This window comes from Pyrgilauda ruficollis, unplaced genomic scaffold, assembly GCF_017590135.1.
Source record: "Pyrgilauda ruficollis isolate IOZ18807 unplaced genomic scaffold, ASM1759013v1 scaffold29, whole genome shotgun sequence".
NCBI classification, from domain to species: Eukaryota; Metazoa; Chordata; class Aves; order Passeriformes; family Passeridae; genus Pyrgilauda; species Pyrgilauda ruficollis.
Window position 1 is genome coordinate 12,213,680 of NW_024524266.1, and position 144,179 is coordinate 12,357,858.

Here is a 144,179-nt window from a genome sequence, read left to right on the forward strand (position 1 = left end):
GAAGAAAGGAGTGACAGAAGAAAATATATTCTTTGCATTTGTTTTCTCATCATGCATTGGTAAAATTGCAACAGTCTTTGTCCTAGAACCGTGTCCACTAATTTGTGTCTCCACACAAAACAAACAACTTTGTAGTTACCCAGTTAGGCCATACTCTGTGTTCTGTTTCATGCTGTAAATCAGTGCTGCAAGTAGAAGAAAGCATCCTTTCTAGAGTGTATATAATATATCCAGGAGGTGGCATTTTCCCGTTAAACTCATCCCATAGCATCCTATGAGCACTTAGCATTGACATCCTTTATTTAGAATGCAGTAACTTCACTGATTGAGTGAAAAGATCTCTGCTTTTTAAAGGACAATCTCATTCTTTTCCACAAAATGAAGATAAGAGGACAGAGATGCATAACTGCTTTTAATATTATATCATCATTAGCTTTGCTACTTCAGTTCTTCTGTATTAGAAAAAGTTGAAGACAAATTAGTTAAAAGTTGCAGATTTGCACAGTAACAACAAATTATAGTATGATCCTGTGGAAAAATTGGCTGATAGTGCTTAAATTCAGCCACATTTGTAAAGTCTAAAAGAAAGTAACAGTAAAAGCTCTGAATACAGATTGTAAAATAACTGTGGATTTATAGTCTTCAGAAATAATCCATTTGTAACTAAGCTGGAGTCTAGGGGGTGGAGGATTTGTCAGGCAGCATTTTGGTTAAATACTTGAAAGAGCAATAAAAATAAGCAAAAGCTAAAATAATTTATGATAAATACACCATTTTTAGTTAGGCAGAGAATTTACTGGCTTTCTCATGAAATTTTGTCTTGTTATCTTATCTTCAATCATCTAGTACATTTGTCTGTCCAACGGAGATAATTGCCTTCAGTGACCGAATTGAAGAATTCAGAGCAATAAATACTGAAGTAGTAGCATGTTCTGTGGACTCAAAATTCACTCACTTAGCATGGTATGTATCTTTCTCTTGTCTTTCACTAAACATTACTCGTAGTTCCAACTTAGCAAAAGAACAGTAATCCCCATATTTTTAGCCTGTGGAGGTATATCATAGTGTGTGAAAGTGATGCTATTGACACAAATGTTTAAGGTAAATTTTAACCTTAGTGTGTGAAAGTACCTTTATTTTTTAAGCTTGTTTAATGTGTATTGCTTGCAATATGTCGTGTTTCAGTCCAAAAAGTACCACTAATACAAAAAGAAAATATTAATGAAAATATCAGTAAAAGCTTGACTTGTTCCAGGTCATGAGCACATTGGTATAAAACAAATGCAACTGATAAGAAAAAGGTCATTGTTAACAGATGTGGCCAAAACTGCAAAAGATGTACTGAACATTTTGTTCAAGCCACAAATACTGTTCATCTCCTTTGTGTGCAGAACAGAAAAAATGTCACTTGCACTAAATCCTTCTGTCCATACTGATGTAGTTTGTGATTTCTGACTTGTGTAGGGAATATAAATCTGTATGAGAAATACATCTATATTTCCTTTCCTTCGAAGGATTAATACTCCTCGTAAACAAGGAGGACTTGGACCAATGAAGATTCCCCTTCTTTCTGATCTGACACACCAGATTTCAAAGGATTATGGAGTGTATCTGGAAGATCAAGGACATACACTTAGGTATTTCACTGGGTTGCAGTTTGATTGGGTTTTTTGCTGGGGTAATAGTTACTGCTTTATATTTAAAGAAACATTTGAATTTTTTCTTTTAGAGCAGCTTTTACTTGGGGATTCATGGCAAGTAGCAAATATTGAAGAACACCAAAAATGTAGTCATAATGAGTCAGAAGAGGGATCAAGGTTAATGCCTGTTTAACAGCAGGCATCAGTAGATACCTAGGGCAGTGAAATGTGCAGGATTCCCCAGAACTGCAGTTGCTCAGGGACCTCCCAAGTCCAGGTGGAGTCAAGACTAAGGTTACCTGAAGAGATAGATTTGCCTAAAACTGAATAGTTTCTTTTGGGATCCCTGTAATGTCCTAGCATCTGCAGCATCCCCTGGCATGGCCTGTCAGAGCTTAGTTCTATGTTCTGCAAAGTATATTTTTTTGGTTTTAACTGGAGCTCAGCTCAAGTCCTCTGATACCCAGGTAAAGAATAGTAGGTTACTGGTGGTGAGTGTTTACAAAGATCAAATTCCTCCCATCCAGCAGACATAAAATAGTGCATGAAAACACCACTGTTATTAATTCTGTTTCCTAACACACACACACTTTTTTACCTACAGAGGCCTTTTCATTATTGACAATAAGAGAATCCTTCGACAGATCACAATGAATGACCTTCCTGTTGGGAGATCCGTGGATGAAACACTTCGTTTAGTACAAGCATTCCAGTACACAGACAAACATGGAGAAGGTGCTCTTTTAAGTATTGCCATATTGATTGTTTTACTTAGCCTGGAATCTGTATTAGCTTTTTGGAGGAAAGATGTTCAGTAGCATTAATGAGTGGCCTCATACAGTGACTGAAGTGGTTTGATTGCCCTGCTTGATTCCGTGGTCCCAGGTCCTTAGGTTGTTTCTAGAATAGTAATTTACATTTTGCTTCACATCCATGAGAATTAGCGCATAAGCATTCCTCTAGTCAGAATTTTGGCATTATGTACCATGTGTCACAAGCATAGCATAAATTGTACTAAATATGAGGCTGTGAAGAATGAGGCCTAATATTTCAGTATATTTTTGCATACTAAAATAATGGACATGCAGGCCATCCTTGTCCTGTGTCATTCAGTGAGGACCTGTGACAAGTAATGGGTGTTTCATGTCAAGATACATAGTGATACTGTGGAAATTATAGCACCTTGACTTATGTTTTCTGTATAAGTGCTGTGTGAACATCTTTCCCCAACAAAGCAGTTTTACTGTCTTCAGATCATTACTTTGTATCAAGAATTCTTATTCCTCCAGTTCAAGCATGGGGTGAACTTTTTCACATTTCTTTAAATAACTTAATTTGAAGATTTGTTTAGATATGAATACACATTTAGCAACTTAACTTCAACTCAATGTCTCCAAGCATTTGAAAGTACCTTTATATGAAAGTACAAATCATTATTCTGCTGTGCAGACTTGAAAAAACAGATGCTGATACTTAGGCTATGCACATCTGACTAAGGAAATTTACCCACATTTAGTTGTAAAGCCAGCTAACAGAATGTTGATTTGCAGTGTTTACAGAATACCACTTTTTTTCCCAGCTTTTACATGAATGTTGAGGAGAGCTTCTGTAGACATCTCCTTGGTTTCTTTGCACAGAATAACAGTTCTCCACGATTCCTACTAGCATGTGGGGTATTTTTTCTGCCAGCCTGTCTTAAAGCAGTGTAATATGACATAACTGCTTGGGCTGAAGCCTCAGAGGGAGAGCTCTGAATAGATGAGAGCTTTACTCCAGAATATGCAGCTGTTCAGATGGTCCCAGCCACACTGTGGTAAGCACATGCTTTGCTCCTAAGCAAGGTTACAAATAAAATTAGTCTCTTGTGAAATGTTTGAACTGATGCCTTTGCTAAAAAATGCTCCTAGTTTTGGTTTTAAAGAAAGAAAGGTAGGTCTCTATGTAGTCACCTGAATTCTATTGCAAAACTTCTGTTTTACTAGAATAGGTGTTAATTCCCAGATACTGCTTTGACAGTACTTACTGTAGAAGGGCACAAGACTCAAACTAAGGCATAGGCATCCATCCAGAGATCTGCAGTTTTCAGGTAACTGAAGTGGTGGGTGGTGTCAGGTGTAAACTGCTAGGTCACCATCCCATGTATAAAGAAAACTGCACATTTAATAGTTTCAGATATTGACATGTGACACTTCATGGTGTTTTACTTTAAGGTCAGAAAGAGCATATTAAGCACACAAAAGTCTGTGTGTGTAAAAATACTTGAGCTAACTTTCTCCCTTTTTTTTTTCAGTTTGCCCTGCTGGTTGGAAACCTGGCAGTGAAACAGTAAGTCACTGTTTATATTAATATGCATGTAGTCCTAACAAGCACTCAGTTACCATTTCTACTAGAGCCAAATACCAAATCTCAGCAACTTTCAGTGAGAAGGTATGAGTAAAGTCACATTATTAAACTTACACCATTTGCATTACTATTGATTTCATTAGGGGATTGTTTCCCTCCCACTAGACATCTCCCAGTTGTTTCAAACTCCTGGTGGAGTTTGGAAACAAAATTCACTTGATCAGCAGTGAGTTTGTGATCAAGAACTTTTTCCTGTTAACACCTGATGAGGGAAAGTTCAAAACTTTTGAGTTTGTTGTATCTTCTTGGTTATTTGTCCATACAAATTCTTGGTGGTTCTTACTGCACATTCTGGGCACTACCTAAAAAAAGGCAGACAGAAGTTCCCAGGCTGCTGTGGTATGTGCCAGAGCCAGTGCCACTGTCAGCACTCCAGCAGGGAGCACTGCTTTGCAGTGCAATTCCCCTCCCTTCTTTGCTACTCCTGGGCTCCATGTGACTGGAGGCAGAGGAGCCAGAGTTCACATAAACACTCACTGAACTTGTTTGTGTTCCCTGGCCCAGAGTGAGCCTCAGCAGAATAATGAAACTTTCACTGAGCTGCCTCGTTCAGATGAGATCACTGTCACTTGAGCATGTGGCTTCCTTCTGAACCATCTGGTGATGACAGAGCACTGTTGTTAAAGAGCTGGCTCAACAAAAACCAGGTCCCAGTAGTCTCTAAGCAGAGTTAGTGAGCACTGTACTTGATAGTAAAACCAGTGGAATATTAAACCGTGTTTCTTTGCTGGATGGGAGAGTTTCCTAGGATGACTTGAGGCTGGGAGTCAATTTTTGCGAGCTAGCAGAGGAGTGTCATAATGGGGGAAGCTGGATATTAAGACTGTAAAATGAAAGAGGGCTGGCTGGCCCAACATTTATATTTTGGCACTGAAAACTTCTGCCCTCCATAACTAGGATCACCTAGATAACATGACGTTGATATTTTTTCTAACAAACAGTCTTACAATGCTGATACTAACAGCATTGCCAATTTAGTAATGTGAAACAGTACATAAGCATTCTTCACCTGCTCTGTGCAAAAGATACAGACAATAGCAGAGTAGTTGAAAAAGCCTTTCTCAAAGATGTAGTCATGCCTTCTAAATGTGTTTGATTTAATTAGATCAAACCAGAGGAAGCCATGAGAGTGTGGTGGCCAAGGGAAGAACTGTAAGTAAATTCTGAGCCTCTAGATTACAGATACTACTTTACCAAAATATCTTGCTTTTGGGGCAAGCTGTCAAAATCCTTCCTTTGGTAGGCTGCACTCTCTCATGCCTCAGTCGGTTGAATCTCTCTGCTACTGCTGTTAGGTACCTTTAGAGATGAACAGTAATCTAGTACCAAATCAAGTGATAAATTACTCTTGAGTGTTGCAAGTGAGTTGACAGTAGCATCTTACTGTGAAATACTGTGCTGTTCTGGCTTTACAGTTTGCTGGTTTTGTGGCTTTGGTTTTTGACTAATATTTTCATTTTCTTTCTTGCACAGATAATTCCAGATCCAGCTGGAAAACTGAAGTATTTTGATAAACTAAACTGAGGCTCGCTTCTGTTGAATTCAATAGGTCACATTCAACTTGATTTTTGCCAATAAAATTTCATTAATTTTGGTACTTTTGTGAGTTTGATTAACATGTAACAGTAGTAAAACATCAAATGGCTCATTTTTTAAACAGAAGTCTAACCTGTGTGAAGCACAGGTACCTCATTAGTTATCAGAGAATATTCTTATGAAATACATGTTTTCTCTTTAGGTGGTATTTAAATGCTCAGTCTTCCCCAAATCCACTTAGCATCTTGGGCTTAGATTCATGACTTTTGTTATAAATAGATTTCTTAATTTCTGCAAAAATCTTCTGTGTTTGGTCACATTCTAGAAACTAGAAAAAAGCTAGAAAAAAGCCACTTGGTTATGGTGCATTTGTCTGTAGTCCAATAGCAATAGCAGCTAACTTAAAACCCAGGAAAAAGTTATAGTTGCTGAATTAAATTTTGAGTCTGTGTAAAGCTTGAAAACATTTTTCAACTACTAAGAACATACCCTACACTATATAAATCATTACATCTGCACTGAAAAAACCACACCTGTACCAGTTCATGTGATTCAAGGGCTGAACCAGTAAATTTTTCTATGCTTAAATTTGTAGTGTATTTGCTGATAAGATTGATTCTGTTTCACATTTTCTGAGTTTTGTCCCTGTCCCTGCTCTGTTAACAGATGGATGTAGGGGATAGTGTCCTATGCCAATCCACTCCCTAAATGTGGCTCCTAGGTTTAAGGGAGTAGTTGTAGTCTTTCCAAGATAAGTACTGACATGTGATCATCAGAAACTCTTGTGGCTGATGACAAGAATTTCTTCTTTCAAGTGAAAAGAACATGTAAGGCATACTTGTGTGCTGGAGAACCCTTTCCTGAGGATGTCATCTTGCTTCTTCCCACCTCTTCCTGTTTTTGACAGTATTCTAAAGTCTGTGCAACTGGAAAAACAGCAACTGAAATGTGTGTCAGCTTTGCACCAGGGTCATCCTTGAAAAGTCAACAGGCATCTTCCATCTCCAATCTGCACCACTACATTATTACTCTTGGTTGGATCCCACATGCCTGAGAACTCACTTCTTCCCTCACCAGACCATACAATTCCCTGCCCCGGACAAAGACTCTTCACTACACCTCTGCAGAACCAACCAGGACTTGCATTTGCCCTGTGAAGTTACATGATTTTGTGGTCTTGGGTGAGTTTTGAGCAGCTCTCCATGTTAGTCACTGCAGACACAGAGCAGGAACAGCTGCTTCCTTCACTTCAGCTCTGACACAAATAACACCTACGCACATGCCACAGGCAGAGGGGAACCACAGCCAGGGCAAGCAGAGCTTCACTGAGCCTCAGCCTCCCTGTGAGGTCTGGGCAAAGGAGTCCCTCATCCCATCTGGAGGGTAACAGAACGGGATCAATGTTGAACCCGAAAGGCTCCTAATGTGCTGCTCCAGCTTGTGATAGCAAAGACCAGAGGGCAGCTTGTAGAGAGAGGTGCCTTCTCACATGACTAGGATGTAAATCACCTTGAATTTTACTCTGGATTCTGTTTACATCAACCCTGAAGCACTAAGAACAACACAATTTTCAAATAACTCCAAGCCACTGCAGCGTGAGAAATGCGGGCCCAGCTCTCACAAGGATATTCAGCAGCAGCCCAAGGCACAAAATGAACGCAGTGCTTGTGCCCCCTTTAGAGCTGGTGCCCTGCTCCTGAGAGGCGTTGCCCACCTCTCCAGCCAGCTGGCTCTCAGTCACACCTAATGCTCTCCCAGCTGCAGGAACCTCTGGCACCAAGCCAGCCAGTGACACCTGATAAAGACAGAGATGAGTTGTCTGCCATGTGTTGAACACACTCCACCCAGCTCATGGCTCCTCGCAGAGCCTGGTGAGCAGCGAGTTACAGCAGCACAGCCACAGGGTGTATCTCTAGCAGCCAGCACCAGCACACGTCAAAAGCTGTACACAGCCTGAGTCAAGAACAGAAAATTCTGCTGAGAACACTTAGTGACTGAAGAAAACGGGCCGTCTGCATGCTTTGACCATTGCAAATTTAAGTCACAGCAGCACAGCTGAGTAAACGTTCAAGGTTTTTATAAATGTACGTTTACATTTTAAACGTGTAAGGATGGCATAGGGCTGTTGGTTTTTTTTTACAGTTCAATGGGAATAAAAAGTATTAGGGAAATAGGGATGTAGTCCTTAAGCAAAGACTTGAGTTGCCGTGTGATCATACATATTTGAAATGAACAAATGACAAAGCAGTCTGTTCTTCCAGTACTCCAACTGAGGTTTGAAATAGTGGAAAACTTAAATTTCATACATCTCTGCTTTCCCAAACCCCAGGATATATTCAGGGGCCTCTCTTAGAAGTGCATAAAATGCAGATGCCATTGTGAGCTTGTCTTCTACAGAAAAAGCAAAAATGCTCCTGCAAGGCAAGTAATGACTAATAATGAGACACAGTCTTCAACTTCCTCTGCTATTTTGGGCAAGCATCCCACACCCCTCTACTGCCCCCTCAGCTGTTAATCTATATATGGTGGTGAGGTCTGCAGATGAGAGCCACCTCTCCAAGCAGGATGGATCTAGCTGAAACCTGGATGTCACTTCCAGAAGTATCGAAGAAGCATCAATTCAGATAATAATGGCACAGACTTTTGATGTTATTGGCCCTCTGCAGCTTTCCTGGGTTATGCCCATTCCTTGCCCACAGAAACCTCTTCCTCTGCAAACTCAAGTATATCTAAAAAATAAACACGTTGCTGGGAGCCTGTACTCAATGAGTTGGACTCAATGACCTTACAGGTATTTTCCAACCTGCCAATGCCCAGCAGTGTGTCCAGCCTCATGGACAGGAGCCCTGCAGGGATGAGGATCTCTGCTGGCAGAGAAGTGCTCCAGTGTATTTTCTGTGCAGCTCTGGTCATCCAACTACACCTCCCACAAAAGCAGTCCCCAATTTCTCTTTCATGAAAGCTGAGTATTTACCCTTTTATTTTCCTGTTAGCCTGTGACTAGCCCATAAAGAAATGATCTCTCCCATGCCTAGTTAAGAACGGATCAGCAATCAAACCAGTGTCACCAAAGGTTGGACTGGATGTGCAGTAAAACCAACTGAGCATGCAGTGAGTTTGGAGCAGGTTTCTGAACTAAAACTTGCTCTATAGCCCACATTAGACCAGCTCCTGCAAAATTCTTTCCAGAGTGCTGTACAATGTGACATGGCTGCAAAATCTGACAGGGCTGCAAAGGAATGGTCCCTATTTGAAAAAGGGCTATCAGAAGCTGTTACATGAAGTTTGAGTAATTTTAGTACTCTTTTAACCACATACAAATAAAAACATTTGAAACAAGGCATTCCTTTGGGCACTGAGTTCAGCCAATCCCACAGAAATCTCCTTTTATATCACTATTATGTGAAAGAGTAAGGAGAGGCAATCCTGCTCCTCCTCACTGTATTCCAAGAAACAATGGGCACAGACATTGCTTCCTGCTAGAAAGCCACAGTCAATTAATTATACAGTTAAGCTTACTATAAATAAAAAGATTTTCTAGCGATTCCTTTAGGCTTCTGTGGTAATGGTTAGTCATCTATAGCAGTGACAGGCTGGATATAAGTTGCAACATAAACACAATATGAATTACTATGTTGAAATATTTTAATTCTAAATGTGAGAGCTGAGAACATTTTTGTCACATACACACAGAGGCACAAAGCAGCATGCACACCCTTGAACAAAGATACCAGAGAGGGTGACAGCTTGGAGTTACCATCTCAGAGTAAAAAATACATGAGTACATATATATAGCAATAAACAGAAAAGGATCTATCTTTTACATATGTGCATATATACACACACACACACACACGTTCTGTATGGCTGCACATACATTCTGAAACTATTGTCATTGTGGTATGTGATTAAGTTATCTTGAACTTTGAGAACACATCAATTCTTCTATGTTTCTTCATTTGTGGCATTCATTTTCTTCACTGTGTCCAGAGGTTGTGATGTCACATCTTTCTCCGTACTCTATTACCTCTTCTTCTCTCCAACCCCTTCCCAAAGGCTGAATTTAGAAATTATGATAAATTCATCTTTAAATACAGCTGAAAAGTCAGTAGAGGATGAATTTGGTATCCCCTTAACTTATATGTGTTATAAAAAAGTGATCTGGGTAGGATCACTGGGTCAGTGATAAAAACCTGCAGGTACTCAGGAGTAAAACATAGTTCTGAAATAGATCCTTTCACTTCCTTCCTTCCTATTTATTTTTTAACAGTCAACATTGATCCCTGCAACAAGGAGGAAGAAGCTGAGATACAATTTCAGTTCTTTATTTGTGTGGTCAGTCTAACAGAGTCAGTTTTAAAAAGGAAAAACCCAGAAAATACAATGTATCTCCACAGCATCATAACCATTAAAATTTTAATGTCATAGAGCTGAGTCAGGAATGGAGTGTGACTGAAGAGAGAAACTCTATGGAAGGAACAAAGAGTTTACCATCAGAGCAATGCAAGAATCTGTTCTGGATCAGGTCACACCCCTGTACCTACTCTGGAAAGCAATCTCACTTACCAATGCAGCAGCTGAATCTTAAGAAGGAAAGACTGATGTCTAACATGCTGATTATTACAGTGCTCAATTACAATTCCTCACAGGAATAGCAAAGAGCTGCTAGGGGTCATGAACTTCATGCCATCCTAGCACCAAAGGAAACTGCTCCTAATTGTGACTATCTCAGGCCTTCTTACTGAGAAATAAAAGCTCAACATGCTACTTTATTTTACCAACATGGTTCATGCATCTGTGCTGATTGACATAATTACTTATTACATATTTGCTGCATCCTCTTTTCAAAAGATCTTAAACCTCACGGGGAAGCCAGAATCCATACCTGTGTATCGTAAGACATCACATTTCATCTGTTTAACCCCTGAGCCCAACTCCTCTTTGGGTGTCCTGATCAGTTAGGGTATCAATCTTGATGTGAATGTACCAGAGAACCAGTTTCATGCTTGTGACATACTCACTGCTAAAAGTTGATGCCTTCCATCCACTCAGCTTCCTGATTTCAAGAAATTGGGCTTTATGTGCCAGAAATTGAAAACTTTCTCCATTACATCAGAAGCACTTCAGTACCAAGTACTCTGTTCCTTTTATTTATTTGCCATAGTTAGACCACCATTGTGTCCCCTCTGTGTTGGGGAAGTTCTCTATCCTCCACAGGTAAACTTGACAACTTTTAGAGCTGTGCAATACTCCTACTGCACTACAGTCCACCAAGAGAACAGATAAATAATCCAGCTCAGGAGGAGACTGTCCTCTAGCTGTACCACCCCTCAGTGGGATAAAGATCCCATCATTCAGCAGCTGACCTGGGAGCTGCTCAACACAGATTCTCAGGACCCTTAACTGCAGCACCAAACATCACCATTACCATTTGGGCAGCATTTTACCTTTTTTGTTCCCAGTCCTTAATAAACCAAAATGTTCTGTTCTACAGTGCCATTTCCCAGTCCCACCCAGTCTCACCAGTCAGACCTCTAGTCTACAAGCCATGAGAAATAATTCACTAAGGAACTCACAGTTATATATTAAAACAAACAAACAAAAAATTAGAAGAGGCTGGCAAGGACACAGAGTGCCAAAAAAATACCATCTAGCCACCTCATTTCATTGCAAAAATCAGTTTCCTCCCAAGGGAACATGAAAACCATCCAAACAGAAGCTGCAATAACCTTGTAAAATCCCCAGTGATGGGAAACACCTGCTTTCCATTGTGCACACACTACTAACTTCTGAGCCTCTGCTGCTGCTTAGATGCATATGTCCTTGTTCAAAAAAGAATTATGACCCTTCACCTAATTTACACAAGAACGGAGGTCAAATTGCCTCACCTGTGTGTATCTACTTATTGCACACCTCTTTATGACAGAACTTCTATCCCTTAAAAGGGAAACACAAAGGAGAGCTACCAAGGGAAAGGCAGCAGATGGTAACAAGACAGCAAAGATTGCAATGAGATCTCTCAAAGTAGACAAAAGAGAGTCTAACCAAAGCCTAAGACTGCATTTTTTTCAGCCTCTTTTCCTAGCATTGGCATGTAAAAGATTTCAATAAATTCTAGCAGTAAAGAATAAAAAATCCAAATATATGCAAATACATGAAGAGTACTGAAAATGCAGGTTTTGGTGTGGAGTTTGGGTTTGGTTGGTTTGGGTTTGGGCGTTGTAGGGTTTTTCTTTGAGTGTTACAAGCACCTGTCCATTAGCCACCTCTGGTGACAGCCCTTGCCAAGACAGCATGCTGCTGCAGCACCCAGTGCCTGTCAGATTTCTTTCATGACTGCAGTAAAATGTCGCTTCCCATCTAAATACAACATGGACTCTGAAATAAAGTAGAGAAAAGAGAAAAACTACATTAGTACCTTAGTATCAATACTGGACAACTACAACTAAACAGACTGGCAAAAGGAAGAAGTAATCCACACTGTCATCAAAGCATAAAATCTGTGTGGTTTGCCATGAAATTCTGTTGAATTATTTAAATGCCAATAGTTCAGTTATTAAAATGACCAGTGTTCCAAGAGAAACAAATTAATCTTTTCCACAGAATTATGATGACAACATATTAATGGGATACTTGCCTCCATATGTCTTAGGTACAACTTGTGGGACCTCATTTTCTGATATAAATGTAAAATGGAAAATATTGGTAGTATGGTGCTCCCTGGTATTTGCATTGTAAACTTCACTGTGTACTCGAATTTGGATGTAGTTTTTTTCTGTATAACAGACCTACACAGTTAAAACAAGAGTTAGAGCTTGTAATTCATCACCAGTGCTGAAAACAGATTTCATTACACTGTTAAACAAGAAAAGTTACACACTCTCATAACACATTGTTCATTATCAGTAACTAATGCTGGTGACAGCAAAGACAAGGTCTGCTCCTTTTCATAAGGAAATCAACTCCTACCTGTCCAGAAAGCAGTAGTAAGGATCCAACTTCTACTGGCTTCTGAAACATGATATCATCAACAGATACAATAAAGGGTCTGGAACCCCTGAGGAAACAAAAGAGAAATTTCTTCTCAAGAATAAAAGGGATGTTTGCAAAAATTTAAAATATCTACTTGTCAGCATTTTAATGAAGGTTACTAGAGAATAAATCTCTTCTTAAACAGAGGCTACAGGAAATGTAAGGAGTTATGTCATCACCGGAGGAAATCTCTCACACCAATGAAGTACACACTTTCTACGGATACATTATTGCTCCATTATTGTATCTTATGACTTACACTTGCTAGACAATCTTCATGGCAACATTGCTCAGGCATAAGTTTTTCAAGCACTGACACAAAACACTTTATGTCAGGCTTTGCATACCCCATTAAACTTATACATAGACCTTCACTGGGTGATGACTTCAGTCACACTTCCTAAGCTCAATCAGTTAACAGAAGAAGTTTAGAACCCATTCTTCTTGTGTACTGAATACAAAGATGTAATATTTCTTTGACATAATGAATACGTTATATAGTTAAAAAGTCCGTCTCAATAGCTTGGTAAGATAAAAGAAAACAGAAAATGGATGCATCTTTTATCTTGACAAGTAATGCTTAAAACCCAAGCTCCAAGGAGCAAGATGCCAATCTCTTTGTAAATATGATAGATGCTCCAAGCAAAGCAGCACTGCGCACTAATAAGCGCACGATTCCACCACACACCTACGTTTTTTCAGCTCAGATTGTCATTAGGTTGGTTAGCTTGGGTTCCCAACCTCTGTGTATGAGGAAAATGCTCTGGATTATATAAACACTGCAGGTCCACAACTCACCCATAGCTGCAAGCAGTTGCCCATCCCAGTTCAAATGCCTTTCTCATGAGAAAACCCCCAAAGATCCTATTGAAGATGTTCCGTTCCTGTAAATAGAAACAAATACCAAATTCTTTTCAAAGCCTTGTGTTGAAGTTTGCACTTCAGTTCACATTATTTAACAGAGGTCCCAACACCTGAATAGATAAAAGCACTACTGAAATATGTATGTAAAATTCAAAATGCCCAAAGCAACTTTACTTAATAGGAGCTTATCTGACTAATTTGACAGCATAACGTAACAATTCAAAATTGTATCAGCAATCAAAGGCCGAACTTTTTGCAAACACTTTGCAAAGGAATTTATTTACACAGAATGAACAGGCTGGTAAGAAAACAAGGTCATTAAAAATTGTCCATTTTGCAGTGGTAATCCAAACAAATAACAAAAAATTGGCAAAAGCCTAGCCTAGCTCTAAATTGCAAGGACTGCAGAAGCCAAACAAAATAATGGTTTGATTAATCTTAGGCAAAAATTCATAGTCATGGAATGGTTTGGGTTGGAAGGGATCTTAAAGACATCCAGTTCCAACCTCCCTGCCATAAGCAGGGACACCTTGCACTAGATCAGGTTGCTCAGAGCTCCACCCAGTCTGGCTCTGAACATTTCCAGAGATGGGGCATCCACAACTTCTCTGGGCAACCTGTTCCAGAGCCTTACCACAATCACAGCAAAAAATTTCTTCCTAACTCCTATTCTAAACCTCTCCTCTTTCAGTTTAAAGCTATTACCCCTTGTTCTGTCACTATGTGTCCCTGTAAAAAAATTCCCTCTCAAAGTTACTTCTTAAGGACCTTTCTGTAATTCATTAATATTTTTCTAAATACCTCAGGATGGCAAATCTGCAGGCCTTTTAGCTTTGCATCTTCCATCCACACTGAATTGGGTGGTAATTTACGACTCCGGAAACTCACTGTCCTTTGGAAGAGACAATAAACTTTACAGTCCACAGAACTGGCAAAATTCAGCACACCAAAAAAGCAGAAATAGCAAATGCAGACACATACTAAAAAAAAGCCATAAAAATATAGAACACCAAAATAAACCCAAAATAGAAATGGTATCACTAAACACTGTTCCAGCTGACCTTGAAGCCTTATCTAAAGCTGTCCTTTGATTTGTTACTGCAATAAACTTATGCTCCTGATCTTTCAAAAACTTCTGCTAATGTGCAAGTTTATGTGAATGAAGAGGCTTGAGAAAGGTACATGAAAGAAACGATGAATCACAACCACAAAGTGCACACTTTGTCAGAAAAGCCTTGCTCTGTTTTTTAAGTCATAATAGGAAATAAAAACACACATGAGCTAATAGAATAATTCAACATCAAACACACAGACAGTTTTTGAAGTTTTTAAACCCAGACACAAGTACAACAGCTGATTTTAAGAGAAAGCAGCTTTGGTAAACAGCTTTAAAAATAACAATTGTATAGGCTAATAAGTTAAAGAAATTATAAATTATCATAAATACAACACTGCACTAATGTAATTAAACATTGTTCAATCAGTGTTGGCATCAGATGGCTTCACAAAAATCTCAAGCATAAGAAAAGCATGTTAACAATTCCCTCAAATAATGTTGTCAGGTACTGTATTTAAAACACATTGCAAGGTTATTTGGTTAAAAGGTGACCAGTTCCTGCCCTCATATCATGGCAGAAAACTGATTATACAAGTCATGAGTGCAAAACCATTCCTTTCTCTTATCTGGTTAAACATTATTAACATTTTTCCTCAAAATTATTCCTAACAGCTTGTTTAGAACAACAGAACACTGTTCTAAGAGCTGCAAGTGTCATATTATAATTTGTACCTGCATTTCAAATAAACTGCCACAGAATTTAAATGTGCATTTATTCCAGACTACTCTTTTATGAGCACCCACTCAAAAGACAATTTTCTCTTTCACAAGATGTCAGTTCTCCTTCACCCCTCCCTTCTTGCCTTGTGTCCAGTGTATTAAGGAATATGTCATGCACAATGTTTCTTTCTTCTGCCGTGGGAGCCATTTTCAGTAAGGAAGCAGTGCTGAATTCAATCCTCTTCGACTTGTTCACTGAATATTATTAAAAAAAAAAAAAAAAAACACAATAGTATTAAAGTTCAAAGACTCAAAGAAAAAACAAATAATGGCTCTGAAGATTTTAACCTGAAATCAACCATCTTTCCATTCATTTTTCCTTTTCCCCCATAAGTTAAAAGCTAAAAACTGTAACTTCATGGTGCTATAGATCCAAAGAGAAATTCGGCTTTTATAATTGACTGCAGTGAAATAAAAATAAAGCAGAAGTTCACTAGTACCTCACCAATGTGATGAAGAACTTCTACACATATTTTATGACACCCACACACTGTTCCTACAGAAAACTTGAGTACTGCCCTCAAAGTACAGAACATAACTAACAAGAAACCCTACAGAACAATCAGCTTCAGGTTTTGCCAATAGCACAAAATGAAAGTTTATGACAGAACCCATTAGCATAGGTTTCAGTGACTGAAATTTTAGCTCAAAAAGGTCTTCTGTCCAGTTTATTCAGTCTTGAGTGTTTTTCAAATTCTCCACTTTAAAACTCCAGCTTGAAACAAATGAGGATGGAGCTACATGCTCCTTCCCCTGCTCTCCCACTTCTCCTGAGTTTCTTTCTAAAAGGAACATGGGGACCCAAACAGGTCCCATCACAGACAGAGCTGTGATGTCCTGCAGGCCCACCACGGGGTAATCAGTTGGCCAGAGTATTAGGAGCCCCTGTGCTGCACTCAGATCCAAAGCAGAGGGAGCATCTTGCCAAGGGAGAAGTCCAGAATGTGTGCAGAGCACATCAGGAGTGTCTGTCAATTTAGCCAAAGAGTTTCCAAGCATGTGGTAGCAGGCTTTTCAACTCTCTTACTCTACTGACACAAATGAGACAGAACAAAAATCTGATTTTAAACAAACTAGGAACATTGCTAAGTAGCAGAACTCCTGAACTTTGCTTCCTCCCAGCTATTAAGTTGAAACTGAGGCAGATGTGCATACTACCAGGAAATATGACATACATTCCCCTTGCTTGAAGATTTCTTCCTCCTCAGGGCTCTCAGGAATGAGTGGATTAACAAATCAAGCCCCAAGCTGCTGAGATACAAGTTTCCCAAAGCCACACAACGCTGTTTCTGTTGGGCTACAGCCAACCAAACATATCCTGTAACTCTCTGAAGGGTTTTTACCTCACATAAATACCTTCCTTAAATGAACAGAATGCTTCCAAAACACAGCTGGCCTGTGGCCAGCTAGCTTGTACAACAGCCATGGAAGTTTGCATCTATCTGCACAAATAGGCTTGTCCTCAATCAATCTGCTACTGTGTAATTATATCAGACTTGATGTCATTATTTTGAAAAATTAGTCTTTAAAATGGGAACCATAATATAATTTGTTTTCTTAATGTATACCATATTCACTGTTTCTAGGTTTTGTCCTTCAAATCTGAAGAAAAAAAAAAAACTAGAAACTACTTCTAATGTTATCAGGATCACATAATTATATCAAGTAAAACCTCTTCATTAAAAACACATCTTTGTTAAATACAAGCAATTATTCAAGCTGATTAGAAACAGATAAATGTTTATTACTTGGGTAGGCGCAGTATAGCATTTTATTTAAATGGTATGCCCTGTCTCACCCCTCCAAAATGTATGGTATATTCTAAGCCTGTGGTCCTGCCCTGAACCATCCTGTATCTGTCATCCCATTGGCCCAAGTCTGAATCCACGCCCAATTTCATTCTCCCTCTTAAACCGTGCAAGCGAGACCAGTCACCCTCCTAACCTTTCTCCTCTCTTTGCCTTCCTCCCCTCTTGCCCCTTCCCTCCCCCAGGCTCCCCCTCCTTCCCCCTTCTCCCTCAGGAGCCATGCTGTTCCCGGGGATGGGACCCCCAATAAACCCTCATCAATCAGCACCCTCAGAAGCCGTGTGGAGTCTCCTTGCCTGCCCGCTGCTGGCAGCCAACTCACAGCCTAGGGGACACCCTGGGGAGCCCCCCTCCCTCCAAAATGAACCCCAACAGGCAGGCTATATAGGAAAGAGGTAAGAATTACAGCAAATTTTTCTGATGCTGGAGTCATAAACCTAAATGGCAACTAAGCAGCCTTTTATTCTAATAGCTAAGGAATTATAGAGAAAGTAAAATGAGAAAAATTACAAAATAAATGTCTCGGGTTTTTTGTGTTCTATGGGAATACTTACCAGTTTCATTTTAGTTACACAAGCAAGTTTTAACCTGAATTATTCTGATGACACCTATTAAGTGTCTATTTGGGAATTAATGGTATTAATCACTCAAAAACTATTTAACCACTGAAACTCAATCATTAATTCAAACAACTACTAGAATGCAGGTGGGCTTCTGGCAGACTCATTCACTTCTGTGTTCTTTCAGACCAGTCACTCAAACACACAGAAAATCTGTTTTTAAAAAAAGGGTCAAATCCCAAGACTACCAGCAGTTCCTGGTATCAGACTGCTAAAGTCTGAAGTTTGTCATGGGAAAGTTAACACTTGCCAGCAGAAAGAATCAGCTATGTGGTTTATCTACCACCTACATTATATGGCTTCTACACATACAGAGCAAGCTGCCATGTTTGCCATTTTGAGCACAGCAGAAGTCAGGAAACTTTTCCTGTCCTACAAATTACCGTTTATTCTCTGGGTCCCGGGCCACCATGACAAAGGTTGCATCTAACACAGGGCTGTAATCACCATCATGTAGCTAAAAGAGACAGGAAAAAATACATTACTGAACTCTAAAATTGGAAACGTGTTTAGCAAGCTATTTAGTTGACATAAACTATTCAATCATACTGTTAATTCTGCTTACTTTCACATTCTGTCATTCCTTCCAACACCTCTCACAATTGGTCAAAGATAAGGAAAAATCAAAACTTTCATTTCAGGAATTCTTCAATGTAAACATTTACCAGGGGATGCTTATTAAAAACATTGAGCAGGAGGGGAGGAAATCAACACAGTCATTGTAAAAGCACCCACTTAACCTTTACTCTGAAAAGTGCCATAGTTTGTTCTTTCATATATACCACTAATTGCCACTAATGCCAGCACTGTAAGGAGTTCAGAACAAAAAGGTGTGACATTAGCTTCTACATCAGAGACTTTACTTAAGGAGAACACTTGAATTTTAAAAATGTACCTGTTTACCTGACTTATCATAGAATCACAGAATGATTTGGGTTTGAAGGAACCTTAAAGACATCCTCTTCCAATCCCCCTGCCATGGGCAGGGACACCTTCCAAGATCAGGTGGCTCAAAGCCCCATCCAACCCAGCCTTGAACACTTACAGGCATGGGGCATCTCTGCTTCTCTGGGCAACCTGCTCCAGTACCTCACTGTCTTCACAGTAAATAATTTCTTCCCACTATCTCATCTAAACCCCTCAGTCTGAAGCCATCCCCCCTTGTCCTGTCATAATATGCTCTTGTAAATCCCCCCTGAAGCACCTCATGCCTGTCGTAGGATGGAGAGAAGTCACAGGAACTAACCTGCAGCATGTGCATCCTCACTTCCATGGAGGTCTTCCCAACCCAAGAAACATTGCCTGTGAATTTGATGTCACAGTCTGGCTGTATAATCTTCTGGCACAAATCTACAAGACAAACATTAGGGATTACTGGAGACAGCTCACTCACAATGAATACTAGACAGGCCAGATTTCCTAGGACCTTTATGTGATCTGAAAGTGGCAACACACACAAAGACAACCCAGAAGCGTTGTTGTTGCAAGGGACCACACTGCTTGTCTGCAGTTTCTACCTCTGCAGACGTTTGAAGCCAGAACAGGAGTAGGAAGCAGGCACAGAGGTGGACATCAGACCTAAGGGAGCGTTCAGCAGAACAGGCAACACAAGCAAGGTCCAACTCACCAGAACAAATACTGTTCAGTAATGAAGCTAAGAATCTGTATGCCAAAATAAAACTAAACACAAAAGTGCAGGAACCATGTAAGTTGCATTTTGAAGGGAAATTACATGAAATGCTGAAAAGCATCTACAGAAGCCTCTTCCCACCTCTTGTCAACAAAAGCCAGAAAACTTCAAAGCTAAAACAAGATGAAGAGAACTAAACAGGAGTGAAAAAGGTATCCTCAATAACAACCATGGGAAGGCAGTAGCTGATGAAAGAGTAAAACAAGCAGATGAAACTACTTTATTTACTAAATTGCCACTTACTGATTTTATCCACCAGAGCTGTAACTATGGATAAAGGAGACCTTTGCTGCTTCTCCTGCTTGGTGTGAGTGTAGCAAATAAGAACTGTGAAGAGATCAAAAATGGAACCAGCTCTTTAACAAAAACATAAGTGGAGCAGATCAAAGTCATCTTTGCAAGCATAAGAGGTACCTGGAAAACACAAACTAAAGTATCCTACTATCGGAGAGCAGAGCTTCCACATCTTCATGTATGTAACACATGGGACTGCTATAAAGAAAACAGCAGCAGCTATCTCAGTTTTATGCATATTTACTTACTACAAAGACAAATTTAACCAAGCATTTTAAACCAGCTCATCACTTGACTTCCAATCCCACATAATCTCTTCACTCTACTTCTGCAGCTCCCTGTCTCAGACTCCCCTAGCTTCTATTTTGATTTCATGAAGGCTGTCCAAGGACATATGCTATCTGAGGACTTTTTAAATACTGATTCCTTTAAAGAGGTAGAAATTAAATAAACTGTGCCTTACAGGCACAAAACCATAGTCAGAGGTATTTATCACACCGCAGTTACTACTAGCCAAATCACTATTTAAACTAATTAGCTTTGTTCATAAGAGCACATCCAAGTAAACAGACTACTTGGAGTAATTCAAGGCTGCAAAGATATGGTTTTTTCTAGTGTTCATGTAATTTTCACTCAACACATCTTCATTATCAAAAGTATCTGTCTTGTACTTACTGAGATAAGAGAGAAGGAATCCCCATATGGACCATACACTTCAGAGTTGGACTTAACGATCCTTGTGGGGCCCTTCCAAGCCAGAATATTCTGTGACCTGTGATCTGGAAGATCTTTATCCTTCCAAGTAATCTAAGATTTTTTTTTTTCCTATGTTCACTGAAGTAACAATTCTAAAATTCTAATCTGGAAGATCTTTATCCTTCCAAGTAATCTAAGATTTTTTTTTCCCTATGTTCACTGGAGTAACAATTCTAAAACCTGATAAGCCTATCAACTTACTGTATCAATATGACCACCCTGAACATTATTACATTGGGACAGAATCTTGATTAACCCAAAACAATACATCCCCAGTGGAACTGACTGAAGCCATGTATGACTGCAAACAAAGTAAAGACATTCTGCACTGTCACAGGAAAAAAATTTGATCTTCACAGACTTCTGGGGAAATTAAACAAGGCACAGAATGAAAAACAAGCACATCTCATCTAACAATGCAAGGTAGCCAACAGTTTGAAGTCTCCTTTTCTAACTCAGGACAGATATTGAAACCAGTATCTTCCACCTTCCAGGAAGAAATATCATTCATGCAGCTATTTTGTCTATCTTCAATATACATGCATTCATTCATTCATTTCTTTCTCTGCCTTCCTCAATTTTGTCCATCTGGACTCTCAGAAGGAACAGAAAAAAGATGTCTATTCACAACTTCCCCTTAATACGTACTTAATTCTTTGTCAAAAACCTCCATCAAAAAGTTCCCAACCAGCTATAGAACTAGGATGAAGGAGGAAGTCACCTGATGATATTTTAAGAAAAAGTATCTCCCAGTTCCATTAACAACCTCACACTTATTACACAAAAGAAAAAGATGGTGAACTTCAAGACCACAAATAAATAAAAAGGAGGAAAAAAAATAAGAATGCTAACTCATTAAATAACTGAGTTTGTTTACCCTTAACAACAATTTGCAGGACCCAAGAACATACAGCAATTGTTTTTAATTTGTTCTCAATGGATACATTACATGCTTTCCAGATTATACTCTCTTCTCCCCAAAAGGAAGATAAAAATATTTGCATGTCATTAACTGTTGGTGTTTGTGGCAGTTTTGGTTGAGATTTTTTTTACAATCAAAAAAAAATCGTAAGTTTTCATTTTCAATATGCACTCTGCAAATTTTCTCTGAGTTCACACTCAATACAAATTCATAATCTAGGATCAATTTTCAGTAAATTATTTTTGCAGCTGGTCCTTTAAAAATCTGACAGAGACAGGAAGCTGAACAATTTTGCTTCCATCTGTTCTTTATCATCCTTCCTCCTCTTTCAGGCAGAATTATGGGTTTCCCTCCAAGGCCCTACTGTGTCACACCACCCAGTGCTCAGCAGTAATCAAACTCACTTTGTGCAGTCTTTACAAGGGCATAGGTACATACCTCCTAAACTGTCAAGATCTTCAAGTATCCTTCCAAACCTGCAATATAGGAGGTTGACAATTAAATACTTACATACATGGCAAACAGAAGTTAACAGTTTCCTGTAGGTGTAACATGGTTGCTTTGTTACCTTACGCTGTTGTGTACATTCAGATATTTTTCTCTTATTTCAGGCTGACTTCCTAGAGGCAGAATAACTTCCAAGTAGCTATCTTTCATTCTCCTCGGAGGGAGATCTTCCTGCCGTTTTGCCAGTAAAGTATGGAGAGCTTTTCTTTCTTGCATTGCTTGCACATGATCCCTGGTAAGAAAAAAACCCTTATTCTGAAGTACAACAAGAGAACTGAAACCCTAACTAAAAGATGTCACATCAACGATTATTGAAGTTAAAACCAAAAAGTAGCAGATATAGCAAGACACAGTGAGAGTGCCTTGAAAAGAAAGTGAAATGCACAAAATGAGAGATGCTAAGCAAGACTACTACAGCAATCTTTTAAATAGTTTGTGTACAAGTGGCAAGCACATACTTCACACTAATGAGATGAACAAAATGCATCTAATTCTGAGTGCTACCAAAATCATTCCCCTTGAAAAGAACAGATCGCACATAATTTAACCTATGAGGTTTTGTGTATATTCATGTCTTCCAGAGCTACAGTACCAGACATCTTCCACACTGCCAGTTTTAAAGGACCGACCATCAACTGACAATCTCTCCCAAGAGGTAAGGTAGATGCAGTGTTGGCTAGCACTAATGACAAGTGAACTAATCTGCTAAGACTTGCCATCATCCACAGGTGAGTTCCCCCTTTGCAGCATCAGTTCTAAGAGCAAGCTAAAAGACAAAGAAAACTAACCTACTTTTCTTTCTCTCTTCCTACACAGACATCTTAAAATTATAGAAAGTTACAGAAAGTAACAACACAGAAAAGGGAGAACAATTCCTTCAGAGTTGCTTTTCCAGCACCACCAAATCAGAGGGGCTGCAACTCTCACAATGGAGAAGGGGCCAGCTTACTCTCCCTTCTTTCCAGTCTACCACATTGATTCCTTGCACAGGTATCTACAAGATGTAACAGTCTTGCCCAACATGCTCTCTTACCTGTTCCAAAGTTCCCTCCCCTTAAAAGTGCAACCTGACTGAATAAAGCAAATAATTCATAACATCCCTAGAATCAATACCCATCTATTAAAAACCTAAGGGTTAAACATGCAACAGTTCTGGTATAAAGCCAAGCAGTAAGCAAAAATATGGATCCATTTCATAGAGCAAGGGAATGCACAAAACACTAAGCAACCAAACTTTATGGTAAATTTCTGGATGTGTGCCATTCCTTCAAGTTGTGCTTGCTGCATTGCTGAGATTTCAGTGACACCGTGTTTAACAAAACCAATTAAAAAAAAAAAAAAAGAAGAAGAAATAAAGAAAACAACAGAAAACTTTTTCACCAAAAAGAAATTTGTCTTAAGTATTGACTTTGGATGAATTCTGGGTATTAGTCACTTAATATGAAGGCTTACTTGGCTGAGTATTACTTCAGAAAGTCAAGCTTCAACATATTTATATTACCTCTTTTCTGTTTAATAAGCTTCGGGGAAATGCAAGTAATCCATGATCAAAGAGAGTGAAAGTCAAGCAAAAAACTTCAGTTAGTTTCATTTGTTTGTTTGTTTTAAACATGAGATGTGGTTTACCTCATCTGGGAAACATGATTACCATGCAGTTTAGAGGAAAGAGAAAGATAACAGCCTTCTACAGAGGGTTAATGTTTAAAGTTATGCCATTAATAGAAATGGAATATTACTGGATGACTAAAGAAAGATGCAAGATCCAAGATGATGCATCTTAATACTTTTCAAGAAAGTTTTTACCAAGTTCTTTCAGTGAAAGGCTTAAAAGAAATGAATCAGAAAGTAAATCAGAAATTTGTCTACAAACATAAAGAAACCTAACAATAAAAATTTAACTATATTCTGTTTTCACCAGCTCCATCCTGGCTCCTCTGAGGTCAGCAGCAGAATTCTTCTTGACTTCCACTTCAGAATGTGTTCTTCAAGATGCAGACGTATTAGGCTCAAAGCAGTAACATTTTTCAACAAATACACTGCAGTACTACTCATACAGTAACAATAATTCATCTAAATATTAACTAGCACCTGCCCTAAACATCCTGAGTAATGTTTATATATTTTTGAAATAGCCACAACTCCATCTGGACTATATTTAACAATGAACAGATTAATAGTTTTAACTACAAGCACAAAAACAGAATAAACACATAAGCAAGATATTTCTTTTTCATAACAAATACAAAATGCCACTGGCCTTTACAAGAGAAATCACAAAAAGTGCTAAAAGTCTCCTTTTAGCAAAATCAATGGTTAAAGATGTTGCTCCAACATGCATTCCAGATATGTGTACATCAGTCCTTCCCCAGCTCCCTTTTCAGGACTCCTGTCAAGCTGTTCCTCAGATTTGTCCACTTTAGTCATTCTGTGGCCTAACTCAGCTAAATTCCCAGCTGTTCAGTCTCCACATGTATCAATTCTTTGTCACTCTATTTTTAAAGTGGGCTCTCAAAGGCTACACAATCCATGTCCACCAAACCTCTCTGAATTTAACCTGTCATTCTCAAGCACTCCCATCTGTGGTTTCCCTGGCTTTACATCTTCATGGTAGCTAAAGGATTCATTAATTTGCAAACCATTTCTGCTGCAATTTGTACAGCACGAGAGAAGTACCTGTCTAAGAAAAACACTTCTGTGGTGATCCTGGCCTCCGTCTGCTCTCCCTCCAGGATGGGAGCAGTGGGGGAAAAAAAATAGATGGAAGATCAGACTTGACCAGAGCCCTCTAAAATTTCAATTTTCAAATGGCGTTTCCATATGACATCGTTCCTCCTCAGCCATTCAGGGATGTGGGAAAGGCTTTTTCAAAAACAATTTCTAGGGCCCTTTCTAGCTGACTTGATGAAAAGTTCAAGACCCCTCATGCTTATATACTACTCTTACTAAGCAAAAATCAGGTTCCCAGATTCAGGCATTTTTGTCAGAATGACTGAAGTTGTGTTTAGATAAACTGAGTCAGAAGGCCTGGATACATCAGACACTTCCCCCAGGCACACCTCTCTTCATTTCCTTATCACTGCACAAAGTGGGAAAAAAGAGCTCAGCAAACAGCCAAAATTAACAAAAAACATGGGACCAACCAAACTGCAATGCAAACTCCAGAATGCTAAAATTACTTTTCCAGACTGTAACAGCGAGGGTTACAGTCAACTCTGGCTTATTCAATGTAATGGAGGGGGAGGAAAGTAACTTGAATAAAGCCAAACCAGCAATTATTTAAAGTATATGTAAATTAATAAAAAAATGAGGTTAGGGCAGACAAGGAAATGCTCAAGATGCTCCTGATTAAGGAGACCCAGATCTCAAGCTTACAATTTTCCTAAGAGACACAGGTGCCATTCAAAACACAGCCTGGACACAGAACACTGTGTACTGTTCACAAGTGAACAAGCTCAGCTACCTCTGAATCCAGTGCAGGATAAATCCACCATGTAGGCACCTACATCCACCTAGAGATAACTCAGGAGGTAACAGCAACACAGCATTGACAGCCAGACTCCATAGCTCCTAGCTCCCACTGGATTTAAAGCTAGTAGGACCATCTTGTAAGCACCAAGATCAGATATTTTGTTTCTACCAGAGAAATCTTAGAAATTTGTCCACAAAGTATCAATTCAGAAGCTTTGTTTCTATTACCTTTTAGTGCGATCTTTGACTTCCCCTGACAGCAAGCTATTGCTGACTTCCACTACCACAACCCTGAGCTCCACCTTGGTTTCACAAATGAAGTAAAATACATGTAATGCACACTGTACCTCCAGTTGGTAGATGCTCCCACTATATCCCTCAATTTGCTCCGCACTGGAAAAAAAAAATCAAAGCAAATCAAGCTTAGTTTGCAAGCGATAAACATGAGGTTGCCTGGTGTTAAAGGCACAACCCTCATCCCAAAACAGGAAAATTAAATTCATGCAAATAGCAGACCAGAAATGAAAGTTTGGCCAAATTCACTGCTGCTGTTAGTAGGCATATCACAGTAATGGGCTGAGTAACATGATGCCATAGTTTATTGCATATAGTCAACAAAGAGTGTTTGTTAGTGCAGTCACCTCCAGTGCTAATTAACAGCTGAAAGACAGCTTGGATCAAGAGTAGATTGGGAATTTTGATGTGAAAATATGAAGCCTAAACACAAACTGTGGAGATAACACAAATCAGAAAGTCATAAAAGAACATAAAAGGGAACAGTGCAGCTGGGAAATGGAATGAGGAGAATACCAATTAAATAATCCCACTCATGAAGACACACAGTATCAGCAGACTGATTCTTGCCAGCAGGGTTTCATAGCCCAAATCTTTAGCAGTCTGAAAGAACACAGTGTTAAGACACTGAAGACAGGCCTGTACAATTTATTCTCGCCCTGTCTGCAGTTTCAGAGTTAATAGTAGTTCTGCATAAGTTTTTCCTAAATGTCAAGAATAATCTACATAAGCCTCTTCTCTACTCTTTCTCAGATGAGATTATTAAGTGTGCTAAGGTCCCATCAAATTTACCAAACTACTCCATGGCTGGTGAACGTTGGCTATTTGGAAACATCTGAAAACAATCAGCAACAATTCCCAAGCTCAGAATAGAAGCTGAGAATTGTACATAAGAGATCCCTTGGTTATATACAAAGATCTTTTATACCAGGAGGTTCAAATGTTAGGGACACACCAAGGAAGGGCAACCAAATAATATCTAGAATTTCATGGTGAAATTGAAAGAGGCTGCTGGTGAGTCACAAGCTGATTGTTTATCAGGCTTGGCATTTCTCAAACTAAATGCCTGGTCAGAGTATTCAGTGATCAGCAAGCTGGCCTATAAACCCTGGAGGAGCCTAGCTGAATTCCTAGGATTTAAATCACATTCCACTCTCTCAGCCAGATTGCTCAGCTCTGCTCCCCTCCTCCTCAGTCACTTCAGCTTCTGCCCAAGTCCCCCCACACCACCACTACTGCTGTACCCCAAACCTCCCCTTCCCTGCTCCTTCCCCTGCAGCACCCTCAGCCACTGCCCTACACTCCCAGCCTGTTTCTGCTCTGCCTGCCTGCTAGAGAAGCCAGCCTGAGCTAGAGGCAAGGGAATGACTGCAGCCAGCACACGGACCCAGTGACTCACCAACAGCCAGCAAACACTACTGTCCACGCCTGACCCCAGCACCAGCTCTGGCACCCTACCTAATCTCTGACTTGGAAGCCAATTTTCACAAAATTTGTGGAAATATGTTTGTCTTTGAGACTGGTGGCTCATCTGTTTTGGCTGACATCAACAAAAGGTTCTGGAATATGAGAAAGACAAGAAGATAGGCAGAAAAAGACAAAAAAAATAGATTGCTTAGGCCTAATTTCTTTACAAAATTAGGCTAAAAACATGTTTTGAAATTAGAAGACTTCTACTACTAATTCTAAGAACAAAAAAAGTTTAAGGAAAGAACCTGATTGAAAATCTTGAGAGTTGATTTCTTTTGGAAACAGGGAAGGTCTGATTCCTTTTTCCTTAAGCAGCAGCAGGCTTGCTTACAGCATAGGTATTACTTTCTTGTTACTCATACTCCACCTGTGAAGCTGCCATAGCATGCATTTGATCAATACAGCATTAGCAGAAACACTGTTACAGCTTCTAGAACACAAAACCTCAATTTTTCAACAGTGTGCAGACTGTGCTGGGATGAACAGGGAATAAACAGCACTTTCTTTTTGTTTAGACTAAATTAATCTTCCTTTTCATCGCAAGAGGCAAAAAGCTCTGAAAAAAAAATCTCAGGTCCAAACCTGCAAAAATGTATACAAGCTGTTAGTCCCATTTAAAAAATCAGATTTCAGTTTTAGGCATAAAAATAAATATTTTCCAGGCTGAGAACACATTGAATTTTTTATCTTAGCATTAAAAGGGACAAAGTGTAAAGTGTTTCTAAGTGTTGTCAAGTCAAATCTAGTCCATTTTACTGCTTATAAGTACATGTTTTTTAACTTTTTCCTTTTTTTCCTCCTGGGAAGACTATCCTGCTCTTCTAAATATTAGAAATTTAAGTAAGCAACAACAGAAATTTAAGTAAGAAAATTAAGCACAAAAATCTATAAGCTATCTATAGATAATCTATAATCTTTTCTTATCTGCCAAATGTCTTAAGTGTGTAAAACAGTTATAGCAAATGGGACTTCTCCATCATGCTCACGTAGCATATTGCACAGCATCTCCTAAACTGGCATCAGTGGATCATGAATGCCAGAGCAGCAGGGGCTGAGTTTATTTGCACTGTGCTGTGGAAAAGGACATGAGGAAGGCAGCTGGGCAAGACCACTGCAGTCATCTCTACCAGTGAGATCCTTGCCCCTCGTGCTGATGCCTCCCCAGCTGCATCCAGGCTCAGGAAGACCATCAGCTTTGGTGGAGAGCTTGCTCTGGACTTGGGTGAAGGACACAGATTCAAATGTCTAAAATGAAGCCAACTGCAGGAGCTGCTGCCATGAGGGATTTTGTATCCCACAAGCCTCTTAGAAACGTTTTATCCAGCACTGTAGACAGAGTGTGCTGACAGAGATTTAGTGCAACACTGCCACGATTAAGACCAGAGCCATTCAACAAAGGCAAAGGGGCTTCAAGCAAGGCAACAGAGAAGAACAACAGCACTTCATTTTTCATCAGTGCTAAAGTAAGGAAAAACAGTAGCTGAGTAAGTTTAGTGTTATAGCAAATATTTTAATATGTACAAATTACCACAACACACCATTATTCACATGAATGGGTGACTGTCCTGTGGAGTACAAAACACAGGTTAGATTAACAATGAAAAGAAACAATGCAATTTACATCTACTAAGGAGTTACTTGATTATTCTACCTGCTTCAGTTCTGTTTAGGCAGATGATTCTTAATTTTAGTAACTGCAGGCAATCTATCTTTGCCTGATTTACAGTCAGTGTCCTTTTGTTTTCAACTCAATCTGTCCTTTCCCTTCAAGCCAGCTTTCCAGTTCCCTGTCCACTGACTCTGTGTGGTATCTCCTTGCAGTGTAATCCCAAACAATTCTTCAAACTCAGGGCTACCATGTACTGTTGACAAACAGTGTTAACTTTGGAAAGACTATCAGTAGCATTTTTCAGGAAGTGGGATGTGAGTTTTTTCAGAGGAAAATTCCAAAGGCCTGCTTTGTGTAGCCTTTGGGAGAGCCACAGAAGAAGTGAGGGCATTCACAACAGGAACCCAAAACTGTGAAAAGGAAGCATGTGAAAAAATAGTAAGAAAAAGTATTTGGTGTTTTGTGAAAGCATGGATACCAAATTGAAGGTATAGTTTACCTAACAGTAGAATAGTTTACATATCAGCAAAACTTTGAATTTGAACAATTTTGAAACAGAATCTCAAATATTTACAGTTATTGTAGTCCACAAAATATGAGTACCCCTTGCAGTACCAGGATGACCTCACTGTTTCACTGTTTTTACTAGCATTCTAGAAAGCATAATTTTCAAATATTCAAATAAACAATCAGGGCAAGCTGCAAGGATGCAACATCATGCATCCTTGCTTCACTCCTTTAACCTCCTAAATTACCATTTATTAACAACAATGAAAATAAGTTCTCTAAAAACAAATAACCCTCATTTTCTCTTTTATTGGATAATCAGTAATTGTTGGTGTCTTCTGTTTAGAAAACAAAGGAAAAAATAAGATCTCAGAAATAAGCAGAACTCCATGAAGGCATTATTTCTACCTGGCTCCAGCCTTTTTCCTCCTGCCCTTTTCTCAGCACAAGGGATTAGAATGCAAGAAAACCTTTTTAAAAGGTTCTGAAACAGGAGCATTATGGTTCATTACTATTAGAGCACTGAAACAAACTTTCAACACAAAGCTCTATTGACAAGAGCAATTTCACGAGGCAATGCTGCTGATCCGATTAAAAGATTTCTACAAGTTTGCGAAATTAATAGGATTGACAGATTAAAAGTTCTGTACAGCATTATTTCCACTCAATTCCCCATTTCTTGGCCATTCTCTCCAGTCTCATTGTACCTATCTGCACTACACGGACTTTCTATCAAGACCCAAGCTGTGCAGCAGTTATCCTGCCAGAAAAGAACCAAGCTCTGGCTGAAGAATCAGAGGAGCCTCTAAATCTGCAGTTTCAATGATGGATATTTGTGCCATTCACCTCCAAATACACAGTGATTTTCTGCTGCTTCCTGAACACTTGTACCATGAGCTCAGAGACAAGGGCACGTTCATTATCCAAACCGTACTAATACAGGAAGGGACACCACCTGAAAAAATAAACTCCTCAGTAATATCATTCCAGAGCACAACCATCTACTTTACCTTCAGACAAGTCAGGAAGCCCTGGGGAGGCACTGGTCCCAGAAGTGAGTGTCCTAGCCAGAACAGAAGGAAGCTTCCTCATGATGCACAACCTATAGGCAGAGCAGAAGAATTAACGGCATTAAAAATAATCCCATGAAAATAATTTAGGATTTAATTTTGGAATTATGCTGGTGACTTCAGAAACACCAGTCCTTATTTTCTGCTCGATTTTTAGAACTAGATACCATCAGTGCAACAGTTCCAAGACGGTTGAAATTCCAACTGACACCTTTTTGTTATCTAAAAACAAGAAAGAAGAATGCTTCACTGGCAGTAATTGTTCTCTTCACTGACTATTCAGATGCCCTGAGACAGCCAACTTAGACTCAACACCAGCATCTACCCTGTAGCATCTTAACACAGATGGGGTCCGTGTGCCTCCAGGAAATCATCCATGACCCTAACCATGCACTTCTCCTGCACTTGACTGGTGTGCATAGCAGTGGAAGGAGGAATACACCAAAAAGGATTTCACAAGGTCTCACAAGCAGTCCCATTCAGCTAAGCCTGGTTTTCTCCTCCATGGCTTAGTGCTGCAGCAACTCAAAAAAGCCTAAAGTGCAGGATATAAACCTCTTAGCCATTAAGCAAGAAGGAACAATCATGAAACCCTTCAGAGAATGTAATCCACCCACAATTCACTAAGTGTTCTACAAGGTAACTAGCCGGCACTGCTCCTCCTCTAGGCAAGCATAACTGTGGTAACAAAAAAACCACAGAGGGTGTGTAAATCCCCCTGTGATACTTCACAGCATCATCCTGACAAGGAATATGGATTGCTGGTCCTTTAATTTTCTTCCTTTGGGACTGAGATTCCACCTCAGAAAAGGAGAGGTGGCAGGTCCTCAGGCACCAACAGAAAAGCAAGGCCATTTACACATCTCTCTCTCTCCTCTCCATGTATATCTACACTATCTACACATATGTATCATGTACACACAAGTCTTCACCGTCTGCAGATACTCATGAAGGACTTAAAAGAGTAAACGGGAACACAAACACACTAAAATAAAATAAAATAATAAAATAAAAAACACTCTGAAGGCAGTGGAGTCCCGTATGCAGCAGGAATGACGTGAACGGCGATGGTGAAACGCCTCAGTGAGTGCTGCAGCCTCCGGGCTCGGTGTGTCACGGCACGGCCAGCAAGCGCCGTCCCGGTACACCCCGCAGGGCCCCTCACGCCCGGTGTCCCAGCCCGGCCCAGACGCCGCGCCCGAGGCCGCGCTGCCCGCGGCGCTGCTCAAGTTTCGGGGTGCCCCGCCCTGGCCGCGCCCCGAGCCCTTCATGGCGGAGCGTGGTGCGGCCGTGGAGCGAGAGTCGGGGCACAGCACGGCCTCCCTGCCCAGACCCGGGCCTGCCGGGGCACCATCTCTCCCGACCGCCATTCCCCACCCGCGCCGGAGGACGCGGGGGCCGCCTTACCGGGTGGGCAGCATGGTGCTCGCCGGGGCCGTCACCGCGGGGCCGCGCCTGCCCGAGCCACACGGTCCTCCCGCACCAGCGACTGGCGGCTCGCCGCGCACAGAAAGGGCTCCGGGCCGCCCGCAGCTGGAAGTCCTCACTCCACCGGGATCCCCGGGTGGCACCGCCCGGCCCTGGCCTGCCCCGTGTCCCTGTGGCAGCGTGGCCGCTCCCCGGGGCGGAGGTTGGGGCAGGACACCGTTAGTCGTCGGGCGGGCCCGGCGGAGCGGGCGGGCCCTGCCGGGACTTGCTCTTAATAAACATCGTTATTTTTTCTTTTTAATGCTCCGTTTTCTCATGTGCCGTGAGGAAGGCGGGCTGGCGGCGCTCAGCTGGGCGCTGTGCCCGGAGCCTGAGGCGCGCCCAGAGGCGTCACACGGCCGTGGGGAACACGGCCGCCTGCCCAGGCCCGTCACTTGGTGGCACTGCTAGGGAAGGTAACAGAGCATCGGAATTTTCTAAGAAGAGGCTTAAAATCTTGAAGAGTGACTCTTGAAGAGTTATCACCCTGTACCATTCCCTGAAAGGAGGGGGTAGCCAGGTCGGGGTTAGCCTTTTCTCCCAGGCAACCAGCGACAGGACGAGAGGACAGTCTTACATCTGTGGCAGGCAAGATTTAGGTTGGACATTAGGTAGAGCTATTTCTTCATGGAAAAGGGTGTTTGGACATTGGAATGGACTGCCCAAGGAGGTTGCTGGAGTCACCATCCCTAGAAGTGCTTAAGGAAAAACTGGGTGTGGCACTCAGTGCCGTGGTCTGGTTGACATGTTGGTGTTTGGTCACAGGTTGGACATGATAATCTCTGGTCTTTTCCAACCTAATTGATTTTGTGAAAATACAGCTGTGTTAAATAAGCTGTGTGGTTTGCACAGGCGAATAATCAAGAAGTTCAATTGATCAGATTTTTTTTTATTCCTGGGAGCTGGACAAACTTAGAGCAGCGATGACATGGGGCCTGCACTGGGGTGTGTGGCAGAGGGGCAGCCCTGGCTCTGCGCCAAGACACCACAGAGCCCACAAGGGCCAGAGCACTTGCCAAAATCGTGTCTGCACCTGCCGGACACTGGGATATATACAGCCCGTGGCTCCACACCAACCACAATGTTTGTGGCTCTCTCTGGCCATTTCAGCTTGCCAGGAAAACAGTGTAAACAGGAGGTACAAGTTAGCAATGAAGTTGCTAGGCACGCCTTGATGAAGTCTGAGCAAATGACCAGCGAGACTGGATGAGGATATGAGAAATCATGTGCTGGCAAACACAGAGTATTCATTACATGTAAGGGTAACACCTGAAAACTAGGTGGTCTTTAAAGTCCCTTCCAACTGAAACCATTCTGTGATTCCGTGAAAAAGCTGAGGGCGCTGTTGCAAAGCTTCTCGCTCTCTGGTCGTGGGAAAAAAAAATGTGGAAGCCTGGTATGCATGTGTGCTGAAAGTTCAAAAATCAAGGTGCCATGAAAAGAATCACCTCTAGGCAGTGCAGAAGACTGTGCAAAAGACAAAACTGTGACTGTGATACATAATAAAAACACCTACTCATTGTGCAAACCCCACTTAGTTATAAGGAAAAATTTAGATTTCATAGGTTTCTTTTTAAGGCCTGAGATATTTCCCCCTGATTTAAGTACACTGCAGCATCAGAGCCAAAGGGACTTCTATTGTATCCAGATATAATAGTTTTACTCTATCCAAAACTGAGGCCTGTCTGGATTTTTCCCAACATTTATTTCTATAACTTTTATACCCCAAATCATTTGCACACATGATATAGATGATTTTTGGATTCAGACAGATAATTAGTTATGTCTAAATCCCAAATTCATGAAACTGCATAATTACAAATTGCAGATAAGATGTATTAGCCTACAGGAATAGGGTTCTAATGATCTAAAATATGTTTTCAAAGATAATAAAGGAAAATTATGGTACTTTTTGTTGCCAGCATATGGCAATTCATGTAGTTTTATCACATGAAACTGTTAATTTTGCATTTGCCCTGAATTCTGAGCATTGCTCTTGCAGTATTTTAGTGTTTGTACTATTCTGACAGAGATTAATATTTTTTTCTATGTACAGCCTAGTGCTGATAAACTGTAATTTTAAATTACTTAAATAAAACATCAGAAGCAACTGTGAACTCATAAATATCAACACAAGGTCTAAGGACTAGGAAGAAAACAATCAGTTGAAAACAATAAGAAAATCCCAAATGTCCAAAATCATGAAAAATTACAGGTCAATACTGAATATTAATTTTCCGTAATTTGCTTCACAGATTTGACAGACATAAAACTTTGATAGAAATACTTGGAAAAATTTATCAGCACAATCAAAAATCATTAACTCACTACATTTTAATGTGGGATAAGGAGTTTTTCTCCTTCTCCTCTTATTTATTACAAACGGAGAACCTCTGAGGCACGAGAGAGGCATTCATACAGGAATGGAAGGAATCTTCCTAGCGAAGGAGGAAATCAAAAATTAAAACAGAGGAAGAGACTTTGATTAGTTGAACAGTAAAGAAAGAAAGTTGGTGCCCACTTTGAGCCTTTCTGTCCATCCTCCAAGGAAAGAGAACATAAAAAAATTTAGATGCAAATAAAAACATGCTTTTGATACAAGTGCAGATGGGGTCCCATAACTCCCTGAATAAATTGTTCAGTTGCATTGCCATGAAATGATCTGGGGGAACTGGCTTGGAAGTTTCCTGTATCTTCAGACTAGAGAAGCCCTCCATCTCTGGGCAGGATGTGGGGAAAACTTGCCTCAGTTACTACATAATGCTCCACGTGCTTTTATTAACAGCTGTTTATAAAAGTCCCTGTTATATGCTAAAAAAGAAAGTGCCACTTGCTATTTTGCACCAATTTTTCTGTTTCGCTTATGAGTAATATTTAGTGAAAAATATACAGTAAGAATAATAAGAATTATGCACATTATAGATAGTTCTAACCATTTTACTTTCTCAAACACCAAAGTCCAACCCTCTTGGAAATGCAGATGGATTCACAGTCAGCAGGTTCTGCATGGAAGAAGCTGCTGGCTGGTACAGAAGAGCTAATCCAGATTCAGTGCATATTTCATTATAACAGATTATTTCAGCATTGGTTTACCTTAAACACGTTTGCTAGCCACCTGCCAGCACACATATTTGCACAATTCAAAAAAAATGCTGATCCTTTTCAGAAGACTTGCCACTACTCATTCCTTGGAAAGAAGGACAGATCAACAGGCTGTGACCACTGAAGGATAAAATCCAAGCCCTGTGCAGGTCATTAAAGATTTCATCATTGGCCTCAGCTATGTCAAGATGACATGAAACCTGCTCAAAGACAAACAGACCAGAGACAAAAGGAAGAAGTCATAAAACACGTGCCCAATCAGTCTGATTAATTCACAGACTGACTTATTTTGGAACCTTTTTGTAAAATATTCTTACCATTCTTATTAAACTTACTTATTCTAGGAAAATTCCCCTAATAATACATAACTAAGTAATTGTACTATAGTCTCTGAGATCTAGATATCTTAATTAGCTATTTTTAATTTTCCTTTTTTTCACTAAATTCTATGCATTTCATGTTGTTTCATTAAACTTTTTGACACATCATGACATTTTTTAAATATTTTTTTCCTTCTGCCTTGTGAATTTGAAAGCTAAATCAAGTTAACAGTATAATCTTGAGCAACACAATATCAGCATATTTCTAAGCAAACTAAAGCAGGACTTTCAAAAACAGTCAAGGGAGAAAATATTTGGGTCTTTTTTTGCTGAGACTTCAACTTGTAAATCATGTGACTTTTCTGACTTGAGAAGAAAGAAACCAGGCGCTTTGTGTTCTTACACAGCAGTAGGTTTCCTGATAGTGTGACTTCCTCATTGTGAAATGCAAAACAAAGAGAGTTGAGACAACACAAAGGCTGTTGTCTCTCACAGAGACAGTATTTCCTATTTCTGATCCCAGTCTAATCATTTCCAGGGAATGAAAATATCTGTATTCATTAAAGCTATGTTTTTAAGCTGAATCTGTTATTTGGTAGTTTATTCAGAATCAGTCTCCCTACTAAACACCCTGTCCTGAGGGATTTCCAGACTCACAACCCATGAAATAAATTTTAACTTTTCTACTACTAGCCACTGGCAGTTGCTTAGTGATATGGAAATGCTTCTGTTCTTTGGGCATCTCTGTTCTTGCTCCAGTAGAGGGTAAAGTGAGCCAGTTAGGGTGTTTGCATAAATCCTAAATTACTCTCGCAGGCCTTCAGGCTCTTTCCACTGTGTGCTAACACCAGCCACCCAAACACACACTTTATACACACTTCTTTATACAATCCTCTTGTTCTGTGCTGGTCCCTCTGAGAGTGAAGGCCAACCTTGTAGCTTGTTGGACACATGAAAAAATGGGGGTGTGTTGTGAGAGTCAGCAGCATGACTTAGTGTCTTCCCATATCCCAAATTCAGCTAAATGAAAGATAAAGAGCTGCTTTACAATATCTAAGAATGCACATGACAGTGGCACAGAAGAAGAGGGTGAAACAAAACCACATATATGGCAAAGAGTTGCACTTCTCTGGGTGGCCCAGCTGTAGATCCGTGGACCACACGGCCATTGAGATCATGATCCAGCTCATTCCTCAGCATCCAGCAGTATCTCTAGGTAATATCCAGAGGGAGCACAGGATTGAGGATAATTCCTCCATCCTTTCATACTCCAAAGTCTTGTTGTTGAGTCTCCTGAGATGGAATTTTCCTCATCACGCCCACCGCTCTCCTCAGTGACATCCATACATCCATCGGGATGGTGTCGGAGCCTCCCTTACGGCAGATCCCCCTTCTTTAAACCCACTCCTTCGTGCTTCTCCCACACAACCCCTTCCCCTCCAGTCGGGCGGGTTACGATGCGTGTGCCAGCCTGGGAAACGTCCCATTCCCAAGGTTAAACTTCAGTGGTTCGAACCTTTCTCCGTAAGGACGCTCCTGCCCGGGGGCGTACCTGGGTGCTAGACACGCTCCCCGCGCCCGGGTGGATACGGATCACTGCTCCGCGTTTCCTGCAAACACCGAGGCTCTTTTTCCCTCTGTGCCCACAACGGTGCACGAACTGCTCCCAAAGCCGCCCCGCACCCTGCGGCCAGGGCGGCGCCACGGCCCCTAACACGGCGCCCGCGCAGGGACAGCCCCGAGCTGAGCGCGATGTCGGGCTCGGTTCTCGGGGTCCCGCGGCAGCCGGTGCCGGGAGAAGCAGGGCGGGCGGTGCCGGGAGAAGCAGGGCCGGCGGTGCCGGGAGAAGCAGGGCCGGCGGTGCCGGGGGTCCCTGAGGGCCGCTCCCGCCGCCCAGGCAGAGCTGCCGGGGTCTCGTCCTGCAGCAGCGCCCAGCCCCGCCAGGGGGCGCCGCGCGCGGATGGGGTGGAGGGGGGGGAGGGCGAGTCACGAGACGGCCGCAGCTGTTGCTGCAGGCCCGGGCAGCATTCCGGGGAGGGGCGCGGCCATTGGCTGAGGGCGAGCACGGCGGGCGCTTCTATTGGCTGGAGGGCGGGGAAGGCGGGGCGAGGACGTCTTTAAATGTGGCGGCCGAGCGCACGGGCTGTACTCTCCGAGCCGGGGAAGCAGCGGTAGCGGACCGGGACCTCCAGCAGTCGAACGCCGCCGGGACATGCTCGCAGCCTGACTGACCGCAGGTGGCCGCCGCGCCCGGGACACGAATGAAGAAACAGCTGCTCCTCCTGTTCACACACCGGGGACTCGTCAGCCGAGGGGGCCGCAGGGGGAAGCGTCGCCGAAAATGGCCTCGTTCAGCATCCGCGCCGCGCGTCCCGAGGACTGTCCCGACCTGCTGCGACTGATCAAGGTGCGGGCGGGATGCGGGGCGGGGCGGGGGGCAGCGCTGCCCGGTGCCGGAGCAAAACAAGCTGTTGCGCAAGGGAGGGGGGGCGGGGAGAGGCCGCTCACATCCTCCTTCTCTTCCAGGAACTGGCGAAATACGAGGACATGGAGGACCAGGTGGTGCTAACTGAGAAAGGTACGGAGGGTGCAAGAGCTCACTCGGTTGGTGGCCGAGTGAGCGCCTGTGGCTCAGGTGCGTGTGTATTCTGCTTTTCCAGAGCTGCTTGAGGATGGTTTTGGCGAGCACCCTTTCTACCACTGTCTGGTTGCAGAAGTGCCGAAAGACCAGTGGTCGTCTGAAGGTGAGGCTTCCTGATACTTAGTTTTGGACCCTAAATACACAGAAGCATCTTTGCTTAATATTAATGATTGTAGATGAGGTTCCACCTGTGGACTGGGGTAGGAGGACTAGGTTAACTGGTGAAATTCAATAATGTGTAGTGATACTCTGCTGAAGTGGTTGCTAATCCTGGAAGCATGGGAGATCAGGTATAACATAATGTACTTGACTCCAATTATTAAATGGCTTTTCTTGTTTGACCCTGACTTAACTTTATGTAATTCTGTTGAATCACATTTTTTTCTTTAATTTGTCCCCAATCTTCAGGTTACAGTCTCTAGCTTCGCCATGTACATGGCCCTTCTGTGTACATGGATGGGCGGGGAGGTAACTAAAAGATCCGTTACACAATAAAGTAGATGATCATAATATGAGGTAAGGCCTACAGGGACAAGTGCTATTCCCAAACCTTTACCAAAGACACAGTAGATGGCAGAAACCTGTTTGCACGCTTCTCTTAGAGTATGTGCAGAGTGTTACGGCAGATTAAAATACTCAGGGTTTATGTTCGAGTGGGCTGTTGTTGGAAGAGTTGGTTTCTCTCTTGAGCCACAGAATTAACAATTGAAGCTGCAGCTTTACTTATCTTGACTTCCTGGTGCTGAAGGTAAAGAAAATAGCATGATGCTCAGTGGAAGCATAAGTGAAAGTGCTTGAAATGCTGTTGTAAAGGTGGCCTGTAAATAGGCCTTCTGGCACAGTAGTTACTGAGGAATATACGTGGAAAGATCAGGGTTTGACAGATTATTCCTAAGGAAGCAGAGCTGGGGCAATCATTTAGATTGTGAGCTGCTGTGTAAAATACTTACTTGTCTTCCCAACTGAAAATGAATCAGCAGGGTGTGCATTATTTTGTAGAAAAAGGGCATGTTTGCCCTTACTATGACAGTGCTTTTGAGGATTTCAGGGTATGAACAGAGCAATCTTTTTTCTGTTAGGCTGATACAAATTTGTCAGGACTTGTGTTTTCAATTGTGTGCTTATTTGCAAACTTCATTTTTAATTGTAATCTAGTATCAAATATCTGCATGTCTCAGAAAATCTGTATGTTTAAACATGCATGTAAAACTTAGTGTTTTTACCTTGTAAATTCTGACTAGCTGAAGTTACACCCTTTGTTTCAGAAACATGCGTTGTGGGCTTTGCCATGTATTACTTCACTTACGATCCGTGGATTGGGAAACTGCTGTACCTTGAAGATTTTTATGTGATGGCTGAGTACAGAGGTACCTATTGCAGAATTAGATGAGTTGCTACCCCTAGGGCTTCTGTAGATTTAAAACTTAAGCTTCTTGTTTTTTGATTTTTCAGGACTTGGTATTGGGTCAGAAATTCTGAAGAACTTGAGTCAGGTATGTCTAAGTGCTAAGTCTAAACAAGAATTAAAGGAGGTGGCAGGACTCTAGACAGCTTAAAACATTGCCTAGAGTCTGGTAAACTGAGAAATGCTGCAGTGGCTGCTGGAACGAACTCAGTGACTTGTGGTGGTGTGCAGTTGCTGAGTAATGTGGCTGGTTGTCACTGGGGCTGTTCCTGGGCGCTGTGACCGTGTGGCATTGGCTTTGCAGGTGGCTGTGAAGTGCCGCTGCAGCAGCATGCACTTCCTCGTCGCGGAGTGGAACGAACCCTCCATCAGGTTCTACAAGAGAAGGGGCGCCTCGGATCTGTCCACCGAGGAGGGCTGGAGGCTCTTCAAGATTGACAAGAAGTATCTCTTGAAGATGGCAGCAGAGGAGTGAGAGATTATTCCAGCAAATAAATGTTTTCTGCGAATATATGTGCTCTCTGAATAAACTTCTTGCTTTCTGTGTATGTACACTTTGTAGTGGAATAAAGTAGTGTGGATGCTAATAATGGCAGTGCAGGTGTGGTTATAGAGTAATGGTACTGTGATCTGGAGCGGAGGCATCTGTGAAGTTCAGTATGTGCTTGTGTGCATCCTTTACCAGTGTGGGCTTGTAATCCCTGTATATGGAGACTTCATTCTTGTAAGTGTCATTCAAATGTGTACAATGTACACACTGGTAGGGTTTGTTTTAATTATTGTCTTTTATAAAAATAAAATAGTGTTTTCACTTCATGGCAGTAGTTTTGACTTCAATTCTCACATAAAGTTTTCCATCAAATAACATGCAGGTTAATAAAAGACTGGATTGACGTCAGCCTTCTCACAAATTAAATGGTTTACCAGGGTCCCAGTGGCATGAAAGGATACTTGTGTGCCTGTGGGACCTGGTGGCAAGGTTCTGAGCACCTGACTGAAATGGTTTGAGATCAACCCCTGCTGGTGCAGGGCATCCTCCCTTGTGACCTATATTTTTAGGTACAGTTGGAGTCCCTAAGTTAGGTTGCTGCTCTCTGGACAGCTGATCCAGAAAGTCCAGAGCTTGGGTCTTCCACTTACCTGCAGAGCACCTCAGCTGGAAGGGCATAGCCTCAAAGGGAAAGATGCATCCTGGTGTGGTTTCAAGGCCTGAGTAACAAAAAATTGGTTATGACTGGTCACATGAAAGTATATTTACAAACCACACAAAAAGCTCAATTGTGTGATTCCTAAACCACCAAACTCGAATGCTTCAGGTGGCATGTGTTTCTGATCATGATTTCAGATCAGGTTCTGCATTTCTGCTGAGCCTCAGTGGCTGTGCTGAGCTGTAAGTGCTAAGTGGTAGGAAATCAGCCCTCTGTTTTCTAGCCTTTGTATGGTAGCAGGTGAAAACAGTGCTGCTCATCAATTTTTAAATTGTCTTTGAAACAAATTAACAATTTTGCAGTACTGTGTTTGCACTTCTTGTAAGCTGATGGTGAAAGTGGATGTGTGCAAACTTTGTGCTGCTCTCCTTTTGCTCTCTGGTAACCCTGCAATAAAAGGCTTTTTTTGGCCAGCGTTGCTTTCACTTCAAAGGAGGGAAGAGACTTAGCTGCCTTGTAGCATAAACAGGTTTAAATAAAACAAGGTTTTAAACCTGTTGGTCACTGCATAAATCATGTGTCACATGGAAGATGTTTCCTCCTCCTAGAGAGTAGTGGGCAGCGACTGTTTCAGCCATGGGAAATGCTGAACTAATTGTAAGAATAAGGTATCACTCTGCCCAGAGCCAACAGAGAGCTGTGCATGAAACTGTTCTTATTTTCTGTTTTGTTTTAGTTTTTAGCTGATGTGCAGTCAGCAGTGCCCAGGAATGAGGTTTGGCTGTCAGCTGTTGCTTCAAGAGTGAGAACACTAATAAAAAATACAGCAGCTCTTGGGGGAGAGCAGAAGGTAGCTCTTCCTTGGGGGCAGTGGTGGACAAGAAGCTCAACATTGTCTTGGCAATGTGCACTTGCAGCCCAGAAAACCAGTGAAAGCCCATGTCCTGGGCTGCATTCAAAGCCCTGTGGGCAGCCAGTCAAGGGAGGGGGCTCTGTTCCTCTGCTCCCCTCTGGTGAGACCCACCCAGAGTGCTGCATCCAGCCCTGGGGTCCTCAACATCAGAAGGATGTGGACCTGCTGGAGTGAATCCAGAGGAGGCCATGATGATCAGAGGGCTGGAGCAACTCTCTCACGAACACAGACTGAAAGTCAGACCTGCTCAGCCTGGAGAAGAGAAGGCTCCAGGGAGACCCAGCAGCTTTCCAGCACCTAAAGGGGAAAGCTAGAGAGGGACTTTTCACAGGGGCAAGAGGGCTGTAAGCTGCAGGAGGACAGGTTTAGACTAGCTAGTAAGAAGAAATTTTTACTGTGAGGGTGGTGAGGCACTGGAATGGGTTTCTAGAGTTGTGGATGTCTCATCCCTGGAAGCATTCAAGGCCAGGCTGGATTTGAGCAACCTGGTCTTGTGGGTGACATCCCTGACCATGGAAGAGCTTGGAAGGAGATGGCCTGTGAGGTCCCTTCCAACCCAAACCATTCTATGGTTCTGTGATATGGTTCCAGTGCTTATCTGGACTTACTCCAGCTGGACTGAGAGTGGAACCTGTCACAAAAATGACCTTGACTGAGCAAGGTTCTGGTTCTGCATAGGAAACATCCCTTTCCAGGACTGCCCCAGTCTGTGCAGCACCTCAGCTGCTGTGGCAGCATTCCTACCACACACAGCAGCCAGAGGCTCAATCCCTCTCCTACCCAAAGGGAGCAGAAATCTGTGTTTCTTGCTTGGCCAAAGATTAAATGCCAGGCTACAAACTTCCCTACCCTTGCTGAGTCTGCTCTCTTCTGGAATTCAGTAGGCCAAAAGAAGTGAGAACAGGATAGCCAAGGAACCAGCCCAAGAGCTGGTGATGGAGGCAGAATGGGAAAGAGGAGATGGTCTCCAGCAGTTCTCACTGAGCATCAGGGTGTTGTATCTTCTTGATGAAGATGTAGTAACTTCACTGGTTACTCTGTAAGCTACATTAACCTCATCTCATCTCCTGCATCTCATATCTACTGCATCTCAGTCCTAGTGCAATCTGTTTTGAAGTTATTTTAAGCTTGTGCTTCTGGCTCCATTTATCAGACCAGAAGGTGATTGGTAGTAGAGTAGTTTAAGAGTGGTTTTATTTTTAAATTAACAGTTCATTAGATATCTAGGGCAGGCCTGCTTAAATCTCAGGCCCCAGACTTCTGGAGCACAATAAAGCTATCAAAGCTGCATGACTGAATGGAACAAGCTAACTAATTAGGCATCATAATTAGAAAAGTAAGCAGCTTAGTTAAATTTTCAATCAATTTAAAATTGTTTATCATATCTTGTTCGTCTTCTGCCAATGTGGCTTACCATTGCATTTTCTAAATGAATTCTGATGGAATGGATTCTCAGGCAGTCACAGAAAACAAGTGAGGCAGTGCTGAATGAGAAGACCTTTTCTAGCCAGTGGGGATAATTTTAAACATTCACATGTGAAAGGAAATTCAAGGACCAACCTTTCAGGTATGACTTTTGCTGAGATCCTAAGAGGCAGAACCAGCAGAAGTATTCTCACAGTTTTGGTAAGAGTCTCCAACAGTGATGTGGTAATGCCGTGGGTCAAGAACAGACCAATTTTAAATTCCCTCAATAACTTTTTCTCAAGCTACGGAAGGACCAAAGTGCTTCTGGAACTACAACTGAGACATACAGCACAATGTTTTCTGTGGCTTTAGGTGCTGGAGAAACCTCACCAAGTGTGACTTTCCTCGGTTCCAGGACCACAATCACACCGCCAAGCTGAGAGCCAGCCTGTGGTGGGGGCTGAGCCATACCAGCTGGCTTTGAGCTGCTCGCTGGTGTCGCACCAGTGGAGCCCATGGCAGCAGAGGCACTGGGCTGCCGTGCGCCCTGCGGGGCAGCCAGCGCCGCGCTGCCCCCCGGCTGCAGCGAGCCTGCCTCCGGGGAGAGTTAGGGAGCGAGTGTAACCAGCGCTGATAACATCTCCAGGGAGCCGAGGCGCAAAGCTCCTCCTCGCTCTCCCTCTCAAACTCATGCCCCGGGAAGTTCTCCTCACGCTGAGCCAGCCAGCGGAACATTTCGCAATGGCAGTTTCCACATTCCCATCGGGTGGGGACAGAAGGGTGGCCTTGGACAGACTTACGGCCGGAGGATGCGTCAGGCCCGTGCAGAGGGAGCGCCGGGCTCGCCGCCCCGCTCCGCTTGGCCTTTTCCTGTTCACAGGCTCCTGCACAATGATCCGGGCCGTAGCCATAGCGACGACGTGCAAGGAGGCTTTTTTTTTTTGTCTACATAAGTTAAAACAAAATACATGTGAGAAAAACAACCCTTCCCCCTCCTCTCTTCTTGTAAAGAGCCTTCGCTGTCGATGTAATAAAAAAAACCCAATGCAACCTTTTCCACCGAAAAAGCATATGGGGGTTTTACTGCATTCCTGCTCGATGTTTTGTCTTGGGAGAGTCGCCGTCCTGGAGCCTGGCCCGGGGGAGCCGAGGCGTCAGCTCGGGGCAAACACCAGCTCCGTACGGAGCGGGACTCGGGAAAGCTCGGTCTAATTCCCCGCCAGGCAGCGCTGCCTCGGGCTGGAGGCCAGCCCAAGGGTGTGTGTCGTGCCTCCCTTTCTTTGAGTTGACCAGAAGCTTTATTTCCTTCGGCTTGCTCAAGCTTCCTCCCCACAGCGCTCGCTCCCCCGCGCTCTCCCTCAGCGGCCCTCGGGGAGCGGAAGCTGAGCTGAGCTCGGGCCCTCACACGGACGGACGGATGGCAGCGCCGAGGGACCAAACCTGCGCGTTTAAATGATTCCCCTCACGCAACGGACTCGGCTGTACCCGCTTGTTTTGCTGGCCTGGGCAGGTTGCTTTTTTTTTTTTTTTTTTTTTTTTTTTTTTTAAATCTCAGGTGTCAGAAAAGTGGCTTCAATTTAAAGGAAGGCCTCAGCTGCTGTCTGAAACCAAGCAGCTCAGCAGCACCGAGCCTGCTGCTAATGTTTAATCTTGCTGCAGACTCAAAGCAGGCTCTAACTTCACTATCCAGGCAAGATTCCTTCCCAGGACTCTTCTTTCTCTCACCAAGTCCTGGCTAAAAACTTTTTTTGCTGTCCATATGGTTTTTTTGGGGAAATACAACCTTGATGGAGGGCTTCAGAACCCATCAGGAGCTCAGACTTGTTCCCAGAGGGAGCTTGTGGAGGAGAAGGGTGTGAGGCTGAGGACGGTGGGTGCGGGCTCTGGGGCAGGAAACCAGCCCAACACAGTGCAGCACGGGGAGATGCGCCTCTCCCCACCCTCAGGCCTTGCCCTGCTGAGCTCTGACTTTTTCTGCTATCAGAAACACTCTGTAACAGAATAAAGCACAGGTAAACATCTCAACTGAAAATACTGAGTAAGGTGGAAGAAATTCCATCTTCAAACCAGTTTCGGTTTCATTTCATAGATTTACTCCGGGCTAAAGCAAGAGACAAAAAGCCCCAGGGGATAATTAGCTTGTGAGGATGGAAAACAAACACCCTGTTCAGAAACTGCTCTCAGGTAAATAATTCTGTTTATTTTGTTCTGAACTTTGCGTATTTCAATCGTTGATATAGCAGGTGTCAGATGGTCACATCCACTCAAAGGAAAAACGAACCTCCGTTTTCTTGAACTATTTCCCTTCGCCACTAAAACGGACTAAAAATAACATGCTTTGGTAAGACAAAAGCAGGCACCCGTCCTCTCCTGAAAGTTTGTTGTACAGTATTCTAAGGTGGGTTTACACCTTCAGATCACCTCCCAGGAGCCCACTGTGCAGGATTGAGACATGAATCCCTGGAATTCCTACTAGAAACTTCTCCACACAGAAAAAAAACGTGAGAGACACGATAGCTTTCCACATGAAAGCCCATCAGTGTTTCCAAGTAACTGGATATTGCAGTGTTACTTTCAAAACACACTGATAAAACTGCAGGGGTGAGACTTTGGAAAGCTGGTTACTATAACTGGACACCCAGATACCGCTGTGGAGGTACCTTTGAACAGATTTTCTTTATTGCTCTCCTGATGAGCAAACTCCAGTCGGGGCTCTCTGTGACCTCCCTGAACTTCCAGATTTGGCCCACTTGAGTCACCGACACACAAACAGCACCACACACCTTGTGCAGGAGGAAACAAGACTCGTAGTTTTGGTCTGTAGTCTCATGCCTTTTGTAATCAGTTCACATGATAGGATCGGGTTTCTCCCCCAGCCAGCTTCCTGCCACGGTCTAGCACAAATGTACCAGAACGTTTCCAACCACTGCCTCAGTGTGTTTTAGCTACAGTTGCAGGTACATGGGCCTTTTTCAGAGTTAATATAGAGAGATGGGTCAAACTCTGCACTCACCACTCCTAGAGGTCATAACCTCCATAGAGAGGTGTAGCTTTGCCACTGGGGCAGAAAATGTAAATTAAAAAGGAGGCAGGAGAAGAGATCTGCAGCACTGAAGGAAGCCAGGTGCAAGAGCTGACCGCAGACTGCCGCAGGAAGTCACACACCCAGCAGAGGAAGCAGCATCAAGGGAAACAGTTTAGGCTTTTTTCTTTCCAGATAATGTAATCAGAACAAACTGTAAGAATTATTTCACAAAATCTGAGGTCTGAGAGGCATATTCTTGGGATAGATTAATAATCTCTGGATTATTTTTACCTCCCACTGATTTCATTAGCCATAACAATGGATTAGTAAGTACTAATTTTGGATTTGGTGGTGTAGGAGCAGGAATTATTTGTTGCTGAAGAGCAACAGGCAGAACTGGCAGATGGAGACAGCAACAAGTGCTAGGATCAAAGAAATAACACCTTATTAATCCAGTTTTAAACAAAACCAAAACTAGCTGAAATTTTGAGGGATGGTGGCTATTCTTTAGCTAGGCAAGAAAGCACACCCATTTTATGTAACTACATATCTCTGAAAGCTGTAAAGCTGCCAGACTGTAAAATGGGGTGATAAACTAAAGTCCACTGCATTACAAAGTACAGCTGGTCCAAATGACAGTGAAGTCAGGACAAGGCTAAAGAATCCCAAAGGAAAACAAAAATAAATTACGTAAGCAAATGCTCAGGATTTATAGGCATGAGTTGATTACCTTCTCAGCACAAAGTAATAAAACTATGCTGTATTTGCATGCTGGGTTTGCCATCACCACAGTTTGAAATTTGATTACAGGAGTCCTGCAGGGACTCAGAACCCCAGAGCTCCTTGACTTGCCTTTTGGGCTTGGTGTCAACAAGCTGTTTTCTGTTGTTAAAAGCCAAAGCACTTTTTGCCCCCACAGCTCAATATACTCAGGCATCCTTGCTTCACTCCCAGGCAGGCCAGGTTTGCTTCAATAGCTGTGTGCCTCTCCAGCAGTTTGGGCAGCTGGGGCTTCCCTTACACAGGCTTACATCTGGTTTCTCAGCTGGGGTATTTTCTGCAATAAGCACTGAACTGCAAAAGTGAAAGGTCCTTTTACACAGGTCTAAAAGCGAGGAGGATCTGACATTATCTCCCATTTGTTCTTAAGGAAACTGTTGAGCCTTTTGGATCCAAGCAGTGACAGTCCTTTCATTTAAGTTCTAAATCATCAGGTGCTCCTGTTTACAGAAGTAAAGAATATAAATAAAATATAGATGCACCTCAGGCTCTTGCAGCTTGCAATGAAAGGTTTGGAAGCACCAGCATGCTGTGGGCTGTGCTGGGCCAGCCTTCATCCCTTCCCAGAGTGCAGACACAGCCCCGCAGCTGGCTGGGCTGCCCTGCACGTGCAAAGCCCCAGCACCGTGGGGACAATGGCACTTGCAGCTGGTCCTTCTCTTTCATTATCTTTTCCAAGCTCAACCATGGTGGCCTTACACATGGCCTTACACAGCTCTAAATAGCACCAAGCTCATCACAGGTGCTGCAGGATGTTTCAGAGGAGTTTCTGTGGGAGCTGGCACAGAACAGAGGGGCATGGAGGTGTCCCTGAGCTGCTGGAAGCTCTCAACCGCCTGGTGCCCAAGCACTTGCTCTGCACTGAAGGTCACACTGAGTACTCCACAGGAGATACACAGACAGTTCCATTGGCAAATCCTCCTAGTGTTGTTTCTGGTGAGACTGCAGCCAGCAAAACCTGCCTGGCTGCAGCGTAGGGGACACCTGCAGGCTCAGCTCCTGCCAACACACACACATGGGGACACCATGCCAGCCAATGCCAAGACTGTGCCCTTTTCCAGGAAGGCTGAGCCCCAGCAGTCTCATGACATGGCAAACAGTGTTTGAGGAGAGCCTGGCTTTGTCTGAGGCTGCTTCTCTGCAGCAGGGCTGAGCTGGGGCAGCCAGGATTTAGTGCCTGCTGGGACACCACAGGCAGAGTCACAGCTGTGGCCTCAGTGGCCACATGGTGGGGGCACGATGGAGGAGAAACCCACTGAGGCAAACGCAGGCAGACACGGGGGCAAGCGTGGGTTTGTCCTTCCCCAGGCTTTTGGGCATGCCAAGGGCAGAGCAGGGCTGGCAATGGCTCGGCTCTGCTCTGCTGCTGGGCCCCCTCAGCAGCTACTCTGCATCACAGGGAAAGGAAGCTCAAACTTCTCCTTCAGACAGGGAAGTGCCTGGTCTGAAGAGGCTTTCAGACTGGAACGTGAAGACCAAGGGTGTGTTACAGTGCTGTGGATGGCAGCACACTTGGCTGCCTGTCTCACATGGGTAAAACATACACTGAGTTTTGTAAGTGAAGAAATACAGCACCCTGCGGTGAAGCAGCAAGTCTTCCCAAAAGCAGATTTCTGCAATGCAGCTGGCATGAAACATCAATATTTTTTCCAGAGAGTCTCTTTTACCAAAACACTGCAAACTCAGCCACAACCCCAGGCCAGACAAGTACAGCCAGGATGTCCAGGGCTGACTTTAAATCAGCTTTCCCTGTGACACCTGAGAACAATCTCCATGGGCATCCAGAAGAGCTGACGCCATTAACTAAATCCCCTTTTTTTCAGGGTAGTTTATTTAATCACATAGTCTCAGAGTTATGTGTGACTCACATCACGTGTGAGTGAGCGCACATATGTGAGTTCCTCTTGTTCTGCCCCATTAAAGCCATAGTTAAAAGACTTTTCCCACAGACACAGAGTGGAGTTTGACTTCATTCACAGCAAATACAGTTAGTACCTGAGTGATAATGTGCATAAATAGTACATGAGTTTCACCTGACCATGATAAGTTTTTTTAGTAGTTTCCATTAAGGGTGTAGCAGTGAATTTATAATGCTTGGTTCAGCTGTGGGATGAGTGGGATTACAGTGGGCTGGGTGAAATCTGGCTGAAGGGCAGGGCTCAGAGGGTTGCAGTTAATGGGTCTACACGTAGCTGGTCACCAGTGGTGCTCCTCAGGGCTCAGTTCTAGGGCCAGTTCTGTTCAATGCTTGGATAAAAGGAGGCTGAAGGGCAACCTCATTGCTCTCTACAGCTTCCTGGGGAGGAGAAGTGGAGAGGGAGGTGATGATCCCTTCTCCCTGGGATCCAGTGATGGGATGTGTGGGAATGGTTCAAAGCTGCATCATCAGGGGAGGTTTAGACTGGACATTAGGAACCTCTTTGGCAGGAGTGTGATTAAACACTGGAACCAGCTTCCTAGAGAGGTGGTCAGTGGCCCGAGACTGTCAGTGTTTAAGAGGCATTTGGACAATGCCCTTAACAATCTGCTTTGACTTTTGATCACCCTGAAGTGGTCAGGCTGTTGGACTAGATCTTCTTTGTAGGTCCTTTCAACTGGAATAGTTCTATTCTCTTCTGTATCACAGGGAAGTCAACAGAAAGTGTGTTGAAGACACCAAACACTGCATTTTTATATAAAATAATTTATTGCAAGTGTTTTATTCTTGAGACAACTGTATTACTAGAGAATTAAATAGGAGACTGTTACAACTACCAATAAGAAGTGTGTACTACACCCTCTCTTTTGGAAATTGCTGCCCATTGCAGCCAAGTGCCATGTTTTGTGTCCTTTGTCCAGCCGAAAAAGACATGCTCCACTGGGAACCCCAATGTGTCCCTGACTGTGTCCCAGCAGGGTAAGGACCTGGTCCCCACAGCAAGGACTGGCAGCCCAGATGTACCTGCTGGCTGCCTCCTTGGAGGTGTTACAGGGAGTTTGGCATGGCAGGAGAGCCCACATCCCACAGAGTCCTGTGGTGCGGCTGACTAATGGCTGAGCCACATCTCCAGTGCAATAAGCCTGTCTCCTCTCTTTTCCTGGAGGGCAGTGGCTGGGTGCCATTTGGGCTTTTTCCCATGCCTTTTATTTTGTGAAAAAGGCAGGAGGTCCTGTGGTCCTCTGGGCTGCCCATGTCACCTGATGTGTGGGTGTGGGGGCTCAGCATCATCTTGAGACCAGCCTCCTTGGGCCACCTCCTTCCAAGGCTCAGTGCAGCCTGGCCCTGTGAGCTCACACCAGCACTGCTGGCAACACCTCCTGCAAATGAGCCCTGAAAATTCTGGTCAGGCACCCAGCACCTGCCAGTTTCTTTTTAGTCAGAAGCTCTGCAACACTTGGTTTTATCTGTCCTTCCCTGCCCTGTGACAACCCCTCATCCCACTGACTCATCTGAAGGTAAATAGTGCCCAGGGAACTTGGCACTTGGCAGGAAACCCTCACCTCTGCTGAGCCTGATCAAAGGTAACCTTCAAGAATGCCCCAGGAGAAACATTTGGTGCACTTCTCCAGCAAAGTGTTTAATAATATTTGTCAATCCAAACCCATCACTGCCCTGGGATTATCATATAACATATTGGTTGTGTCTACTTATGTTTTCAGTAAGATAACGGTGGCTCAGGCTTCTTAATCTATAAAGAGAATTAGGGCACTGTAGTGGCACAGGCATGCTTGGAAAGGCCCTGATAACGTCTTTCTTATAAATACAATTTTGTTTGTCTCTTTCTTTCCTTTTTTTAGGACAAATGAAATAGATCAACTGAATAAATCTGTGCCTAAATCTCCATCCCAGAAGCAAGGACCCCTTTTGATTGCCTTGCTACAAGTAAGTTGTTCTCTATGAAATTTATTTAAAATCTCAAATTAATTTCATTTTCCTGAAGTTTAAATGTTTAAACATCAAAATGTTTAAAGAATATATCACTAGTCAAAACAAAACTCATTATGAAATACAATAACAACACTTTCGTGTTATTGTAGCACCTTGAGTGAAATCAGGGCTTGGAGGACAGCTGTGCTACTGGGTGCCTTCCCACCTCCAGCTTTGTGCATCCTGGAGAAAGAGATTTTCCTCTTACACAGCTGCAAGGCCCCCACAAAAATGTCCCTTAAGCTTTAACCTGGGGAGAAGTGAGTGGCCCCCTCCAACTGTACTGCTGAGCTGGGAGTAGGAAAGGGGAGAAAGGAGAAAGGGATTGGTAAGAAATCAATCCTTACTAGTATAGGGAGAAAATCAACAATGGAGAGGGTGCATTAAAAAATCCACTGTACATTTTCACTGTGCCCTTTTCAAACCATAGTGCACATGTTTGCTCACTCTTGTTTTGATGTTTCTTTTCTTTTTTTTCTTGTCCCCATCCTGCACTCAGTGTGGAGGGAAGTTCAGGTTTGAGGAGCTCACCTGGCCAAGGGTACCACAGTGCTCCCCCAGTCAGGACAGCTGTCTCCTGTAGCCGCCTTCATGTGAGCAGGAAACTGAATGTTAGAAAAACAAACACGATGCCAACCTCTTAATAAATAAACACTGATAACCTTGAATAGGTCTCTGTTATGCAAGGCACACCAACACCCTTTCGGGCTGCAGGGCACCAGAAGTGCTGCAAAGCTGCTGTTTCCAGGATTTTAGGGACAGCCACCTGGATCTGCAGCCTCTCCCAGAAGTGGGGGAGAGCACTGCTGTGCCAGAGTGGGGAGACAACCTGTGCCAGCACTGGGTGATTTGGGACATCACCCATGGCCCCACACACCATATGTGTAGGAATAAGGGCTCCAGGAGCACCAGGAGTGCTCCAGACATGCTGGTGCAGAGCTGTGGTCCCCTGCACTGGGTCAGATGTGACCATGGGGTCAGCACAGCCATCATCACTAAAAACCTGGCTCACAACCTTGATGTTTAAAATAAATTACATTTTTAAAAACAGTGAGCCTATGGTTTTCCAGCTCTCAAAATATTAATTGACCAGGTTTTAAGGAAACACTGTTCCAAAATTCCACAGTGATAAAAGCTGCTAGTGATAATCATATATGAGAAGCTTGGGCATCTGTATATGAGAAAGCTTGAAAGCAGGGATGATGAGGTGCCAGAATTCCTCAGGAAAATTACTGAGGTGAGAGAAGAAAGATAAGGAAGACCTCAGCAGGATCCTCAGGCCAGGGAGGTGCTCTGGGCTAAGCCAGGAAAGTCTGCTGGAGAGAGGAATCACAAACACAGCAAGACAAAAAAAGCTGAGAGAAAACAAGTTGTTGTAGAGAATTAAGGCAACAATCAAATATGAAAACATTACAGAATCTTCTGCCTTGGAACCCTGCCACTGAGATCCTGCATAGATTAGAAAGAGTCCCACTTTTCCAGTCAGGAAGGATGTTGCAGAACTCTCCTGTTCTCCAGGAGCATTCCTCTGGAGCGGTCAGGTGAACCAGATGGGTCTCACAATGCTCCTCAGCCTTCCTGCAGGCAGAGCAGTCTTTCAGCTGCAGGCAGAGAGTGGAGAACTCTTGTGCAAATAAAACTTCTCCTCTTGTCCATTTCACTCCACAAGGAAAATACAAACATACAGGAAATCCCACAGGACGACTGATTAAAATTACTGTCTCACACGTCCTTTGTGGTTGAGATTTCATTTATTGCAGTTTACTTACAAGTGGTGGCTACAGGTTTAGTCATGGTAGTAGCCATCCAGGACAAAAATCAGGCTTTGACCACAGCACATCACGATCTTAGTTCAGAGACTTGTAGCCTGAGGTATGTAGAGTTCTACCTGCACATCTCTGCTGCACTTTACCTCACCCACTGGGAGCCTAAAATAATTTAGGTTTTTTGCTCCCATAGTTCTGTTACTTTTGGGTGTGAGTCATCCTGGGCTGGCTAGCCCAGGGCAGAGAGTGCTTTTGTACCACTGTTCCCCTAATGTTCCTCAAACAAGAGACTCTCCTTAGCAGGCTAACCTCATCTGCAAATAGGACAATACAGTAAAAGCAATAATGGTAAAAGCAATTGGTGAATATCTGGTCTTTTTAAGAGTTCAAGAAGGGTTGTGGTAGTAAAAGAGGATGCACTCACATTTATGTTACCTCTTTTTTTCCACAAGCTAAGCCTCCTTCCCCTTTACTGTTTTGTTCTTGGTCAAAACACAGTTGCTGATTTTAGCATCTGTGTATTTTGCTCTCTTGAACAGGGAGAGATCATACTGATCTTACTTCACCAAGGCAGAAGTACAGCCAAAGTTTGTTTGACCCCAGGGACGTGTCCTTGTACAGTTGGATGCTGTGCAAAAGCTGCTAAATGGCAGAAGACTCCAATATTATGTATGAATTGGCTCGCGCTCCCTCTTGGCAGGGATAGAGAGAGGCGAGTAGTGCACATTTCTTTCTTCTTTCAGCCAGTAACAGCTCATCCCTTTCATTGTCAGATGAACCCGGAGGCGAGTACAGGAGAGATAAACACAACAGACCGTGCCTCGCTGACCTCCCAGTGAACCACAGGCAGGAGAGTGAGTCCTTCGCTCGTGGCAGGGCTGAGTTTTCCCCAGCGCCTTCACCGAGCTCGCCGAGAGGCGCTGTGCTGAGCCCGCGCGGCGCCGCCGGGGCCCAGCCTGACTCAGCGGCAGCTCCTGATGCCATTCCTCGTCTCTGGCAGGATATGAAAAATGTGTCAAGCCTGGCACACGACAGTAAACATAATCCTTTGGGCTGGCTTTGGTGCTTTCACCAGCCCGTTTTAGTGTGGGCAGTTTGTAAACGATGCTTTTTAGACAGAAGACCAAAACCCCCTTGGCGCGGCTCCTCAGTAAATGCAAAGATGACTTCAACGCGCGCTGCGCTGAATTACAAAGCTCTTTTTTTTTTCTTTTTCTTTTTTTTTTTTTTTTTCTTCTTTTGGTCCCACGCCGAAGTATCAGCGCAGTGCTTTGAACTGAAGTTACCTTTATGATTCACGGCATGAATGAGCACTTAGTGTGCGCATACAAGAGCCCCGTACGAATCAGGAAATGGCTCTTTCAGGTCTCCTGACAAAAGGAAGTGAGTCTGAAGCTTGCTAAATTTACAAAGAGGACGTTGGTGAATTTAATCTGGGGCAGGGGGTGGGGGGAAGGGAAGAATCTCTTTTCACTGAGGATTGATATACAAACTCTCCATGTTTCTGTACACCGTTTTTAAGAACAACAACAAAAAATAAAGGGGCTAAAACTGTGGTGGTGAGGGCCGTCTCCAGCTGGCTGCCTGCGAGCGCTAGCTGGTACGTGCATACAGCCACGGAGACATTTCTCGCTTCATGCTTCAGCATTCCCCCTTTCGCTGGGGCACTGAGAGCTTTCCTCCATCTCTGGGGTGAAGATGTGAGCTGGCAGGGAGGGAACATCGCGGCGCTCGGGGCGTCCTTCCCTCCTCCGCCCGCGGAGCGGGGGCACAGCAGGCTCCCGGGCTCCTCCAGGGCTCCCGCTCCCAGCCAAGCGCTGCATGTGGCTCACTTTCAGTTCAAAGAAACCGACTGAACTTCCCCAGAGGCACGGGGGCTGCGCCCTGGAGTTGAACGAAGGTACTCCAGATAAAGATATGGAAGGTTCAGATGCAGTGGGACACAGAACAGCGGATTTTGGAAGATTTTGGTACGGGACGTGGTGGGTCCTGTGGCTTCACACTGTAACGGCCAAAGTAGAGAGAATTAAGCTCTCTTTGCGAGGTTATTCTTTAATCCAGGCATGCAGGGGCTGAACTCACTACTCCCTTAAAATGCACATTGCACAAGCCCCTGGAAAAAGATGAGGTGCTCTCTGACAGCCCTCCAGTACTTGTCTGCACAGCCCCAGTGGATAAAGGACTGCACCAACAGCCTTCCTGCCACAGCATCTGTCCCCTCAGCCAAAAAGCACGGAGCAAATGACCCATCCTATTACTTCATAGGCTGTTTTACCAACTTCAGGTTAGCTTTGCTGAGGAAGAGCTGGACACACAGACTAAAGTGCATCCTTTAGCTTTAGTCTCAATCAAATTCTTGAGTCTTGTGAATGTTTATAATCACACTATAAACAAGAGAAGCTCCCTGACCAGGCTGTCCAGTTGTCCCCACTGCTCCTTTCACAGTGGGCACAAAGGCTCTGGGATCATGAGCACAGCTCAGGCTGTGCCATGGCTATCTCCCAGGCACACTGTAAGCAAGTCAGCTGGGATCCTCCTCTCTCCAGAAGATCCAGCAAAGCTTATCCATTACAGGATGATGCCTCAGTAACTGAGGCTGGTGATGGAGCACTGCATCCAGTTTACCTGCCACAGCAGGACACAGCACATGACTGACTGGCTTTGTGTGTTGGTTGGTAGTTTTAGACCTTTAAATGCACACACACAAAGAGTAAGGAGGAGTCAAGAAGCTTAGCCTAGTGCAGGCATTGTAGGTCCATTTCCAATGGAGCAGAGGGAGGGAGGAATCCTTTCGAGGGAGCAGACTTGTAACCAGCTGTGAGACATCCTCAGCCCACCTTTGATTTTGCCAGCTGTCAACATCAGTGCAATGGCTACCAGAACACCAGCTTCAAAACATGGCTGTGAGAGCAGCACTGGAGGAATCCATGAACTTCAAGTCCAGCTCAGACTTTCATCTTTAAGCAGAGATAGCCAGTGTGTCATGAAATAGGAGAAAACACTCCAACTGCATCAATACACCAATGAGAGGGACCCTAAGAAATCTGCCAGCTCCAGTCAACTTAAGAACCATCTCCGGTCAAAAAATACCAGAATCAGCTAATGGTACAGACTTCAGACAACAGAGGGTTGTTGCACAATCAGAAACATACTTTTTTCAACTAAAACAACTTCTGCTTTGTAGTTTAGATATTGCTATCAAATGTCTTCCTTGTAAACAAGAAGCTTTTGTACCTGTCAAAACCCCTCTGGAAGGGGGTTAACCTAGGCAGCTGCCAGGCCACCCAGGTGCAACAGCCAACAGTGCTGTGAGAGGCTGCATCCAAGAAGGTCCAGTGGGAAGCCATGCAGGCCTTCCCAGCATGCCTGAACAGCCAAAATGCTCTTTGTCAACAGCAGTTGATTGTGATAAAAGTGGCTTTAGAAGTAGCTCAGAATTCAGAGGAAGGTACAGAAATAATCCTAACAAAACAAAACAAAAAGGGAAAAAGAACCAAATGCAGCAGTTTCTATTTGTCCAGAAGCAAATGTGCTCATCCTGAGGTTTTTCTGCCAATAAACAGCAGTAACAAGTCCCTTCAACTCCCAGGGCACTGTTTTCTCAAGGGGTAAAATGCAATTCCCTCCACATCAATCTTGGTTTTTACTGCTCTCCTTGAAGGTGACAGATGCAAGGACAAATGCTCCGAAACACTTTCATTATGACTGCTGTGAACTCTGTGTCTGGGGCCTCCTGCAGTCAGAGGACTGAGTCTAAACCAGAGTTCTGCAATGAACACTTGTGGCAAAATCCTGTGTGTTTATTGAAGGCTGCAAGATTGTGCACATTTACCTGGGCTAACTGGATTATTCCAGGCTGGTGATGCTCCTTCCAGCACACAGAGAGGCTTTGCTGTCACTTTTGACACTTTTGAGACATGCTGCCTGCAAGAATCCCATCCCAACGCAGGGCCATCCTGATGCCCTCCAGTTCTACAACCTTCACACGCTGCAGATTAAAGATGGTGTTTTTATGACAGAGCACTGCAACCTGGGCCCAACCTGTGCAGCAGCCAGTGTAGCCAAGGATGCTGAGATAAGAACACTTTCAGCTGCACACAGTCCAGTTACCAAGCCAAAAAGCTTCAAGTGGAAGGATGACCAAACACAACACTTGGGCGGGGAATGTACCATTTTTAGCCTACCTTGTTAATACCCACAGGCAAAGTCTGGCAGAAGATAACACATGCATGCACAATTTAGTTCCATGTGTGTGCACACACACACATGTATAGATATGTATAGACATACAGCAGTGACCAGCAGTGCTCAGCTCCTCTCCTGTTCCTCATTAGGAACGTCTGGACCAATACAGCTGAATGTTTACAAACTCTTGGGCGCTTACCAGCATGACACTTTTATTTTATTTCCTGTAGTTATAAAAACCAGAAGACATAAGGAAAAGATTCCAGCTAAGGCTGTCTTGCTCACATTTTGGAACAATCTCCTTGTCATGTGTAGACGCAGGTGCTTGAAGGCAGTCATTTCCTGCTAGACAAAAGCATTCCTGATGTCAATCACTTGGGACATTTTTAAGCAGCAGTGTAAATATGCTGAATTAAGACCTGATCAAGTGAAAAGCATTTAAGTGATATTTATTTAACCCAGGCTATTAAACATGTACATGTGTACATGTAAACAAAAAACTGAATTACCAAGTAATCATGTCCTTAAATGCCATTGTGGCATATGCCAAATATTGAAATAATATGAAACTGAAAAAAACCCCAGGCATCTAAAGCTGTATTCCTAATTCTACAGTAGATACTCTCTATGTGATATGAGAATACATAAGTGAAGAACTATCTTAAGGGCAGAAACATATCTATGTTTGTACCACAGGAGTGGTGTAACAGAACATTTACTGCTCTGTTTCCCAAGTTTCCTTTCCACTACTGACAAAAACACTACTTTGATCCTCCCAAGCCTGCTTAAATTATCTTGGCAAGTTTAAAGTAAAAACAAAACCACACACACACACCTCCAAAACTCCATGAAAGAAACTCTGCTCCCTATATCAAGATACATCTTTACAGCCTAAAACAATAATAAAAAACATGCACTGAACATGTTGGGAGATACTGTTTTTCAGCCCAAGGCAACCACATGCCTTATTGCTTGTACTAAAAAACAGTTGGCCTGTTTTACAATGCCCACACAGACTGGCATTCACACTGACACGGTCTGTTTGTTTTTCTCTAGAAGCCTGTGGAATATGCTCAGCTGGAATACCTAACCATGCAATAACAGGAATACCTAACCATGGAATAACAAAGATGTTTACAAGCATTTTGAATCTGATTTACTTTGCATTTTCTTGCCTGCTCTTTTTAGAAAGTTAATGTATAACACAAACACGTATTTCATGTTATTCTTCCCCCATTCCTCATATTCACTGATTAATTAAGGAGCATTTAAGGCTCACCAACACAGCTTTAAATGCTCTGAGCTACTTGGATTACAGTAACTTGTAATGTATCAAGCCCCAAAAGAGAGACTCATGGAAATGACAACAAATGTTGAAAGGGTTTTATTGTGCAAAGATTTCAAAATGTTGGAAATCCTTTTGTATCTCCCTCCACATCACTTTTTCCTCCCCTCCCCTGGCTGGGAATAAGGAAACAGCCAAGTTATTCTATAGCTGGTTCCCACCAGGGTAACGTTCTGGTTCCCATTGTGCTGCGCATTCAAGCAGAAACAAGAACAAGCATTAACAACTCCATTCCCATCCATCCACCAGACAGGAACTCACAGATGCTTCATTACACACCTCCTGCTGGCACTGATGAGGCAGAGGACTTGTATAGAAAGGAGGGGGGGGACTCAGACAAAACACAAGAGTCATTGTAATTGTTCCCATTCCCAATTCTGTGAGCTCATGTTAGCCAAAACATCCTACTACTTTCAGCTTTCCTCGCTGGTAAAAAATACAGGCACTGTCAACACCACCTCAGAACCTCTCAGACTGTGCAAACATCACATCCGTGAGTTTAAAGAAGACAGGAGGAGGGAAAAAATGGACCATTTTCTGTAACCGGAATTTTATTTTATATATAAATAATAAAGAGACCGAGGGATTTTGGGACTTGCTACTTGCCATGTTGACCCTGCAATGGGACAAGCATGGGCAGCCTTGAGTCCCACTGCAGAAGAGAGGATGAAGTCTCAAGACTGACCCAAAACACGTAGTGTCCTTTCACAGAAGCCATACCAGAAGCCCGAGCAGCAGATCATCAGACTGTCCTGAGGCAGAAGGCAGATTAGTCACATTCAAAATGGATTCAGATGGTTTTCATCTTTTTCGTGGGAAATTGTTGCTCATATCTATATTCTTATTCACCTATAACCAAAGAAAGGGGACAGAGTTTAAGGGGGAGAGGAAAGGAGGAAGAAATCAGAATTAAATTTATCACAGGCCTTTTCATTTTTTATAGTGCAATCAAAACTTTTTTCTTTGATGTGGCAAGTTGACCAAAATCTGTTTGAGGAACATTCTCAACACCAATATGCTTGCAGTACAGATATTTAACTCTTCATATTACTGACATTAGAGCACTAATGACTATGTCTGTTCTAGAGGACTTGATTTCCATAGTTGAACTAAATGGAAAGACAAAAGACAACACTTCAAATCAAACACCAACTGGAATATTGTATAATAAACCAACTTTCTCAAAAAGAATTCTTTTAAATCCCCATCAAATGCACGTTTTCTGAATCTTACTCTGGAGTAAGACTAGGGCGATTTAACTCAAAGAACTGGAATTACATAAATATAGACGTGGCACAGAATGAAAATGAGATAGGCCATCTTCATGAAAAAACACAAAACCCTGTCACTTCTATGCAACTCCCAAATACAACAGCTGGATAAAATTAAAGCTTTTTTCTTCCACAGCGGGATGTGGCTTGAGCTGAAGTTTGCATATCATTTTTGATGACAAACTATAATAAAGGAGGTGCAATGCTGCTGGTTTTTGGAATACAGAAATACGTTGTTGTATTCAACCCAATATGATTTTGTCCTTGGCTGACCATTCACAGTTCAGAGACCCATGCTGTGGCAAATCATTGAGGAAATGAGATTGTCTTTATTTTAGTAACCACATTCAACTAGGAATATTACCAACAGTTGAAAATGCTGTGAGGCTTTCAGGACTGATCTCATCCAGAATAAAAAAATGTGTCTTTTCAAAGATCACAGCAATGTTCTCCAACCTTTGGGATCACCCAAATCCAACAAAACATCTGGACTTGGGTATGGAGTTAAATGACAGGATTTGATTTCAAGCACAAGTAACAAACTGCCACCCCCGCAGAGCAGCTGAACTTGATACTGAATTGAACTTTCACCATCTGGTTGCCCTACATCAAAAATCCAGCAGTTCCCCTCATGTGCCTCCTCCAGAAACAACATGAGGTGAAGCATGTAGGTTTCAAAACCAGGAGCACTCAGGTACTTCAAGCTCCTGGGCAATTTATATCACTCTCTTAAAACCTTCCCCAAACAAAGAAAATGTGCCTGAAGCAAAAGGCTGACATTTCAAAAAGTGAATAAAGGCCTACGAGAAATTATATTCATAGCAAGAAATTCTAAAAGAAAATAAAACCTATTTGTGGATTTCTGTTTGAACCTTGATATTTGTCCAGTGTCACATACAAAAGTTCAGTTTTCTTGGGTTTTTATCATCTAGTAGCTCTGTCCTAGTTAATAAGAAGCACAATATTTCCGTGAATTTTAGAGAGGCTTTTCTTCCTCTCAGTTCTCTTGGGATTCTTTACACATGAAATTATTCAAAAATCCTCCTATTATTTTTTTAGTTTTTATTTTAAATGACTATCTTACAAACTACTTGGAAAACATGTTTTCTTAAAGACTTTATATTCATAGCTCTAAAGGGAAAGCTAAGGTACTCAGTACATCAGCCAGTCAACAAGCTCACATTGCTGTTGTGAGAATTAGCAATAGCAATTAGAAACACTTTAAGGGAGCCAACATTAAAGACTAGGTTTTCTTTAAAAGCTGCCCATGTAGCAGTGGAGCCTGCTGCTCAGCAGATGGGTGATTCCACCACATCTGCAAACATATGTGACTGATGCTGGTGCAGGAAAAAAAAATTGATGCAGTCTGCCAGAACTGGACTCCATTTACACAAGTTGGCAGCAAGGAAAAAAAAAATTCTGGTAAATACAATATTGCATACAAAAATTATAAGGAGTCTCTAATGCCAGGATCACTTTCTGATGAAAAGTAAGTTTTTAACATGATGCAAAAATAATACAGGGCAAAGAGAAGCAAGTAGAAGACATGTTCAGAAGAGACATTCTTTATCAACTGATAACAGAGCAGACATCTGACATTTTGTGCTAAATTATGTCCAATTATGTTATAATTATTTGTAATAAGCCTCAAATACAGAGCAATTTTTATCCTATGAAACCAAACGATCATAAAAAAGTGAAGAGGATGTATCTGTTTTGCTTTTCTAGAAACTGTAACCATAGGACTTGCTTATTTAGAACACAGCCCCGAGGCCAAGTCAGAACTGGTATCTCAACTGCCTTGAGAGAGTTTCTGCCTTGGAGAGCCTGTAAAATGCTGCCTTCATTTCCTCCATCTTTTCTTCCCAACAGGACTCATTTGGGAGCTGCATTAACATGAAAGGTCAGGCACATCATGGACTTTTACAGGCTGTAAGGCAGCGCTGTACTCTGGCACTCACAAATCTTTAGAGAAAACTTATCAGTAGGGAAGAGGTTTCTTTCCCCACCCTAATACTTGTACAAGCATGACAAAAAAGGCAAAGAGGTTTTAGTATGGAAAGCAGAAATGGGAAGGCGAAAAAGAAAACAGAAGGCCAAAACCAACCAATACCACAATCACAAGGCTTTCCTCAATTAATTCAGAACCCTTCAAACAGACATGTATTTACTGGCTCTAAAGATGAAGAATTTAGATTTCTTAACTTGAATAGTGTTAGGGAGTGCATATATTCTTGACAAATTTTAGGACAAATAAAATTATCTGTCTGCACTCTCCTAACCATTATGAAGAAAACTACAAGTCAAACTTGAAAATGTTCAGCTTTTCCCAGTTACTCTGCTGCTTAGCCACAAACCATTACCAGTCTTTATCCTTTACCTGTTTGATGCCAGGCGATGTAGCATTCTACTTCTGGGTTTGCTCTTTATTTGAAGCAGCATGGACTTCCAGGGGCTTGTCACCCACTGCATCACCCTTGAGGAAGAAAAAAATGTGCACAATGTTTCAATTGAGGCAATCCATGATTAATGTTTTTACCAGAACAGAAACCCTCTTCAAAAGCTGAAACAAAAATATCTCACAAAATCAAGTGCTTCATGGGATTAATTCAGTATAATACACTCAAATATGATCTTTTACCAAACACTTCCTAGATTTTAGTCTTCCTGTAGCTAGCCAAGCAATTAAAGGATTTGAAAGAACAAGTACTTTCAACAGAAGTGCTTTAATTGAATCATTTTGCCCATATTAATAACAGAGGATGAATACCCATGGAGTAGTTGCTATTTTGCATTCTCTGAATTCTGTATGGATTTATACAATAGATCTCTTTTAGCACACTTCCTTTTAGAGGGTGTTCTCACACTTTCCCCAACATTAATGACAGAAATCAAAGAATGAAGAGAAGCTTGTTACAGGGTCTGGTCTATCTATCTGCCAAGATGCTATAACAAACATGCATTTGATTACAGCTTTAAATAGATATCCATTTAAAACTACTTAAAGGGCCACACACATGGCTTGGGGACTGAAGCACATAGAAGGATGAGCTGAGATGAAGATGTGTTCAGACTAGTGAGGACCAGACAAAGGGGGAACTTAATTCCTATCCACAGTTTCTTAATGGGCATTTACATATTTGGAAGAGCCACGTCCTTCTCAGAGGTTCACATCTAAAGGACAGGGAAAAAGGGTCAGAGGAGCATGGCAGATTTCTCTTAGATCAAAGGGCAAAAAATATAAATGTATCACACCACTGATCATTGGAGCAGGTTTTCCTGACAACTTTCTAAATCTCCAATCCCTGGAAATGTTCAGCACATGACTACATAAGGCCTGAACCACGAAATCTAATTTTGAATTGTCTCTGCTTTGAACAGGGGTTTGGGTGAAATAATCAGAGGTGGCACCCACCCTCAATTGTTCTTAAATTCTACACATGGAACTTAAATGGCATTTCCTCTTTATTCTAGAAGGCTGTTTTTACCAACGTGACTTAATTAAAGGATGATTGGTGACAGCCAACACAGCTTCACTAATGCCAAAGTGCGCCTGACAAATTTGGTGGCCTTTTACGACAGGGTTACAGCAGTGGTGGACAAGGGAAGAGTGACTGATGCCATCTATGAGTTGTGCAAAGTGGTTGACACTGTCCTGCAGGACATCCTTGTCTCTGAACTGGAGAGACATTGATTTGATGGATGGACCACCCGGTGGGTAAGGGAGTGGCTGGATCATCACACTCAGAGTTGCAGACATCAGCCTGATGTCTGAGAGAGACCAGGGACAAGTGGTGCTCCTCAGGGGTCAGTGCTGGACCTCTGTCAGCAGCAAGGAGCCTGGCATCGAGGGCACCCTCAGCAAGTCTGCCAACAATCCCAAGCTGTGTGGTGGTCAAGATGCTGTAGGGAAGGGATGCCATCCAGAGGGACCATGGCAGGCTTGAGAGGTGGGCCCAAGTGAACCTCATGAATTTCACCAAGGCCAAGTGCAAGATCCTGCACTTGGGTCAGGACAATCCCAAGCACAAACACAGGATGGGCAGAGAATGGATTGAGAACAGCCTTGGGGAGAAGGATTTGGGGTTGCTGGTTGATGAAAAGCTCAGCGTGACCCAGCAATGTGCCCTTGCAGCCCAGAAACCAACCATGTCCTAGGCTGCTTCAATAGTGTGGGCAGCAGGTCTGCTTTGCTCTTGGAAGCAAACCAGGAGTGCTGTGTCCAGCTCTGGGGCCTGTGACATCAGAAGGATGTGGACTTACTGGAGCAAGTCCAGTGGAGGGCAGGGGATCACCAGAGGGCTGGAGCACCTCTTGTACAAAGGCTGAGAAAGTTGGGATTGCTCAGCCTGGAAAACAGCAGGTTTTGGGAAAACTTCTAGCAGCTTTCCAGTGCCTAAAGGGGGCTACACGAGAGCTGGAGAGGGACTTTTCAGAAGGGCCTGTCGTGACAGGACAAGGAGGAATGGCTTCAAACTGGAAGAGGGCAGGTTTAGATTAGGTATCAGAAGGAAATTCTTTGCTGTGAGGGTGGTGAGGCACTGGAACAGGTTGTCCAGAGAAGCTGCTGATGCCCCATCCCTGGAAGTGTTCAAGGCCAGGATGGATGGGGCTCTGAGCAACCTGATCTAGTGGAAGCTGCTCCTGCAGGGGGTTGGAACTAGATTATCTTTAAGATCCCTTCCATCCCAAATAATTTTGTGATTCTGTAATACTAAGTGTGATGGAAAATGTAGCAAAAGAAGCTAGAAGAGACTGGAAAATGTTTCAAAGAATGGGTCAAATTTATATATTCCTAGTTAAACATGATAAGGCACCAAGTCTGTGCAATCCTGCATATGCTGTGCTGGAGATATGGACTCAGTATATCAGGATTCAGTTATGAAGATATTTCTTAAATGTTTTATTCAAAAAATGCCTAGCAAGGCATTTAAAAGGTAATTCTTTCTTTCAAAAATCCATTTTGTTTTGACCCTGGATATTTCATAGTAGAGGAAATCACATCCACAAACCACACCCATTTCAGAATAATAATCTACTCTGTAATTTGCCTGTACGGGAACTTTTAAGTTATGACATTTTACTAAAATTTACAATGAATAATCTGACTAACGATGCCTCATCTCAGAGTTTACTCAATCCTGAACAAATGAACTAAAAATAAGCTCCTCACAGAGAAGCCTGTATTTTTCCAGTTTCTTGTTTTAACTTGTAAAAAGTAATTATTGTCTATAATTACTGTCTAGGTAAGCTTTTTTTTTAATGTCCTGAAAGAGGAAAACAATCTAAAGCAACACACACACATGCACAAGAGAACAGGGGTCTTGCTAAATTCCTTTGTTTCTATGAGCTCAGGAGATCTCATCACAGGGCTTGCCTTCAGCGTAACTATTAAGCCTGAGTTATTTGATTCAAGCCAATCCACTGACAGACTATAATTCCTCACACAAAGTCATTTGCTGGATTAGCAATTAAGATGTTTTTAACTCCATCCACTGTATATGCCCACAGTGTAAATAGTGAGCCTAAGTGAGACAGCTCAAGCAGTAATGTGAGTTAGCCAGAAAAGGACTTCCTGTGGCACAGGCACAACATTTTACAAAAAAGTGCCGAAGTCCTCTAGCACACTCAAAACCAGGTCAGAAGCAAAAAAATGTGTTTAGATCAATGACTCAGAAGACAGGCTTCCTCTGTGCCAGGGTACCCCTCTCATAATCAGAAGCAGGCACATATTCAAGACAGTCTTTCTACTTTCTGGCTCAACACCACCACTCCATAACAAATCTGGGTGGCCAGAAGAGTTCACATCAGAGCTCTGTTCCACAGGAGAAGAGGAAATATTTTGCATTCTTGTGTTTCTGACTGTTTCAAGGGAAAGGTGACTGATAAGAAATCTCCACAATACATTCATTATCAAGTGTTCAATACACAGGGATTCCTTGGGATTAAAAAAAAAAAAAAATTATTTGAAACTAAAAATAACACTGGAACTAAGAGGACTGTACAGTTTCACTACATGAGTGATTCAAAACCACCCCAACTTAGCTCACACAGTATCTAACAGAGACACATTGACACTTAAACTTTAAACTACAAAGTTTGCTAAAAACCCACCATGGTTACTCTGAAAATATTCCTTCCATACAAAGAAAAACCCCCCAAAGCAAACCAGCTAAATGTCCAACCCCCAAATAGGAGGTGCCTCTTTCCCTTACTTTACAGCCAAGCCAGGTGCAGAAGTTCCTGTTGCTACCTCAGAAGTCTTGCAGATGGCCAGACCCTTTTACACTAATCTTAGCAATTATAACTTCAAAAGTATGTAAGATAGTTGTGTATCTTTTATGCTTATGGAAACTCTTGAAAGTCTGGCCACCAGAAAAAAAAAAAAAAAAAAAAAAAAAAAAAAAAAAAAAAAAAAAAAAAACGTGTTACCAAACAATAAAAAGAGAACATGTGACAGGAAACAGCATTTTCTGCCAGAAGTAGATGTTTATCCTTTAGTTGAGATGACCAAACTTTTGCCTGCCTATTCAGAACCTACCAAAGCCAAGCCTAACAAGCATTTTCTGAAGAAAAAAGCTCTCTCAGCTGCTTATGTTGTGTTTTAAAAGATGACCAAAATACATGTGACTTCAAAACTCTCTTAAAACACAATTCAAGGTTTGTTATGGTCTCAATCTGTAATGAAGACCGTGAGGCTCCCCAGTCGAAACACTGACACCACAATTTTCAACAGAGCTTTCAGGTGAGGAAGGTTCTGGTCCACCATTTCCTTGACACTTGTTCTAAACAAGTACAGGAAATCAACCAAAGCTGAGCCTGCTTTGCACCTGGAGACATTTTGTTACCATCTAGTACTTATACCCAGAGAAAAATGCCCAGAGACTGCCATAGAGACAGACTTTAAATATATTTTATATAAATATATAAAGCATATTATACAAAATATATTAGAAATATATATTTAAATATAAATCTATATATTAAAATATTTTTACATGTGTAATAAAAACATATGGGTTTTAAAAATTTATGTATTATAAACTAGTATTGCTAAGTCACTGGTGGTGTCCATCAGCACACCAGACAGAAATTAAAACCAAATAATATGCCATAGAAGTTTCTCTCAGTCTCTGAAGCTGAGAGGGAAATTAGTGTTCTGTGAGATTACATTACTAGTTGGGTCAAAGTGGGAAAGAGCAAACACAAGAAGAAAGGAACAAGGGCTGAAAGAAGGGTGTACTTAGAGCTGTAGTGCTGTTCTGCTTTTACACAATTTGGCCACTGCACTAAAAACAAGGGGTGCCCAATTCAGTGCTGCTAGAAGAGAGAGAATCCAAAATTGTTACAAAATACAGCAAAAGTCTTTGAATGGTATAGAGACAAGACAAAGTGAGAACTAAGAGAAGAAAATTATTTTTCTAGGTGCTTCAGTTTTAGCAGAGAGATTTTATCCTGACATCCTGAAGAGCTCCATCCTTCAACAGCATATTAAAAACATTTATCTCACTGACTTGCTCTGTGGAGGAGCTGTAGCCACAGTGTTTTGAAATGTAGGCACAGAAGGTCCCAGAATTCATCTTTCTTGGCAGAACTCAGAATTCAGTTGATATGACCTCAATTTGGCACAGGATTTTGTTTCATAAAACCTTCAGAAAATTAACATACCACATTTATTTTAATGACATATTGCTGCACAAACATGCAAGTTATGCACAGCTGTGGTACCTATGACTATCAAACAAATTATGAGCAATGTAACAAATTAACAGAAGCCAAGAAGAGCCACCCATATATTGCTTGACTATTTGCAAGAATCCTTTGTGTAGCAACAGGAAAATGCTGGAGTAAATGTCACAAAAACAAAAATAACGTCTTTTGCTCTGGCATGGTTTCATGAAATGGGTTACATCTGCTGCAACAACAGCTCAAGAGTAACATTTAGACCTGTCTTCACTAGTTCAGGAATCTAACTGCCTAGAACGACAATAAGAAATACATATACAAAAGCAACCAAATTCTTCCACAAGGTTGTCAAATTAAGACAGAAGTCACAGAATCTATCCTACAATGCTTTGCCAATTTTAGTATATGATAGTTAAAAGCATTTTCTTCCATGACACTTATGTATGAGTAAAAGCCTCCAATAAAAAAATGGAACTTAAACAGAAATTCTTCTGCTTGAAAAATTGATACTGATTTGGTGGTGCTAATAATCCAAATTATTATTTCCATCTGGAACAAACCTAAAACAAAGCCACCCCTACCCACCCAGATTCTCAACTATCTATTCTGTATGGTTTCACCAACCCACACCAAAGGAAGCTTCAAGGCAAAATTCTTCCATTAGGATCACTTCTCAGTCCCCATTCTAGACAAAAGCATGTGACTTCTTACAGCTGCTGTTCAGCTCCTCTGCACAGCAGGGAGACAGGGCCTCTCTTGAGGAACTTCAAGGACAAAGCACCAGTAAGGCTGTGTGCCTCAGTGGTAAGAGATCTGGGAACTTGGGAAATGCTAGCAGTTTCATCAAGTGACCAAGTACTGTTCCTTCATTTGAGTCACAGGGTTTTTGTACCTTGTCTAATCCATGAAGTTACACAGCAGCAGTTCACACTGACAGCATCTGAACAATGAGATGGACTTTTGGAGACACTTGTCAATGAGCATTTTGCTCCTTTGTGCAAGTAACATGTTTTGGCAACTAAGGGGTGTGATTTAAAAATTCTGCAAGGAGGAAGAGAAGGAAGTGTGTTTATTTAGTGGTCTTTGCAATTCTGCAGGCTGTTTGTTTTCCTGCTGAGGTAGCAAGTGCTTGAATAAGCCTTATAGCAAAATGAAAGTGTCAAAAGTTTTTGCCTTCCAATAACAACCACGTGTTCCCTTTTGAAAGCCTAGGACACAAAAAAAGAAAAACTTCAGCTATTTTTTACTAATGCTTTCTGTTTGTCTTTCTGAAATATTTTAACATTGCCTGGTTTTTTTCAATTTCTTTTTGACAGCCTAGGTTTAGGAAAGGTACAGAACAATTACCAACCTTTGTTTATTCAGGTTCATTTACTGAAGTGCCTTGGGCCAACACAGGATGCGTAGCCACTGATGAAAGTCTTCACTCTCAGAAGACTCAGCAACTGCCAGGACATGTGAACACTTCCCCAGCCCAGCTTGTTTGGAACTACTCCAACACCCAGCACCAAGGGAACTTGGTCCCATCCCCGAGGTCTCTCCAAGTGCAATTTTGTCTCCAAACACCTCTCTCCCAGTTACAGTGAGTTTAAAAGTGAATTTAAAACAACAGGAGGTTTACATTACACACTTGAACTTTTCTTTTTGCAGCAGCTAAAAAAAAAAAAAAAAAAACACCTAAAAACCTTACAGGCTTTCTCTGGCACACATTTAATAAACTTGCTCAGTTCTCCAGTCTCTCATACTATGCTTCACTAAGCCATGTACACACATTTCCTAGAATTCTGTTTGCTTATCTGTATCAGATTATACTAAAGGAACCTTCCAAACAGGATTTCTGAAAGTTTAGCTTGAAGTAAGCCTAATGTTTTTCCACAGCTTAGAAAGAGAGAATGAAAAATTTCTCTTCAGAAATAAAGGCCAAGTCACAGTGGAACCAAACCACTTTTGTTCATAATTTTTTTCTGAAAAGGCAGTGGTAAATTCAGAAATCAAGTTCCTCAGACTTCTTACCTTATCACCTTTTTCCCCTGATTTCTTCTTCTTAGGATTATCCTTCCAAAGAGCTTCTAGAGCAATATATCCTTGAAGACTCCAGTCATACAGCTGTGTGCCAGCAACCTTTGAAACAAAAGTTTTTAGAAAGCATAAACGTAATAATCTGGGGAATATTGTCTTGCTTCTTATTTAAATGGAAAAAGTCTCATAACACAAGATGTTTAATTCTTCCTGCTCAAGATTACAATGTACAGAATTAATAAACATCCTGGAAAATAATGTCCCATGAGGAATAATAAAAAATAATGTGCTAAAAGCCTGTCTGAAGACTACCTGAATATACATCTGTACAAAGAGGAGTGGAATGACTGTGTGTGGAAACAATCAGTTTTCTTAGTATTTGACATTCAACATAATTAACATATGCAAAGTATTTCTTAATTTGACCATACCCATTTCAAAGACCCTACACTAAGGGTTGTCACTATTTTCCAATTTCAGATGTTCTTCTTACTTGTTTTTTAGAACTTGCTGAGAGATGAATGTTATGAATAACCAGCTGTCAACTCCCAAAACAGTACATAGCTAGGAAAGACTGTGTTTGCTATATTACACCAACAAGTATTTTATGACAGGGAAAGGCCCTAAGTCTAATAAAACAGTATCCCTTGCCCCTTATGTACATGGAATTGTAGTATTTATAGCACCCTTTAAAACTAAAGAGTTTTTATAGCCAGGCTCAGGTCTATACTGACTTTCATAGCGCTGTCTGTTTCTGTAAGAACAGCAAAAAGGACAATTTGTGCAACTAAACAGCTATTAAACTAAAAAAGCTTATGAAATCAAGAACTAAGGAGGTATTTCCCTATCTTCTACAGCAGGCAAAGCCACAAAAGGCAAACTCTGAGAACAGGGCAAGCGTCAATGCTTCTGAAACAATTTTCTGATGATTCTGAAAAAGCTTCTGAACTACATTTTTCAGTTTCTTCTGATCTCCATCAATTCACTGTTGAGAGATTTCCTGAGGCAGAGGTGATTTTTATGTGCGTAAAGAGGCCCAAGGAATTTCCCTTCTATGAACTTTCTGCATGGAGTTCAAGGGGAAGTGCAAATTTTTAGTATCCCTGTGTCAAGTGTTTCTACTGCTGGGTACACGGGGTGCGAAGAGCCACTTCCCCTTGTCTGTGTGATCTGCAATCAGCAAGACTGATTACAGCAGCTACTACACAATGGTGCCAGGATGTGCTTCTGGGCAGGTACCATGTGCTAGATACCTTACAAAGGAGGCTATTGAATAACTAGAATTAAAAGAAAACAAACACAAATCAGCAACTACCCTTTCAAGTCACAACTAAATCCAAAATGCAGGCTGTCTTAAATACAAAGTATCCTTTTTGTCACCATATCTGAGCAATTATTTTGGTTTAAACAAGTCCATTGGATGCACTCAGTTTCCTCTACAGCTGAAAGTGGTAAGAGTCATCAGAAAAAAGCACATCAAGTGAACAAGTTAAATCTCCAAAACCGCCCAATTTAAATATTACAGGTATAGACAGTTATTTTGTTTATCAGCATCATAAGTGTTCATTCTCTAGCATCCAGCACTTCAACAAACTAGCTGGCTCATCTAAAAAGATGGTGGTCCCTTGTGCAAACCACACAAACCTACCAGGACTGAAAAATAATCACAATAAACAAAGTGCTGGTCTTGTCTGCAATATCGCTGAAGACACAGCCACCAACATAAAATGAGAAAATACAACTGTCCTTAAGCTATATTTTAAGCTAAATACTCCATTAAAATATTTAAAACCACACTAAAGGCCTAACAGTACAAACTTAAAAATATTCCTGTAGTCATATAAGGTCACATGACCAAGTGATTTATGAATTGCATTAGATGAGAAACTGGTCATTCACGTTGCTGGATTAAGTAGCTACATCACAAGGTACAGCAACCCAGACAGTTTAGTCTGCCAAAACCAAGCAATGTTTCACCAGTGCACAAACCTCCCAAGAGCCAGGACTCACAGACACTTCCACAGCTGAAAAATACAGTTCTAGGCAGACTGGAAGGGCAAGCTACGAGGTCAACACGCTAAAATGCCATTGCTGTTGAATGCAGCACTGTCAGTGGGTTTGTATGCTAAAGTTTGAACAAACAAGTTCAAAAGTCAGATTGAGTCGTTCTCAACAGGGATTCTGAAAGTTCCAGGTGGCCATGGGCCACCAACAGCCACACTGGGCACTACTGGGGTAGCACCAGTAGTCTCCAAGGCCCAATGTGCCACACAGCACCATGAGCGTGCATCACTGATTACAACACACGTTACGCTGAATCACACACACAGAATTTTTATTAGCAATTCTTTGTCTATATACTGGAACTATAAACTGAGAACCCATTGGTTTTCCTACATTTCCAAAGTGCCATTTCACGAGCATTCAGCAGCGAACATGGATGAAATGAGCCCAGGTCCTGCTTCCAGCTCCCAGCTCTGCAGTCATGTCCTGCTCTCAGCTGTGCCAGCACAGCTGTTTATGCCTTACCGACTGAACCCAGCAAGGGACAAGGTACAGGATCAAAAGACACAGAAATAATGTAGTTTGCTGTCAAAGAAACAAAACTCTATTGGGAAGCTTTTCTTTCTTTCAAGAATGAAAGCATAACACACAGCACTTTAGTAAATTTGAAAGGTTCTAATAACAAAGGACAAAATTTAATTCCAGTGATAGAGTTATTTAAATAACTGCATAATGGAAAGTTCTTCCAGCTGGAATATAAGCCACAGTAAATACAAAGTATTTTGAGTATATTATGATTAGCTGGAAAGCAATACCACTGCAAAACACTAAGTAGAGTTCCACCAGAATAAAATAAGCTTTAGTATTAAATTCAGGTCCCCTACCACATATACAGTCTGACCTTTTGTTCAAAGTTATTAGAAGTATAGTAATGCTGGCAGTGAGGAAATAAATCCTTTACAAATTTGTGATTTGTTAGAATTTGTGATCTATTATTTATTAGATTATTTCCTAAAGCAGGGGGAAAATAATAGTCTATGAATTTCTTCCATCTTCAATTAGATGATTACTGTCTGAAAACTACCTGTTACCAATGATGAACTCTGTTGCTACAACTTGGCTTAGGAATTCATACATCTTAATTAAGGAAAAATTTTTACTTCAGATGAATTAAGGGTTGGGCCTCAATTACAAATACATTTTGCTGTGTTTATTTCTAACTCTCCATTGGAAAGTCTTAAATGAAAGTGGGACAGAAACAAACCCCCACAAATTAAAAAAATAAAAACAACACAACACCCAATGAAGGGAATTATACAACTGTAAAAGAAAAAGCAGTGATGAAGTATTCAAGTGTGGAAGAAAAATAAAAAGAAACATAATATAAAAAATAATTTTAATTTATTTTACAGAATATTTTCTATATTGTTTCATTAACTTGGCAAGTGAGCTTTGTACTGCAGGCATTCCTTTGTAGGTTTACAGACATATTTTGAAAGGCTTATGAAACATTTTAAAATAATTAAGAGAGGAAAGTGTTTCCAATTTCAGATTAAAGCCTAAAAATTATGGATGGTAATATGCTTAAAACTTTGCTTTTTTAAGAACAGAAAGCACAAGACAGACTAGAGGAACCAAAACAGTATCTAGGATATTACTCTCCCCACAGAAGTTTCCAAACTCATACGTCTACTGTCCTGACCAAGTCAACAAAGCTAAACCCATTCCAATCTCCTATCAGATTTTTCATTACAGTCAAACTAAGAACTGTGAATTAATCAAAGAGCAACCATGCACTTCAAAGTTCTCATAAAATAAACTAAGTATTGTGAAGCTGTTAGCACCAAATCCATAGTTAAGCCTGAACTGAGCTTCTTTAAAAACAGTAACATCAGTTTGAACAGCGTTCAATCGCTTCCCACTTCACTGTTCAGAAGGCAAAAGTAGAATTTTAATACACAGTTTACAACAGAAATGTCTAAGCTTCTTAAATTTTGATGGTTTTTTTTCCTGCCACTTGCATAATTTTCACTCTCTGAGAATAAGCCAACAGAATTATCTGTATTTAGAGCATCTGAATCCTGGAAGCAGTAAAAAAAGATTCCATCGAAGATCAGAGTACCACCATACTGGCAGAGTTCAAACTCAGCAGTTTTGACTCTCCCTAAGTCAATGACCTTTCAGTTTTTAAAGAACATTATATGTTCTTGAGAATATCATATTACCATTCTGACATCTCAGGGTTATTCACAAGTGGCCAGTAACTAGATAGCAAATTTACCAAAGGCTGAAATATAAAGAATTTCTGAAAGATGCAAGTACGTGCACTGTGAGTGGTTAAAAGCTGGATATGAAACATGATGTGGTGGAGAGCTAAGGAATCTGCCAGTAATAAGTGTGGACAGCAAGGCACATGTCTAACATTGGTAAGGGCTGTAAGCAATTCTGTGGTCTCTTCAGTTCTTTCCCTCACAGGAAAATAATTTAAGCAACTGCAAGTTAACATGTTTCTTGAGTGCCTGAAACAACAAATCCATAAATAGGGAAGGCATCCAGTAAGTTTGCAGCAGAATTCTTACTGTGTTCCAGAATGTGCATGCTATCTTTCTGAAAGCCCCAACGAAAAAAAAGCAGAAAATGTCAGTAATATTTATCTCAAAATGTTATGGAGACTTGTCTATAGAACCCCTCTTTTTTCTTTCAAACACTGTTTTCATTTGCTCACAAGATATTTCGTATTTCTTAGTATTGTAAGTAAACACACAAACTGTACTCACCTGCATATTTATGTTAATTTAGTGTTACACGGGGTTAGAGATTTTGAAAGAAAATTACATTTCTGTAACTGAAGACACTACTGCAGATGTTAGAAAAAAAAGTCACTAAAAGGAACATGTCTGATTATCTTTCAGCCCAGACTGCATCTGCTTTGACAAAATAACCGTAATTTTGTTAATTGCCACTGACATGGCTTTTAAACATGGATGACCAGTTCATCTGAAGCTAGGAGGCAATAATCAAAGTAAGAGACACTTCTGCAAAGAAAAGTATCACCACTGACCTTTGCAATAGCAACTGCTTGCTGAGGGTAATACATGGAGGTACCAATACCCATGAGAGCTACAGGATACACCAACTTCTTTATTTTTGAGCCTGTTTTGTAACAAAAAACCAAAAACCACAAAGCATTGTTAGAGTATATGTTAGCCAAATCAGCTGAATGGCCCTAACATTTTCTTTATAAACATTTTTCTTAAATACATTTTAGTGTATTTTCTCTTCCATCCTACCAGTTCCTTACGAAACGAAATCACTCTGATCAGTAGGGGCCCCCCTAATAGTTTGCTGAACTTTGCAAGCTTCACTAAGATCATATCTTAGATTAGTTGTGCACATAAAATCCTTTGGACATAAACTGCTGACCGAGTCTGGGACTAGGACTGGACACATCTAGGCTCCTCTGAGTAGGAATCTAGAAAGAAAGCCTCTGAATCCTGCGACTCAAGAGGAGGATCTCCCCAGAGAGGTCCGTCTGACCCTGTCCTCTATGCAGTAACTGATCAAGTGTACCTTGCCATCAAATCCTTTCAAACCATTGCTTTATAGCAATAAACACATTGCTGCTGCTCTCTTACAAGTGAAGTGCATCACTCCATCTGCAAAACGAGTTAAAATTAATTATCTTTAATGGCATTTTAAACCAAGCTGGATGACTGCACAATATTCACATGATTAAACTTTGAATACCATATTCTCTACTTAGTTAGCAACTGTGCATATTCAAGTGTCATGATTAGACCTGGAGGATTTTATCTTCCAAGAGGGCAATTTCTCCACAAAGACCAAGGGAGGGAAGAATAAAATAAAGAGGACTTGTGGTAGCATAAAATTAAGGGGCACTTCCTTCTATGGTTTGGATACTTTCTGGAAATATCAGTCATATTTTAAACTATTACCAGGAAAAAAAAAAAGTTTTAAAATTATGGCTCCCATCCTAAAAGATTCACAAATTTAACACTTTTAGTATGAGGTATTTTCATTTTCATTAAACTTAGGATCCTCTAATCTTTCAATTCCAGTCCCAAGACTGCACTCCCCCTTCTCCCCTCATAAATGATGGAAGCAAATCTCATTCAAGATCACGCTACTTGAGAAGGAGGAACACGAAGAACTTCAAACAGGGAAGTTACCTTGATTTCATTAGAAAAAAATACACTAGAAAAAAAAGTACTGCTTTCACCAGCTTCACTGGAAAATTAAATATTTTGAGGTGCACTTCTAATTTCTACACAGCCAAGTACACACCTCCAGTTCAACACATTCAGGCCCCACAGAAGTTTATTTTTGTCCAAACCATGTCCTCACTGGTACTAAAATTCTACAGCTTTAAAGTTCTGTTACCTACATTTCACTGCATTAAGAATATCTCAATGTTAGCACAAAATATTTCTTCACACTTAACATTTCTTAGACTAATTCTTCTATTTATGAAAGCATGAACATTTTTTCAGTAAGTGTGATGAAATAAACGGTATCATTTTTCTGTAGTGCAAAATGTGCAGGTGTTTACAGTACCCCCAGAGTTCACAAGTCTATTTGCTGAATCACCATCTGCTGTAGCTCTGCACATCAACACACAATACTATGAAAAAACTCGAATATACTCCTAATTTGACATATATCATAATTCAGGAATATCTGTCTTTTACCAAAATTCACTCCTCTGTTGTTTTCTACAGTAACATATGTGATCAAGAACTTCAGTAATTAAAAATATTTTTAGGCTAAAAGATACCTAACAAGTACTTTGCCATTTTTGTTATACTACTGGGAAATATGGAAGACTAGATTTTAGTAACAAATACAGCAATGATAAAACAATAAGTGTTGGTTATTAAACACCTTTTCCACGAAGTTTCTTTATAAGGAACAGTGTAGAAACATGCTTGTAACAGTTAATTCAGATCTCCTTGTCACAACTAAAAATTAGTAACCTAAAACCCACAAAAAAATTACTTAACCAAAATAGTAACATAACCAGTTCAAATGGTTCTCACTTACCTCTAGCAAGAAACAATCCAATAATTCCAGCAAAACTTATCACACCAAGCCTTGGGTAAAATCCAGCAGGTGGTTTTTGGAGAAATTCATAGCCCTCTGAAAAGGAGCCAGAACAAAGTGCTTTAATGTAATGTGAAAGTGGTTTTGTGATAAGGAATCATCAATACACGCTGGCAATTGTTACAAAACACAAAGAGTTATCAAAACACATTTAACTATCATGTGCATTTTAGACATGCTGGCAAAAAATTCAAAGCCTTTGAGATCTTCTCTAGTGACACATGAATGAAACTGAATATTGTATTGTATTCACCAATTTTCATAGGAGCTTTGCCTTTGCTCCTGGGCCATCTGTTTTGTTTTGCTCTTTGCATCTCAATCGTATCTTTTTCAAATTAGTGATTAAAAACCTTTGCAAAACGGAATTTTAGAGTTACATGTTAACAATAACTAGTTTCAGTAAAATATTGTAAAAAACCAATCACAGAACAATGGAAACACACAGCAAAAACAAAGTGCACTCTAAGATGGGAGTCTGGTGGAGGAATGGAAAACTATGGAAAATCTTCTATGCTAACAAGTTCAGAAGACTGAAACTGCTAAGTTTAAAGAAAAGAGGTGCAGTATCTGAAATGAACTCTAAAAAGAATCCATGCTCAGCCCTGGAAAGCCCAAGTATGAAAGGATGCTCCTAAAACAAAAAACAAAATTCTTTTGGATTAATTCAAAATTCTTAGGAGATCCATGGAAGCAAACCAAAATGAAAAGGCTAAACATTACAAACAAAAGACCTAATGCTTGCAACAAGTAATAAACTTTACAGGAGGTTTCAGCTACTAAGCTGGGTCAAGCAAATACTGCTGGAGGCTGGGTCAAGCAAATACTGCTGGCTGAGAATAAATTGTGAGGGGCTTTCCCCTTCTCTTCCTGCATAACTAATTTTTAGTGACATTGATAAACATAAACCTGGGTCTCGGATTTTAATTGCTTAGCAATGTAGTGTCATAAGTGACCCACAAAGAAAATTCAAACAGATATACAGTGGAAATAAATTAGCCTTAAATGCATTAGAAATCATACATATAATGATGCTTAATGTAATTCCCTGTAAGCTGAAGATATAGTACAGTCCTGCATTTTAAATTGCTAGTTAAGAAAACTAAGCTGATTTACCTCTACCATGCTCAACAGCTTTTTCTAACTTAGGCATAGCTTTGGCATAAAGATCCTAAAAAAAAAAAAGAGAACAAGGGTAAATAGATACCAAGTAAGTAAAATATTAACTACAGACTGTAACTGAGCTGACAGAGAAAAAAAAAAAAAAAAACAAAAAAGAAAAAAGTGATGTCCCTAAAATAACTTACTTTTATTCCCACTTCCACCCTTCACTTATAGGGCTGTGCTTGCTCAATGTTACATTTAGTATAACTTACAGATTTTTCTCAGAGGACTCTTTGGGTAGAGATAAAATACAGTATTTTGAAACACAGATGTCAATCTCAGTATTTTATTGAGATCAGGCAACTGAAACTCAGAATTATCTTGCGTTTCTCAGTGTATGCAGGTATTGCAAAAATACTTGAGGTGATACAAAGAAAAGAAGTACAACACTGTAATAAATTCCTTCCTCACACTTTGGAGGGGTACGTGACTCATTCTGCAAGATGATAAATTCCACTTTCCAGGAGACAGTCTTAGGCTAACAAGACTGCATTTTGAAGTGAGTTGGAAAATTAGATTTTCATAGATGTCCGAAGCAAATCAAAGATACTGCATCAACCCCACAGACCAGTTCTACATTTTTTTTTCAGACTGAGAATATTGAGGAAATAAAAAAATGCAGACTGCCTTTTATCAAAATAGAAAAAAAAATCTCAATAAAAAGAACCTGCTAATTGTTATTTACACTAATAATGCTTCAGAGGAGCAGTGTAAGGCTGTATATAAATTAGGGAACAAATTCATAAACATATATGCCCAAAGCTAAAGCAGAGAATAATCTTGCAATTCCATCTGAGCTGCATCTGTGCAGAAGTGAATGCATTTGTTTAGGATACTGTATGATATCTTTAGAACTTTCATCTCCTCACTGCCAAGAGTGATGTAAAAAAACCCACGTGGCATGAAAATAAAAAAGCGTTAGCACGTGACACACAACATAACTTTAAATGGATGTTGGTCTTATTAAAGGTCAATTTAAGAAGAACTTGCTCTAAAGACCCAGAGATGAAGTCTGATCTTCTGTCACAACTGAAATATAATTGGATTATTTCTATATCTGAGTTTTGAGCTGCATTTGCACTACAGTAAAGTAATTCTGGAAAATAAAATGGATATACAAACATAACCAATTTCATTCTGATTATCCTGGGTTATCTCTTTTATTTTAAAGACAACTGAGACACACCTAAACACTATTTTCTTCAACATAGCAGGGACGGGCAGGGGGTGTAAAACCAAAGCTCCCTCTGACTACAGTTAAGCAATATTGCCCCAAACCCATAAAGTTTACATGTCCACTTCATAAAATGAGTCAGTAAACCACTGCCAGGAAATGGCTTCTTGTGTGTGAGCAGAAGAGCACATCTTATGTCAATGATCACCAGACAGACAAAAAAAAAATAAAACAAATAGGACGACAACAGGTCAGCAAGACATCAAGCAAGGTTAAAGGCTAACCTCCTCTCCAATTTCACTCCCCAGTTAGGGTTAGGGTTACCACAGGCACCAAGCAAAACCCATGTGTTCAGGAGGCCAGAGCTCTGACTGTCCTGTGGAAAACCCGCTTCCCTTCCCAAGCTGCAGCCAGTGCTCCCGCTGGGGGCACTTGAAACACCAGACTGAGGAACTCTGAAAAAATGTTTCAGTCCTGTTAAAGGCAGCAGCACACAGAACTTCCAGGCAGAAAGGACACCCCAATCTGAACAGCTTGGCTTTCAGTGGAGAGCTGGACACACAGCTAGCAGCTCAAGTGGATTCACAACAGGCAGAGAGCAAAGCAGAGATCACCTACAGCTGCCAAGAGACAACCACAGGGCAAGGATTCTCCCACTTCAAATATAAACCTCAACATTTCCTGGGCAGGAAAGAGCAAGAAAGCTGTCCTGGGGCTTTGCAATCTAACACCAACAATTTAGGCCTTGATCACAAAAATCTTGGTTTTCCTCTCCGCTACAGAGCCTATTTTTGTATTTAATGACTATTTACTCTAAACATACTAACTAATAAAATATATATGAGAAAGGTCTGGGGATTAGGTTTACCAGTACTTAGTGGTCTGGGATTTTCTCTCTTCCAGAGAGCTGCATTCCTTCCCTCAACATTCCAGTTCAACAAATATTGATTTATTTTTTGCTAAGTTGTGTTTTGTCACAGTTGCAGCGTGGGCAACTTGGTTTTGCTGCTCCAAAACACACTGCTTGATAATTTAAGGCCTCCTTGAGCATGAAAACTGCAAATACCACACTCCAATCTTCCTCAGCCATGGAACCAGTGCCAAATCCAGATACCCCTAGGTATATTTAAGCCTAAAGTTCACTTCAGAAAACAATTCTATGCCTTAGTTAATTTTAATTCTTTCGGAAGGAGAACTCCTAAACCCAGGGTTTAGCAAATTAGTATAAAGGCACAAATAGTTCTGTGTGATAAAGGGGTAAACATTATGACCTGAACTGCAGAAAATTTTAAACAATGCAGAAAATTTCAGTGATGCCGTATTTTTGAAAAATGCTGTTGCAGCTATCAGCTTTTACTTTGCTGCTGTTAATTCCAACTCAGAAAAAACAAACCACAGTCCCAGCTAGAACTTTATCCACCAGCAGCTGCAATACAAACCATTATACCTGACACCAGGCTGTATATGGCTCCATAACATGCCGTAAACGGGAAACCCCCTCCTCCAATTCAGTTCTGGGATTCTCCACATATTTAGTCTCACGAGCTGGGGAGGAGTACAGTGACAGCTGTGAATATTAGCAAACAAGATGTTAAAAACAAAGGTGTAATTGTGTAAGTAGGTCTTCAGGGCATGAACAGTCTAAGCAGAGAACACCTAACACTGTGCTTACTACATAAACAATGCATAATAAAAATTCACACTGCTCTGAGACAACCATTATGAGCAAAGTTTAATTATACAGCACGTAATTATGATGAAGATGACTTCTAACTGCTATACAATTCATTCATAGCTGCTATATGATCCAAGTCACAAGTTATAAATTAATATTAAACTAGTTTAATAAGGACACACAACATAATTGTGAAAAATGTTTCCCACCTTAATCAGCGCTTCTGGTTCCCAGTTAACATACTGAATGTACTAGAAATCACAACTAATCATTTTCTATATATGCACCAGGCATCATTAAAGAGCCTAAGCAGCTTCTAACAAAGGTAATATCCAATACACATGTGCCTGTTTGTTACTGAGCAGGAAAATGGTACAACATCCCAACCTTTGGTCATTACCCACACCAGCAATTGACAGCATTAATGGCACCCTGGCACTGAGCAAAGAGGAACTGCAACGGGCAATGGGCACCTTCACATGATAAATGCTAAACCACCCTGTTTAGGGTTTAGAATCACCACAATATTTACTACAATTATCTAAGCATATTTGAAACTGTATTCCAGTAAAAAAAAACCTTGAGTTTGTACTCAGGGTACAAACAAGAAGATGAACAGCAAAGCTCAGAACAAAACAAAACCTATTAAAATTTCTAGCAGTTTATATACTACACAGATGTTTAGTATAAAGAGCTTGTCTTTTACATCATATTTATACTGCATTTAGTAGTTTATTATAATCTGATGATTACAAGTATTGCTGCATTAAAATGTAGCTAGCTCTCTTTTCAAGATCAGCTGGAAAAGAACTGCCTCTCTGTCATAATTTAAAAAGCTGCTAATCATAACATAAATTACCGCAAATTTATCCAATAATTTGATAACTTGTGCAGCTGGATTTCCCATAATACTTCGAAAGATGAGGATTTTCAGCCTCACTTCCCTAAGAAACCAGGTTATCCCTGGCAATCACAGTCACAAGCTGAACTTTGATCCTGTTGGACAACCTAACAGCAATGTCTGGCACAAGGACAGAAGCCTCAGAGATAAGGAAATTCCCATATATTTTATGAAACTAGACAGCTGACACAGTAGAGATCCAAACTAGCAGCCTGTGAATGGCAAGAATGGCAGCCAAAACTCCATGGCTTGCACATTCTGCTGTGCTGGAGCTGATGGCAAGCCCATTACTCAGCTCACATGAACTCCATGCTGCTGCCTCACGAGTGACTCAGGCCAGCAGAGGCTGGGCACATGATGGCCCAGGCTGAGGTCCCCAGGCCAGGAGCCCCCTGTAACTGCAGCTCCTCTCCCTCTGTACAGGGAACTGCCAGCCAGAACACCAGTGTGCACAAACACCAGTCTGATTTACTTCCAGTGCTTAGGGTACAACACTTTAGCTTGGGTTGAAGTGTTCAGAATTTTTAAACAACTGCATGCTCTCATGCATATAAAGCTGGATTTAGTTATGAACAAACTATTTCAATTTTTTTAGTGTTCAAGGTTTTAAAAGCCTGTGAAAGAATGCTGGCGAGTCTACAGTTTGACAGGGTATTTTAAGGCTCTACTTATAACCAAGATATTGTAACACCTTAAAGAAATGAAAACATTACAGGTATTACTACTACTTATTGTATTTGTTGTTGATTAGGTCCAAATACTGTGAAGAAAGGAAAACTGACAAAATTCTGCAGGCTACTATGGTGGATTCAAAGTATTGCCAGATAAGAATTTTGATAATAAAAAAGAGAATATTTTTAGAAAATAAAACATTCTGATTCACTGTTTTAGTGGAGAACATAAATGACTTTTTGTTAGAATTTACCAACACTACTTACAGTAAAAAGTACGTGATATTATCTGGATAAAAAGCAAAGAAAATATTCCTGTGGGTTTGAAATATAACCATAAGTAAATCTACAAACATGAAAATGTAATTTCTGAATGATGAATAACAGGCTTTAATGTAGGAAAAAGATCTTACGCAAAAGCAAGCCTGACCCTATCAGGTGAAGATCATCAAATGCCATGCCCAAGTAAAAGCAAAACTTTACAAAAGTACATACATCTTTGTTGAGGAAAATGACCCTATCAGGTGAAGATCATCAAATGCCATGCCCAAGTAAAAGCAAAACTGTACATACATCTTTGTTGAGGAAAACTGAGAAGCAAATTTAAAGGCATGAATACAAACGGAGATGAGATGTACCTAAACGTTTTCATACATCAAAACACAATGTTTTCAGAATTCTTTAGATAGAAGAGCACTAAGACTCTAACCACACTTACCTCCTCAATTTTCAGCAACTCCTTTTTGGAAGCCTTCTCTGAAGAAGCAGCATAAACCTGGACAGAGAGCAAGCTCAGGCTGACAGGGGCGGCCCCCAGCCGAATTACCTGCAAACATTACCGGAGGACAAGGACATCATGATGTGCAAACAAAACTGCAACGTGTTTGAACATACCCAGGTAGACAATGTTTATGTCCCTCTACATGGTCAAAAGTGATCTCAATAGATGCTTGGAAATTAGGAGAAAGGAGGGTCAGCAGTACACAATCTAATGCTCTCAGGCACTGATATGGTAACATCTAAATCACTCAGGTGGTGATTGGAAAAGCCTAACACTAAAGGAGGCAGTAGAAATAAATGCTAATCTCATCAGTTTTCATCTCACAAAAAAGATCTTGTTTTCTCTTGTTTAAAATAATTTTTGTATTAACTTTCTCAGTTAAATAGCAAGACTATATTCATATTTTAAACAACTTTGTGAATGCCCATAGTACCTCCATTTTTCCATAGTTAGTACCAAGAAGTTCAGTGTTTTACTTCTACTTAACATCTGCGTATAGATTTAGGAAAACAAGGAGACAGCTATAAATACTAGAACAAAATCAATACTTCCTAAAAATTTTAGGAATGTCTCCTACTTTCTGTAAGAAACATTAATTACTTGACTGTTTTTTGAATACTTTAAATTCAATTCAATTACACAACACAACCACCATGAGTAAGGTGGATATAGTTCTTTCAGTATTCAGGACCTATGCTAAACTGAATTTCTTAATGGCAAAGTCTGCTTCAACTTAAAAAAACAGAAGAAAAAGAAATCTTAGCTGCACAGTAAATCAAGAATGCCCAGAGAGCATTTTCAGCAAACGCACATCTTTGTTAAAAGTATAACTCCAGAAATGTCAGCTGAAACGGGAAAGCTTTCAATGTCTCGTACTCCTGTTCCTGCTCAGGGAAATGTGCAGAGTTACAACAGGCTGTGTTTTGCTGGATCAGGTTACAGCACGAGTGCATCTAACACCAAACTGGAGGCGACTGGCTCCTCTCCAGCACTGCTTCCCAGAAGTCCTGCTGCTCACCTTGCCCTAGCTTTGGTGGCCGGATGCTTCCACCGTGAGGCAATTCACCTCGCCAATTTGGCAAAAGATTAATCCTGAAAGAGAAGCGGAGAGCTTTGTGCGGGCTTAGCAAATGGAACCCTTCCACGAAACAGCCTGACAAGCACCACAGGAACTGCGTGGGACAGGGGATGAGAAAGGAGAAGGCAGCAAGGCCTCTTCCTTTCCACAAACAGAAGGGTCTGTTGCATTGACCTAGCTGCTTGTGACACTGAAGCCGAGGTGCAGCCATACCCCTCCATGCTGTGATGGTGGTAACTGGCCCAGCCACGGCACAATTGCTCTGCCTGTCTGTTGCAGAACTCTTAGAAAATAGCTTTAAAATTATCCACCACATCAATTTATTGTAGGCAGTCAAGCATTTGCAGCTTAAATTTCTTCCACTGCCTTGCAGGTGGAATGTTTATTAAATGTAACCAATAGACCTCTCAAGCTAAAAATTAGACTATACAGTTGTCAAACCTCCTGAAAATGTTAATTTAAGTGTAGAGAAACAGCACACAAGAACTAGGTCACAGGATTGCTCTTCTGGAAGACATAAGGGATCTGAAGGGTCAAAAGGTATGGAAAAACTTGCTTAAAATGGAAGTTTTTCCTTGTCTGAATTTATGGACTCATTACTAAATCACTATAAATGAAACACCACAATGACTGGTTCAGCTGTTTCACAGCCAAGGAAAGACAAGGATAATCTTTAATAGTGTTTGCTTAAACACTTTTCACATACTTCCTTTAGCCAGGACAAAAACAAACGCTACTAACCATTAACAGCTGTAGAGTTTATTTCCTCAATCCTTCCTTTTTTCACTGCAAAACTGTTCTGTCACTGAAAAGGCAAAAACCTAAATGCATTTCTTTCTGAAATATGTTTTCAAACAGTGTAAATGGTGCTAAGTGTCACCAGCAGAAACAGTAACACCAAATCTTTCAGCTATTTGAAATTTTTATATAAAGACACAAACAGCAGAGCAGAAGACTGGAAGCACCTGGGTTTCACAAAACAGTACCAGTGATCACAGAACTACTCAGACTGTTACGTTAACATAACAGACTGAAATGTTAATTGTTATCGAGATACTGAAGTGCAGACATTTTCCATTGGTTTTAATTTTTAACAAAATGAAACTAACCTCTGAAAGTGCAAGTTGAATCTCTTCTTAAATGTGCTGTTCAAGTCATACTGCAATGGTCTCCTACATCAGCTGTCTCATGGGACAGACAGAACTGCCTGAAAGTGCAAGTTGAATCTCTTCTTAAATGTGCTGTTCAAGTCATTGAACATTGCTGAAATACTGCAAATTTGCATACACAGAAGTATTTGGGAGTATGAAAGATCAACTGCTGTACTTTTTGTTTAAAAAACTCCCTCAGGAGTTTTTTAAACAACTTAGGATCTCATTTTTGAAATCCCTACTAACCACATATTACTAAACCAAGTGCTTTAGTACAACATTTTGACTGATTGAGCTGTGCCTTCGGCCTGCCAGTCTTACAGCCCCTCAGTCAGTATCAGAAAAGCAGAGCCAACATTCTTTTCTATTGGCAATGCTCTGCAGTTATTTTAAGCGAAAAAGATACATTTACTCCTCTCTAGCTAAGAATTCAACTTTATCTTTAGACACCGGATAGGAAAAGCTTGAGCATACTTTTGAGAAGGCTGATACTGGTCCTGAAGTACGAAAACACTTCATTATTCTCAGATTTTTCAATTCTTCCTCCTATTTCTCAACCCGAACTATAAAAACATAAAATCCAAATTCTTGAACACTCCTGTCCCTGAAGCACAAATATCCTGGACAAAAAGCCATCTTCCCTTTGGCTCTCGGAGGCATAACATCGGGTTAGCCTGAAGCACCTAAATCCTCACTGGCTGTATAAAAGTACTAATACACTAATATTATACATAGTGCCCAAATGCACACGCTCACATATAAACCCTCTAATGCCAATCATGGAATTCTCAAGGATTCTGAGCACAGAATTCCAACATTAAAGCACAAAAAGAACAAGGAATCTGTGACAAGAGCAGAGCAAGCAAGGGCTCAGCACATCAGTATCACAGACTCACAGAACTGTCAGGGTTGAAGGGACCTCTGGAGATCATCCAGTGCCACCCCCCTGCCAAGGCAGGGTCACCTGGAGGTGGTGACACAGGAGCATGTCCAGGTAGGTGGGCTTTGGATGCCACCAGTGAGACTGCACGACCTGGGCAGCTGTTCCAGTGCTCTGCCACCCTCAATGTAAAGAAGTTCTTCCTCATGCTGAGATGGAACTTCTCGTGTTTCAATTATATATTAGTATTTGGTATACTCAGTATATTGATATCTAGATATATTATCAATATTTCACACAGAAAATGGTACCAAGGTTAAATGAATAGTACGAGTCAAGCATCACCAGGTTTTGGTGGCTTTTTTTTTTAAGCAAGCAGCTGTAACAACGTCCAGACTGTCCCAGAGCTTGCTCTCAGCCTGATGGGACCTGGGGCCGCTCTAATCGGAGGCAAAGACCTTTGAGACAGCGAGAGCCGGACCGTGCTTTCCGCGGGTTTCACTGACAACCTTCACGCACTACGAGGGAGACTTTTCAAGATCGAACCGACACTTTCAAGCGACAACTGCACGAACCCTTGCCCTGCGGTGGCACGGCTCCGCGCTGCTGGAAGCCGCTGCAGAGAAGGACTGCGGTCTGCGCGCTCCAGTCCGCTCCGGGCAGCACCGCCGCGCGCGGAGGCGCCTCACAGCAATTCCCTGCCAGGAATGAGCCTCTTTTCATGCAGCACGGAGGGCACGCGGTTCTGAAGCGCTAAAAGGAGCGATTAAGCAGCTGCAAGGAGAGTGGCACTAAGAGCGTGCGAAGAGGTAAGAGGCAGAAGGGCGCGGGGAGCCCCGAGCGCTGCGGGCCGGGCCCGGCCCAGGGACCCTTCCTCACCTTGAACATGGCGGCGCCGGGCGCGCGGCGACGGGGCGATGGCGTCACCGCGGCGTGACGTCAGGCGGGCGCCCCCGCCCAGCCCGCCCGGGAAGCGGAGGGGTTGGAGCGTTCCTTCGGGAATGGCGCCTCAGGGCTCGCGTGGGGTAAAAGTGCTGTCGGGGTGCCGAAAGCGCTTACACAGCAGCCCTCAGCCCCGCGGCATGGCTCGGGGTGTTGCCCTGCAGCCTTTATAAAGAAGGTCCGGCCGTTCAGAGATCACAGAATCAGTCAGGTCGGAAAAGACCTCTGAGGGCGTCGAATCCAACCCGTTACCGCACACCACCCTGCCAACTGAAGCATGGCACTGAGCGCCACATCCAGCTTTTCCTTGAACCCCTCCAGGGACGGTGACTCCAGCAGCAGTCCATTCCAATGTCTACTCGCCCTTTCTGTGAAGAAATTCTTCCTAAAGTCCCACCTAACCCTTCCCTGGCACAGCTTAAGCCCGCTCGTCCTGTCGCAGGCTCCTGCGGAAGAGACCGAGCGGCAGCTGGCCGCCCCTCCTGCCAGGGAGCTGCAGAGAGCGGTGCAGCCACCCCGAGCCCCCGTTCCAGCCGGCCGGACACCGCCTGCTCCCTCAGCTGCTCCTACACAGCACTCGTGCCCCAGAGCCTTCACCAGCTTCACCGCTCTTCTGCCTCTGCCACAGTAACTTGGTGCTGGTTTTCCTTGGGGTAGAGTTAATTTTCCTCAGTGGCTGGTATGGGGCTGTGTATTGGATTAGCGCTGAACACAGGGTTGATAATACAGAGATGCTTTTGTTACTCATGTGTTGAAGACAGAATACCCCTTTCGTCAGTTGGGGTTACCTGTCCCAGATGTGTCCCCTCGCCAGCCTGGCCGTGTGAAAAGCAGAAAAAGCCTTGGCTCTGTGTAAGCTCTGCTCAGCAATAACAAAAACATCTCTGTATTATCAACCCTGTGTTCAGCGCTAATCCAATACACAGCCCCATACCAGCCACTGGGAAGAGAATTAACTCTACCCCAGCCAAAAGCAGCACAATGGGGCTAGTGTATGGATAGGGTTCTGTGCCTTTCTATCTCATATTTAAAAAAAAAAAAAAATTAAAAAAATCAAGCACTCCTTTCTCAGTCTTTTTACTTTTTTGCTCTCTGCATCCCCTGGGGCATCTCCCAGCTCACCTGAGTGAGTTGGACAGGTGCAAGTTTTTTCTGCTCACATCTGCAGGAAGGGAGGGTCTTGTGTACATCCCAGTGACTGATTTATAACTCAGTGGGACATAAATATCAGAAATGAGGAGTGATAAATTTCTGTCAGAAAATGGACTTGGAATAGGCTGCCCAGCGAGGTGGTGGAGTCACCATCCCTGGAGATGTTCAAGCAACAGTTTCTTAGAAAAAGCTAATATTGATTTAGAATATGAATAGCACCGTGTTAGTCCTAGAAAACGTTGTTAGAATTTTAATGCAAAAGGTGAATCACCTGAGGAATATGGTAGCAAACACTTCATCAGGAACAGTACTGTGGAAAGACAGACAAGGTAGGCACCCTTGCACGATTTTCTTTGTGATGATAATTTTTGTTGTTCCCTCTTAAAATTCCTACATTTCTTTACTGCAGATTCTTCATAGACCTAACAGAAGCAGCTACAGCAGGAAAAAGTTTAACCACTGCATTGCAGAACTGGGCAATGCTCCTTAACAGGCAAATTAATGGGACAGCAGAAATACCATGAACAAATGGTAAAAGATGAGCTCCAGTACCCACAGACAATACTGGTATTTTACTAGATTTGGTTATAAAGATTTTAGCACAGAAGTTAAACCGAAAATGCACCTAAATGACCAATCAGTGAGGAACACTAATTGCCCTCTTTCTCCATTGCACCATGCTTTGCACAATCAGTTACATTTACAAAATATAGGCAGCCAGAGTGAGGCAAATGTTTATGGAAAACTGATTTTGCGGAGGTTTTATCAGGATGTGGAGTGATGATGTAGTTTGCAAAGCACTTACATTTCTTGATGCATTTTAATAATAATTCTCAAGGAGTTCAAAAATGTTCAAAGCTCAAAATTACAGGTGAGCCCACAAGAGGAGTGATGACATCAAGGTGAATAATGGCACCTGCTCTGGTTAGTTCTCAACCAAAGCTAAATCCCATGCCATGGGTAGGATCAACTGTTCCTCAATTTTTGCAGGGGGCAGACATAAGAATATTTCAAATGCACTGTCTTTTTAAGTTTGGTACATGAACAGTAAAGAAAATTCCAATTCTTTCCGGACATAAAATGGTGTAAATGTTACAAATATGTATTTTTGCATCAATTTATATGTAGTGGCTACACAGCAATTATTAATACAATTATGTAACACAGATATAAATATCTGAAGAACAGATGGTTGTTTCAAAAAAAATTTAATCCAAATAATTTTATTAGCTCAGGCATCTTCATTTCATTAATGTGGATATTAATCTTTAAAACTACTGATAGACTGATTAAAATAAATGGGAAAACCTTTGTAGAGAACAATACAAATATTTTGCTTTCATGTAGGTGTATTCTTCTCCTATACTGGAGGATGTTGTCCCTGCCAATTTTTCTGGGACAAGGATAATATATGCCATAATGGATTATGCACAGTCCAAACCAGGACAGGCTTACAAAGGAGCTGAAGTTTGTGCTGCTGAGGCCACAGAATAAAGAGGTTTGGCATGATTGATTCCTGGCTGTTTCTAATGTAAGGACCTCTAGCAAACTTCAGTTTGATTTTGCATGCCGGTATTTTTAGAAAATTGGCTTTTCTAAACAACTGAAAGACACATTTCCTTCAGAAAACTGCAGCTCACAGAAGCTTGAAAATGTCACCACAGTTCATAAACTGTGTCATCACAGGCAGAAATACAATTTAAGAAACTTGATCTCTAATCCAATGCCTTAGCCATTATGGTCTGAGCTTTCATGATATTGTATTAGATTGCTTGTTTACAGTTTATTTTTTGGTCAGGAAAATAAGATCGGTCCTTTACTTACAGTTCTTTGCCACAGATGTATAATTATAGGGAAAAAATGGATTTGTTGCACATTAATGTTAAAATATGAGTGTGTATCATCTGTCCATCAAATACCAATGCAGTTACCTACTTACACTGATTACTGGAAAACATTATAATTCTGGATGGCTGGTTTATTTTGGTGTTCTCCTTCATGATAAATCTTCTTATATATTAAAAAAACAAACAAACAACCCCAACACCCCCCATGTTTTTCCATGCACTTTTTCTCATTAAAACAAATTATTTTTTAAAATACCATGACTTGTCACTACAGTTTTGCCAGCCTGTTCAGAACTAGGTTTTGATGTCTTTATAAAATAAACTGCTATTCTGCCTTTTAGAGCTTCATTTGTGTTGTGTTTTAAGTGGAAAGAATGCTGTTTGGCAGCTCTCTCTTCAAGTTCCTTGAAAACATGTAGTTAAGAGGAAATACACAACCACAAGGGCTCCAGTGAATTCAGCCTTCCGTTGTTAAGCAGCTTGACCCTTCCCTGTGAGCCCGGTGCTCTCAAATGCCCACACAAGGCACAGGGCGAGGGGGCACGGCAGGCCCGCAGCTCTGCTGGGCGGGTCCGCAAAGCAATGATCAGTTCCGCAGGTTCCTGTCACTTTTAGCACCTATTTGTTAGGCAGCTAACTGAACCGGCTTTTATTGGGTGCATGATGACAGACTTTTCACAATGCCTTTGTGAAGGGGGAGTAGTTTGCATGTCCATTAGAATACACCTTCATCCTTTCTACTTCATTCACTTCCTAAATAAAAACAAAACCAACCGAAATTGAACAGGTTTTTTATTTCATGATACCGTCTTATTGAGAGTGAAACTTACCCTGTGCTTTTTCTTTTCATAGCTAAGGTGTGTCTTTTTTCAACGTTTGTCAAAGGCACTTTATTGGCAGCTATGAGGTCTGAAGTCACACATTCAGAAAGTAAATTGGGTGTTGAGAACAGATGCCATTGCAGAGCTATTTGTGCATTCCCACTGACCTACCTTTAATTGCAGCAAAGTCTTTCCTGCATTCACATCTGAGGTAAACCAGGACAAATTTCAGCACCTGTTGTCTCACCAGCTTTGTCACATTTTGACAGCATCCAAAATACACTCTGTGCTTTCCAAATAAAGATTCTATAAAATAAGACAAGAGGCAGGTAGAAGAGAGACATACATAATGCAAAAATCCCAGTATAATCCAACTGCATCTATTTCACTTTGGACAGACCAAGGTTAAAAATCCAAATGTTCCTTCCCTAATTCAAATCCTTGGGTTCTTGCTGCAGCCACCAGTAGCTCTGGTTCCACATTTTTCAGCTACTCCTTTCAGCTACAATGAATAACTCTGCATTCTATCAACAGGTTTTGATACCACCAACGGAGATGTGTGGATTGCCTAGCCAAGCACAGGTAACAGGCTACCAGTACCAGTGAGAACACAAACAGCTTTTTGATGCCCTCAAATACTCATCAGAACAAAATTCAACTCCTCAAAATTCAAATGCACCTGAGATTTCAGTTGAACAGGATACATTCTGGAAATCGCCTGAGGTTAGAAGATGAAAGGTCCTGCATCTGTTGCCAGTCTGTATATATTTTGTGCATGCAATTTTTTTACCTTAAAAAATTATTTTCACAGTAATCCCTAATTTCTTAGCAAGGTGATGTGAATAGCTTTACCTTATTTGCCTGTAAATGTATTGATTTACATATATTCATAAATATGCATGCATATTAAATATAGTACATTATTTACCTAAACGAGTTTCTAGGTCTACCAAATAATTTTCAATTAAAGGTACACATTCCTTCTGGAAGCAAAATGCCCTTTTTGGGACATAATCTGATTTCTGTGCAGAGCACTCATTATCAGGAAGTCCTTCTGAAGATCCTTGCTCTGTGGTACCATAGCATTTGTCCAGGCTAGGTTTGCATCTTTGTATTCCTTTGCCTCATATTCATTAAACCCCACCATATCTGGTACCTCCCACTATTGCTTCCTTTCTAGGAGCATTTGCCACAGAGGAGCAACACCAACCATACATAAGCTTAGTCCTGAAGTGCATCTAGAAAACTCTAGGACAGGTCTCTCACAATCACTAATGAAAGCGGTCATTTAGACAGTGTCCCCTAACGATCCCTTATTTGTTTAACACACATTATCCCCTACTTCTCCTCATGGGACACCACTGATGCCCCCACTCCCTCTGGAGAAGGGCCATGGCTGGCATGATCGCAGCTCATGGTGCAGGAACCGAGGGGGCACAGCCTGACAGAGTTTACTTTTAACTGCTTCTATCAAGTACAGCATTTGAAACTACCTCAGACTCATAAAATTTATGAGTACAAAATGGTGCCTTAGCTTGCTTTGGCTCTTGTATAGATGAGAAAAATGTTACATTTCTGAAGTGTGATCAAATAGGTTCTCACTCCTCTCTGCATGTAACAATGCAGGGTACACAGAGGCCCAGAAAGTGGGTGTTACAAACAGGAGCAACTTCGCTGAACATTGCCAAGAGTGGCAATTTCATGAACTGAAAAGCCTGAGGGATCAATCCACTGTTACAGAAAATGGGAATACGAAACAGGTAAATTATATGTCTGGTTCCAGACATTATCTCTGGAGGATACTGGATTATTTCCATCCACAGCAGATGCATAAATCATCAAAAGTTAAAGTACTGGAAAATTGCTAACCCATCCAGTCACTTTAATGTGTTCTGCCCTGCTTTGAACAAGGCTGCAGATCTGAGAGCACATCTCTCTGTGGCTTTCTCCGGTTTAACAAGTTTAGCAAAAAATACATTCTTGTAATTGATTTTTACCATGGGAAAAATAAAAATCTCTGCACAGCAAAGCTAGGGCAAAACTAAAATTGAGAAATTCTGATCACTTTTAAAGGAGCACAAGTTCTGCAGAGTACAGTTGGTTATTACTTGGGTGTTAACAATTTTGTACTGAGATTTCCTTGGCTAAGGTATTTACTTTATTTAACTTGCACAGAGGTCAGTCTCAGAGAACAGCACTAAGCCAAAATCCACCTCTTTCAGAAAACAGCTAAAACACTTCCAAGAAGGTTGTTAATTGGATCAGTTCCCAACTTTAAGACCATGAAAAGTCATTCAACTAAAAGCTACGGTTCAGTTAATTATCATCACCTTTTTTTTCCTTCTTTGCAGTGCTTTGGATAATCTGTCAGGAGAAAGATTAGGAAAAGTTATTACTTGACAGTAACTTCTTGATGGCAATTAAATGAACTCCAAATTCACAGGAGAAGAAATACACAGATTTTAAAAAAAGCTTTTGCTCTCTGAAGTATCCTTTTCTGAAACTTTGGTATTTTGAATTTCATTATACTAAGTTAAAATTCAGTTCTTGGTATCAACCTGCCGCCTGTGTTAGATGAAAAAATCCTTGCAGAACTACCTGTAAGAGCCAGAGGAAGAAGTGAGAGCATGTGTGACACAAGGCAAATCCTATGGAACATCCTCAGCAGACCAAGGACCTCTTCCTGGGCATAAATTTCTCAGGAGGGCTTTGTGAGAGGTGAATGATAGCAGAGCAACTCCTTGCTTTCCAGGAGTGAAAATAAAGGTCATCTCTATACCATCATAGGGGAAGCACTAAAGCCATGCCTTCCATTGACACCAGAAACACAATCCATGCATTTTTTATGACTTTGGCAATCTGGGAAGGTAAACAGGAGAGGAACCCACTGCCCATGTTAGAATTCTTACCCTGAAGTGACAGAACTTGAACACAGGAAATACTTGGTTTCTGTTGGCATGATGTAATTCCTTTGACAAAGAAAGGATGGTAAAGTCAGAAAGTCTCATCAATAGCACTCAAGCACATATAAACAGACCCATACCATGCACAATTCACCACAGGAAAGAAAAGATTCTCACACAGGAAAAATAATTACATGGTGTATCTCAAACTTGTGGGATGAAACACATGACAAAGTCCAAACAAACCAATGTTTAGAACATGCCTGAGGACATGATATATGGAAAGGCTGTGGGAACGGAGGCTGCCAGTTTAAGCCAAAGACAGACACATCTGTCTTGTAAAATTAAATACTGCAATAAAAGGGTTAATCATTAAAGCCTTTTACCTCATTAGAAAACAGATATTTTATTCAGCACCACTTACTGAACAACATTTATTTGTAATACAGGAGAAATGCTGCCAAGGGTGACACCACCAGGAGACATTTGAAGACATCAGATACACAGCAGAGTATTCTTTTAGTTCCTTTACATACCACATACCATCAATCTAGAATGTCTGGTGCTCAGCATATGATGTTAATGTTGGCATTCATTCCAATGGATGGATGACTGACCAGTCACTGCAGGCTCAAACAGACATCATGATGAGGTTTATTTTTACCTGTAAACATTGCCCACAGCACCTGTCAGCACAACTATAGAACTGAACACAGAAGTGGAAAGTGTTCATGAAAACAAGAAATTGAAGCTGCCTTTACACATATTCCCTACCCTCTTCCCTGAATGAAGGTTTTCCACATAGCAAGAAAGTTGCCTTGGACCAGGTGGCACTTCAGTTAAAGGATGACACTGAACCATCAGCAAGATTTGACAGGCTAGAGGCCAGGTAGGGGATCATGTATCCTCAAGAGTATTATGAACTCAAGAGGTACAGAACTGATACAGAATCTGTGCAACACCCAAAGCAACACTCTGCCTTTCCGTATTATGAGCGGATTCCAAAAAAGAAACAAATAAAAAACCCCAAACACAAAAAGCAGAACCCCAAAACCCCAACCTATAACAAAGGGGGAACAGCTGTTGAAATGAAGAATTTCATGCCAACAAGAATAATTTACAGCAAAGAATATAGAAATCATTCACCAAATAAGCCCTTTGCCAAAATAACATTAATTTCATACCATACAAAACAAATGAACACAGATTACTAACTACTGCCAAAATTAAGGCCAGATATTAAAAAAGTGAGTAATTTGCTATGACCAGTCGAAATGTGAGAGCTCTTAGTGAAATAATGGGAACTTTGTTGGAGATGCCTGATGAACTACGGAGGTGCTAACAAGTAAAGTCAGGCATTGTGACATGTTGGAAAAAAGGTATTGCCAAAAATTCAACCTGGCTTACTGAGAAGATAAACTGAAAAGGCAAATAAAAAGAAATGTAAGTAATATTTACAGTGTGAAAAGATTGTCATCTTCTCTTCCACTGTATCAGTCTAATGCATTTAGTCTCCTTGTGAACTCAGAAGGGGGACATATCACAGTTAAAAGTGGCTCTTCCTCCCTTTAATTCATCCACAGCATCCTCCCATTAAACAGTACACTGTGTAGGATGAAGAAAAGTTACTTAAAAAAGAGAAGAAGGAGGAGGTGGTGGGGAAAGTTACTTTACGCAAATGAAGTTTAAAGTATTTTGAATTATTAGAATGAAATTAAAATGCTATTTTAGAACTCAATATTGAAAAAAAAATAAAGACACTGCAGTTATTTTCAAACATTCTTGACAGCAGACTTTTAAACCAGGGGCTTTGATCTGAGAGAGACTTGACAAAATAGTGACAGAGAAAGTAAAAGTGAGGCAGTGGACTGACAAGGAAGGCTTTCATTGGACTGCTTGAGGAAATAGGATTATAACCTGTTTTACCTGCCCTCCTCCCTGGTACTGAATGCTGATCTGACACTTTAATCCTGAAATGAAGTTTCCCCTTCCTGTTACAGGAAATGTTTTGAAGTATAACCTGGTTTTCTGGCACTCTGAGGTCCAGGTGTGCAATGAACATTGTCTGGGAGCCCCACAGCAGGGAACACTCTCTCCTGGCTGCTGACCAACACCAAAGGCTGCCCTGGCCGTTCAGCCTTGGCAGCCTGAATTCCTAGCTCCACACCAGGGGACAAATGTAACAACCAAGTCAACTCCACACATTCCTTCGAGCCTGAAATGCAGAGTAAACAGATAAACACACTACAGCAATTAAGACTAGGAAGACTGTAAAATACAGCTAAAGAGAAGAGCTTGAAGTTGCTTATATAAGCACATCCAACTTGATGGGATAACTTTTAACAAAATCTTACATAGACATTGCAGCAAGACAATTTTGAAGAGCTGTTTAACTGAGTTGTCTCTGAAGTCCCAGAGAAGATAATCCAGAAGATAATCCATTTTTGAGTACTACAAAGTTTACACAAGAGTGTTTAAAGATTAAAAATATTTTATTTACACTTTTCTTTATACACATTTTATACATTTTTTTCAGCTTGAAACCCAAACAAAGCACATATGCAAGTCTGAGCATACTGTATCCATAGCAAGGGAAAATTACACTCTGCCCAAAAAAAAAAAAAAAAAAAAAAAAGACAAGAAAAAACGCTTTAAAACAGTTAAAAAGAGGCAATTCTTAAATTATTTAGATAAGTTTATAGCAGTTCTAGGGTAATCATTAGACAGGTAATCCAAATTTATATATGAGGACATATACATATCATTTTGATCTTCTATAGGAAAAGTATTTCCAATAGCTAGACACAAACACAGTACAGTTTGAAAATAACTTTTCCTGTTAACTTATCAAATACATTCTTTTCAATACAAACAATCTGATATTGTACACTGGAATTATGGGATATTATAGTGGAATTGCAACCTCCAGCATATAATAATTTATTTTAGAAAGATCTACAAAAATAACAATATATAGGGAAAAATATTTAACATAAAAACATAATTCACTCTTCCCTTCACCTGCTCCAACATGACATAAAAGTTAGGTGGATCCCACTGAGGTAATAAAAGCCCCCCTAAATACAGCTAACTTTACAGTCCTACAGAGCACTTCATTTCCTATACTTACAGTAAGATTTTTCTACCAGAGCCATAAATAAAAACTATCTGCAAATAGAAATTATTTTCCCCTAGCTACCAACTTAATATTAATCCAAAGGTATTTAAAATTGATTTTCAAAAGCTATTTTTTAAAGACTACATAAATTGAACTTAGAGAAGTGTAAAAAAATTAGTAGAGGGACACACAGGAAAGCTGTGCTCAAAGCAAATTAGTTTTTCCGCCACCTGCCACATCCAACTATGTTTTATGAAGTTTACCCACACAAAATGGAAATTTTCAAGTTACTCACCAACTTTCAAAAATAGAATACAGATGCAAAAGTAGTCATTAGCATTTATTTTAAGCAGCTTTTAGTTGTTTAACAAACATGAAAATCTCAGAATGTTAGCTACAGGACACCAGCAAGCTCTGTTTAAATAATGATGTATTTTCCAGTTATGTTCTTTCCCACTCTCCTTCAGTAAACCTTGCCACATGTGACAGATGCTTTTTCAAGTAACTTCACCACCTATATATATATATTTATTAGCAGGAGAGCAGGAGGGATGTTTTCTTTGATGACCCCAACCCTATAAACCCTTAAGCACAGGCTTAGTAACACATGTGCTTACATGTTTTCCTTGAAGTTTGAACAGAAACCTTAGAGTTTTCTGTTTCTTTGTATTGGACTATTCACATATGTGAAGTCCACACCTGAAGTGTTCAAAGTATCTGGGGCTCAATTCACTACTTATTTTTTTTAAGAAAAAGTATATTAAAAAGGCAGAATACCTCTACAAATGTGACTACTTCTAAAAAGACTTTGACATATGCAGGCTGACACAAACTACAAGTTTATTTTAAAGAACTGTTAAGTGTCTCCCTTTGCTAAATAATGGACATAACGACTTAAGTAATGGGGCTTTTTATATCAGTTTGAATTTGCACCTGCTGAATTTTATCTTTGTTTCCTGAGTGTCAAGTGAAGCTTCATCCCTGACACAAGCAGTTACCATATTATCAGCATGAGGAAATGCAGCATGGGATTCTAAGGCAGGAGGGCCTCAAGAATCAATAGCTGCAAAGCTCAGGAACCAGGGAAATATTACAGTCAAACCCTCAGAGCTAGTTCTAACAGGACTGCTATCATACTGCAGGAAGTAGGGCATCCACATTTTTCAAAAGAAAGTAACATTAAAGCAGGTTGCCAGATAGCTCATATGCTGCCACTTGCTAGCAGTGCTTTCTGAAACAGCAGGACCTCTGTAAAACCAAGGTCTGCCTTCTTTCAGCTGAATTCATGGGGAAAAAATACCTAAGGTTTCTTTCTGCCAGCTGATTGGTGATTCCACTGCCTCTCACAATGAAACTACCAACACTTTGTGGCAGAAAGTGAGCTATTTTTTCCTTATGCAGTACTTATAAAAAAAAAAATCTGCCCCCTAAAACCAGACCTAGGAGCATGTGAAATGGGAACTGGCAGTATCCAGTCCCTTTACAGGAACACTGTGCTTTTTGTCCATTATCTCGTTTGAAAAGAATATTTCTTCCTGAAGTTGGTTGCTAAATTAGGAAATGAAGCTGATACATTTTTTCTATAGATGTGAAAAAAAAAAAAAAAAACAAACCTAGACTGCAACTCACTATGTCCACCTTTCTAAAAAAGGAAAGTACATTTGCTTTTCAAAGCAAGTCATATGTTGAATTTTAAATATGTGGGTGACATTAGATTTGCTGGTATTCCATTATGGGATGGGAATAGGAGAACCTCCCCAAATCTAATAATCAAAGATCATAACTTAGCTACTCCTTGACAAATGAGAGGCATTTAAATATTTTTTAAAACCTATCTTAATCTGACCATAATGCTCAAGGCAATTCTTATTAGCCATCTTAGGTTTGTTCCTATTAAGGTACTAAATTATCTGGAGCTAAATACGAAGAGCAAACATTAAAAAAAAATCAATTAAAAACCCCTCCAAGTAACCAAAGCAACTGTCTCAAAAGTTCCATTATAGTATAAAGGAGAAGAGAAGCTAATTTTTCTATTTCAGGTCTGAAACAATGAAAGCATGGTAGATATGTAAATTGACAAAACGTTCTCACATATCCCCACCATTTTAATCCCAAGCAAATTCGAACCATCCCTAATGCTGGAAAGGTTACAGCCAGCCTCTCAATGGAGACATAGCTTCAGGGAAGCTGAAACCAACAGTTCAATTATAATTTCACAGAACAATTACTACTACAATCCTGAACAAGATCTTTCAGAACTGGGCACCTGAAGGTAAACATGAGCTTAAAAGCAGAGCACCAAAACCCATCTGGCTCTTCATTTTTCAAGTGTCAGCACTCACCAATTACTTTAGTGGCAGTTGCTGAGTGCACAGAGCTTCAGAAGGTGCTTAAATGCAGACTCAAAAATGGAACTTGAGAAACCCCTATCCTTACCATTAGCTCTAATAAAGTCTTGGCCATGTCTCTAAGACATCTGACTCCTGAATACCAGATATCCAGAGCCAGGGCTGCTCTCTACACTGGCCCCACAGAAAGTGAAGTACTCTACTCTATGTAACGTGCCCTTGACAGCTGCCTCACATTGGAATAGCTTGCTGCCCCATTAAGAAATGAGCTGGTGACAAAAAAAACCAAAAACCAAAACAAACAAAAACACCAAACAAACCAACAAAAAAAAAATCCAACTTGGTTTTTTTTTTGTTTTTTTTGGTTTTTTTTTTTTTTCTCTTGTGCCCCAATATTCCATGAACTAAGTACAGTCAGCACACAGCCAGCACCCACCAGTCAGTTTCTCTCTCCCCATGTAGGGTGATGTACACACGTCTCACAGTGAAACTGAGGTTTTAGTGTAAGCCATATTTTTTTTAAGTTAGGCTGTCAAGAAAGTAAATTAGATTTCCAATTCAGTAAACTGAATTCTTATTAAAAAAGACAAATCTAGCTGCAAACTAGTCTGCATCAGAAGGCTGAATATCAGTATTTGGTCCAGTCCCTTCTGGTGTAAATAACTTATCACTACAGCTATGATGGCAAACATTCCCTCTTTCTTTTAAAACATATGAAGATACTCTATTAATAAATCATTTCTAACAATAAACAAACCCTAAAAAGTCTGCTGACTTGCCATATAGCTCCAAATACCCACATTTCAACCCAGAACATAATTCCTACAAAGATACAGGAACACAATATGAGAAGTTTTACTCATTGTTTTAACTTCTATTATTTGAAACTTCATTTACACAAGTAGATGCTATTTTTAACATAGAAAATTTAGGGTGATTTTGGTCCCTTTGTAAGTGCATTCTTTTGAACTCCCTGAGTACTGTACATTCCTTTTCTACAGTGAATTCTGACTGGAAGATGCTGAATAAAGTGGTTTTGCATTGCTGCAGATAAAGTAAACACAACAGCATAAGATTTTACAAAATATGCAGCTCATGTTTCAGCATCTGAGCTATGTGCGAGCCTTCACTTTCACCAGATCTCTCCTTTGGGTTCTAGAAGTGGAGAACTTATATCCACAAAGATAGTCCAAATGCAGTTACTGTTATTATTTATGTCTTGGCAGATAATTCTTATCAATCTACTGTCATTTATACCTGCAAGTTAACACACTGGAATAGTCAAAGCCCTCTTGGACCAGCCATCTCTATTCAGGCACTCCAAGATCAGTAGCCATAGTTGTGTAGGTTCTTATAAAACAAACAGAAATTATACTAACAAACCAATCACCTAACTCCACATTTTCCAAACACAGTAGTTCTTAATAGTTAATAATTAAATACTAACAATAATAAAAATATCATACCACTTCAATATGAGTACTCATATTGAAGTGTGAGTATAATAAAGTATTGACAATGAAGTGTGGCATATCCAGTATCTAGTTCCAAAAATAACTGTGGGTCACAGCAGTGCTGAGCATTTGCTTATTGACGTTTTCAATTTCAACGAAAAAAGAAAACTGGGCAGCACACTGAAACCAAAAAGAAACTCAGGTTAAATGAGTTTACTTAAAAAAAAAAAATTTATGAAATAACAAATAACCAACAGTTCATTATGTAGCAACAATATAAAGAGTTTAAGTTTACTGGATCAATCCGTATATACTAAAGATACTTTGATACCAAATGAGGCCTCCAGTTTCACTTAAGAACTTTGAACTATTTAGCTCATGAAAGAATACCCTAAATTCAACAGATATGGCTGAATCTGTGCACTAGTTAAAATATAATATTGTAACTGCACATAAAAAGATGCATTTATATACAGTTTTTACAGTGTATGCACATGTGTGTATACGTTTTTTTACTCACCAACAAACACAACACAGACAATAGAAGGCAGCATAGAAATAGTGTTTTGAATATAAAAATGCTTTGTTTTCAATTTAGTAGAAAATGTGTAATTTGCATTTTGGCAGACTTACTCGTACAACTATACAAAACCAAGAGAAGGGTCATGCAAAAGGTTTAAAATTCTTTTCCAAAGTAAATAAGGGAAAACAAAAACACCTAGTAGATTTGACAGTACTTTGCAGTTAATAGGAAAAGCATCTAAAAGACAACACAAAATACAGAAATGGTTGGCTTGTTACTTTATACCTGTTTGCACCCAAGTACAGGTGATGAGCTGTATTTTGATGCTCAATAAAAAATGAAAATAACACCTTTCTTCTCTTCCTTTCACAAATATTTTGTCAAACTCAACTTATTTCAAAAGCATAGTGGAATAATGGCCATTAAAAAATCAGAACACACTGTGGACATAAAATGTTACCAAAAAAAGCAGACTCAAAAATATATTTTTTTTCTCATACTTACAATTACATTTATTAAAAAAAAAAAAAAAAAAACAACAAAAGCTTTCACAAGGTCAGACCAACTATCACCTTTCCTAATGAACTTGGTAAGTACACTCCCTGTACATCCTGTTTCTCTTGAGCGTTGAACCATTGTTCTTACACACAAGGAAATGTCTCTGCAGGAACTGGTTTGTAATTTTTTTCAACAAATTAGTATAGCTCTTTTGTATTTGACTGGGTTGTTCATTCTGTTTTAGCTGCAACGTCTAACATGCTCCAAAACATACTCAGGGAAGTGCAGGCTGCAGACCTGCAAGCCATCCAGCTTGCACGGCATCCTTGGATATTCATCTTCTTTCCATTTGTTTTCCTCTGGATCAAAAGTGAGAATTGAATCACTGTAATGACCATTGTAACAAAGGCCTCCAAGAACCATTATCTGTTTGTCCAGAACAGCTACGCCATGACCACTCCTACCTATTGGCATAGAAGCCAATATAGTCCATTGATCAGTATCGGGGTCATAAACCTCTGTAGATGGACATCCTTGAGATTCAAAGGAAGCTCTCAAGATCACACAGACACCACCAAAGACATAAAGCTTACCATTGTAAGAAATCATTTTGTGAAAGCATCTGGCATAATTCATTTTGCATTTGTTCTCCCAACAGTTAGTGACCACTTGAGTTCTCCGTGTTCGCTGCTCTACTGTCCCTTCTTTACTGGGATCAAACACACACACTTGCTTAGAAGTTGAAGATGATGTAATTCCACCAGTGATATACAACTTGTTACCAAGCACAGTCCCTTCATGTCCGTACTTATTGACTGGATAGGGATCCACAAATTCCCATTTATCTTCAGTAATATCATACCGTTCAGTGGAGTAAAACGTTTCATCCCTGGTTCTCCCAGCCACTGCATAAACATACCGGCCAATCACTCCAACAGCAAACTCAGAACGTGGCACAGACATGTCTGCCATTCGTAACCAAGTGTTCTGTCTTGGGTCATATCTAAACACTTTGGATGAAGCATGGAACTCACCATCTGGCCCCAGTTCTTCCCCACCTAATAAGAACACGAAGTTATTCACAATGGCAAGGCAGTCTGGTCGTAAAGGTACTTGAGGACCCTCTAGTTCCCACCAGACCCTCGGTTTGTGCAAGAGAAGAATTTTACTGTTTACCATACTGTGTCCTATCATTCCTCTAAATACTGCAGTCTGGGGTTTGGCAGAACGAATTTTGTTCGATTTCATTTCCATCAAAGGCTGTTGGTGAACGCTATGAAAGTAATTCATGGCTTGCTCAACCTCATGTCGCAGCTGCCGGGAGTATCGATAAAACTCTGATGTTTTTACCTATGAATACATTTAAAAGATATTAAAATTCTGACCGAGAGAAACAATCCAGAAAATCTAAATCGCTATATGTCATTAGAAGATTATTTTACTTTGTTTCATTCAGGCAATCTTGAGAGCAATTGCATTTATGCATGAAGTTTTAAACTGATGTATTGTTATCCAAAATCCAGAAGGCAATTTAGTGATTAAGAGCAGTGACTAACATTTTCAGCAGAATAATCACATGCAGAATTTATGCTGGAATTAGGCACAACTGAAATCCCCAGGTCCAAGTATCATTATTCCTTCTCCTGAAAACAGCTTCTGTTCATCTTCTGCTTAATCAATAAAGTACCCAAATTAAAAATTCCATCTTTTCCTGGGTTCCCAAGACACTCTACACACCCATTCTGTGATTACTAAGGCCTACTCTGCTTTTTTTATGAATTCTCACAAATGAAGCCTGAGCTCTCAATGCTAGGCTATGCTCACAGGGCTATTTAATTTCCTTGGGGTGGGAAGGGAAGGTACCTAACCACCTTCCTGCAGAATATGTGCTTGCACCAACCACTCATCATGATGATGGCCTTAGGGCTTCCCCTCTGTGAGTCTCCACGTTAACACATGCCTTCAAGAAGGAAACATCTCCACCTATAATCCTTTGGTTGTGCATTTCTTTGGCAAATTGCAGAGGTAGGTTTGAACTTCCACTTCCCAGGTGAGAGTTACAACCTAAAAGCCATCCCTCTTCAGTTTTATTGGAGTTGCTGGCACAGGGGAAAATAAGAATTCCTTCAATTCACTTGAAGCCAATTCAAGTGCCTGAGGCTGGTCCTGAGACCATTTCAAAACACATTCCTGTCTTGAACATTTTAATTAATCTAGCTCAAGGCAGTCCTCAGCTCACCATGGGAATCTCTTCAGAGGTGCACCCTTCCTGGACAGTCTGGTGTAACACAGCATTCTGAATCACACTTCTAAAACAAATCAAAACCTGCTAGATGTTGCCAAATCCACAAACCCTCCATCAGATTTGATCCTAAATCCCAATTTCTTTCATATAAAATTGGATTGCTTTCAAACAGCCCAAAAGCCTTTAGTATACAGCAGCTCCAAATAAGATGCAATGCTCTGAAAAAAAAAAATCAGAGGCCACTCTGAAATTTCAAGTGATCACAAGGTAATACCAGGAGCAACTATTTTTAAGTATCTTTTACCCCACCTCCTCCTATCCTCTGTCCCAAAGAACAAATGCCTCAGGGGGGATGGTATGAATTTTGACATAGATGGAAAGCAATCTGGAAATTAATGTTCTTTATACCTAGTGAATAAAGTAGCTGCTTGTTCCATAAACACATACCATTAAAATTTTGTTAGCCATCTGGTAATCGTATCTTCCTTGTGTAGTAATTAAGATGTTCTGCTGTCTAAGAAGGAGATTGTTTTAAAAAATCTTTTGAGCTGCTATTATTGAACACAATTTTCACACTTTTTGAGACAGTTCGAAACACCAGATTTCAAAAAGAAAACTGAATATTAACCTACTATTGCAAAGCAATATATTGCTCAAGAGTTAGAGTGACTTGGTGTTATTTACACTTTTTCTTTCCTCCACTTTAATTTTGACAAGTTCAACTTGTCTTTGTTTGGAAAAAAGGAGGTTGGTCACATGCAGATCATGTATATTATTCCTGAAGCAATGTCCAGCCTCTGTCTACTGTTTTTACCAGAAGTGATTTTGGAGCAAAAAGGTGTATTCAGGTATGGTACTTACAGAAAACCCACAGTAAGCCCAACTCTTCTGGGAGCAACAGCTCTATTTTCTTGTTGCAAATAACTAATATATCAAGCAAAGACAGATTTGCTCATATAGTATTTGTTAGAATAAACCATATACCTTGCCTGACTGAAAAGACTGAACATAAATTACAGAAAATATGCTGGCAGGGAGAACCACAGCACACAAAAATGGTAACAGATAAAGGTTAAAAAAAATGAAAAAGGAAGTTAAAATAACTTAACAGAGAATTGTGGCTGGGCTACTTTACCCTTAAAAGGAACTTTCAAATTCTAAACCAGCAGGACTACTTCAGGTATTTCCAAACTGGAGCTATCCTCTTTGGAGTTAAATAAAAACATAAATTATCTTTTTTCCACCTATATGCAGTTCAGGTTTTCTTAGACAATTATGGAAGAGAACAGGATCAACATGCTTACAATGTGAAGCATATCAGTAAAGACTGGCAGAGATGGAAATTTTTTTCTTTCTCCCTCAGCATTTATAACTCTGTTATTAGATCTAGAAATTGGAATGCCAGCCAGAAACTGGAATTAAAATAAGCCTACAACCTCATCACTGTACTCCTCCACATAGCCTGAATCTCAACCCATGAGAGCATGCCAAAGGAAACAAGGAGTATCTCTAATTCCAGAGAGAGACCCTCAAGACAAGAGAATCAAACAATTTGTTTACTACTGCTTATCTTGACAAAGGCACTCATGTCAAAGCAAAGCCTCAAGCTCTTACCTTAAATGAAAGAGACATGATGGAGCAAATGCAACTCCCAGTTATTAACACCCCTCTGTGACTGAAGATCACGGGGAAGCTTCGACAAGCACAAGTTTGAAGAGCTGAACATGAAAATACACAAGCACTAGCAATTCTTACAATATGCAGAAAAAAAAGAAAAATCCCACAAAACAAGAGTGATCACTTCTGGTAAGAAAAGGTAGCTGGAGCATTCCTAGACTTGGCTGTCAAGGAAAAATATCCCTGGTTTTAGCCATCCACCTTTCACCAGCATAACCAATGCCATACAGGAGTAGTACCTCTCCTGAGGCTCAAATGATCCCTAAGATGAATGTTAGGATATGCCTATAGGAAAGTAGAGACTGCTCACTTGCTTAATGCAAATGAAAACAAAGAAAATGTAGGTCATTTGACCCACTTTCAGTCACACACTATGAAATATTCCAGAAATATTTGAAAGCCCTGTTCAGCCCCTAGTAAGAAAAACCCTCTGCCTACACTTTCAAATAATTTAACAGTAATTTTCATGACTTGTGTATACAATCAAAAAAACATTAAAGAAGCATTAAAATTTAGGTATTTTGGTATTTAAAACAACTGTGAATGTTGTTGTGAATGTCAGCAGATGAAAGCCCATGGCCTTCTGCAGGAACTTCTATCTGACACCCCAACATGCAGAAGGAAAGCCTTCAGCTTTCAAAAGTAGGCTCTGCCACTACCTGTAAGTAGCAACAAGAAGTTAATCAGCAAATATCAAAGTGCTTATCAACAGACCAATTTTCCTGTTAAGTTCAAATGGAGAAGCTCTGGAAGGAATGTGTCCATAATTACCAACACTCCAACAGAACATACAGACTTTGGCAAAACAGGTGGAAATGTACAGCAATTGTCAGGAACCCTGAAGTAAAACAAATGTGCATTCCTTAAGAGTACATCACTCTGAATTGATAAAAATAAATATATAAATGCTTCAAAGCATTTTTGAAGTTTTTCTTTAAACTGTTCTGTTATCTTCCTGAAGGGTCTCAAAGGCATTTTAAGTTGGACTTCCTTATCAACCCCAGTCACACCATCAAAAAAGGAATTTAATCCAAGTGCTAAAGTTTTGCTCACGTGATTTTCTTTACATTCTTTCCAATTATTTCTTTAATTCTCTGGAGAAAACCCCCTTAAAGAAGTTATGCTGGGACACAGCCTAATGTAAGAGTTTCCACAAGATCTCCGGAGATGGAGAATGGGAACTATCTCAGTGCATGAACTACCAGTGGTTCACAGTCAGTTTTTCTGCTACACAAACTGAGAACAGCATAAACAAAATAAAATGTGTTATTCCAAAATAAAAGATGTAAAAATAATTAAAAATCTCTACTTGCCCTCCATCCCTCTACTTGCCTCCTGGGGCATCCTTCCAGTCACAGTAAATTTGAACTTTAATGCATTTCCTCTTCTTCATTTTAAACCAGTGAAACACTCCATAAAAGTGCTGTATTTCCAAGTTAATGCAGTGATTAATCATTGGCTTTTTTCTGCTGTATTGAATGCATGCTTTTCTAGTTGTAGCAGCTATGGAAGTCTCCGAATCTTCCATTTATATTATATGAAGAAGTAAAACAAAAAATTAAGCCATTGCTTTCTAATTTGAAAAGTTATCCCCACAAAAGATCAGCTGTGTCCCACATTATGTTCATCAGCTTTTCTCCTCCCCAAAACCAATTATGCTATTAATAAGCTGCAGGAAGAGCAATGAAATGCAAGGTAAATGTTCTGTAACACGTTTGACTTCAGGATACAGACTTTTAAAAAAAAATTTCCTCATACGACCATTTACAGCCACTGCTCTATTTGTATTCTTGTTACTTAGGTTTATAAGAAAAAGCTTTCAAAATCAGAAAGAAAAGCTTCTTTTGAACTGCCCAAATGAAACAGCTATTATTTGTGCACCTGGTAACTAAATTTTAGTATGTTATTATATGGGGTGGCTATTAACTTGCTTCCTTCTGTACAACTGGTAAAAAAAATGTAGACAAAAACAAAAGCACAGAAAAATCTCAATGGCTCATAATGTCACTTTATCATCTCTATTCATGTAAACAGAGAATTGTTTTAAAGATTCCAACTTATTGTGCTTATGTTTTCTAAGCCTGCCAATTCTGCATGTGATTCAACTCAAACTCATCTACTAGGAGTAGAGAAGCAATGCTCCACCTTTCCAATGAACAACAATGGCATCAGTATCACATTTCTAAAGACCAAATTCTTACTTGAAACAAAACCCCAACCTTATTTTACTAGAGATTAACCTGAATCAAAACTAAAGATCCATCAACTCCACTAACAAGAATCCTTATTATTTTCACATCTACTGATCTCTGGCCATATTCTAATCACAATTATAAGCTGGTATGAGTACTGCTCAGTACCACTGAAGGGCTACTCTGTAAGAATAGAAATCACTTAAGTGTTTTCAGCCTAACCATAGAAAGGCACAGCCTCTGTGCAGCAGGGACAATGCCCTCAAATTGATTACTCAGCTGTTCCTTTTTAGAAGCTGGAAAAAGAAATTGTCAAAATCAAGCTGGAGTCTAACTCAATCTAACCTCTCAAATCAGAGTGGAGTCAACAATCCATATGCCACAATTAAGAAGCTCTGCATGTAATAAATACTGCTAGCAAATCTATTCACATCAACAGTAATCTTAACACCCAAAAATATTGAGCACAGCACCTATTTACAATAAGAGGGGCCCCTAACTTCATCCACACTTATTCTACACTTCAGCAAACGAAGTTGCATAAATAGATACACATGTATTACTAGAAATGGAAGTAAATGGGAAAAAAATAAATTCAACACATGTATGAAAGGTAAAATCACAGTAACATAAAATTACAATGACATCTCAAAAATTACCATTTTCTAGGAACAGAACAGCAAATATTCAAAGACAATATGCTATTCATCCTACCTCTACAACAGAAGCTGATGAACCTAGTGATTAGTAAATTTTTGATTTAAGCTAGGAATTAATAAGCATGAGCTAGTAATAATAAACCTTACAGACTGGACATAAAAAATCCCTGGGTTTTAAGGACAGATTTTGAAACAACATTTCAATCTGAGTAGTACACAGAAACTAAGTGGAGCTTAAACAGTATATTTCAGGGAAATCATGACATGGTTGCCTCCAGTAACATGGAGATTATCTCAGTGATCCAGGTGAAAGGCACTCCCACTCCTATCTCCAAACTTCCTCAAGACTTACAGAGCCATGGATATATTTAGTAAAAAGGAAAACACACAGATATGTCACATGGATAATATCACATAGTGAAACTTGTGCTTTTCCCCAAATACTTTGCCTTTACTTTCTAACTATTCCCTAAATCCGTACTTGATTTATATTTCCATTTTTCCCATACATGTACTTTAAGGGCTGAGGAACAAAAGGAGTACCTACTCACAATTCAGAAGCCATTCTTCCAGGACATTTTGTAGTAAGCAAACATGCTGTACCTTCACTTGTGCACTCTAAATGCACATCAGCCCCCAGGCATTAATCTCGACTCACTGATTTTATTTTTAAATTATAAATCTCTCAAAAAAATGCTGTAAGGAACAGAATGGCTTAAGAGGACAAAAGTATCCTTACCATAACTTGCCAAGTTAAATTATATAAGTAATTGATATCCTACAGTGACAGGCATCTGAGAAATGTGTATTAGAAAGATTACACAAAAGTACATAACAAGTCAGCCAGTGTACAGAAAATACAGAGTTTGGTGAACTGGAAGAGTCAACCTCAGACTGGATTTGGTACATTCATGCATTTACTAGGTGCTGGCTTCAGGAAAACGGTGGATTCTCTTTGTGGATCTCCAAAAAAGGGAGTTTTACCACTATTTCCCCATTCTACACAGAGAAGAAAGAGGCTCTCTCTGAGTTACTGCCAGAACAGTGAACAGACATGCTCTTTTATTAAAAAAGTAAAATGCTCTATATTCTGATGTTGGCTCCAACTGCAGTTGTCCTTTGTCACTTGTCCTGCTGGATAACTTAATACTCTCCTGCCAGTGTAGAACACTAATGCATTCCTAGCTGCAGTAACAAATGACATAATTAGCTCTGCTTCCCTCTGCTGAGCTGTCTCACTCAATAATCTGCACAGGCTTTTCTCTGCTCCCACATACAATTAACAGAGAGGGTATTACCAGATAAAGCTTTTACATGTAGGTATACAACCTGGCATGCTCAAAACAACTGCTCTCCTGAAGTTGTACCTATTGGGCCATTTGGTAGCTGTCAAGATAAAACATGAGAAGCACTGTATGCAGTATTTATACCAATGATATCAAAAGCAACTCCAGAAGTTATACCCAAATATAACGCTGAAGATCAACACACACTTTCACTTGCACTTAGAGAAATTTAACTGAAGACAGCTTGATGCTTGAACTTGCATCCCCAAAACTCATACTGCTGAAGCAGACTCACACAAATCCTGCCTTATCAGATTAACCTCAAAAAATATGTTGTGAATTCTGGAGGTTTTATTACTGAAGGGCTTAAATGATGTAATAATATGGTAGAAGTGCTATTTAAAACAAGACACTACAGAGTATCCTGCAGAGTTCTGCTCCTACTAGTTAAAAATGTTTTAACCCAATAGAAACATTACATTAGTGTTCTAAAATATGTTTAGGTATTTATTTTATGTCTATAATCCAATATAGCATCATAAATATATTTTATGTGTTCTTACTTTCTATACTCAGTTCATAGACACAGAAAAAGATACAAAATATAAAAATTCACTAGTAAGTAATTAATAGCTCTTATACTCTGAAATACAAATAAGAATTACTGCTTAGATGATCCCGTGGCCCTTAAAACCATTAAACCTGCTTAGATGATCCAGTGGCCCTTCAAAACAATACAACCTTCTCTGTATATTCACTAGATACTAAAGTAAAAATATATGGAAGATTAATTTGTAAGAAGCACAACAAAAACATGTGGTCTGAACTCCTATTAATTTGCTGAGAGGTGAAAAATAAAGAAGTTGAAGTTTTATCTTATAAAATTAACATTGTTGAAGCACCACAGATCAAGTAATTCCTAACAATAACACTGTTACTGGCCTGTAAGAGAGCTGCTTACAAAGTACTGTAATCCTCTGCTGTTAATAAATATTCAGAGATTCTGAAGTACTAGAAAACAATTTTTTGTCTGTTCTTCAACAGCAGAGTAGAAAAGGCAAGTTCTCACTTAACTCTTACTACATACAATGAGAGTTAACTATAAGATCACCTGTTACAAAGAGTCCTCTGATATTTCAAGTAAATCATTACATTTGATACCATCAATAATTTCTGATTGTATTATGCCTTGTGTACAACCAAGTGTATTTGTAACTTTGTAGGATCAGGCTTTAATTCCAGCTGCTGTGTAAGAGCACAAGCACTGAAGATACAACAACAAGAACTCTCTGCAGATTTAAGAGCAGATGCTACTTTTCATTTGTAAATAACTCTACCCTGTACTTAAGCCACATAAGATTTGCAGTTACTATTTTTGATTATACTGGTAGCAATTATCATAACATGCATCCTACATTATTATGAGCAGGTCTAAAGCCTCTGGAAAGCAAGAAGCAACTTGTGGAAAACAGTTAGGAATGTTCGAAATCAAACTAGATACAAGTGACCTTATTTCAAAAGGTCTTTTCCATATTAAGTCACATATAAACATGTACTGCAAACATACCTGTTCTCCAGCCACTGTAGGTATTATTGTCTAATAACCAAAGACAACACTTCTAGATGTTATCCTTCTGTGCTTTTCTTTATTAGAAAAATAAATGCTATCATTTTGTTCCTTTTCATAGCTTCCAGAATCTTACCTATTTAACAGCATGCTGCCCTAGCTAAATGATGAATCCTGCCTACTGCTTTTCAAATGCACCAACCTTCTCAAAAACACTGGATGGTGTCATCAAACAAAACCTGATGTTCTGAATGATGGTATCCGTATGTCTCCAGCGTCTTCTATCATGGCGCAGCCAGGCCTGAACAGCTTCATACAGCTCTATCTCTGGAAACCTGCTCAGATGATCATTATCCAAGTAAGACATGAGCTTCTCAAAGCTCAGATATGAAAGAAAGTCAGGTCTGGACATGAGTGGCACAAAATTCTCTAGCAGAAAGGAATCCAATTTTTCCCTGACTCCTTCGATGTTTACACCAAAATCATCCAGAAGTCTCATAATTTCTGCACAGTTTTCTAAGCAGATTTTAGCTAAGAGGAAAGAGCAGCAAAACTTTACCACCTCTATAAGCTGGACATACATGGCAGCCTGAAGGATTTCATGAACAGTGTTCATACTCAGTTCAATAGTTCCATAGTACATGAATTGGAGGACATGACTGAAGCCTGTAGCTGTCAGACCTTTCAAATGGATTTTGTCCTGATCTCGTTCTCGCATGTCTGCTGTGAACATAATCCTGAAGTAATCACTCTGGGTGGCAAGCAGTGCTTTATGGGCCTGAAATTGGTGGTCTTCAATGACAAGTGTGACATCAAGAAGCAATCCCTCCTCATACAGTGCTCTGAATCCTGCAGAGACACTGGTGTCATGGATGGAGGAGCTAAACCCTTCCACGTCCCCTGCCATGAATCACCTGGGGGGAAGAAAGAAAATAAATAAAAATAAAAATAAATCATAATTTCTAATAACATATTACAAGCTCTTCCTGGCCAGGTAAATCCTAACTGAGATTGCCTTGATTAGGACTTAAAAGTCTTCACCATTGTTTCTGTTTTGTCTCAGCTGAAAAATCAACTTAGGAAATAGTTTAAAACACAAACTTTATATATTTCTCCCCAAACCAATTATTCTCATTTTAAAGACAGGGTAATGAACAAAAATAACTATGCAATATGCCAAAATGATTCCTTACTCCAAGTTAATTCATGGTCATATAACGAACTAAAAAGGTTGTCATGGTTTTTTTCCTCTCCCCCTGTCAATCTTTCTAAAGAATTTATCTCAGGGGAGCAATAAAACACCCACTCTTGGATATCAAAGGTCTCAAAAAAAGGAAGCCAAACTTCCTTAACTCCAGAAACAAGCGTCAGTGGATCTGTACATACTATGATCTTAGAAAAATACATTTATTATGCTTTAAAATCTATGTCAATTTACTCAAAAGTTATTTGTAGGAACATGAACATTTTCACAGATACTATTTGAGATTGTGTGCTTCACTTCTCCTGTAAAAACACAGTCCCATCATGTTCCCCCCCCATTTCTTACTATAGTGATTAATATCAAGTTATGAGATCTATGAACTGCAAAATACTAAGGCAACAAGAAGCACTGACAAGAATAGGTCACAAAAAATAATATTCTGTATAGTGGGCTTAGTGAAGCTTAATTGCTCATTAAGCATTTGCAGATACAGTGTTACTTATATGCAAGCTATAATTAAACTGTAAATAAAAAAAAAAAATCTAAGAGTAGCAGCATCCTGGTAAAGTCAATTCAATAATCAAAATAAAAACCTATTCAGAATCCAGAATTTTCTCAAAATGTTGCTCAACTTCTTTGGGTTTAGGTAGGGTAAAGTTGCACAATGCAGCTTGAACCAATTAACAATTCACCAAAGGACCACAGCACACTGCATTCTCCTTGTCCATCACATTCCAGGACCTGAGCTCCTGCTGCCTACTTTGAGCCATTTCTGGGGTTCATTGGGCTTCTTCAGAAAGTCAATTCAACTCATAAACATGACTGAAAAATAAACTAAGAGCAGGAAGGGACAGACGTGAAAAAGACACAAACATGACCACCCCACTCCCCAGCACACACAAAACCTTAAACTAGAAATCTTTCTGCTTCCCAGTGAGCTGACTTCTGACTTGACACAGTGGGGTTTTGGCACAAGGACCAACCTGATGCACAGGGCAGGACACATACTCGTGCAAGAAGAGAGAGAAAGAGCAACAACTTCCCTGCTTGGCATTCATTTACTATTAGAATTGGCTCAGCTACTTTTGTTCCACTTCATCCCACCTTAAATTACTCTTCAACTTTCCCTCAGATATTTGTTGCATTTAACTCTGAATTTTCTATAACAAATAAAGCTAATAATGTTTTGGTAACCCATGTGAAAACTAAATAATACCAACACATTGGAAAAACCTGCAGATTCTCAAGGTCATAAAACTTCACACAAGTATATGGACACGGAAGTGACTCTAGGCTGGCCTGTGTTTCACAGCCTCAGAGAGTAGTTACCACTTACACCCACTTCCTCAAGCATCACATTCTGGCTGCTGCCATTGTAACAGGAATGCATTTTATTAGACTCATCAATGGTTAATCATCTTCTCTCCTTCACTTCTCAGCACACATCCTGGAAAACTAAACTGGAGATACCCTCTGTCTGTGCAAAACTAAACTAGTGAATGGGTGTTTGCAGCCACACCTCGTGGAATTAGCACCACTCCCACACTGCTGAAGCCTGATGATGGGCTCTGTGCACGATAAAGCCAGTGCTGGGAGTGTTCATTACTATTAAGGCCTTCTCACAGAATTCAAATTCCTGAAAGTAAGAGCAGGAGCAAAGAACAAAGACGACAATCCAATCACTTTCTCACCAGTATCCAAGATAGCACCTTCCCTTCAATGTCACTGAAGACAAAGAGAAACATGCTAACTGCTCTGGAACCTTGTATTGTGAGTCCCTTATTCCTCAACATCAAATGCCTACCAGAAAGAAAAATTACCATCAGACATTTTCTTCATTGTTGTCAACTCTTACACAAAAGCAGATGAGGAAAGAACCACTTCACTAATTCTTACCACCTCAAAAAGAAGCACGCAACTGAAGAGGAAGCATAAAGCCTGACTTTACAGGATTTTGCTTTCTAACTGGATTTCTGATATCAAATAAAAAGGTAAGGACCAATATTAGCTTACTTCCTTCTTTCATCAGAGTACTTGTAACTCCTCCCATTCCCAGTTCTCTGATGTTTAATAATAGCTGAGCTCATACCTCAGTCCTTCCTGTTCAAGAGATTTAATGATCACTTGCCTTTAACTGGGCCACTCATTTTCATAAAACATACAGCAGCTTAAAACAACTCTCCCTGCTGTCTGAAATCAGCCAACAGGTTCATTGGTTACAAGGACTCAGACAGTACGACTGTTACAGAGCTTTAGGAGACCAACTAAGACTCGGCCCAGCGTCAGTTCCACGATCAGGGTTAAAAATGGTAAAGGACAGTTGGAATTTGCAAAAGTGAGAATGAGAACAGAATAATACAACAATGTATCAGGGGAGAAAAAGTAAAAAATGAAGGAACATTCCCCAAGTAACAAAAGCAATTGTGTATTGCTCTGGAAATTAAGGCATCTCCCATCACACAGGTAATCCTACTGAAGGGATTTCTTCAGAAGAGTATGTGCATTACTGTGTACCTGAATAGCACAGAAAAACCACAGCAGCAAGCTCCAAACACACAGTAGGATCTTTGCCCTTCCTCGACACAGATAATTATGTTACAGGTACTCCTCAAATAAAAGGAGACAAATTAACAAATTAACTTGTACACAGGACAAGAAAGGCCTCCTTCACTACCCTCAAAGAAGCAAAAAGGAAAAGTTGGAAGTGAAGTTAAGCAGAGACACAGTAGATGCTCTCCAGTGTTGCTTTTAAGGATCAAAACAAGTAAATAATACTCAACACAATCAAACAAAAACTCCAAATCCAAAACAAACAAACCCCACAAACAAACAAAACAAAATACAAACAAAAAAACCCCAACCGAACCAGCACCAGAGAGTCCTGGGCAACTGGCTCTAGGTGGCCCTGCAGGTGGCACAGATGACCTCCAGAGGTCCCTTAGGACCTCAGCTAGTTGTGAATTTGTGATCCTGTTGCTTTTGCACAGACACTGCAACAATGTGCGGATTTTTTTTTTTTTTTTTTTGCAACCTTCTTTTTAATTCTGATTAAACAGAAATAAGACAAATATACACACACAAAAAATTTCATGTATATGTTATTATCCTTCGAATTTTAAATCTAACAAGGCAGCAATCACTGAAATACTGAGAAATAAAATCTACCTGTATTTAGGGAACACCCTTTAGGGTTGCAATTTTTACATCTCCCTACAGCTGGCTATTCCATAGAAAATATTTAAAACACTGAATCAGCCACAAATCTCCATAACAGTAACAAAGGGGTCACCACTTGGAAATTATCATTTCTGAATGCTGTAAAAATGTGGGTGTTTAAATAACTTAATCCTTCTTTTCACATTCCTGCTGATATTACTTTTAGTAGATCTACAGTTTTCAACATCAATGTATTTTTCCTCCTAAACAGCAGCAAGCATTTAATGGATTACTAAGCAGACATAAAACCAGTTAAGACTTCTCCTTACACCATCTAAAGAAGCTTCAGAATTCTAGGAGAGAAAAGCAAAAGGACTACTTGTCTCCCTGCATTAAATAAAAGGAGTAAATAGCCATTTCTTGGCATAAAGCCATACACATTATCAGCAGATAAATTTTTCTTTAAAACAAAAAAATGCATTGCCACTGCAAATACACAAAGGGGTTAAAATAGTACAAAAACTGGGAAAGTAGATAATTAAATGCATATTATGCTTAATTGGTAAAAATCTTCATTTTGAAAGCTAACATCCTCCAACAAAAGCAAACAGCAATGTGGTAGTTCAAACATTAAAAAAAGCAATATACAATACTCTCAAACCAAGTAATTTTTCTAAAGCATAGCTATGCCATTCCTCCCACACACACACTTGCAATCTTTGATGTAATTCTAAGCACTATTCAAATGCTGCAGTTATTTCCCAGAGGACAATACATAACAATTTTTTTTCATATTTTCAATAAAAATGGAAAATTCAGTTAGATTTTCTTCATGCATGCAAATCACAGCTGCACACTTAATCCAATGGAAGACATGGAGCCTGCAGTGGTCTATAGGAAAACTGGAACAAAAAAATTCCAATGTATAAACAATGAAGGGGAGGTGGGGGGCAATGTACATTGACATTCATTATTGTTCTGCACATATTAGAGCTGATCAGGATAATGCAGCACAGGAAGTAAGACCCTGCTGAAAAGCCAAAAGAGAAATACATTTAACCTTATTAGCTTTTCCTTACATTTTTTCCTCTTCAGGCACATAATGCATTAGATTCTACAGTGCTCTAACTGCAAAACCACTTACTTGGAACACTGATTTCTCATCTTTATTCTGCAGCTGTAATGAAGGTCTGACAACCCTACTCTAGACTGCTTTTTCTTGCAAAACAAGGAGAACCTTCTTTCCTCAGGGTGTCTGAGGCTCTTAGTCACAAGCAGAAGAAACAGAGTCTAAATGCACTGGCTATTGAGAAGCAAGCTATAGAATATCTGCTTTTGACTCATGCCCTCCTGGATTTAAAACCTCTCCAAAAGCAGTACTACCTGAAAAAGGGCCCTTTGAATATGTGTCTTTATGTAATAAGTAAGCATTTTCCAGGGACAGAAATTTATTGTCCTAGTTAAGTATTGAGAATACCAAGTCTAGCAGCTCAAAGGAAAATTTCAGATTTCCTTTACTGTTGTTCCTTAGTAACTCATTTGCGATGCTGAGACAGAATGAGCAAGATTTGTTGTTTACTAATTATGGAGCATTTGTTCATTTTACCTATCCCACAGATATTCTAAGAAATCATCTTTGTGGATAAGCTGATCAACAAATTTTCACATAATAGAACACTATTATCTATGAGTTACATCATAAAGATATTTCACCAGACATACAGAACCATGCTTCAGTTACACAAAATACTAAAATAGAGCTTAAAATGCAATAATCTCTTCCATCCACCAAATGCATGCATTTAAATGTAAATTTTAAAGCTATTATGCATGCTTTCTTTGGTGAGGTGCACAGCAAAGGCTGCCTAGAGCAGAATTCTTTGACCCTAGTTTTGTTAACACGCTTTTCTGCAGGAAGAGGACATTTCTCCATAGTCAAATGCTATACATATACCTATGAAAATACAATACAACAAGTATTTGAACACACTAGCAAACATTCACAACTGCACACATGGCTGAAGGCTGGGCCTTTGAATGCAGTGTACTGTATTGAGTAAGAATGCAATTATAATGTACACAGTATAAATAATTTATCCCCCAAATTAAACCTTTGTTTACATAGTTTAAAACTAAAACCATTAAATTTTGTCCACCATTTTTCATCATAATCCCCTACTAACAGCAACAGAATGAGTGATGTCACGTGGGATAGATCAATAACCAGTGGCTATCAAAGCTTTCCTTTGCTACAATTGCAAATGTAGGGAACCAAGCAATACATCCAGTTTCCATGTGTTTTATCTGAAATCCTTTGTAATTAGTACACTAAATTTGGGAAACAATTTATCTTCAAGGCATTGGTATGTTCATGTTTAAGACTTCATCCAATCCCTCTTGAGAATTCCAAAAGCACTGGATTACTTGAGAACGGAGAAGTTAGGAGCTTACCAATCACTGCCAGTCTGAGGAACCAGACTGCCAGAACTTAAAACTTGGCTATTCCTGCAAGCTGCCCACACTCCATTTCTTAGGGACACAGAGCTGCCCAGGACAGCTCCCCTGACAACCTCTGCCTGTGCTGCTGTCTGGGAGCAATCTGAACCAGCACATAGCAACAGTGGCACTTGGTGTCATGATGGTGATCACGGCTGGGTCAGAAGCATCAGAACTAGTTACAACCAAACCTACTAAAACCCAGCATGGATTGTGCCTCAGCTCAGCATGGTTACTCTTCACTCTACGTGTGCCAGAACCTGTAACTGCACCTCACAGACACTGAGTTAGCTTGAACCATCTGTCTGAAAGGTCACTGCATCACAACACCTGTACAGAAAAACAGGCTCCCAAACACAAAGCAAGCTCAGCTCAACGCTCTTGCTGTTGCATTTACTGATACCAGAACAGGTGCCCTGTATAAAATAGTTGATACATCCATCAAAATTACAATTATCTTTAACTGGAAATACTTGCATTACTAATACCTAAAAGTTAAATTGTTAGTAGTGTTGAAAACTACAGATTTGCCATTGCTCTCAAAGTGGACAGGACTGCTCTATCCTGAATATCAGTCCTTCTTATATATACATATATACGTATGTATATATAGTTGTGTCTTATAGAATGATTAATCTTTTCAAATGTAAGAAAAAGGTATGAATAAAGCCTGATTCTCTCACTGCGAAGATTTTTATTAAGAAAATTATAGTGTATTTTATACAGAAAAGTAGCAAGCTAAGTATCTGTTAGTAATAAAAAATCCCATCTTTTCTGACTTATAAATTTTTAGTATGATAGAAAAGAGCAAGAAGTAATATTCAAACTATATTAGTCAAAAAAATTTTAATTTTAAATTAGGATTGCTAAAGCACCCCCTCCATTTGTCTTTTTATCTGTATCTTTATTGCTAACTAAGTACTCCTAGCATCTTCTGAAAAAATGACATTAATTGTGCCCTTTGTTCAAGACACACAAGGTTTTGACCTCACTGCCAAATGTCAAACTCATTTGTCAGAAACACAGAAATCTCAAACATATTTAATTTCTACACATATCCCCCAAACTGGCAGCTAGATGAATGAAAAAGGTCTGATGTCTCCAGTGTGAGCTCACTGGTTATCTGCGGTACTCTGCTCGCTGAAAGGCGAATCAACACTTGTGTAGATCCAAGCCAGCCACAGGGTATAATTATGGAAAGTGAAAGGAGATGAGTGTCACTGGGAAAGTTTATAGGACATGTGGTAGAAATTAAACACGTTTTCTAGGTGATGGAAGGGAAAACACAGGAAGTATGTTGGTGCATGGTGGTATGCTCAGGGGATCTGAATGTGAACTGGGGCAATGGTGGTGCAAGAGCTGGGTTATTCTACAAGTAAGTTTATATAACAAGTCCACAGGAAGCCAGACTTCAGTAGTTTTGTCCTTTTATCCGGTAATAGCTTTATAATTCTCCTACTCCTCTTCTAAATGGGAAGAAAAAAACCCAAACCCTAAACAATAAAAAAGCAAGAACTTTAAATTTTTAAGTGATGTCCCAGCATTCACCAAACAGATCGAAGCTCTAGTACCAACTCTGGCTAGCTCTACTCGTACAGATCGCGGATACTTTTTTCACGATCAGCTACAATCGGGGTGGGGGGAAGGGGAGGCCAGGTAAAAATGGTCATTTTCGGGGCAGGAACTCAGATGACCTACTTCAGCCTGTCTGCTCGCACGCCCAGCCCCGCTCCGCTGTGAGCAGAGCTCGCAGGCCCGGGGTCCGCGACATGCGGCCGCAGGAACCCGAGGGGCCCGGCGGGGCTGCGGCCGCCCCGGACCCGCCAGGCATTCGCTGCGGCCGTGCCCGATCTCCGCTCCAGCCCGCCCGCTCCCCGCCTGCCGCCCGCGGGCACTCGGCCCGCCGTCCCCCAGCCCGGGGAGGAGGGTCGCTGAGGGCAGGAGGGCGCCCGGGCCGCCCTCGATGGGGCGGACGGGAGGGCCCGGGGGATCCTTCACCCACCTCTCGGCAGCGGCGAAGCTGAGGACGCGGCTCCTCCCGCTGGCGCGGCGGAGAGGGGCCCTGGCTTCGTGTACCATACAGCCGGGGGCGGCGGAGGGAGGCGCCGGGGGGCTGCGGAGAGGGGCAATGGCTGAGGCGAAGCCGGGAGGAGGAGGAGAAGGAGGCGGAGGAAGAAGGGGGGATCCTGGGCTCCCTCCTCCCCGCCGTCCGCGCTCGGGGAGGCGGTGGGAGCCGCCCCCGCCGCGCCGCCCGGGCACCGGCGCTCCCGGCCCGGCCTCGCCCCCGGGGTCCCCGCCGCCCTCACGCTTGTTTACCTTCCGCGCTGCCCCGCGCGGCCGCGGGCGCCATGTTCCCCCGGCAGCACCGCGCCGGCCGTCACTTCCGCCGCACCTGCGGCCGCGCGGGCGGGCCCGGGGCAAGGAGCGGCTCCGGCACCTGCACCGCCCCGGCCCCGACCCGCCCTGTGCGGGCTCAGCCAGGCGCCGGAGTCCCGGCACGCCCCGAGGAGCACGCCTGGAGAAAGCGACACCGAGAAGCATCATGTGCGTCCGGCCGCGAGGACGCGCATCCACACGCGTCCGCTTTCAGAGGGTCGGTGTTGCGCTGCTCTCTCCCACCCCGCTGCCTCCAGGCTGCGGCCAATTTCTCCGAGGCTATGGCAGCTCCCAGTTTGCTATGGCAGCTGCCCGGTGTAGCGCTGCATCCCGCCCCGGGCTGCAGCAATCCCCGCTCGGTGCCGGCGGAGCCCCTCCCCGGGCAGCGGCCAGCGCAGGTGCTGCGGGCTGATCCCGGCTCGCTGCTTTCCGCAGGCTGCCTTGCCAGCCGGCGTGGGAACTGGGTCAGCGGAGCCGCAGGGGTCAGGACCGGCAGCCCTTGAGCACAGGGAGCACGGCCCTGAATGGGATGAGCAGGGCTCTGCCTTAGTACAAACATCACCCCTTAGCTTTTGCTATTTTGCCTTTGCCTGGCAAACTCGGATTTTATTGTAAGAGATTAACTAACCTACGTGGTTACCTTTGGTTTGCCACTAGCACCCCCAAACCATTTGCTACCCTTCCATGTCACTCACTGCTTTAAATAGTAGGCCACAGGCTGCTATCCTCTCCATATTTACTGCTGTTCCCATCCCCTTCACAGCCTATTTTCAGCCTCTCATTACCACTCCCTCCCCATTCTTGATTTATTAAGGAAGTGTACCCTCTCTATACCTGCCACTCTCGAGCTGAATGTCTTTCCCACCTTTCAAGGCTTCACACAATGAACCAGCTATTCCATGCTGTGCCTCAAAAGACTTCACAATGCTATTCCCACTCTGCTCAACTGCCCACCTACTGCTCCCCCTGCTACAATCAGCTTCCCATTCACTCCTTCATCCCTATGGCCAGATCTTTGCAATCCCTTACTATTCCATCTCCTTCACTCATGCACTAAATTTGCCTCATCTCCCCAGTCACTGTTTTAAAACCTGTTACTTGTGCACTTATGGTGAAAAAACTAGCCTTTACAGACTGACCCTGCCAAGACAGCAGGTGTTCCTGCCACCTATGTCTCAAAGGAGAGATATTCCCCCCCTTTTTCCATAAGGGACATCTCCTGCTGGAGCAAGCATGTACCCACCCATATCTAATGCTTCCACAAAGAAAAATGAGTAGAAACTAAGTTTATCACACACAGAAATGATACAACCAAAACTTCATGCATCTTTCTGCACCCCTCAGACTTCTGACCTTCGAAGGTCAGCAAGGGTGGAAAAAGCTAAGCAAGACTTTTATGTTTTACCTGACTGTCATTTTGCTGTTGCAGTTTGTGTCAAGGTGAGGTGCAAGACGATCTTTAGGTCTCTCCTACACACTGTCACAGAAGAGGACCTCAAACCTAGCCACAAAACAAAACCACAACAGCTTTGACATTTAAAACAGCTCAACATTTCAAAGCACAAAAAACGCCTCCCATCCCCTTCTCATTCACATTGAACAATTTGCTTCTACCAAAAAATCAAAATATGTCAACAATGTCTCAGTTCTAGTCTCCTAAATAAAATTAAATAATTACATTTAGGCCTCTGACAATGACCGCTGGTATCAAGATTACCTTAAGATATGACCACTGGTATGACCTATCAAGATTACCTATCAAGATTACTGAATATTAAATTAAATTGAGATTTGGGTTGACCCCTCTGATTTAGGCATTTGTACGAAGTCAGTGGCTAAACAGTTACCACTGGCTTAAATGAGACTATTGCAATGACTAAAATTCTGGATATAGTTTTTTGAGCTGTATTAATACACTAGTTATAATTTAATTCTAATATTTTTAAATTTTATTTAATTCATACATATTCATGTCCAATACACATATATTGACATATGACATGTCAACTCCTAGCAATGTTCTTACCTATTTTAGTTGGGGTTGTTCAGCCTGGACAAGAGAAGGCTCTGAGGAAACCTTATAGAAGCTTTTGGTGCTTAAAGAGGGCCCAAAAGAAGGCTAGAAAATGGACTTTTCACAAGGGCATGTAGTAACAGAACAAGGGGGAATGTCTTTAAACTGAAAAAGGGCAGGTTTAGATTAGGTGCTAGGAAGAAATTCTTTACTGTAAGGGTGGTGATGCACTGGCACAGGTTTCCCAAAGAAGCTGTGGATGCCCCATCCCTGGAAGTGTTCAAGGACAGTTTGGATGGGGCTCTGAGCAACCTGGGATAGTGAAAGGTATTTCTACCCATGGCAGGAAGATTTGAACTCAATGATCTTTGAGGTCCCTTACAACCTAAACCATTCTATGATCCTACAGTAATTACATTTGCAGACTTTAGGCTTTTCTGGGTTTTCTTTATACTACAAACATTTCCAAATAAGTGAATCAAAATAGCAAGAGTACTTCAGAATATGTAAAATGTACAATCTCATTGTTAAAATAGAAGCAACAGTTTGTGTATTTTTTTTCATATTTCTGACAGGGTGTTTGGCAAGGATTAAGTCCTTTTTAAAGGCTGTTTCAAATGTGACAAAAACTATTTCCATAATTTTAAACACCCTGCGCTGCATTTATTGCATAATTTAACAGCTAAGCAACTACAGAGTCCAGTATTTTCAGTTCATTTTCATAAAAGAGGGATTATATACATGTGTGAACATCGAGGCAACTACAACCAAGTATTGCATCATGTTCCCACTACACCTCGTGTATCTCAGTTGTTTTTCCCAGAACTGAGATATTTAATACAAAATTGAAAACACCATGTGGCCTAACAAAATATTAGATATGAAAATTTATTTTCCAGACCAACGTATGGCATGGTTGGGTTGCAAGACAAAATACATTTTGTCATTTGCAAAACCATTATATATACTGGAAGGTTTCTTACTATGTGCTCCTGTTAATTTTTTCAGATCAAGAACACTGGCAATGTGTTTGCACCAGCAGAACTCACTCCTAGCTCTTGTATCAGGAAAGCATGGAAATAGTAGCATTGGTGAAAGTGGGAGGTTACAACTATTGTTAAACCAGGCACACCAGTTTCACACGGATTTCCATCATCACATTTCAGTCACGTGGTTGTCTGCCCCAAACCTGCTTTTTTTGACCTGCAAACCCAGGCTAAGTCTGAGAACAAACGTGTGTCCAACAGACAAAGCCACTGCTGTTGGCACAACACGCAGGCATTTGACATGACTGGTTACCTGCACTGAACCTGCTTCCCTGACCACGGAGGAAATCCCACCAGCAACATCTCCTATGCCTGCAAGAGGTTCCCATGAAGAGGTCCGCTTGATTTCCCACAGGCTGGGAATTTGGCCTTTACTCTCTAGTGAACCTCTAAACTGGCTCTCAGCACTGGATTAGGGATTTTATTCAATTTATAAAGCATTTATGGCATACCCATCTCTGGAAACAGCAAATGTTTGGTGGGATTTTTACCTGTTTCGCACAAAGCATTCAGGTGGTTCGTGTGTTGTGGCAGCTCTCACATCCACATGCCTTCCCAACAATAAGGGCTCAGTCTACAAAGACAGTAACAAGAAAGAAGGCTGGAATTAGCAAGGTCTCCTCACGCCGACGGCCAGCAGAGGTTACAGTACGGTGACAATCTCGAGCACACACCGCGCTGCACGGCTCATTTCGGTCCACAGCCGGACATGGTGCTTCAGCCCTCCCCCAGGCGCCGCACCGCACCGCGCCGCGGGCACCCCACACAAACCCGCACAGCAACAAACCCTGAGCGCGGCACGAGCCTCCCGCCGCCGCTGCGTCTCTCACCGAGCCCGCTCCCCTTCCCGCAGCCACGGCGCCGTTCCACGCCCGCGCTGCACGGCACCGGCGCGGCCCGCGCGGGCTCCCGGTGCTCCCGGCGGGGTTTTCGGGGCGCCCGTCCCGGCGGGCTCCGGCACGGCCGAGCCGCGCGCTCCCGCAGGCGCGCCGTGCCCGCGCTCCCGCGCCCGCCACCTGCCGGCCGCGCTCCCGCCCCGTGCACGTGCACGCTGCGCGGCCCCGCCGCAGGCCCCGGTTGCATCACCCGGCGTGAGGGCGACCGCGGGTCCTTTACAGGGCTGCCCGGTGGCGTGCCTGACTCGTGGCCGCCCCGCCGCGGGGCCGATGGCTGCCCCCCGGCGCTGATCGCGGTTTTTCCTTGAGCTCGGTGTCCGCTCCGGGGCCGGCCGGTGCCGCGCTGTGGGCCGGAGGCTACGGGGCGGTAGCAGCAGTGCCGAGAGGAGCCGGCGGTCAGGCGGCCGCGCGGGACTCCTCACTTCCTACTCGGGCCAAGATGGCGGGGGACGAGGCGGGAGTGACTCTGGGGCAGCCGCACCTCAGCCGGCAGGATCTCGCCACCTTGGTGAGCGCCGCCCGCGGGGTGCCGTGGAGCGAGATCGGGCTCCCGGGGCTCGGCGGGGACGCCCCGGGAGCGGAGGGGGCGGCCGGGTGGGCGATGGGTGCGGCCCGAGGGGCTCCGAGCCTTCTGCCGGGCCCCGCCGCTACCGCTGCGTTCCGAGGGGCGCAGGAGGCGGAGGCGCCTCGGGAGCCGCGTTCAGCGCGCCGGGCGGCAGGGCACGCGGCCGAGAGCGGGGGGACGCGGGCAGAGCGGCGGGAGCAGGTCTTGCCGGTCCTGGCGGGTGCGGGGCGCCGGGCGCGGCGCTTCTCCTGCCGGTGAGTGCAGGCTCAGCGGCTCCGTGTCCCGCCGGCGCGGCTGAAGCTTTTATGGCTCACTGGTGGGTGCAGTTTTCCTCGTGTAAGGGTTGCCTTGTTCTGTGGTATTAAAGACTTTTCTTTTTCCGAAGTAGAACCATAAATTTGAGGTGTTTCTGTACAGTAAGCTCGAGGAGTTCGTTACGAGCCCTGTCTTGGTTGGTTTGCCAAGAAAATTTTCTTGACTATTAACAACTACCGAGAAGAGCGGGTTCAATCTACCGCTGCAGCTACCGCTGCAGCCAGTTGCAGTGGTCTCCTGCTGTGGCAGCCTTGCCTATTAAATATCTCACTTGGGCTGCCTCACTTATTACACTTATATGCTAGTTTAAGTGTATATGTAATGTATATTTCAAATTCAAGCGTATTATAATGTAGATAGTCAAAAAGCCTGCTGCTGTGTCCCCGGTGTTTAAACTGGAGCAGCTTATTTGTCTTTACAGTAATAATATTTGGTGTTTTTTGGGCTTGAGCACAGGAATTCCCTACGACGAGTGTGTTAGTTATTTCAGATAGTTTCTTTTCCTCCTGTCGTTGTTGACCATGGCATTTCCTAGTTGGAAAAAGCACAGATAGAGACTAGTTGGAAGGTCAGCAGGAGTTACCTTTAAGGGCCTATTCTGCCGGCCCTTGAGTGCTTATGGCTGAGTGAAGCTTCTTGCTGAGCAATACCTTATACCAGTCTTGAGGAAAAACCTCCATGCGTGCATGAGTTCGTGCACCAGGAAGAATTCTCCTGGTGGCAGGAATTGCATCACGCTGAAATTCTGGTCGCTCGGCCACATGGTGCCATCTGCAGGTGATGTTCCCATCGCTGGGAAGTCATTTTAAGTTCGATATATGAGAAATATAAATTTAATTGTGTGTCATAGGTGTTGAAATCTTGCTTTCTATCGAAGATCAACAGTTTATTCCTGTCATACTTGAGAGGAGAATGAGCTTAGGTTTTTACACAGATGTGTTTGATCATTTTGCACAGAACCTTCATGTAACAGTGGAAACAATATGTGATTTAATGTTTATATTATTTGTATCTTAAATTTTGTCCTGCACTGAGGACTCTTCTGGCATGATGAATCTTTGCTTGAACTGAGTGGCTCATCCATGTGAATTCAATGCAGGATGGATATTAGCTTTACAGAGGAACATTTCATTGGATTTCAACACTTGTCCATTATTTGGTCAAACAGCTTTAAAAAAACCTAATCAACTCTTTCAGAGTTGTTTCTTTATCTATACACAGTGTATTTGTGAGGTTTTTGTTTTGCTAGCGGTTACCAATAACTTCGCACAACAAACTATTTAGGACAGCAGAATTTTTGTCTGGTGCCTAAAGCAGCAATAACAGTATCCGAGGAAAAAAATAGCCATTAAAAAAAAAGGCCATGGTGCTAATGTAACCTCTGGACCCACTGACTCCAGAGTGTGAGTTGTAATTATGTATTGGCTCTAATGGAACCTTACAGCAATTAAACAACTGTTTATTGACAACGCTTTGTTTATAAATATTACTGCAGTTCATCATGTAGGCTGTCGAAAATGAATTTGCCTGTTATGTGTAATTTAGTTTCAGGGGTATGTAGGGGCTTGGGGTGTTTTGTTAAAGGCTTCCTTTGAGGTTTCTTGTTTTGTTTACTCCCATCTTTAACACTTTGCAGCCAAGACTGATTTACAGTCAGGGTTTTGAATTGTAGTCTGTACTGATTCACAAGCAGGACTTGGTTCACTTTTCACAAGTATTTCACACACTTAAAAGACTTGAATGCACATAATATATCTGGATTTTGCTGAACAGAACTATCAGTTAATTTTCAAGTTTCTAAATTTTTAATTTTCTAAACATTTATATACAAGATGAATAAATTCTAAAATCTCCCTTATACAGGATGTTACCAAGTTGACGCCTCTTTCACCAGAAGTCATCAGCAGACAAGCAACAATTAATATAGGTAAAAAAAACCTTATAAAAAAGAGGGGTGCCTTAAGGTGACTCTTTGATGCTCATGCAGTAGCAGATGGTGCCTATGTGGTAACACTTTAAGAAATTTGTACAGAAACAGTTACATAGTAGTTTCAGGGACTTGAGGAGCCCTTTTGACTTGGAAAGCACCAATTTTACTTCAGGAACACAGTTTAATGGTGTGGGGAATAGTTGCTAAAGCAAAATTTGTTTTACCTTGAAATAAAGGATTGAAATGAGTTTTATTAAAATGCAAAGATCTGTTCATTGGGAGCACGATTTCAGGTCTTGTTTAAACAAAAATGATTACAAATTCCATGTGTATACCATATGGACTTACTGGCTGTGGAGAATTTGGGGCAATTGTGTATTGATTGTAGTGGAGCATTGCACAAAATTAAACTAGTTTATTAACAAACATTTCCTATTTGTAAAATGCAGGTACAATTGGTCATGTAGCCCATGGAAAGTCAACAGTAGTCAAAGCTATATCTGGAGTTCATACTGTCAGATTTAAAAATGAACTGGAAAGAAATATCACAATCAAGCTGGGTTATGCTAATGCAAAGGTGAGTCATCACTGTAAATGTAGCAGCTGTGATGCTAATATATTTCAGGGGGAATGTAGTATTACAGGTAACTAACCCTTGAGGAATTAAACCTTTTTTCAATTTTAAAAAATCACAGATTTACAAGCTGGATGACCCAAGCTGCTCTCGACCAGAGTGTTACCGATCCTGTGGAAGTAGCACCCCAGATGAGTTCCCTACAGATATTCCTGGCACCAAAGGGAACTTTAAACTAGTCAGGTAACTGCTTAAAATTACTGGAATAAATTATGTTTACTTGCCTTTGTATGAAAACAGGATTGAGCAGTGAGCTGAACGGATTCTGGCAGACTACACATTCTTAGATGGGGCACTCCTGGGCTAAGGCATTGTGTAAACTGAATTCATTGGTGGTGATGAGCACTCCATGGTACAGCACAGCTGTGTCTGCTGGCCTCAGCTGCTTGTAGGACTTTGAAGTTAAATATTGCTGTTATTAATAAAGTACATTTTAAACCAGGCAGATTGAGAACTAATGTGGACCTCACCAACATATCTGTAAAATCTCTTTTGGAAGGATGATCTTTGTTGAACTTTTTCTTCCTAAGGGCAGAGTTTCCAAAGTTTTTTAAATGAATATATGAAAACCTGATACTTAATGTGAGATCAGCCTCTCACTGGAGGCCAAGTGTTCTTTATTGACTCGATTTCTGAAAAAGTATAGCACAGTCCTTATGCAGCGGTTATATGGATCTGCACAATGATTGCTGAAATGAGAGTAGTCATGAAGACTGTTGTACAAGATTCTTGGTTTGTGTTTATGATACAATACACGTGGTGCTGTAACCATGTGTCCTCCTTTTCTCAGATTCCCAGAAGAGCACTTGTACTAAGATTAACTTCTGTTGGAGTGTGACAGGCAGGCAGTCATTTGTTTCACTATTGTGAAACAACTGGTTAAAAGCTTTGCATTCTTTACCCTGCCGGTTTTTTTCATCATCAGCAAAACACCACATTAGTCTCTTGCTTTTTGGTGGCCTGCCACTAAGAACAAGGATTCCTCACTAGATAAGTTCAGGAAAGAATATAGTGAACTAACTATCTTAGTGTGCACAATAAAACCATGAGGTTGGAAATGTAACATCATGTCTGTAGACAAATCTTTGAAGTGCAGTTATAACCATATAATTAAAGATGCATAGTTTCCAAAAATTGAAAAATGGGAGGTGCCTTTTAAAAGAGTTAAGAGAAATCCCATGTGGTATGTTGGGGTTTGGGTTAGTAGTGGTGGGTCAATTTGAATTTGGGCTTTTATTCTGGTGCATTTAACTCTAATCTAGTTTAGAGTAAATTGGTGAAATATTAGAGGTACTTAATGTGGACATGTGGTATTAAATCTGAAAACTCAGAAATAGTATTCAGTAGCTGTTCAGTAGCATTTGTGTTCTTTCAGAACTTTTTTGAAAATACTATTTTAGGGATACTTTTAACTTTTTTATCTGGCTAAGTGCTGACATAAATCAGTCAGAGGAATTGTTGATAATGGGCTTTTGGATTTCTCTTTCACCTTCTCCTGCAACAGGCATGTCTCTTTTGTGGATTGCCCTGGCCACGATATTTTGATGGCTACCATGTTGAACGGTGCAGCAGTAATGGATGCAGCTTTGCTGTTGATAGGTAATGATTGCTACCCAAAACCAGAGCTCGGTTTTGTAGTAGCATGAGGCAATTTTATATGGGCTTTAAAATCTCTTGGGATGTGGTGAGCAATTTAAACAATTTTGATGCTTTTGAGATGTGTTAAAGAAAATGAAGTTGTGCTACAATGGTAATGTACTCTGACAAGCTGGTTTATTTTAAACACAGCTATCCATACCCACTAGTCTGGTAGCTGGCCCCATTGGTAGAAGACAGGTAATATAAAACCTTGTAGTAGTATAGTACTGTAAAATTTTTATCACTTTATGGAAACAGATTAGCTGCATTTTGATTTTCTCTGAAGGTTCAGTTTCCTTTAAATATGCCTGTAGTCTTTGCCATATTGTTGTTCACAAACAACAATACAAACAGTAGCCCAGATAAATATAGGCAAAATTTAAGTACGGGAGATTTCATATAATTCAGACAACTTTTGTTTGGATTTGCAAGCAACAGAAAGTGAGTAAAACAGATTTTTCTATGTCTGTAGAACATTCTAGTGTTCTGTAGTGATATATAGCAATTATCTTACCTTGATAAGATATGTCAACAAAAGAAAAAAACAGCTTCAGATATTGTAATTTAAAGTCTGAGATAGATGATGAGCTATCGTTTCTTCTGACTGTTTATCTCTAGAAAGTGTGATAGACCAAACTTCGGGCAAGGTTAACCACCATAATCATACATCAGCCAGTGCTGGCTTCTTAGCTGAAATCTAAACCATGCTGATAGTTGCCCTATTCACCTACTTGATAGAATTATAACAGAGTTTGGGGATCTTGGTATTTTTATGACTTTACTGATATGAAAATGTTAAGATTCTTCTTGAAAGGTAATTTGTGTATTATGCTACAGTCAACACTGAGATATCTGAAGAGCTAAAGGATGGTGTAAACCAAGTTAGGTGTTGGTATCTTTGGATATTTTAGGTGGGTGTTCCTAGTGGGAGAAGATGGAATGGGGGAACCTCTCTGGTGGCCTCTTACCTGTCCTGCATTGTGTGGAGGCTACAGCCAGCAGCTCTAGGGGAGAATAGGTGCTTTTTGGCTTGGTTGCTTCACATGTAGATTACTGAGAGACAACTGTCTTCTTTTTTCCTTTTTTTTTTTTTTTAACATAGGATGTCTACTTCCATCTAATATCACTAACTGTAGGGGTTTTGTCTATCTTTATAGTTTCTATATTCCTGTCACTTCTCTTCTTTCAGCTGGTAATGAGTCATGCCCTCAACCTCAGACCTCAGAACATCTAGCTGCTATAGAAATCATGAAACTGAAGCACATTTTGATTCTACAGAATAAGATTGACTTGGTGAAAGAGAGCCAGGCTAAAGAACAGTATGAACAGATTCTTGCATTTGTACAAGGTAAGTTTTCACGAGCAGAAATCCAGTAAGTGGTGGAAATTCAGTGTTGAGACATGGACATAGTGGTTTTCTCTATGTTCATAGAAAAGCTTTTCTTGAGCAATGCAGGTGTACATGGTCTGTTAATGTGAAAATTAGACCATGGCAGTTGTGCTTCTTGCCTGTTTCTGCTTGCATACAATAATGTTTTGATTCTGGGTCAGACCTCTAGATGTAAAACTAACATCAATCTTGTGTAGTAGCTTTCAGTAGGTTTGTGATTTCTTCCTGGAGTGCTTCTTTAGTAGTGATTTTACTGCAGTGCCGAAGAGAATGAAGCTGTACTTGTTAGGGGCACCTTGTAGGTTTAAATACATTAATTTTTTTTGACTAATGACAAAAGATTGCTCTTTCGTCTCTCTGTGTAAATCCAGTTTGGGCAGTGTTATCTTACTCTGTAAAGGTCTGCTCACCTTAATGGTGATTTGAGTTTTATCTTTCCCTGGAGCTTCCACTGTTTTCCCTGTTTATCTGCAGTAGGTGGGGTATACGACAAGCTGCTAGATTGTCACCATCAGAAGTTGCCAATGGGTCATTCTTTTACCTTTTTTTTTTTGTGTAATTCATAATTGTTGCCTTGCAGAAGCTGTTCATAACTCTGTCACAGTGGCTTGATGTGTAAATTTGGAGTTTGAAAACTGGAGTTATCACAAGAAACATAGATGTAATTAAAACTAATGATGTCTAACAAACCTGGATTACTAAATGCATTGTTCTGTAAAATAAGGATTTTTCTAAAATATGTACTTGTATTGCAAAATTTGAAAAACATAAATCATTAAATTAGCAGTAAATTTAGTTTGTCATCATGAAACTGTAAAATTTTACTGACTGTAAAATTAATACTGCTGTATCCAATACTGAGATACTGACCTCTCTTAGGAAATCTTAAAAATATTTCTGATCACAGCGTAGAAGTGAATTCTCCCCTAGGACAGAAGATTATCTAGCACACATTCAGAATGCCTCAAAAAGTAGATGTGGCTATATGAGCTAAAATGTTGAAGGGAGGCATAGATGCTCTGATATTGCTTTGGGAAATACACACAGAACATGCCTTTAAATTCATTAGTATTTTTAAGGACAGAACACTTGGTCATATTAAAGCTTAATGTTGAACTTGATTTTGTTTTAGGTACAGTTGCAGAAGGAGCTCCAATAATTCCAATCTCAGCGCAGCTGAAATACAACATAGAGGTGGTGTGTGAGTACATCGTGAAGAAAATCCCGGTCCCTTTGCGAGACTTCACATCTGAACCAAGGCTCATTGGTATGTAAATGCCAGGCCTGGCTGTTTGTGGCCAAACATTTTCTGAATGTGTCTGTGCATAGAATAGCACATGCTGAGTGCCCTAAACACAGGTGGGTTTTTGAAAGGAGTACTTAGGATGTTCTTATTTTAAAACTTGCGTGTCTTCTGAGAGCTGTATTGTTTGTTCACTGTTAATTGCTGTTGGTTTTGTGTATATATTCTGTGCATATGACAGCACTAAAATGCAGTAAAAGTGAGAAATTTGTCTGTCTTAAAAACATCCCTTCAGTTGTTACGAATCTAGTTTTGATTTAACAAAATATTGGCAAACTGATGAAATTGATAATTAAATTATTTCCATGGAAATGTATTGGGTAGCTTGGGTAATCTTTTGTATTAGTCTCCTGTTTCCTAGTTATAATTGTCAAAGTTTCAGTTCTTGTCCAGCATACTGTGAAGTGCAGTTCCTGCAAGGAATTCATTTGCTTGCCTTTTTTTTTTTCCAATAATCCAAGGGAGTTTTACATTGCATAAATGCATAAAAATTCATCACATTACATCAAGCTTACATTGTTCAGCTATGAGTACATTAAAACAAAGTTCTAGTATTCACAATTAACATTTTGAATATGGAAGGGGTTTTGTAAAATGGTTGATCGTTACTTTCTTTTTCCAATCTTTAAGTTACTTTCTGCTATGCAGAAGAGGTCTTATGAAACATTTATGTGTAGGACCAGTTTAAATGGTTTTGAGAATAAAGTTAACTGTCTGCCTAAAAATTTGGAATAAAATATTGATTGTTCTGGTTTTGTAATATTTATAAATATGTGTATCCTTTTGTAAGAACAGAGAAGCAGTCAAAGTTGCTAAAGAAAGACACTGTTTAAAAATCTGATAGTAAATATAAACCTGGTTATGATCTATTATTTTCAGTAATTAGATCCTTTGATGTCAACAAGCCTGGCTGTGAAGTTGATGACCTTAAGGGAGGTGTTGCTGGTGGCAGTATTCTTAAGGGTGTTTTAAAGGTAACCCTTTATTTTTCTTGACTGAAATTTGTAATGACAGTGAGTAGAGTTTTTCCACACTTGCTACAAAATCTATTTATAGAATTGATTTTTTTAAACTTGAATACAGTCACATAGAACTTATCCTTTTTGTCTGTACTTCATTTTCACTTTACAGTTTTAAAATACCAGAACAAGAAGCACTGGTTTTAATTTTTTTAATATATTATTGTAGTTTTAGCATTTGTTAATAATGATGACAGATTTAATTCCTCACAAAAATGGAAGGAGATGTTATTTTCCTGTCCTGCCACTTCCTGAATTATTGTCAGGAAGAGGAGAGCAAAAGAATTTTAAAAGCACCTTCAAAGTGTGTATGGGCTCTCACAGGTCCCACTTCCCTATTTAGGTGTTCTGTATGTTTTGATTTTTTATTTTGCTTGCTTGCTGGCAATAGACAGAAACTTTAAAACGATTGCTTTGTTAGGCTGGAGTGCTAACTCTGTCTTTGAACATTTATACAGCTTGTACTTTCTCTAGTTTGCAGTGTATTGGTGTCAATCAGTTACACTGATAGAATTAACTCCATTTTTCTCAAAGCTGAAATATTTCTAAATGAAATACAGTGTTTAAAAATTAAACTGAAATTTTAGTTTTGGAATTATTGCTGATAAAAATCTTTTGCTAAATAGTTTTACAGATTGTATTGAGAAGAAAATCAGATGTTACATTTGCTGTAAGTATCGTTCAATTTGCATCAAACGACAGAAATTCTACAAGTGCTACAGTAGCCCAGAAAGAAGGTCTCATATAAAAAGTAGATCTTGGGGTGTGTAAGTCTTACCTGTGACTAGTCAGCTTTGTGTTCCTGTGAAATAACTAGTTAAACAGTTTTTCACTTTTATCATTAGGTGGGCCAGGAAATTGAGGTGAGGCCTGGTATTGTGTCCAAGGACAGTGAAGGCAAACTCATGTGCAAGCCAATCTTTTCCAAAATCGTGTCACTCTTTGCTGAACACAATGATCTACAATATGCTGCTCCAGGAGGCCTTATAGGTAAGAATATTGTCTTAGGAAAAGATTCATTTCTTCATGCTTATTGAAAACTCTTGGTTTCATTCAACAATGAATTTCAGTATAATTAACAAAAATACCACGAGCATTTTTAGATAATTCATATCTGTAGAGAGAGACAGGGTTGGTGTGAAAAATGGATATTTAAGAATTAAATAATTAACAGTGCAAGCTGATCTGCATTGGCCAGTGGCATTCAGGAAAATTATTTAATTCTTATTTAATTTTTTTTTAGATCATCTTCAACTACTTTAGCACATAAATATGACAGCTACCTTTCAGTTACTCCTTCTGCCTTCCCTTGCTGTGTTGTAGGTGTTGGCACTAAGATTGATCCCACGTTGTGCCGGGCTGACCGCATGGTGGGCCAGGTTCTTGGTGCAGTTGGGGCACTGCCAGAAATATTTACAGAGCTGGAAATTTCCTACTTCCTGCTGAGACGACTCCTAGGTGTGCGCACTGAAGGAGACAAGAAAGCTGCAAAGGTCTGTGCCCCTTCTTTTGTTTGTCCTGATTTTACTTCCTGTGCTAATTTTCATTAATGAGTATATTTCTCTGATCATATGTAGACATTTTGTCTCAGTGTTGATAGAAGCTTGTTACAAAAATTATCTGTTTGTTTAATACTGTAGAATGGTTTTCAGAGGAGTAGAAATTCATATCAGTAGTACTTATGTGTCATGTTATGTATTTTTCTAAACATGCTGGTATTTTCTTTTGCTATCATCCTATTAATTTGTCCAATAGTTAATTTTACAGTGGTACTGATCTACTTCCTACTGACATGCTTTTTGTAGGTTTTTTCACTGAAGAATTTTTTAAAGTTTAAATATTTTTTAAATACTCTGGTTGAAAAAAAACTGAACTTGAGGCACAGGACAAACTTGTGTAACACGATTTGTTTTACACAAACCAACAAAAATAATTTCCCCTGTTAGCATTTAAAATTATAAACTGCTTCATGCAACAGTGAGTAAAGTGCTTCAGCTCTCTCTTATCCTGTGAATTATTTTTTTTTAATTTTTATGTAGGCATAAGGGAAATGAAAATACACCATTCTAGTAAATAATCTGTATAACATCACAGGTTGTAACAATATCTCTGACTGTGTGTTTTTAATACGTTATAAGAAATCATCAGTATAGTTTATAGAAAATGCAGATTAATCCCAGGAAAGTACATTATACCAAGAACCTCAGAACTACATGTACAGCATCTTGATGTATTTGTCCTTCTGCATATAAAACTTTTATCTACTGACACTGCTGCCCATAGCTGGTGTGTGTATATTTATAGTATTTCAGTATTTCTCATTTCTCAGCTGTATCTTTTTTTTGTGGCAAGAAGGTAACAGAAGATAACTTGGTACTGTCTGTGCTATTTGGTTTTTAGTACTAAAGCTTATGTTTCAGAGTTTTGTATGTCTGTCTTCAGGTGCAAAAATTATCGAAGAATGAAGTTCTAATGGTAAACATAGGATCCTTATCTACTGGAGGGAGAGTCAGTGCTGTAAAGGCTGATTTGGGGAAGATTGTGCTAACTAACCCTGTATGCACAGAAGTGGGAGAAAAAATTGCTCTGAGTCGAAGAGTTGAGAAACATTGGCGGTAAGTTGGTGCCAAGTTGGTAGGGTACCTGGTTGCTACATTGTTAACAAAAAAACACACAAATCTGATTTTGTACTAGCATAGGTAAGTGCGTGTCTGTTTTAAAAATTCTTCTGGATTCTCCTAACACATTGGCACCATGGTTGTGGAATGCTTCATTTCGTAACAAACACTGTGACTGGGAGGGTACCTGTTAGTTAACAGACAAGGAAACACCTGAGCTTTGTGTTTGTTGCTCAAACTGCCAAGCTGTAAATTGAGCTCAGTAGGGAATCTTGGCAGAGGGTTTGGGAAATTCTCACAATGTTAAGCCAAATAGCCATCTTTATGCACAGCTCAGTGGTTTTCTACCTGTGGAGCTGCATGTGATTTCTAGTGCAACCTGGAAGTAACAGCAGGGGGAATAGAGGAGGGATGTTTGAATGTTTTATGTACCATGAGCACAGAGGAAAGAATAAAATACCAACTGGATTGACCCATTCAAATTACAAATTATTCAAAATATAAAATGTCTGACTCCAGAAGCATCTGGAGGCTGAAAATGACAAACAGAATTGGTTGGTGATTCATTTTATCTCAGTGCCAGACTCTATTTAGGTGATTACATATACTGTACCTGTCACAGGTTTCATAAGACTGGATTGATAAGAACATGAGTATTTAGATTTGTTGGCTCTGCACAGCCCTTGTAGTATGAGAGAGCACAGCCATTTTTACAAGAAGCCTGTACTGTATGGAAAGGAACCAAGCTTTAAATATCCATGGATGCATGTTTCTTTTTCAGATGACAAGAAAATGTAGACAGGAATTTAGTGCTTGCTGTCTCAGAGCAAGATGACAAATTAGGGAAGAGATTATTCTCTGAAAAATAAAAAAAACAACAAGGCAAAAGATAGAACATGTCTTGAACAGGAGGAAAAAAAAGGCAGGACCCAAATTAAGTCAGGTAAAGCAGAAGGAAGAGGAGAAACTATGTTAGAAATTATGCTTTTTTTCCCTTTTTTTAAGCTGTAGACTGATATCCTGTGCAAATAATGTGTCTTTTGTTGCTTTTGTGGATTCTTTCCCAGTTAAAAAACTTGACCAAATTTTGCCCAAAAGCCCACCTATCTCTGGATTATGAGGTGGGCAAATAGTGGCAGCCTGCTGTAAAGATAGTTATTGAAAAGTTGATTCCTATGCTGTATTAAAAGATAGAGACAATATAAGGAAACTCAAAGTTGAGAAAAGGGAAAGAAGGCAAATTGGGAAAACCAGCATAATAAAACCTGATTGCAGTAAAGATAATATACAGTTGGTACTGTGAAAAGAAACTTGAAGCCTGAGTACTGAAAATACAGAAGAAAGTTTATAAAGCAAGACTAAAAAGAGGTATAAAATAAAAAGGAAATGTACAGAGGCATAGGGTTAAACAGCAAATGGGATACACCAGATTCCAAGGATCACTGAATTCAAAGATGGTCAAGTTATGACCTATGGTTATGGTACTAAAAAGTGGGAAGTGTTGCTCTGATAAACTTCAGTTTATTTTCTGATGTCCCAAGACAGGCTGTACTGCAAGGTGAATTGAGATGCATATGTGGTTTCTCACCAGAAATTGAAAGGTTTTGAACACAGTTTTACTAATAATGTAAATCCCTGCTGGTTGTGGAAATGGATGTATTCTGAATTTCTTTTTGCGAGTGTATTTTTCTGGGGCAAGAGTGGCCTATAAAAAAGGCCTTAGTTTTTCTGAATATAAATAGCAGCACTCACCCCAGAGCTGAGTTACTGTCACAGGCTACCATTGAGAGTTACAGCTGTTTGTAATCTTACTGAATTTTCATTTCTCTTTGAAAGTAATGCACACTTCAGGCGCAGGTGAAAGAGATGAAGCTGTGCATAGATTTACCATCCAGTACAACAGTACAACATAACTTAGAATATTTTCAGATTTTCAGCTTCTGTTCAGGAGTACACCCTTACCTGGTCACAAATGTCCTCTATCCTTCACTCTTTTCTATTCTGTGTTTCCACTAAGGAGGTTTTTTGTTCTTGTAGAATGTTTTGGGTGGGAGACAAGTGTAGAAAATTCAAAATGTAAGAACTGAAGGCATAAGAAGGACAGAAGGATGTTGACTTATACAGGATATTTCTGACTACTGGTAAAAATAATATAAACCTTTATTTTTTTTCAGTTTAATTGGCTGGGGTCAGATCAGAAGAGGAGTGACAATCAAGCCAACTGTTGATGATGACTGAAGAACAAAGGAGTGCTTCATTTTTAAAGATGAAGTGCCTATTTCTATTTTGGAGGGGGTGTATTTTCACAGTGGAATTGGAAGCTGTGCAAACAGTATCTTTGAGTTGTATGGCTGTCCTCATAACTTTTATTGACTTTTACCCTCTTACTAAAATACTAGTCACTATCACCATTAAAAGTGTAAAAGAATTGGCATAGAAATGGATTTCATTATCCACATTTTAGTAGAAATTAATTGTACATGTCTCATGGCATGTCTAATTTATGTTGCTTTGTGTTTCAGACATATCTGTTTAATATCAGTCAAACCAGCCCCAGTGTAACACACAAACCATAAATTTGGTATTGAAATAAAATATTGCTTATTTTCATTAATTCATACAGTTTTTCTGAGTAACGAAAGACTGCAATGATTGTTCAAGTACAAGAATTAAAAGCAAGCAAACTCTTCTTGGAATACCAGTACCTTTTCTGCACAATTTGTTTTGTTTAGACAACTGTTACCAACAAAAAACTTTATTTCTTTGTTTCTATGGTTCTTCATTTTAGGATTCTAAAGTATTACACTTTGTAATTAGGATGGCAGTATTGACTGACTTGAATTTGTCATTTCTGATACTACTACATGTTTTCTTAAATCCCCAAAAAAAAAAACCCACAAGTAAACTGGATCTGAACTGGCAGTACTGGTTTTGGCCTATTTTAGTATGGATTTATGAAAAGAATGTGATTAATTGGAATATAACTTTGTCATCATGGAAGTCTGTGGGAGTGACCTGGGAATTATTTATACAGTAGGAGTAAATGACTTCAAAATTTTGTTGAGCAAATATAAAATATTGGGAAGAGGCTGTAGAATGGAATGATTTGGGGTGGGGGCAGAGTAGTGGTGGTGGAATTGTGAAGAGGATGAGGAAAAAAGGTATAAAACCACTTTTGTTTAGCTACTCTGAATCACATGCCTCAGGACAAAACATAATGTAATAAACTTACTGTAGGGTGCTAATACTTTAATCCCTTTAGATTTCACTTCTTCATTTGTACTAATACACATAGTTCTAGCTGGTTTATATACTATTTAGCAAGTTATGCTACTTAACATATTTTGGTACAAAGTACTGTGTGTTTTCAAAGCTTGGTTTTGGTTTTATTGAGTATCTTCAAGGGCTTTCTAAAGGTAAATACGATTTCACTCATCAAACTGGAATTTGATGAAACAGTTTGCATTTTGCTCTTGATTTTGCACTGTATTCTGTTCCCTTACTCTCTCTACATTCCTGTACTCAGTTTTTCCATTTGTAAAGTACTACCTCACATGGTATTGAGAGTAAATACATTAATTTTTGAATAGTACTTTTCCATTTTAAAAGCAGGAGTCAGCTGTAGTTCTCTTTGACTCTCCAGGTACTTGACCAATCTATAATCTTAAATGTGTCTGTTTCAAGGATTGCATCTTCCATGCTTTGGCAACTCCTTTCTGTAACTGTGAATTCTAGGAACTTGGATAAACCTAAGCCTTGCCTAGTCTGGTGGCAGGAGGGTGAGCATAAAAGTGAATATAAGCTACAGCACAGTGCTTGGATGGCACCAAATTTAGTGCAGAGTCCTTTCTCAGTGCACTGCACCTATGGGTCTAATGAAACACGTGTGGAAAAGCTTCTGAGCAACTGGTGTTAAGCACCCACAGACATGTTTAGACATTCAGATATTTTGGAAGATTGTGTCTCTCTTGATCTGCAGTTTAAAGAACACCAGTGCCGTAATCTTGCTGAGGCTGTGCTTCGACCTGCTTTCCCCATGGCTTTTCCAGGCAGGGTGAGGCTTGCACAAGGATCACCTCCTTCTACACAGCTGTATATCCTGTCACACCACGATGAGGGCCTGGGGGGCAGATCACATACAGAGTTCTTCTGCCATCAAAATGTTAGATTTCCTCTAATGGAAAGCTTTGACTGCTGACGTGAGTGATAAGTAATGGGATTTCGAGACTGCTGAATACGTGGAACGTGTCTCTGCAGCACTGGGGAGACAAGTGTGAACAGTGTAAGTGCAAATACATTGTGTGCTGATGGGTGTACCACCCCCTCCTCAGTCACTGAACTGTGATGCTGAGATGTTGAATGATAAGAGGAGGCAGTATCATGTACAGCTAAGGAACTTGAAAATTATTTTGATTTTCTTGGCCAGGATTAAAATAGTGACAGATGCCTTGTGAGCTTTCTCACTTTACCAGGGATTTACTTCAGAGTGATTTCATTTTTTTACCCTTTTTAGATCATATTTAGCTACCTGAACAGAAGTGCATTTGCATTTCTAATGGGTTGAGTACACAAACGTAGATTTCTTGTGCAGTGGTACAAAGTTGAAGTGTGTCAGTAGTTATTATTGAGACTTAACCGTGTATTTGGGAAATGCCATTTCCAGCCAAATACCAGATTTCATTCTGAAAGGGTGAAGAAAAAACTTTCCATTAACACCTTTGCTGATTTGGTCCTAGTATACACAAAATCCAGAAAAAAATTTAAATTATATTTTTATTGCATTCGTTTTGTAGCACTTTGAAAAGTGCTTCCTTCTCGCTCACTGCTGCAGAAAGGGTTCCGGCTGTTTTTCCATGCTGACTCACGTGGATGACTCCAGCCTGCCTGCAGGAAAGGTTTAAACTTCTGTCCCCGCCCCTTTCCCATCAGTGCTCCTGGCAGAGTGAAGTGCCCGCTCGGCCGTCCCTGCCGTTCTGGGTCACTGGTTGTGCCAGGCTGGGGCTAAACATGTACAAAGTTTCAAACGCCTGCCCTCCCTTAAGCAGCACCGCGCAGCGCCCAGTGCCGGTCCAGCTCCCGCCCCTCCTGGCCGTGGCACGGCCCGTGCACATCCACAACGTCCAGTGGCCTTTTCCTGACATCCCCAGACCCTGTGAGCACCGCTCCTTTTTCATCGGATCTTCCACCACCACAGTTCTGGCACAGCTGCCTTAATGGCTGATGTTCACTTACCATGGTGCTAAAATTACCGATGTGCTCTGGCTTCGTGTTGCTGCTTTTGTTTCTGTAAAGTTCCATCTGTACGTGCTCATCGAATGTTTCATTCACCTCCAGTCCACCCCAGCGGTGTAGTAAAAGTGCACATTTCATACTTTTCCAGACTAAAAACTCAGATAGAATAACCAATTTTACAGAAATTTTGGTTTATGGTGAATAACACAGAAGCTGTAACAGTCACAAACTGCATAAGTGATACAAGTATGTAAATAAATTCTCCTTTCTTACCCTGAAAGGATTAAAAACCAAACAAACAAGTCTCCTAACATGAGCGCTATATATGCAATGAAGAAAGAACAAATTAGCAAGAAAATTTTGTTACTAAGGAACAGACATCTTGTTCAAGGAATTACCTCAAATATTTAAATAAATACATATTCTTCAATGTCTTTTATAAATCAAGGCACTAGAACATTGTGCCCAAACACAGATGAGCACTGTTGAAATATTTTAGTTAAAGTAAAGTTAATATTTACTTGTGTTGAGGAAGGTTTCATTAAGAAATTGCACACTATACATTTATAAAATACAAACTTTTCTGTTTGAACAGTTTCTTTCTAAAGCCTAGTATAGTTTTTTAATATTTCAGTAGAGTTGGGGGAAAAATAATCAAGATTCACTTAATTAAGTCTCATGTTACACAATCCTCAGGATTCAAATGAATCAGGGCAGCAGCTCTCCCTTTTTGCCTCTGTGTGGGCATTTGTAAAGAAATCCAGCATACTAGACGGGATTCATTATGTTATTTAGAATACCCCTTCCCCTGCCAGACATTACACTTTTCTATATTTAGTTATTTTTGTTTATTTGGTGTTCAATGAAGACCTGAAAAGTATTTTCTCCTGCAAATGCACCTTAGGGTTCTCTGAACTCATTTCTCTTCCCGGTTTTGCTTAATCATCTATTTGATTAGGTAATCTATTTTGTATCTCAAAATACTTCATTTGCAACATCATCCTAACTACCACGCAACAGAGTTAAGTCTCAGCTTTTGTAAGTTTTCATTAAAGCAGCTTTTTTTAACCTTGGTGACTAGCACTGAGCATACAGAAATAGAATAATTTTTTGTACTTTTTCTTGGCTACAGCCAAAATGCTGTTGATAACAAAGTTTAGCAACAATTATTTTTATTTCTTTAAATTGTCTCCCATTTATTGCATTGGCAGAAATTGTATACAACTTAATCCTTTAAAAATCTAATGTGGAGTCGTACTTCACACCAGAAAGAGATATGGGGGTACAATTAGTCCTTCCACAGCAATCACAAGCATTCACATATTCTCAATATGGTTTTGGCTCCTTGCCTCCTGCCTCGTTGTCTGTTAGCATGCATTAAAAACACCAAGCCAGCAAACGCTGGTACAGCCCTGTGGACCATGCACTTGTGTGCTACAGGCACACACACTGTCCTGTTAACACTGCTGGGACCCTTGTGCACGTGAAGGTGAGCTTGTGCTTTAAGTGTTTGGAAACTGGGATCTTAAATTGCTTCCATTTTTCTGAAAGCTTAATTCCTCCTTTAAATTCATTGCTACTTCACACTTTTGCTGTTCTACCAACCTGTGTGTTCATGCTGGGAATTTATTTTTGCAGTTAAAACCAGACATTTTGTCTTTGAAAGCATTTTGAGCCTTATGGGAAGGCTTATGGGAAGGCTTTCCTGTGATGTTATGTGTTGACACATAACATCACAGGAAAGTGGACTCTTGGTACATCCCAGAGCAACCTGGCTGCTTTATGGACTGGTGAAAGCTGCTCCAGGTGGAAGCTGATCACCAGCTCCCATCCATTCAAGGCAAGTACAGTTAATGTAGCTACAGAATAGTTTTGCTGGAAAGAGACCAAATAACACAGCTTTGAACTGACAAACACTGAAAATCAGTGTTGTCCCATTGAAACCTCCCCAAAAAGAAGGTTGGTCCCTCACTGTAATGGTTTGGTTTGTAATGTCCTGCTCTCTTGTTAAACGATTTACTAGAGAAACAGGGAGGGGCTGCTTCTATTTCAAAACACAATGCTTATATAGTCAGTGAAGCAGATAATCCTCAGGGCCATCTACAACTCCATCAGCTGAGGAAAGGAACTCTTAGCACTTCTCTACCCTTTGTTTTTCAAAATCCAACAGTGCTGACTTCTAACACTGTGTCAGGTTGAACATTTACCAGTCCTTTTTACCTTTGTTACATGTACTCACCAACAACTCTAGGCTGTATCTTTGATTCATGGGCAAACAAGGTAAATGAAATGTGAGTTTACAGAATTATGGAGGAAATAATGGATTTTTTAATGTCTGCCCCTCTCCCTGCCCCCACAACCAATGAGAGTTCAAACTAAGAGCTATTATTTGAAATTGTAAAATAAATAATTAACCGTCCTACCTAATTAAAAATACCTTCAAGCTTGCACAACACTTAATCAGGATGACTAGAAATAAAATTGCCTGTGAAAGCCTTCCTTTAACAACTAAGTACAACTAAGGATTAAGAAGCCTACTGAATATTTGTAAACCAAGACATGTTAGAGATTTTAATGCAGACAAATAACTTACCAATTCTCCACAGGCTACAAGGCACTTCTGCTCAACACAAGGACCACCCTGTTGTTTAAATGGAAGATCTCTTTTCAAGTTTTTTTAATATAGTTTTTCAATTTAAAAAACCTCTTCTCTTACTTTTTTCCTTTTCTTTTTTTATCTTTTCTTTCCTTTTATTTAGTTTTCTCCTTCTTTTTCTCCCCTTTTCTTCCTTTCTGTTTTTATCTTTCCTCTTTCCTTTTTTCTTATCCTTCCTTTTTTCTCTTTCTTCTTTTTCTTTCCTTCTTTTCTTTTTTCTCTTTCTTCTTTTTCTTTTCTATGCAAGGGCAAATAATCTGCATTTTGATCTGAGGCAGCTGAAAAAACTGTGTCTGGAGTCTTCACAAAAAAAATTCAGTTTGAGGCCAACACCCCTTAGGGAAAATTTCAGACTTGTGAAAGCTGGCAAAGTTTTACGAGCAACTGAAAACCTGTACAATGCAAAATGTCAGCTTCAAAGTGACACTACACTGCACATTGCTGGTGTTTTTAAGTAGAGAGGTTATCTGAGATATAGGCAGCTGTAGAGATACTGGCCTTACAACATTTTCACTATTTAAACCTATTAGGTCAGTTCCAACCTACTGACCTTGTATAACTGTAGGAGAAAAGACATAGACTGAATATCTGGACCCTTTTCTGAGCTTTCTCTGCAACTACCCCGTGTAGCACAGCACAGACAGACCAAACACAAGAGCCATGCATTCCTCTTCTGGGTCCCAACACCATGGGATTTTTTACTGGATATGGTTCTCTAAGATACATGTTAATATTGGAATAAAAAGCATGTCAGTCAGTCATCAGCCTGGTATATGTGAACACATTTTTTAAATACTCTTTTTTTATAAGTAGGAAACATTAGAAAGTTTAAGTTCAAATACAGTTTTCAAACCCCAAGCAACAAATAAGATTATCTGATCATGTTTCACTGTTCAGTTTGTACATTTCCCACTCCTTTGCTATCCAATATTCCACCCTTATCATGAAGAAATTTCTCCAAATGAACACTGCCATACTTGTTTCACAGATATTCCTCCAATACCTTATTTTTCAGGGTTACACAGATCCTAGCAGTGTCTCTGCTGAGGCTTGGTAAAATTATGTCTTATAATGCCATGAAAACCTTCTTTGAAAGTTATTTTTCTTTATTTAATGAGCATTTTTAATGTCAATTTCTTCAAAAGGAT

The 144,179-nt window shown here is 40.7% G+C and overlaps 6 protein-coding genes across 17 annotated transcripts in view; 3 read left to right on the plus strand and 3 right to left on the minus strand.

The window, feature by feature from the left end:
- The window catches only part of PRDX4 (peroxiredoxin 4), a 7,850-nt gene extending 2,212 nt beyond the window's left edge, over positions 1-5,638 (plus strand). The window contains exons 3-8 of one of the 2 annotated variants that reach the window (XM_041472470.1): positions 847-963; positions 1,515-1,637; positions 2,245-2,375; positions 3,931-3,965; positions 5,149-5,195; positions 5,517-5,638. In XM_041472470.1, the coding sequence (XP_041328404.1) occupies positions 847-963; positions 1,515-1,637; positions 2,245-2,375; positions 3,931-3,965; positions 5,149-5,195; positions 5,517-5,520 (457 nt within the window). In that variant the 3' untranslated portion in view covers positions 5,521-5,638. The remainder of the gene's footprint in view (positions 1-846; positions 964-1,514; positions 1,638-2,244; positions 2,376-3,930; positions 3,966-5,148; positions 5,196-5,516) is intronic. The other variant, XM_041472469.1, reaches the window with a different exon arrangement.
- Positions 5,639-9,206: 3,568 nt separating this feature from the next.
- ACOT9 (acyl-CoA thioesterase 9) lies at positions 9,207-32,109 on the minus strand. 4 transcript variants are annotated; one of them, XM_041472337.1, is made up of 17 exons: positions 31,735-32,109; positions 30,268-30,359; positions 28,680-28,706; positions 25,725-25,770; positions 21,971-22,141; positions 21,841-21,878; positions 19,674-19,757; positions 18,987-19,090; positions 18,124-18,197; positions 16,703-16,708; positions 16,488-16,549; positions 15,396-15,507; positions 14,277-14,367; positions 13,410-13,495; positions 12,549-12,636; positions 12,217-12,367; positions 9,207-11,957 (listed from the first exon to the last, which is right to left on the minus strand). In XM_041472337.1, the coding sequence occupies exons 1-17, from the start codon at positions 31,746-31,748 to the stop codon at positions 11,899-11,901; spliced, it is 1,305 nt and encodes a 434-aa protein (XP_041328271.1). In that variant the 5' UTR covers positions 31,749-32,109; the 3' UTR covers positions 9,207-11,898. The 4 variants fall into 4 exon arrangements, with proteins under 4 accessions (XP_041328271.1, XP_041328269.1, XP_041328272.1 ...); XM_041472335.1 differs by having other exon boundaries at positions 14,277-14,362; positions 15,337-15,507; XM_041472338.1 differs by lacking the exon at positions 28,680-28,706.
- A 5,242-nt stretch (positions 32,110-37,351) lies between these two features.
- On the plus strand, positions 37,352-40,078 carry SAT1 (spermidine/spermine N1-acetyltransferase 1). The gene is made up of 6 exons (XM_041472400.1): positions 37,352-37,623; positions 37,743-37,794; positions 37,877-37,960; positions 39,123-39,224; positions 39,310-39,350; positions 39,567-40,078. The coding sequence occupies exons 1-6, from the start codon at positions 37,558-37,560 to the stop codon at positions 39,735-39,737; spliced, it is 516 nt and encodes a 171-aa protein (XP_041328334.1). The 5' UTR covers positions 37,352-37,557; the 3' UTR covers positions 39,738-40,078.
- Positions 40,079-58,266: 18,188 nt separating this feature from the next.
- On the minus strand, positions 58,267-86,241 carry APOO (apolipoprotein O). Of its 2 annotated transcripts, none has more exons than XM_041472410.1 (9): positions 86,191-86,241; positions 82,140-82,247; positions 79,622-79,741; positions 76,953-77,007; positions 75,780-75,875; positions 73,780-73,871; positions 68,709-68,816; positions 61,390-61,485; positions 58,267-58,587 (listed from the first exon to the last, which is right to left on the minus strand). In XM_041472410.1, exons 1-8 carry the CDS (start codon positions 86,197-86,199, stop codon positions 61,417-61,419), a joined length of 657 nt encoding a protein of 218 aa, XP_041328344.1. In that variant the 5' UTR covers positions 86,200-86,241; the 3' UTR covers positions 58,267-58,587; positions 61,390-61,416. The 2 variants fall into 2 exon arrangements, with proteins under 2 accessions (XP_041328344.1, XP_041328345.1); XM_041472411.1 differs by lacking the exon at positions 86,191-86,241 and adding an exon at positions 84,022-84,040.
- A 9,208-nt stretch (positions 86,242-95,449) lies between these two features.
- Positions 95,450-123,773, minus strand: KLHL15 (kelch like family member 15). 7 transcript variants are annotated; one of them, XM_041472455.1, is made up of 5 exons: positions 123,666-123,773; positions 123,327-123,409; positions 121,181-121,276; positions 110,746-111,457; positions 95,450-102,267 (listed from the first exon to the last, which is right to left on the minus strand). In XM_041472455.1, exons 4-5 carry the CDS (start codon positions 111,448-111,450, stop codon positions 101,158-101,160), a joined length of 1,815 nt encoding a protein of 604 aa, XP_041328389.1. In that variant the 5' UTR covers positions 111,451-111,457; positions 121,181-121,276; positions 123,327-123,409; positions 123,666-123,773; the 3' UTR covers positions 95,450-101,157. The 7 variants fall into 7 exon arrangements, with proteins under 7 accessions (XP_041328389.1, XP_041328393.1, XP_041328394.1 ...); XM_041472459.1 differs by having other exon boundaries at positions 123,623-123,746; XM_041472460.1 differs by lacking the exon at positions 123,666-123,773 and adding an exon at positions 123,510-123,595.
- A 249-nt stretch (positions 123,774-124,022) lies between these two features.
- Positions 124,023-138,065, plus strand: EIF2S3 (eukaryotic translation initiation factor 2 subunit gamma). Its single transcript, XM_041472463.1, has 12 exons — positions 124,023-124,239; positions 126,475-126,538; positions 126,991-127,118; positions 127,237-127,358; positions 128,680-128,774; positions 130,003-130,161; positions 131,336-131,470; positions 132,386-132,480; positions 133,371-133,515; positions 133,849-134,018; positions 134,968-135,140; positions 137,318-138,065. The coding sequence occupies exons 1-12, from the start codon at positions 124,171-124,173 to the stop codon at positions 137,379-137,381; spliced, it is 1,419 nt and encodes a 472-aa protein (XP_041328397.1). The 5' UTR covers positions 124,023-124,170; the 3' UTR covers positions 137,382-138,065.
- The last annotated feature ends 6,114 nt before the right edge of the window (positions 138,066-144,179 follow it).

Coding starts and splice junctions, on each gene's coding strand:
- ACOT9 (XM_041472335.1), bottom strand. Junction 13,496..14,276: donor TGCAGATTTGCCATCCTGAG/GTATTTAGAAAA, acceptor TTCTATTTACAG/GAACGGAACATCTTCAATAG. Junction 12,368..12,548: donor TACTACTGCTTTCTGGACAG/GTAGGAGTTGAT, acceptor TTAACTGTGTAG/GTCTGTTATACAGAAAAAAA.
- SAT1 (XM_041472400.1), top strand. CDS start 37,558: ATGGCCTCGTTCAGCATCCGCGCCGCGCGTCCCGAGGACTGTCCCGAC. Junction 39,225..39,309: donor TGTGATGGCTGAGTACAGAG/GTACCTATTGCA, acceptor TTGATTTTTCAG/GACTTGGTATTGGGTCAGAA. Junction 39,351..39,566: donor TTCTGAAGAACTTGAGTCAG/GTATGTCTAAGT, acceptor TTGGCTTTGCAG/GTGGCTGTGAAGTGCCGCTG.
- APOO (XM_041472410.1), bottom strand. Junction 79,742..82,139: donor AGTTGCTGAAAATTGAGGAG/GTAAGTGTGGTT, acceptor TAATATTCACAG/CTGTCACTGTACTCCTCCCC. Junction 77,008..79,621: donor CATATACAGCCTGGTGTCAG/GTATAATGGTTT, acceptor TTTTTTTTTTAG/GATCTTTATGCCAAAGCTAT.
- KLHL15 (XM_041472455.1), bottom strand. CDS start 111,450: ATGGCAGGGGACGTGGAAGGGTTTAGCTCCTCCATCCATGACACCAGT. Junction 102,268..110,745: donor CATCCAGTGTTTTTGAGAAG/GTTGGTGCATTT, acceptor ATGTATTCATAG/GTAAAAACATCAGAGTTTTA.
- EIF2S3 (XM_041472463.1), top strand. CDS start 124,171: ATGGCGGGGGACGAGGCGGGAGTGACTCTGGGGCAGCCGCACCTCAGC. Junction 127,359..128,679: donor GGGAACTTTAAACTAGTCAG/GTAACTGCTTAA, acceptor CTCCTGCAACAG/GCATGTCTCTTTTGTGGATT. Junction 128,775..130,002: donor TGCAGCTTTGCTGTTGATAG/GTAATGATTGCT, acceptor CTCTTCTTTCAG/CTGGTAATGAGTCATGCCCT.